Genomic DNA, 144,179 nt, shown 5'->3' on the forward strand with positions numbered 1-144,179 from the left:
ACACTCCTCTTTCTTTTGTCATTAACAGGCTCTTCAGCTGCCTCGTCTATCTTTTTGGTGAGTATCTGTGGCCCAAAGTGCACACACACACACACATTTTGAGTTTCTTTAATCTTCCTAATATCTATCCATTTGAAGCAACACTCTTCTTCTGTCATGTCACAAAATACAAGAAGCTGCCTCACCTGAGTTGTTGCTAGTTACAGATTTAAAGTTTTGTTATGACAAGTGACAGGTCTTTAAATAGGTTCATAATGTAAGGTCGATGTAGAATGTGTTTTTTATGGTCAGTAATACAAATATACATGATTTTTATTACTATTTTGTATCAGTTCACTTCGGCGACCGAATCATTGCTGTCAATTACTTACATTTAACCATCCTCCAACTATTAAAGCTAAATGAAAGTACATAATCAAGCAGGCGTATTGTCTCTTTTTTAATATATCATCCTCCAAACTTTGTAAGTCATCTTTCGTTTTGTATTTTTTTCTGTGAATAGATAGTATCTATTTATGTTGATACCATGAAGAATATATTTAATCATTTTGCTCCTCTTTGTAAACTCATGTAGTTTCTCAATAGCTCTGCCATTTTGAAAAGTTGAACCGGATGTATTCAAGTTCCACCAGAGGCAGCTAACCAGCTAGTTGTTGCTTTAGCAACCGCTGCTAAATTGGCTTTCGTTTTCTGTCTCGTCAAGGTTGACAAATTTGTGAGTAGTTGCCCGATGGTGACCAAAAGCTAAAATTAGCGAGAACGAAGTTAGTCAGGTCTAAAATTAAAACCAATTCGGCATATACTTGCAAAGGAAATTAGAAACCTCGCCCACTAGCTAGCTAAACCCTGTCATCACTGATCCGCTAACAGCCCATGAAGCGCAGCTAGCGAATTCACACAAGCTTGAAGCATTGCCTTTACAAGTTCACCTGAAGCGATGCAGATGAGGTATGCCACCCTTCAAAGATATATACATGGATAAATGTGACTACATTTTTGTTATGGCTTTATTTAGGATGCTAACAAGATGACAATCCTGACTCAAGCCGAGTCAGGTTAGTTTAGTTCCGCTTTCATCTGATCGTTTGGGGTTTTTGAATATTTGTCAGTTTGTGACTTTTTAAATATTGTATAAACGTTCATATAAATGGCAGACATCCCCGTGTCTTGAAATATGTGGAAACAGCGGGAGTCAGACGGTTGAGCGACGACGTACAGAACTAAAGTGTTCCTGTTAGCAGGAACTCGGAAGTCTTGTGACCTACGAGTTGTTTCTTATAAACTGACTAATCATGCTCGCTGTGTCGATTGCCTCGATGTTGTTATTCTGATATCCGCTGGGTTTTTCACAACTGCATTAATTTTTCTTATAATATCTAAATGAACACTTTTTTTCCACGTAGATTCACACCCAAATGGGATCAAGACATGCGGATTTCTGTATGGTCATTAAACTGTACTAATTAGTGAGAATAAACTTCCACCACCGTGTTTGTACAATGAAACTGACTGTCCTCCAGAAAAGTTGCTGTTGCTTTTTCTTGTGTAGGTGTTCCTTTTGAACCAGCATGATGGCAGGTTCCCAGTGGGAGCTTCCTCCGGAGCTGTGCTGCCGGCCCATGGCTTTTGTGGCTTTAACTGGTCTGGATGTGGTGTACAATGCAGTACACCGTGCCATCTGGGATGCTTTCTGTGCCAACCGTCGTGCGGACAGAGTCCCCATCTCCTTCAAAGTACTCCCAGGAGACCATGAGTATCCCAAATGTCGCACCAAGGTGAGCAATTGATTGAGTTTTCTGTGAGTTTTATCAGCCTATACAAGACAATTGGTTTCCTAATACTTCCAACTTATCACAAGGATTGAAACACACACTGTTTGCATTTGACACATGCAGTAAGTACATGAGTGCTATTATACGAAAACTGAGTTAAGGGAAAAAAGTATTTTTTTGTTTGCACCTATTAAAGTTTTTCCTTTCCGCCTAGCGAACATCATATGAATGGTACATTCCTAAAGGCATACTGAAAACAGGCTGGATGAACAAACATCTGAACCTGGTCCCTGCTCTGGTAGTCCTGTTTTATGAGCTGGATTGGGACGACCCACAGTGGAAGGAGAAACAGTCTGAATGTGCGACGAAAGTGGAAATTGTCAGGTAGGTGATGGCAGCATAATTACTTTTGCTTAACCCAAACTATGTGAAGTTATAATACTGTTTGATTTGAGTTAACATACAGTAAGAGTGATGGAATCTGGTGCATGCTTGGACCTGTTCATTCCAAATACATTAACAAAGGGGTTGTCAGTTTTCTACCCAGTTGTTTGTGTGCTGTTTGGTTACCTGTAGGACCAGCCTTCAGGGCAGGAACACCAAAGTGGCTGTGGTTTTAATCCAAAAGAAGACCCCCCTGCCTCCAGGTAAAAGCCTTTACAAGATAATATCCTTTAAAGGAAGTGCATGTGCCACACATCTAAATTTTACTTTCAGTGTTTTTGTGAGTTGTTGCAGTACAACATAAGCCAAACTAGATTTGGACTTTCCTGGAATGTGTAATCTCTTTATCCTGACCTTTCTTCTAAATTATTGATTCTTTTTATCTTGACTTTTGTACTGTGACCTTGAGTGTCCCGAAACGCGCCTGTAAATGAAATGTATTATTATTATTATTGTTAATAATCATCTTCCATCCACATATTTGCACAGGAGAGGACCTGGTAGCATCAGAGAGAGCATCAGCCCTTTGTAATGCCTGTGATCTGTCTGGCAAGAGCCTCTTTGTTCTGCCACACACTGATCACTTAGTGGGCTATATTATAAGGTAACTGTGTTCACTAAAGCAGTAGTGGTCTGATTTAAAAGGAAAACACTTAGTATATGACCTGAATATCATGTCCTGTCACTGTGATTCTGAAGGTTGGAGAATGCCTTCTATGAACATGCTCAGACATACTACTACACAGAGATCCGTCGTGTCAAATCACATAAAGAATTCCTCAACAAGACAACACATCAGGTAGACCACATGCTTTCCCCACCAGTAGAGAGTCAACACATCCTATGTTATTGCTGATGCAGTATAGCAACAGTTACTGTACTGTTGCTCAAGATCAAAGACTTTACTTTAAGCAACTTTGAAATTCCGGTTTCTCTTTTATCTCCTTGTGCTGATTTGCCTAGCTGCTGTTTGTTAGACACCAGTTTAAGATTGCTTTCTTCAGTGAACTGAAACAGGACACCCAGAATGCTCAAAAGTAAGTCTGAGTGCAGAGATTCACAATTGATGCTTAATATACTTGCTGTTTGCTGTGGTTGAAATCACTTAAACATTGGACAATTGTAAGAAAAACTCTAGAGCACGTGTGCTTTCTAACAACCACAAGCTGTACGTTTAAAAAAAAAAATGTGATCGTCACCTGTTATTGATTAAGTTGACCATAATCTTCTACTTGCAGGGGTTTTGTAGTTTTCCTCTTGTTTGAAATGGACAGAATGTGAAGTGACTTATTGAAAGTGAGTGAGCAGAGCCCCACAGTTTGTTCTGAACTGTTTCTCTTTGTGTTCTTGGGGATGCAGATATTACAGAACTGCATACAGTCTTGTGCATGAGCTCAGAGCACATGAGACCAACATGTTGGAGATCAAAACTATGGCTGGATTTATCAACTATAAGGTACATTTCTGCTCGTCCCTTTGTGGTTAATTGGTGAAAATGTTTATCTGATGAATATCCTGTGCTGTCACAATGGATGAGTCATTTTTAGACAGTGAAGAGGCCACCCACAACACAGCATGACTAGAACAGTTACTATGAACAGATGGTTGTAAATACTGCTCCACTTCAAGTGGGTGATGGTTTCCTGACTACAGCTATAACAGCTGTAACTGTGGCAAACAATGTCTTTGGGATCTCTTTTGGAGTGCTTTCATCCATCCATCCATCCATCCATCTGCCGCTTATCCGAGGGTCGGGTCGAGGGGGCAGCAGCCTGAGCAGAGAAACCCAGACGTCTCTGTCCCCGGCCACTTCCTCCAGCTCTTCCTGGAGCCCCGAGGCGTTCCCAGGCCAGCCGAGAGACATAGTCTCTCCAACCTGGGTCTTCCTCTGGGTCTCCCCCCAGTGGGACGTGCCCGGAACACCTCCCCAGGGAGGTGTCCAAGGGGCATCCTAACCAGATGCCACCTCATCTGACTCCTCTCAATGCGGAGGAGCAGCGGTTCTACTCCGAGCCCCTCCCGGATGACTGAGCTTCTCACCCTATCTCTAAGGGAGAGCCCAGACACCCTGAGGAGGAAACCCATTTCGGCCGCTTGTATTCGCGATCTCGTTCTTTCAGTTACTACCCACAACTCGTGACCATAGGTGAGGATGGGAACGTAGATGGACCAGTAAATAGAGAGCTTCGCCTTCTGGCTCAGCTCCTTCTTCACAACGACGGGTCGGTGCAGAGCCCAGAACACTGCAGACGCTGCACCGATCCGCCCGTCAATCTCACGCTCCATTCGTCCCTCACTGTGAACAAGACCCCGAGATACTTGAACTCCTCCACTTGGGGAAGGAGTTTTTCTCCGGTAGTGCTTTCATAAATGATCAAATAATTGATAGCCAATAAAAATACGACTGGGATGGCTTTCTCTCCACCTTGGTACTGCTGGTCAGCTGCAAGGCTGAGCTTCACACTGTTGTCTTGTTATCATTCATATTCCTAATAGGAAAAACAAAAGCTAAATCATGTACTTTACTTGTGTATGTGTCTGCCATTTCAATCCAACGTGCATGTGAGCTAAGTGATGTTGTTCTGTAAACATGGTGTTAGGTCAGTAAATACAAGTAAAAAAGCATCAAACAACCTGCAGCACACTGGAAGCAGTCTGACATTTGTTCTTCACTGATGTCCTCTTTGGTGATGCCAGAAATCATCAAAGTATGAAAGTGTAGTTAAAGTCTGTGCTGAAAAGAAGATGGATCTTGTAACAAAGTAGTAGATTCTCATAACTCCTTTCCTTTTAGTAAAATTCTGTGAAGCCACACTCTTCTGGCTGTCTGTGCAACATATAACACAGCAGCAGCAGGTCGTCCAGCAGTTACAGTTGGTACATGCAGAATGTACTTGTCACTGCTTACAGGAAGTTATCGCTTAGCAGCGTGGGTGCTCACATTGTTATCTTTATAGTTACTGTAATGGTTATCGCTCTCGGCTGGGACAGCCCCTGAAAGTGGATTCTACACAAAGACAATGAATCTGTAGGTATGGATGTGAGGAAACCAAACAGGGAGAGGAGGTAGGTTAGATTAGGAATGCTTTTGCTTCATCATGTTGTAACAATTAGATGTCCATAGTTTACAATTGAATTGAATTCAGTTTACAATGAATTGAATTGAATAGTTCACAGTTTAAGAATTGAACCACTATAAGAAAAACTTGAAGATATCCACCCATGTAAATTAAAATCCACAAATATTAGTCAGGAATTCAAGATAAAGCAATGATGGTGGCAGTGCAGATTGAGATGTTTGCTATGGAAGAGTACTACAGAGAAACCCTAACCCACATGGTTCTATGTGTTTTGTCTCTTTAGATCTGTCGCCTGTGTTTCCAGCATAACACTCCTCTAGATGCTATAGCTCAGTTCCGGAAGCACATTGACTTGTGTAAAAAGAAGATCGGCAGCGCTGAACTGGCCTTTGAACACTCTGCATGGATGTCAAAACAGTGAGACACTCTTTTTATCTGAACACTCTAAGAATAACACGTGCTGCAGAACAGACATATTCTGTAGGTAACGTGTACTTTTAGCTCATTAAAAAACATTTGAATATGAAAAGTCGACTAAACACATTGTATGAGCAATGACTGTGTTAATGAGACATATTACACATAAAAAAAAGTTTTTCTCTTTTTCTTTTTACCTCATTCATAATAAAAAGTAAGTACATCTTCAGTTCTACTAAGTTTTACTAATCGGGACATTTAAAAAAAAAAGAAAGAAAGAAAAAGGAAATCAGGTCTTCAGCAGCTGTTAAAATTCAATAAATCCAACCTCAGATGAGCAACACTGCATATTACACTATATCATTATTTATTGAACAAAAACTGAAGCAGCCAGGTGCTGCTGTTCAATGCTCTGATTAACTGATCATCAGTCAGTGTGAGCACCCCTATAAAAGCAGAGGTTTGTCAGTTTCAGGTGTGTGTTAACACAGTACCGAGGGGAGGGGACAAGTATCACTCTGCTAACCCTGATTGATGACAGTTTGATTTATTTCTTGAGATGCAGCCAACGACTTACACCATAAAGCATTTTGTGAATTAATGCAGTCTGTGTATCCCTGAAGGAGTACAATCCAGGGTGGAAACAGAATGTGCGTTATGAACATGATGCAGATTTTAGTCAGTCATCACTTTAGATCTACCTTTATTTTCTAATTGTTGCACTAAAGACATTTGAATTTTGCATGTATTTTGTCAGTGTACACCAACTGTTATCAATTCAAACCATCTTAGGGATTTAGTTTTGATGAGTTTATTATCTTTAATGGAGGATTATATCGTATATAAAATATATTACATTGTATCTGTTACTGCCAGGATGTTTGCTCTCAATACTTGAACAAAGAGTAGAATTCCCTTTATTCACCAAAACCTTACTGTCACTTCCAGTCCCAGCCATATTCCAGCCCCCATCAAATAAGACTCAATATTTTTGGGCTCAATACCCCAGGGTAAAAAAAGGGAACACGAGAGAAAGAACAAGTGACCCATAGTTTAATTGATGTTCATTGTTCATTTAATATTTATCATTACAGTCTTGATTTTTCAGTATGTGTTTCTCACGTGGCCTCACAAGTGCTCTTCAATATATTTTTTGTAGCATCACTTTTTCATACATTCTTGTGAAAAAGAAATATACTCTCTTTCATCTCTAATGTTTTACTTATAGGATAAAATAAAAAGATAATCTGTTCCTTACCAGGTCTTAACAATGGGAATATGCAACAACAATGACATATTACACTGTTATTATTGTTAATAATTATATTATATAATATATATTATTATTATATAATTATATTTTATTATTAATTGAACAAAAAATCTAAACACAGAAGCAGTGTGTGAAAAACGCCACCTTGTGATCCCAAAGTTTGTAGAACCACCTTTAGCAGCAATAAGTTGAAGTAATCATCCACCCTTAGTTCTTCTAAAGGAATTAAGAGGGTAAGTAGCAGCCGCATCAGCAATGATCTTAGAGAAGCAATTGTTGCTACCCAACAATCTGGGAAGGGTTATAAAGCCATTTCCAAACTATTTGGAGTCCATCATTTTACAATGAGAAAGATTATTCACAAGTAGAAAACATTCAAGACAGCTGTCAATCTTCCCAAGAGTGGATGTTCCAGCAAGTTCACCCACGGTGGCTGATGATCTGGGCTGGTTCTGCAGCCACAGGACCTGGGCACCTTGCAGTCATTGAGTTCACCATGAACTCCTCTGGATACCAAAGTATTCTAGAGTCAAATGTGAGGCCATCTGCCCAGCAGCTGAAGCTTGGCTGAAACTGGTTCATTAACATGATCCCAAACACAGCAGCAGATCTACAACAGAATGTCCATCCATCCATCCATTTTCTATACCCGCTTAATCTGTCGGTCGGGTCGCGGGAGGGCTTAAGCCTATCCCAGCGGTCATCGGGCGAGAGGCGGGGTACACCCTGGACAGGTCGCCAGTCCATCACAGGGCCACAAAGAGACAAATGAGGCAAACAACCACACACACGCTCACAGTCACTCCTAAGTCCAACTTAGAGACACTAATTAACCTAACATGCATGTTTTTGGATGGTGGGAGGAAGCCGGAACACCCGGAGAGAACCCACGCATACACGGGGAGAACATGCAGACTCCACACAGAAAGGATCGAAACTGGAACCCTCTCGCTGTGAGGCAACGGTACAACAGAATGTGGGAAAAAGAAAAGAATCAAGGTGTTGCAATGGTCCAGTCAGAGTCCAGACCTCAGCCTGACTGAAATGCTGTGGTGGGACCTTAAGAGAGCTGTGCAGAAACCAATGCTGCAAACCTCAATGAGCTGAAGCAACGCTGGAGAGAAGAGGGCCGAGATTCCTCCAGAACCATGAGAGAGACTGATAACGTCCCACAGGAAACCATCACTGCAGCTCACTGCTGCTGAAGCTGCTGCTGCTGCTGCTACAAGCCGCTGGATCAGGGGTTCACTTTAGTTTTTCACACACGGCTTCTGTGTTTTCTCTGTGTTTTGTGTTTAATAAATATTAATATGACACAGTGTAATTTGTCATGTGTTGCTGTTACTCTGAGACTGAATTTATCACATTTTATAAGACCTAATAGGAGCCTGATGATATTTTGGAATTGGAATGAAACTGTATCAGGAGGACATTTGGTTTTACTTTAACCAGATTTTACCATTTCTCAAAGGACTATACATTATAAAGGTGCTAAGAGTAGACTTTTTTTTTCTAATGAATTTTGTGGGGCATTTTTTATATTTCTTTGCCTTTAATGGCAAAGATCGGTATGTTCAGGACGATCACAGCCAACATGGGACGTGCTCCTTACAACTCATGAACCAAGCACCCCCGTAGTACTTTTATTTTTACTCGATCATGGCCATAAATCACTATCCTAGATTGTGACTAGTTAATTTCACCTCCTAACAGGTTCCAGTCGTTTGGTGAGCTATTTGATGAGGCCATAAAGTTGGGTCTGACAGCCATCCAGACCCAGAACCCAGGTTTCTACTACCAACAGGCTGCCTGTTACAGCCAAGACAGGAAGCAGTTGGCACAGCAGCTCTGTCAGGTGAGAGTGCTACAGATTTTCCTACAAACACTCAAATATATATTGCAATGTTCCTTATATATTGTTTATATTGCTGCATTTACTATTGGCTTTATTGCAACAAATTATGATAGTATTATGATTAGGCATTAATCACAACTACAGCCTTAACACTGATTTAAAATGGGCAGTTTCTATTTGAAGGTTTTGTGTTCCAAATAAAAAGCTTAATGATTTGATTGGTTGGCTGTTCCAGGCTGAAGGGAGTTACCCCTCCCCCGATCCACTGGACACCCAAGGTGGAGGACTGGATTTCTATGGCCAGAGACCCTGGAGACAAGGACACCAGAGTATGTTCTCTCTCCGACACACTTGTAGACAATCTTTCATAGTATTTGGTTTGCTACAATGACTCCTTATTTGAACTATCAGTCTACTTGTGAATTTATTTGGACCACCCTTTAGCTAAATGGATATGTCTTCAATTTGTTGGTTTAGAAGCAGAATTTTACACACAAGATGAAACCACACATTCACACAAAGACAAAGACACTGTGTTTTGTAACTGTAACATTGTGTACAACCTCAAACAGAAAGCCATATTTCCATTTCCATAGATTATTTCTCATTGTTTTTCAATCATTTAATCTCACTTCACTTACTTCTGTTGGTATGTTATAGCACTGACTTGTAGTGCCAATAAATGAGACTAGTGTGAATTCTGACAGAGTCTGGAGTCTCTGACGTAGTATGAGAAATAGAGGTGCATGGGAACCTTAACCTCTGTTGTATTTCCAGGTATTGATCCACCAGATACAGAAAAGGAGAAGACAGGGATTATAGCCCTGCATCTTAAGGAGAGAGATGTTCCACATTCAGTAAGTATGCTTCCTGAATGCAGTTGTGTGTGTTCTTAGGAAATCTTAGTCTGTGTCTGCTGTCAAGTTCTGTATTAAAACATTCTCTGTCTGTGTCTGGCCTGCAGGAGCTGATAATCGCACTTCTTAGTAATGCTGTTGCCCAGTTTAAGAAGTACAAGTGCCCTCGAATGAAGAGTCACCTGAGTGCGTATCAATGCTTGATATTTTTCTTTTCTCTCGTCAGTTTCTCAAACTGTCAGGCTCTCTTTCTATCTGGATGAGGTAAAGACTTCAGTGAAGCCTTGGCTTTCCATGCAGGATATGAGAAATGCCAAAACAACTGTTGTCACATGATGACATAATGACTTTGGAAAAGTTATATTTTTTGTTGCATAAAAAGTTTGAATTGCACCTCATGTCTTTGTCACAGTGGTGCAGATGGGGGAGGAATACTATCATGCAAAAGACTACACTAAAGCCCTAAAGTAAGTCAGATGCTGCACTTATGAATGATTTTAGAAGATTGGTTATCTGATTAATTTTGTATGTATCATCATCAGACTCTTGGACTATGTGATGTGCGACTATCGCACAGAGCGATGGTGGGGTCTCCTGACAGCCATATTGACCACGGCTCTGCGCTGTGCTTATCTGATGGCCAGTGTGAAGGACTACATCATCTACTGCATGGAGCTGCTGGGCAGAGGTAACAATGATCATCCTCCAGCTGGAGGGTTGGCGGGTGGTCAAAAGTTGAAGGGTCTTTTGGCATGACACTGATGGGGTCCCAATATGTTCAGTAGTGCTTGAATGTAGGGAAGGGCTGCCTGCTGTATACAGAGTGCATTTCTCTCTGTTTACAAATAAGAGTGGACCATTTCTGATGCATACTGCAATGAAAAACAAATGGGATTTATTTTTATCATAATGAATTTTTGTCTTCCAGCTTCTACCTTGAAGGAGGAGCAAAAGTCAAGGATTGAGAAGAATCTTTTCAAAGTCCTGTCGGTCAGTAACAGGATCTATTGATGCAACACAGCATCAAATAATCCTACTGTGGATTCAACATCAGATCATCAAACTTGTCTGGCTGGGATGTCGTTGGGCTGTTCTTGAAATGGATAGAACGTAGATTACAGTTTCAAGCAATGTTTTAACAGATCTCAAACCTTTGCAGTCCCATGTAGTCATGTAGCGAAGCGCTTTGAGTGATCAGTTAGACTAGAAAAGCGCTATACAAGTACAAGTTCATTTACCATTTACCACATGTTGATCACGAAGTATTTAGCTAACCCAACATCAGCCAGCTGCATACAAGTATGGTATGTTTTAATGTCATCCATGCAAATATTGTTTATCCTTTTGTTTTTCAGAATGAGGCCCCTGAGTCTGAGCCGGAGTGTGATCCATCTTTTGTCGGTGCTGCCAGGTCTCTGTGGACCGACCGCATGGCTCTGTGTGGATCAAATGAGTTTACAGTAGAAGTACAGGACTACATCCCATTCAGTTAGTGAACACACACACACACACTCGATGCTTTATGCATTTTGGACTTCTTCGTGTTGGAATGAAAATGCTGATTGCAGCAGAACTTTGTGTTAAGATTAAAATCAAAGATCAGGAGGATGTTTGCGTTTACATCATCACATCACATGACCCTAAATATAGTGATTATTTGGATCTGGCCTTCCATGGTTAACTATTTTTTTGATAATTGCAGTTACATTTTTCTAAAATGTTCAGTTCCATATGAACTTTTTTGCATTGCTTTATTTCACATGTTCCCCAAGTACTGTAACATTGCATATCTGTACATATAAGACACAATACACTTGTGTACTATTGAGTGTGTTAATACTCCCTTTCTCCCTCCTGACTTCAGTCCAGTGCAAGGCCAAATTCCAGTCTCCCAGTTTCCATGTAGACCAGCCCATCCAGCTCCAGGTCTTCCTCCAAGCTGACTGTCCTCATCCTGTGTCATTCCACAAGCTGGCTGTTAGCCTCAGTAACCAGGTACTCTACTGAAATGCAATAAAGGAAAAAAACATGTCAACTATACCTGAAAGCGTTGCAAAGTAGTTCCCCCAGCAACAATTTAGTTCCAGGTATGTTGTGTGATTTTAGTTTTAATAACTCCCTGAGACTACAGCTTCATCCATCTCTACTGTGTAAAGTTGAGTAACGACAGGGACAGCTGTGGGCCTTGTCTGTTGTGAATTGAGTGTAAAGACCTTTTAGGTGTTCGCACTACGTGCCTCTGTGTGATTCCTGCAATTGGCACTGACGTTAATACAGCTCCCTTGTCTCCACTGCTGAGAACATGCTGGTGTTGATTCTCGCTCATCCAGGTCACGGCTATCCCAAGAGTTTCAATACGAACTAAGAGTCCCATTGTCTTTATTCAAGCTCTGTTTGCATAGAAGCTTATTCTCTAACTAAGAAGCTGATTCATCTGAGTCTCTGCCAGGGAAAACTAAATGATCAGGAGAAGGAAACATGAAAACAGTGATTTTTCCTCATCAGGAGTCTGCAGATCTGTGCAGGTTGACCACAGTGTGACCATTCATCCATCTTTTATTTTTATGTAAACACTTCTCTGAGTTTTTAGACATTTGTAGTTCATGAATCTTTACTGACAAACACTAAAAGTCTAAAAGTATGTTTCCTTTTTCTTTTCAACTGGTTTGTTTCATGTTTTCCACTAACTGGGAAGATCACAGCGGTGCGATGTATTCAATGACATGAAAAGGAAAGCGTGAGAACGGTCTCAGCATTTCTTAATATTTTTTTACACCTTCTTGTAAAAGGACAGTAAATTGTAGTTTAATTCTAATGCTTAAAACAATATATTTCCCTTTTCACGCACAAGTTATATAACAATATTATCTTATTATCTACGTATTCTGTTATTCCAGTTTCACGCACATATGCTCCAACAGTGTTGTAGAGCACCATGCTCTCGCTGAGCTGTGGGACTTGGATCATATACTGCTTTGGCCAAAGATATATTTTCCAGACACTTCCAAAGACATTGTAAAAGGTTTGAATGATTTCCGATCTTAAACTTTTGGTTGTTCAGGAATACAACCAATGGTGTGTGGTGGAATCGTCAGGCCAGGAGAGTATGAGCCTGTTGCCAGGAAAAACCAAATGCTACACCTTCAGCTTTGTGGCCAAAACTGAAGATGTCGGTAAGAAGATAGAGGTAAGCTGGCGTGTTTGTGTTACAGAGAGAGGAGCAGAGACAGGAATTGTGATTAACAGTGTGTGTTCCTGCAGATGACAGGCATTGAGGTGATGTTGGGAAGCGACACTGGCCGCTGTGTGTTTCTGAGCTGGAGAGGGGCAGGCGGTGATGCTGCCTCCACCCATGAAGCCTTGCAGGCTAGCAGGTCCTCACGCCGATGGGGGCGTTGCATTGAGGCACGTCAGGAGCTTGACTGGGATAGTCTGACACTGCAGCACAGCACTATGTAAGTTAAAGACCCAAGACAGTCATTGTATGGGTTTTTAATTGGGTTTACATTTGAAGTTATTGTCCACACTGCAATAAAACCAACACAAAAGTAAAATATTTACTTTTGTTTATGGTATGTGTAGGATTATTTCTAGAGTTCCAAAGATCTCTGTTCAGCTGATTCATCAGCCTCCTGCACTCACCAATGAAATGTACCGCATCAACCTCACTGTCCAATCACAGGAGGAGGCTGTGGCTAAAGATGTCAAACTGACAGCGGGACTCAAACCAGGTACACTCAAACAAATACCGCAGGGAAAAAAGTATTCCAAAGTGTTTGTTTTACACCGCTGTTTTAATTATTTATGCCAATTTACAATCAACTAATTAGCTCTCCATCTTTATACTTAACCCTTAGAGAAAAGGTTGTTGAGCCAGTTCTTTTATGCTTTTCACAACATAAATTCAATTCAGTTCAGTTTTATTCATAAAGAGCCAAATCACAACAGGTGTCATCTCAAGGTACATCAGAGGCACAGTTCAATTCAAGCCAATTACAATCCATCCATTTTCTATACCCGCTTAATCCAACTCAGGGGGGCTGGAGCCTATCCCAGCTGTCATCGGGTGAGAGGCGGGGTACACCCTGGACAGGTCATCAGTCCATCACAGGGTCACACTGAGACAAACGAGACAAACAACGTTCACATTTACTGCTAGGGACAATTTAGTGTCCCCAATTAACCTAACATGCATGTTTTTGGGCGGTGGGAGGAAGCCGGAGAACGCATAGAGACCCCACGCATACACGGGGAGAACATGCAAACGGAAAGAATTAACACAGAGCCAATTAAAAACACGTAGCCTAACTAAGGAGACAAACAGATTGCACCGAAACTTCTCCTCGATCCAATACCCCATCCTGAGCTGCACAAGGCGACAGTGGAAAGAAAAAAAACTCCCTTTTAACAGGAAGAAGCCCCCATCAGAACCAAAACGTGCAGCCATCTGCCTCGACCGGCTGGGTGAGGACAGGAAAGAGGGGACAACAAGCACCATAACACCAGGCCAGAGATACCTGCTGAGAGAGAGAAACACAGAGAACAGAGAGCATTTCCATTAATAACCATTAAAAGCAATGGAGTCTTCTCTGGTTTATATTCTACTAATTCATGATTGGAAATCCGTTTTAGGCTCCCATCCACTCATAAACCACCTACCCACCCCAAGACCATGAATTGGATTTAGCGGCTATAGAAAGTGGATGGCTGGAAGAAATTGTTTTTATTTGAAATCTCCATTTGTATTTATCTTGATTTGTTTGTTTAGGCCAGGATGCCAATTTAGGCCAAACCACCCACGTGACATTGGATGGGTCAGAGGTTTGTGACGACAATGCACCTTCTCTGCTCCCTGATGTACCTTTGGGAGATCTGAAACCTGGGGAGAAGGTACACACACTTGCATAAGAATGTTGTACACCACAACATTGACAATCATTTTCAGCTTCCCCGCAGCAGAAAGATATCAATTCCTGTATTTGTGCTGTGTGTTTTGGGCTCTAGTTTGAGAGCTGCGTATATGTCAGGTGTGTGTCAACCGGACCGAGAGTCTTTTTGTTCCATGTGGCTTACAGCATTGACACTGTAGTGGAAGGATGCCAGATCATCTGTAAATGCCATAAGGTAGAAAGCAAGTGAAGGATCAAATGCATACTATCTATTTTCAGTGCTGACATTTAGTTTTTTTGCTCCATTTAAAAATGAGCTATTTTTTATTTTGTATTTATCTTTTCCATTTTTGTCTGTCTTCCAGGATGAGACGGTAACTATAGAGACTGTCGTTCCATTTGAGGTGTCAGTCAAGTTTGTATCCACTAAGGTGTGCATCTGAACTTTTCTGTCTCCAGTTTGGGGTTTATACCAGTACTAGTGATTGTGTGTTTTCATGCTTCCCTTCTGCATGAAATGGTTGCAAACAGCCAAACTTGCTATCTCCTATTTCTGTGGTAGTGAGTATATAAGAATTTACTGGGAACAAATTGACATTGTTGGTTTAAACAATAAACCTTGATGTTAGAGCGGTAACACACACTATGGCAGAGACTTTAAGAGGAGGTAGTAATCATGATTATCATCGCTTCAGTTTGAACCGTTGGACCAAGTAGCAGTGGACATTCCCTTCCTGCTGATGACAGACATCCTGTCATCATCTCCGTGGCCTCTCCATTTGACCTCCTCCTCTCTGCAGCTACTTACGATAACCAGCAACACACCACAACTTCAGTCACAGTTACAAGAAGGTGCCTGACCAGTTTGAACATTTCTCTTAGACTCCACTTACTTGTCTTGAAATATGAAATATGAAAAATATGAAAATGAAGTGACACGTAAAGCCTAGAACGTTATCACATTGTGTGTTTGTGTGTGTTCAGTGGTTCTGCAGACGGGCGAGTGTGCCAGTGAGTGTTTTTGTCTTCGATGTCCACCAGTGACCAACAGTAGTAACACTGTGGCTACAGGACAGTACCGAATATCATGGAGGAGGTAGGGGCACACACACTAACACTCACACAGATAAGTGGGTATGCAGAGGCTTCTAAAGGTCTTTATCTGTTCAACAGAAAGTCTTCCAGTTCTGACAGTCCTCTCATCCAGACCACAGTTTCTCTACCTCACATCATCCTGGAACCTGTTCCTCTGTACATATATGCTGGTCAGTATAGACTATTAAAGTCAATATGTGCATCATAAAAAATTCAGAGGTGACCATTTATGGCATGTAGTGTTTAATTTTACTCTTCCTGATCTTACTATGTGCACATTTTGTAGTTTACAGCCATTATTTCAGCCAGTTGTGTTGTATTGTGGTTATTTGGATTTGCTTTGGTTTGTGGTACAGATTTACCATCATTTGGGCGAGTCAGAGAGTCTCTTCCAGTTCGTTACCACATTGAGAACAGAACAGCTCTGGTGCAGGAGGTGGAGATGGCTGTTGAACCATCAGATGCTTTCATGTTCTCTGGACTCAAACAGGTACTACCTTCGATCAGCACTAGACTTTTTTTGAAATAGCTTTATTTTTGCCTCGGTACTTTCCAGAAGAACAACAACTGCTGATATTTTCTGAAAGAGGACAAAAACATGATCTATTTTCAAAATCACACCTGAAGATTTACTTTTTTATTTTTGGAGTACTCAACACAACTGAAGCGTCTCTAATGCATTATAGTCTTATGGGATGGCAGCAACTTTTTCAATAACTATCAGAAGCACCAGGATTGTCTAATTGTGGCTCATGAAAAACTTCACGCTGCTGTCCATGTTGCCAGTGTTCATTTTTCCTGATAATGGACACCTCATAGGTCATCATCCCTGAAATGACGGAACAGTGAACAATACACATTTTTTTATTTTAGTGCCTTAAATAGCACAAATAACCTACATTTTCATGAATGTGTAGAGTAATGATGTAAAGGCATTAACAGGCTAAGAAGAAAAGTGCTTCACCATCCCTAAACAGAGAAACACCCAATTCCTGTGTACTAAAAATGTGAGAATGACTAGAGCTGGACCACATAATACAGGAATGACTATAAATTGGACAAACCAGGATGAAATTAGATATTTTATATGGTGGCCATTTAAAGGGAGAAGTTTTTATTTTTATTTTTTTAACCTGGACCTTATTTCTGGCATAAAATACGTTCATCTACTCATCGATAACATTTTGGTGAAAGTCAGTGTCCTTCAGACGCTACTTAGATCACTCGAGATCCGTGTATATCCATATAATACCCAGTATATCCAGACGCAGTGCGTCTGGTCTTCGATCAGCCTAAAAGAACACGCCCCCCCTCTGTTCATTGAGCTCCTCTGGCTGCCATTAGCCGCCCGCATCAGATTCAAGTCACTGATGTTAGCTACAAAGAGCTTAATGGAACGGCTCCATCTACTTCAATGCTCTTGCAAAGGCTTCTGTCCCAACTCGGCCCCTCCGTTGGTCCCAGGATTGTCGTCTAGCAGCTCCTACACCACGCCTAAGACAATCCAAACTCTGTTCATGTGTCGTCCCACGATGGTGGAATGACCTACCGAGCGCTACCAGAACTGTCTATCTTCAAGAAACTCTTGAAAACCCAGCTCTTCAGAGAGCATGTCCTATCCCAGCACTTACCTTGTACTTCCTTCTGTGCCTGCACTCTATCTCTTCTCTGTCACCTCTGACAGAGTCGGACTAGTGGGTTCCTTCTATGTACCGGTTGTTTATTGTTAGCTTTTTATATAGCTTGTTATATCTTCATTTGTAAGTCGCTTTGGATAAAAGTGTCTGCTAAATACATAAACATAATGGGAGAGAACAGGACATTGACGATGCAGCCTCTAAATAAGGCATTATCTGTTTTTATTTCACCAATACTTTAAGACGAATGAATGAATGAACACGTACTGCTGCACTGTTTGTTCAGAGCTGCCGTGTTGTTGTTATTGGGGGCTTTCTACACCCAGGTCACTGGGATAAAGTCATAGACGCGCGCCGCTGTAGCTCAGTTTATTTACTCCGTGCTCTGTGACAGTCGGCTAACTTCACACGTAGTTTGCTACTGATAGATTTGTGCAACATAGCAGAACTTTTATCAGATTTTGACGACGTGGACGACGACTTTGAATGAGATCGACGTCCTTACTGTTTTGATATGAGTAAATGAACGTATTTTATACCAGAAATAATGTCCAGGTTTAAGAAATTAAAATAAAAACGAACATCCCCTTTAAGGACAGATGACTGCTTACTTTGTCATCTGGGTTTAATTGACAGTTTAATGAGGAAGTAATTGGAAAAAACTGAAGGCTCACCAATCTGCTTAAACTCCCTGCCTTGTGGATCAGACAGTAATTAACACAAATGGTTTGAAACATTTTGGGGTAAGTGGGTTCTCTAACAGAGATTATGGATAAGAATGCTGATCAGATGCTGAATGATTACAGTGGTTGTTGAATTTAAGCTCATTTCACTTTGAAACAAATGTAGGTCCTGTCCACACTAACAAAAAACCAATATTTTTCTTATTTGTTTACACCTCTCATCTATGAGGGCATAGATGAGGTCATAATCTGAAATAAATATAAAAATCAATCAGCACCTTACAACAACCAGAGATGGACCAAAGTGCTTCACAATTCCAGAAATAGATTTAAAATAGATTACATATAACACAAGACGACAACAAAAATGCTTAAATAAACAAGTTTATTGAATAATAAATGCTTCTGAAATAAGTAACAAAATCATTTTTGCGAAAATAATTGAAAAGAAGGTCAAATGAATACATGTTTTGCTTTAATTTAGCTATTTATTCCACTCACTTCTAAATTTCATTTGTTCATTTAATTGGAATTAATTAAATTTCAATTTAATTCAATTTTATTTATATAGCGCCAAATTACAACAATTGTCATCTCAAGGCACTTAAATAATAGTCCAATTAATTGTATTTTTCTTTGTCAGTTTGTCATTCTTGTATTCATTGTATTTTTACTTTATTTTTCAATTCATTTTATTTATAGATGTATTTACTTCTGCTATTTCCCCAGCGCATTTTCTCCCCCTATTTATTTCCATGTTTTTGTTGTACATTTCCGTATGATTTTCTTATGCTAATTAGGGCGAGCAGCTAGCTTAACTTTCAGTCAGAACAACAGCCTAAATGCAGCCTACACTTTTGTTCAAACTTTATAAACAACTGCTATCTTTTAAGCAGGCCAGTCAGGGACTCAAAGAACACAAACTGTTTGGGTCTTTTAATCAACAAGTCATTTTATATCATAGCTTCGGTGCCGGAAGCCCCGTGTTGCCCCCTCTGGTCTCAGGAACAAGCTTTTGAAACACAGTGAGCAGCCTGATAATCAACCAATAGCTGAGCCCAATGACAGACTTTGAAAGACCACCCCCTCATTTACATAATGAGGTAGAAATGCCTCATTACTTTGTATAATGACAGTGCACTGGAAACCATAACAATGGTGCCTCTGAGATTTTTTTTTTTTTATTGCCTTATGCTGTAACGTCACCTTGAGCAACAACTCTTTCATTCAGAGTTGTCTTTCAGTTATGTCAACGCATGAATCACTGTTTTAGTTCTGAAGATTTCACCAAAGAGAATCAGCTCAGTCAGCATGCGCAGGCTGTTCTTCTTTTGTGTTTTGATGTCATTGATGTTGACATTATCGCCACCTGCTGGCCCAATGTGACTTTTATTTTGCGATTCCTCCTTTGGATGGAGATCCAGTATTTTTCAAACTGAGGGAAAAATACCCATGGTAGTGTGTTTGAGGTTATGACCCTGTTCTCAAGAATAAACATCCTGGAATAAAGCTGTGGGACCAACCAAACAGTCACACACATTGTGTGCTCTGGACAGATCTTTTGTCCCTTATGTCCTCTAAAGTTGTATCATTGAAAGTTTGTGGAGCCTAACTGGGCCTGGCTTTATTTGAGACTATAGATTGGTGCAAACTGAAAATACACATTTGATTGACAAAAGCATTTGAAATACATTTGTGTGTAAGACGCATTACAGTGTGTGTGTGTGTGTGTGTGTGTTAATATGTAGGTGCGTCTCCGAATTCTTCCGGGTACAGAACAACAAATGCTGTACAATTATTACCCTCTGATGGCTGGTTACCAAACACTACCGCAGCTCAACATCTGCCTGCCACGTTGCCCGACCTCCAACACACCTGCACTAAGACGCTTCCTGCCACAACGTATCTTTGTAAAGGTAACACACTGACAACTGGATGCACACTCTGAGCCAGCCGTCAGTGTTATCTGCTTGAGAAAATATTTGCTGTTGTTCCTAAACATAAGTCTGTTTCTCTGTGTTCAGCCTCAGGGTCGACAGCTGGATGATGCCTCCATTGCTGCAGCTTGAGGAGAAAATAAAACTTTCCTGTAAATTACGAGAACAAAACAGCATTGTGTATGTTGTTTTAGATGTATGATTCCACACAGATGTCATTATTAACACTATTTGTTTCTCATTGCTGTGTAAAGTTGACCCAAACTTAGGAGACATTTGTTTCCTGTCAGTAAAAGTTATGACATGTTGTGAGCAAATGGCTTATAAATTGACTGTTGCTCATTTTGCTGTGAAAATCATGTATGAATCTGATATGAGCTATATGGGACTTTGAGTGGAGTGTAACACAATAATTTAATGTGTTGAAGGATTAATTATAATGAAATTATGTTAACTTGCCACATCTTATTTTGCATGCACAATGTCACACAATTACCTTCTTTCAAATTGAAGTGACCCCACATGGCAGTAATAAGTAAAGGATCTCTTTAATTAGGGAAAAGCAGAGTATTTAGTAGTACAGAATTTCAGAAGATAATCACAGCAGCCACTGCTCACTATAAAGGAGTCTAAATTCTACCATGGTGCTATATATTCAGAGTTGTGTGTGCTTTGTAATAAGGTGATTAAAAAAAATTCCAGAAATTGATTTGATGTGGGCTGCATGGTGGTGTGGTGCTTAGCACCGTTGCCTCACAGCAAGAGGATTCCAGGTTCAACTCCCAGCTGGGGCCTTTCTGTGTGGAGTTTGCATGTTGTCCCCATATATGTGTGGAGAGAACTCCAGCTTCCTCCCACCATCCAAAAACATGCATGTTAGGTTAAAATGAAAGGTCTTTAGGAGTGAGCATGCATGGTTTTTCGTCTCTGTGTGGCCCTGGCGACTTGTCCAGGGCTTACCCCGCCTCTTCGGTTGGTGGTGTGTAACCAGGAACAAGTCTGGAATGTTTTAAAGGAGTGCCATGACAATCTTGACTCTGGGGGTCATCCAGGGAGACGCCAAACAACAGAAAAAGTATCGGTGTCCTACCATTGGAAAACACTGATGGAGGATGCAAAAAAATGGGTGAGTGTTATTAAAACTTCTTAAGGCACTTCTTATTGGCCTTAATAGGTCCACTTCCTACAACCGCAAAGGGCAGCATTATACTGTGTGTTATATATCTGCAACTCCCTTTGAAGGTAGTAAATGCAAGGTTTTTGACAATCAGGGATGCAACATATACTGTATTTATAACAATCTGCATTATATGTTGCAGATTAATTCTGACAGCTACTGATTTATTTACAAAGTGGGTTGTGGCAAAGACAGTTGCCGAGGTTTCCAAAAAAAACGGTCAATATTCTACTTGACTTTGAACTGGTGGAGAAGGTAACAACCGACCAAGGATGAGAATTTGTGAGTGAGATACAGTTACAGTATGTATTTAAAATGTGTGACATAGAATATTTGTAATTGTAAACACTGCATCACATCAGCATACCATCCCCAAGCCAACAGACAGGATGAGCGGACAAACCGCAATATTAAGGAGGCACTTGCAAAGTACTGTGGGGAGGGACAAAATGACAGGGATTCCCATTTAAAGGGCATTGTGGCAAGTGTCAACACATCTAAACAGGTAATATTTTGTTACAGCTCCAGATGTATTCATTCAACATTCAGCTGAGACACAAAAAAGGGTAAAATGCTATTAATGTCTTTTTACAGAGGTCAACAAAGTACACGCCATATTGTGCACTTTTTGGCAGAAACCCTCGCACCCCTAGAATACTTAACATTGCCAGAAAAGAGGGGGATGACAACTCCATTGTCCAACTAGAGAAGTTGCAGATCTGCATGCAGAGGTGAGGGTGAAATGGCAATATATGCATCTTAAGAACTCCTTAAAATACATTAATATGTTTTAAAGGACAATTAAATTGTAAGCATCTCATATTTTTCTCAGATTTGCCAAAACATAAAGATCTCCCAGGACAGGCAAAAGAAAGCTTATGAGACCCACAAAGGGAGGAATGTGAAGTCCTTCCACTTCCAAATTGGCAGTGAGGTCTTTAAAGCCATATCATAGCCACCATTTCAGAGAGTGGTGTAGCAACGCTGTCAAGCACAACGGGGGCTCTGCTGAATTAGTGTTAATGTTTCACAGCTGAAGCCTTTCATTAAGCCTAATTTGAGAGGTATTATAATTGTTGATCCAAGAACACACTGTAAGTGGACTATGTATGTGATGGTTGCATAATACTGTATTCTTCTCATCAGAGTCCAAAGAGCCAGATGGCTCAATCAAGAAAAAAGATTATAATTCGGTCCTTAAAGGTGACAGCTTCCAAGGTACATGTTTAAATGCAGTTTAGTCAGCTAGTGTGGCTGTGGTCGTAAGGAATATAAGATAACTTTTGAATTACCACTCCAGATGCACATGTCCTTAAAGTCTAATAGATTGTCATTGGCAAAGTCTTTAGTGCTATGTTTATAAAAATAATTTATTTTTATCCATTAACAGCTGAAAACGAGAGTCTGAGCAATCACATCACGATCATGATTACTGGTTTTGTGCGAGTTGTCTAAAGGCAATGCATCCTATTCAAGACATGCTGGTAGATCTAAATATATCTACTTTATACACAATTGTGAATGTGCATCGTTTTTATTTTACTGTTTCTTTTGTATGTTTTCAATTGGTTTTAAGTATGTTTTGCAATCTTTTATATCTAGCTCAACTACATGCTAGACAACAACAGACCTGGAGCAGAGATCCTTGTGAAGGATGGGAATGTCTGTCTGACACAGGAGGACTTCTGGAGCCTGTGCCTTCCCCAATATCTGGAATCAAATGTCAGTATACTAAAGTTTTGAAGTGCATTGTAACAGGTTTCAAACGGATGCACAAGTTACGTACCTTTGTTACACTTTGTTACAGATTGGAAATGCATGCTTCAAACTTGTAAAGGAAGTCGCCCAAAGATGTGTACGATTTTTCCATCTTTTCATTTATTAAAACATAAATTATGCACTTGCAGAAGTAGGCCACTTCCCCCTCTTTTTTTTCCAAATAGTGCTTACGAGCAGTGAAACTTGTGTGGTCCAGTTTTCCCATGACATTGTACTAATTATTGTGAATGTCATGTTATGAATATAGGGAATGTTCAATGGCTATAAAAAGTGTTTTTTTTTGTTTGTTCAGTGACTATTGTAACTTTACTCTTGTATTATGTATTATTTTAACAGTGACCAAGCTCATCGCATTGCTCCAGGCCAGCGGACAACATTGAGGTACATTTCTCCTGCATGCGCATGTCTTCTTTTTGACCACAGCACTGTTATATTGCCTTGGCCATTCTTACAGGGCTTCCCTCACCAAACCACTGGAAATAATTGTGGTATCTACACTCTGATGGTAAATTGCTTTCCAGTATCTAGTATCTAAGTATTTTTGTATTATTTGAAACTATCAAATTAACAGATGTTTGCCTTTCACAGAATGCACTCAGCCTGAGCACAGATGCTCCGTTTTGGTGTACTGAGGTCAGCATTATGTAGAGACAAATACATGAACAAATAGACAAATTGTGAAGTACTGATTTGTAGCTGAAAATGACCATTAGTCTTGAACTTCAATATTCTATTTCTATTCTAAATTCTATTCTATTTCTTTTAGAGGGACATGACACACATCAGGAAATGGTGGTGTATTCATTTGATGGAATGGTTCCAGATTGATGGGTAAGACAACTTGAAATGTAACTTCCTACACGATATTAGTTATACATTATTTAACTTTTCTTTTTCTGTCACTGTCACTCAAAGGTCATGGACAGAGGTTTGCATACTGGACAAATGAGGCCACAGCATTGCTCCAAGGGTCACTGCAGCCGACCTACAGGATCCCAAAGATCACAAAGAGGGATCATGAGGTGAGCATGATGTTGATGGCAGAGGACACCCAGTGGCATGCTCCTTTTTGTGATAGACTCATTAACGCAATTCAGGTTTCTTATTCTCACGTCTATATTGATGTATAAATCATTTTCCCTCAGAGGTTCAGTTTGGAAAGGCAGACAGGTACTTCATGTTGGAGGTAATCCTTTTTTTTTTTTTTTTAACTTCAACCTGTGGGCACAGCTTAATTACTGTACATTGACTAAGAGGAAAAGAGAGACAGAAAACATCAGGGGAATGTGTTAATAAGCTTGATTTTTCCTGACCTATATTTTACAGTTGCCAACATCTGTGCTTCATGAAATCCTCAAAGAGGTGGTGTTCCAGGAAGGGGATACAGTGTACCTGACATTGGCTTTGGTGTGTACCACATTCAGAGACATTGTGTCCACCAATTATCTGAAAAGACGGGCACATTTTCAGTGGCTTGACAGTAAGTCCTTTAATATCAGTGGTATGCAATACTTGAGTTCTGTGGTGTTTTCATTATCTCTATGGAAATGTGCTATTTTGACTATATGGAGTAGGTTTTCAGAAATGTACAGAAAAGCTTTCTACACCATTGACACCTGCCTTGGATGTGGACAGCTGTACAAAAACTGCACACCAGGTATAAATCTTATACTTGATAGTGTTTGTATCTGTGTGATTACACACAGCATTTATCTCATAACTATGCATTGACCACATCTGTAGAGGTCATGAGTTAGCATGTTTTTATTTTTATTTCTTTCCTTTTTGTTTGACAGGATATGTTGGGGCAGGAAAAAGGGAAATACTGCAAGCAGTGTACTCCGAAGCCCTACATCCAGTATACTGCAATCACTTCTGCAGCCAATTGCAATAGGTGAACATAAGTTGGACAAAGACAAATCCTAGACTAAATTAAGTCACTGAAATGTATGAAGGGAAAGGTCTACCAAAAGACTCTTGAAAGTAATTGAGTGGACATCAGGTAACTGACATGGATATATCAATTACAAACTTAACTTCTTGACAATGTATCTGCACCTCTTTGCTTGTTGCAGGTGTCCCTCTTGCCTCTCCTCCACCCCCTGTACATCGAGAGAAGCAGACACCCGTTTGTGCCCAGAGGACATTACTCCGTTAGGACATTAAATCGGATGAAAATAACATGAAACTGTTATTGTTGTAAATATGTATTTATATGACTTTAATTAGAGATGTTGCCTTGTTAAGGCCAGCCATTTGTGTTAAAGGGGAACTCCAGTATTTTTAAACCTAGACCTTATTTCTGACATGAAATACATTTATCTACTCACCAAGAACAGTTTGGCGAAAGTCAGCGTCCTTCGGAAGATATTTAGAAAACTCACGTTCCATATGACGGAGTGAACGGGGAAAAAGACGATGCAGCCTCTAAATAAGGCATTATCTGTCTTTATTTACCAATACTTTACGACGAATGAATGAATGAACACGTACTATTGCACTGTTGGCACATAGCTACTATTATGTGGCTACTTGGAGCTATAGGAGAGCTAACGGAGGGAATTCTATAGACACCTCTACTGGGAGGACTTCATCGACAGGCATGGCTGCAGAACAGCTCATTCACTCCGATGGGAACGTCCATCTTACTCAAAATCGTCGTTCACGTTGTCAAAATCTGATAAATATCCTGCCATGTTGCACAAAACTATCAGCAGCAAACTCTGTGTGAAGTTAGCCGACTGTCACAGAGCACGGAGTATATAAACTGTGCTCCAGGGGGGCGTGTGGATGAAGTGGTCCCAGTAGAGTGCCTAATATAGAATTAAAGTTAATATTTAGGCTGTCATTTTCAACATCTACATGAATATTAAAGTCACCCACTACAATGACTTTATCTGTACTCAGCACTAACTGGGATAAAAACTCTGAGAATTCAGACAGAAACTCAGAATAAGGGCCAGGTGGACGATACACAACAACAAACACAAGAGGTTTTTGTGATTTCCACTTTGGGTGGGAAAAACTGAGAATCAGAGATTCAAAAGAGCTAAAACTAATCTTGGGTCTAGGACTGATTAGTAACCCTGATCTGAAGATAGCTGCCACTCCTCCTCCTCTGTGAACGTGAACATTTAAATAGTCAGAGGGAGTTGATTCATTAATGCTAACATGATCCTCCTGCTGCAGCCAGGTTTCTGTAAAACAAAATATATCAATATGATGATCACAAATCAAATCATTCACTAGTTGTAGTCTTACACACTTCTCTGCGGCTTCCCACCTGATGATGACCCCCCCCCATAAACACAAAAGGAGCAAATCCTCTTATGCAAAAAAAAAAAAAAAGAAAGAAAACAAGAGTTTTAACTGAACAAAAACATCAAACCATTAAATGTTTGTAGTAGTTATTCCAAAGTGTTCACAGACCTACTCACTGCCTTAATCATACCCTTGACCTTGTGCTGACTTATGGCATTGAGAGTGAACAGTTAACAGTGTTCCCTCATAACCCTGTCTTGTCTGACCATTTTTTAATAACTTTTGAATTTACATTACTTGACTATACGGTTTCTGAGAAGAATTTTACATATAGAAGGTGTCTGTCAGAGAATGCTGTAACCAGATTTAAAGAGTTGATTTCATCATCCTTTTCTTCACTGCAATGTGCTGATATGACAGAGGACGGCTACCTAAACTTTACTCCAGTAGAACTTGACTCTCTTGTTGACAGCACTATAGTTTCAATGCGTACAACACTGGACAATGTTGCCCCTCGGAAAAGGAAGGTAATCAGTCAGAAGAGGTTGGCTCCTTGGTATAATTCACAGCTGCGTGCGTTAAAGCAGACTGCAAGAAACCTGGAGAGACAGTGGTGTTCCTCTAATTTAGAAGAGTCTCAATTAGTCTGGAAAGATAGTTTAATAACGTATAAGAAAGCACTTCGTAAAGCTAGAACTGCTTATTATTCATTATTGATAGAAGAGAATAAGAATAATCCCAGGTTTCTTTTCAGCACTGTTGCCAGGCTGACAAAGAGTCCGAGCTCTGTTGAGCCATGTATTCCTTTAACTCTCAGCAGTGATGATTTCATGAGATTCTTCATCAATAAAATTGTTTCTATCAGAGAGAAGATTAATGGAATCCTTCCCACTATTATCACTGATGTATCATCAAGTAGAGCAGCTTTAGAAGTATCTTTTGAACCTGATTTGTATTTAGACAGCTTCTGCCCAGTTGATCTCTCTGAGCTAACAACAGCAATAGTCTCTTCTAAACCATCAACTTGTATGTTAGACCCAATCCCAACCAGACTGTTCAAGGAGGTTTTCCCCTTAATTGACACTTCCATATTGGATTTGATCAATCTGTCTTTGTTGACAGGATATGTGCCTCAGACTTTTAAGGTTGCTGTAATTAAACCTTTACTTAAAAAACCTACTCTTGATTCAGAAGTGTTGGCTAATTATCGAGCTATATCCAATCCAATAACCTTTTTTGTCTAAAGTTCTTGAAAAAATGGTTGCAGTTCAACTTTGTGATCATTTACATAGAAATAATCTGTTTGAAGAGTTTCAGTCAGGATTCAGAGTGCATCATAGCACAGAAACAGCACTGGTGAAAGTTACCAATGATCTCCTCTTAGCCTCCGATAGCGGACTTGTTTCTGTGCTTCTCCTGTTGGATCTCAGTGCTGCATTTGATACGATCGATCACAGCATTCTGTTACAGAGACTTGAACATGTTATTGGGATTAAAGGAACTGCATTAGGCTGGTTTAAGTCATATTTATCTGATAGATTCCAGTTTGTTCTTGTAAATGAAGAATCTTCCTCACACATTGGAGTAAGTCATGGAGTTCCTCAGGGTTCTGTGCTTGGACCAATTATTTTTACTTTGTACATGCTTCCATTAGGTAACATTATTAGACAGCATGGCATAAATTTCCATTGTTATGCTGATGATACTCAGCTGTACTTATCTATAAAACCTCGGTAGGTTGGTCAGACTACAAGCCTGTCTTAAAGACATAAAGACCTGGATGACTCAGAACTGTCTGCTTTTAAATTCAGACAAAACTGCAGTTCTCTTTGGACCTGAGCGCTTCAGGGAGAAATTGTCTAGTTATATAGTTACTCTAGATGGTATTTCCTTGGCTTCTACTTCTACAGTGAGGAACCTTGGAGTTATTTTTGACCAGAATTTATCATTTGACGCACAAACTGGTTTCTAGGACTGCCTTCTTTCACCTTCGTAATATTGTTAAAATCAGGAACATCCTGTCTCAGGGTGATGCAGAGAAACTAGTTCATGCATTTGTTACTTCAAGATTGGACTACTGTAATTCTTTATTATTGGGCTGTCCCACATATTCTCTGAAAAGCCTCCAGCTGATCCAAACTGCTGCAGCCAGAGTTCTGATGAGAACTAACAGCAGAGATCATGTTTCTCCAGTTTTAGCTTCTCTTCATTGGCTTCCTGTTAAATTCAGAATAGAATTTAAGATTCTTTTCCTCACATATAAAGCTCTTAATGACCGAGCTCAATCATATCTTAAAGATCTCATTGTAAGATATTTTCCTAAAAGAGCACTTCGCTCCCAGTGGGGTAGGCCCAATGAGGAAACACTGGAGCTAAAAACTGAAAGAATAAAACATTAAGGAATTTCTCAATGATGTTATATTTACTTATTAGTTAATTCAATTTGTATTCTTTGTTTTGAGTGATTAATAATAACATATATTAATAATATATAAAGATAATATATTAATAAATTATTAATTCTCCCTTAGCATGTGCTGGTTGTTGTTGTTCTAGTTCAGAGAAAAGGTGTGTTATTCTGTGTTTTTCTGTATATAAATACATTTTTATCTAGGGTTTCCTTGGTAACATCCGTTGTTTGCAACTGAGTTGGCTTTAGAGGTTAAATTAGCAGCTGAAAAACTTATCTGTCACATGCAGGTTGTCAACTTTAGTGTAAAACCCTGTTTTTGTATGTATTAGTCATTAAAGATGAGACTCCGTCAGAGCTACAGCGAACACTGATGCTCTCCTTCATGAAGTACAAATCAAATTTAGGAAACGTTGATGTGGTCTCACTGTGCTTTGCTAAGAGAAATTTCTACCACAGCGGCTAAACATGTCATCACTTGTAAGACTTGGCAGGGGTAGAAACTGTGGAGTCCGACATTGTTTTGGGAAAATTAAACACCGATGCAACATTAATTTTAGCGACCTCTGAATGGCCTAATCGGGTGTCATCACTGCTAACGTGAACAACTATTTTACCGTATTTACGCTTATCCTTAGCCAGCAGTTTCAAATAGGATTTTACGTTGACCGCTCTGGCCCCTGGAATACATTTGACTATGGTCGCTGGTGTCTCTAATGCCATGTGTCTGACTATAGAGCTGCCAATTACCAGGGTTTTGTCCTCAGCGGGTGTGTCGCTGAGTGGCTGTGCCTCCCATTCCTGACCACCATCCAGCCAATCTGGGGTCCTGGCTGCTTGGGTTCTGCTAAGGGCCTCCGAATGAGGTTAGCTACACTAGGTGGCTCCGCACTGACTAAAGCAGGGATGATGAAATGAACATCCTCTTCAAAAGATTGTTAAGTTCTGTACAAGCATGCTAATGATGCATTGATCTGAAATGGGTGTGTTGAAGCAGGGAACAATCTAAAACAGCATCTAAGACAGCGGACTCGAGGACTGACGTTTGGACATCCCTGGACTAAAGGGATCTGGCTAGCTATTGGGTGGTTACATGCTGCCATTCCGACAATTGGAGGCCAATGTTGGAATGGCGACACTTTTTTTATCAAACGTCCCGCCATTCCGACACTTTTTTCCTCCTATGGTCGGAATGGCGGTATGTTTTTTTTTTTTTTTTAACATACTGCCATTCCGACAGTTCCTTTTAATAGCCTATGTTTTACCCAAAACATTTTACACTAATGAAGGCTGAGATGCCGGCATATCAGCCTCGCAAACAAACTTTAATAATCTATTATCAAAATCCCCTGAAATGTCAAATATAAAAATACAGATATTAATGTAACTCTGGAGAGACTGAAACTGATTAAGCAGAAATACAGTGTCAGTGAGCTGTCACAGCAGCCAGCTGGAGCGGAGCTCTCCACAGAGCCCATGCGTCTTTTGCACTCTGTCATCATATGCAAAAGTAATAATTGCAATTACAGATATCACGGCTACTGCACAGGACACAGTTGCGAGCACTCTGCCTTGCCTTGCCAATAGGAGAGGAGAGAAATGACAGCATAGAACGTATAAAACACAACAAAATGCAGTAAAAACGTTTATTCATGTAATTCACGTGATTTATGAGTACTCGCTCCAATTTTGGGAAGCGCTGATGGGCTTTGCGCATTTGGCACAAACACACAGCCGTTGCGCAAGGCTTTATACAGCCTGTTGATATCTTAAGGACCTAACTGGTCACACCTGGGAGTAAATGTCATGTAGAGATTGTTTTTACATGGCATTACAGCTGAACATATAGCTTTCATCCACAAACCAACGTGGGAGAGCCCGAAGACGCATGTGCCAGACACACATAGGCATGCGTAAAACCAATTTTGACCACTTCATGCTGTTTATTTGCTTTCTTTTAGTTAACTTTCGTTTCTTTTGGATTCTTGTGCGTGTTATGGAGCCGTTTCGGTCCATATTTGTAAGCCTTTTTTTCCTGGATTAAATTTTCGGAAGTTGAAACAAGTGGCATTGGAGTGTGTGATTGAAAACCATGGCGGACTGCTTCTCCTCCTCCAGTTGCCCAGACTTTGTGGCTTTAATAACGCTTATTATCTGTAAACATGTGTTAAACATATAAATTGCATGAACAGAAAGAAGGGACTCGCCTGTTAAGTAACGCACCTTATACTGAAAGCCTTGTCGGAATGGTGGGACGTTTGAATGTCGGAATGGTGGGATGTCGGAATAGCGGGATGTCGGAATGGCGGTATTTCGGAATGGGTGTTGCCACCCCTATTGGGTGGTTTTCAACGATGCAGAGCCAAGCTTCCAATTCAGATAACCTAGCTACAAAACTACAAAAGGGCTATATTAGTTACATATACCATTATCGGTAAAGGAGGCAGAGGAGTAACTAAACATCTGACACGCGGAGTAGGTGAAAACAGGAGATGGAGGAAGAGAACTGGTGGCCATGCTAAGCTAGAGAACCAGACACACCGCTAAAAAGTGGGAGTGGGAGTGAGTGTTAGAAAAGAACAAGTATGCAGTAGAGTTAACCATGCAAAAATGTGTAGCTCATAAGGAGAAATGGAGTGATTTTTAATAGTCCAAGAGGAGCAAGAAAGTTCACAATCAAGGTAACAAGAAGTGATGCAATACGTCTTACCACAAAGCGTCTGTGTCCATCAATCACGCAAACTAGGCAGCTAGCGCTAGAACTAGTTAACACAAACTTCATCTGCACTTGTGTTCAAATCTGTTACAGCATTAACATTTCACAAAAACACACCGACTTAATGTATATATTTATGTATTTGCATGTTTTGTCTTTTGATGCTAAGATGAAAAGCCGCAGGCCACACAAACCAAGAGAAGCAGAGCAAAACAGTTATAGCAGGTTGTGCGCAAACTGACGGCGTAAAATCATCACTTTTTTTGCTCAACACATGTTCAATGGCATAACAACAGTCGATCAAATTTGAGCCCTCGCTATGTCTCTGTACCTGCATACGACAAGTCCTGGCTTGACAGTGGCTTGACGCTTATGCAAGATTCTGTTACACAGCAAAACAAGTGATTATGATGTTAAAACAAGCAAAATGCATATTTAGATTAGGACTAAAACACTACTCGATTTCAGCACACCCAATAACCGCAACCCATGACTGCCAATATTTACAAGTGAGTTTTGGACTGTGGTGGATTAGATTTACCTAATTTTCAGCACTATTCCTTAGCCAATAGGTTACAGTATATATCAAAATGGTTTAAACCTAGCCCAATAGATGAACCATGGATAAATGTAGAACAAGCATTGTGTGATAATCTGGAAATCTCTGACCTGCCACTTATTAGTCAAAACGTAAAACATCACAAATGTTTCAAAAGCATTAACATCAGCACCTCTCTGACAGCCTGGTGGGAATTTCTTAAAATAACAAAGTCTTCAATTGTCCCATGTAAGCTTACACCCATCTGGAACAATCCTGACATACTGCAAAACAAAAAAATGCTAAACTTTACTCTGTGGAAGATCAAAGGAATCAAACATCTGGAACATATAATCCAAAATGGAAATTTTATTTCATTTGATGAGCTCATATCACAACATGAGATAGGCAGCAATAAATTCCTAGAATATCAACAACTTAAGTCTATAATAACAAAGAAATATATCCCCCACCAACCAGACTTACAACTCCCGACTAGGGTAGCAGAATTTCTAAGCATCTGCACCCCAAAACTACTATCAAAAATATATAAATTATTGTCTAAAATAGATGACACAATGTCTCTACCGTCCTCAAAATGGGAGGCAGATTTATCCATCAGTTCTAGTCATAGCTTCTGGCCACAAATATGTTTGAACACCTTTAGAATGACTCAGAATTCTAATTTACAGCTCATACAATACAAAATCCTTCATAGAACACACTATACAGGACAAAGGATGTTCAGGATGGGTCTAACACACTCAAACATCTGCTCACATTGCACAGATAACACACCTGATGATTATGCACACGCTTTGTGGTTCTGTGCGCCTGTCCAGAAGTTCTGGCTTGAAGTCTGTGCGGACCTATCAACATGGCTAAAGTGTAGCATTCCTGCATGCCCCACACTGTGCATACTGGGTGACTTAGACAACATCAACATGGAAATTAACTCAGCACACATGGTTCTCACAGTGTTATGTATCGCAAAGAAAACTATTCTCATGAACTGGAAAGCGAAGAACAATCTGTGTATTAACCAGTTTAGAAATTTTCTTTTAGATTATATTAGCATGGAAACAATGTCTGCCTCCACAAAACATCAATTGGCTGAATTTAATTCTCTCTGGTTCCCGCTGATTAGCTTTATCACATAGTGGTGGTGGTGGGTTGCTGTCCCGTCGCTCTGGGCGGTTGGGTGTGTGCTGGGGGGGGCTGTGTGGCTTCGGGCGTCTGGTGGTCTCTCGGGTCGTGGGGACCGGGTTGGTCATTGCTGGGGGGGACTGTGTGTCGGGCTTGGAGGGCAGTTTTGGGGGCTTGCGGGTGGGACTGTCTTGCGGTGTGGGGCGGGGTCCCTTAGAGGCCTTGGGGTGGTGGCTGCTGGCTCTATGCCGGGTGGCTGGGCCGCTCCGGCATGGGTGGTGGTGCTGGGCCTGGGCCCTGGTGGCTGGGCGCTGCCTTGCGCCCGGGGGGGGGGCCCTGCCTGTGCCTGTGCCTGGGGGGGCTGGGTTGTCCTGGACGCGCCACAGTATGGGTGGGTTGGTGCAGGTCCTGGTGCCGGGCTTGTTGCTCTGGGACCTCCAAGGTGTCCGCAGATGGTTGTTTTGTTTTTTTCAGGGTGTTGGGGCGTGCGGTGGGGGGGGGCGGTGCTTTTCCCCTGTTGGGGGGGTGGGTGGGGGGGCCTGGGTGATGGTCTGGGTGATGGTGGGTCTCAGGCCCGGGCTGCTGCGACTGGTGTGACCGGGTGGTTTGTTTGTTTGTCTGTTTGTTTTTTGTTGTTGTTTGTTTGTTGTTTGTAGAGGTCCTCCGGGGTGGGGTGGGGTGGGGTGGGGCGGGATGGGTACCTTCTGGGGGTACAGTAGCTCCCGCAATATGGTCGCTGCAGGCCCCGAGCCTGGTGGACATCAGCCCCTCCTGCCCTGTGTTGGCTCCCAGGTAGCGGGGATGCCTATTGCAGCCAGTCCCTGGCTGCCTTCTCCGGGGGAGAGTAGCTCCCCCCGGTGTATATCCCCATACCCCTCTCCCTTCTGGCTCCTGTACACAGCACACACTCACACATGAAGGGTTTTGGGGCCGTGTGTGTTCGGTGGGGTGTAGTGGATGGGGCCACGTAGGTGGTCCCCTTTGGTTGCACTCTGCAGTTCCCCGCCCCTGTTTTAATTACACCTTAGACATTACTACTTATCAAACACACACTCACACACACACATTAGGTCTTGGGGGGTGGTTACACTGAGTGGCATCTGGTGGGCGGGGCTCTTTGGGTATGTAGGCTGCCCAGAGGGCCACGCTCCCAGTCCTACAAGTTTGGCTGCCCCTCAATTTTAATCGCTCACTATTAGAAAATATTGAAGAGCCAGAAGGGTGAGGGGAGGGGTCTTCTTCCCACACCCCTGCTTCCTGGTTGCTGCTCGAGGCGGGAGGGGCCAAGAGGATTAATTAATTGTTCTGCTGGTTCGGGGTCTGTGGTGGCTGGGGGGCTGCTGGCCCCCTGGTGTGCCCGCTGCGCTACACCCCAGCGGAGTTGAGGGAGGGAGGACGTGTGGATGTATGGGACGTGAAAGTGTGTGTGGTAATGATTGGGCCTGGATCTGGGACTTGCTGTCGCCTGGCCTGGCCTGGCCTGCCTGTGCTTCTCCCGATGGGGGGGCGGCATTGCCTCTCTCCGCTGCTCGCGACTTCACCCACCTGTGGGCACGTCTTGGCTCCCAGGGCACTTGGCCAGAGGCGCTGGGGCAGGCGCTGACCTACTGTGTGGCTGTCTGGGGCGCTTGGCCCTCCTGGGTATTGGGTGGGGCCTCTGCCGGGGGGTTTGGGGGCGCTCGGGCTCCCGGGGCCCGGGTCCAGTGCACGGCCCATGTCTGGGCGGCTGGGACCTGGCGGGGTCAGTGGGCTGTTGCCCCTGGCTCTCTGAGGGCCTCTGCCCTATGCTTATGGGGGCTCTATCCGGGGGCTTCCTCTGCAGTCTTCTAGGTGGATGCGTGGTTGCCCCTGCGGTGGGCTTCCTGGGTTCTGTGCTCCGTGGGGGGTGCTGGTGGCCTGGGTCTTGTGGCCCTCTCTGCCTGCTTCTGATTGCTGGGGGGGGGGCTGTGGATTGTGGCCCTGTACACTTATACACTCATAACTAACCACGGTTACCATGTAGATCCTGTGCCATGGGTGTTGCATGTTCTCACACACACACACACACACACACATTCATTAGCCCAGTAGCATGCTCGCTAAGCAGTTGATGTGTTATCATGTCGTCTCAGGTCATCTATCCACAGCTGTGTTGTATGCGATTACCGCTTCTTGTGCTTGTTTTTGTTTGTTTGTGTGTTTGTTTTTTCTCTGCTTGTCTGCTTTCAGGTGCTCCTGGTGGCTCTAAGGCTGGATTCCCCTCAGAGGCCATGGATTGTTGTCTGTTTTGTTTTTTACAGGTGTAGCAGCTGGTTGTCTGGTTTTTGTTTCTATTTTTGTTCTGTTTCCTCTTCTTTCCTCTTCTTCTTTCCTTGTCCCCCGGTCCGGTTCAGTTCTATTACATGTCATATATTGTAAACAAAAATAAATAAATGGGCATCAAGGGGAGCTTTACATTTATAAAACTTCCCTTGGCAAAGCAAATCTGTTTGGCATCAAAGGTATTCAGACTACAATTCTGCTGCCATAATGCTGAACAGGACAAGGGGAAAAAAAAAAAACAAGAAAAAAAAAACAAAAAAAAAAAACAAGTGAGTTTTGGAGAAAAAATGTAATAAATACAAAGTCGCTTGTATCTGGCAGCACTGGTTCCATGCTTATGTTCACAGAGGTGGTGTTGTTGCACAGCTCTTGTCGTGCATTAAATGCTTCAGTTGCAGTTGGCTGCCTGAGGTTCACCAGGTAAACATTTACATTGTCCATGCCAGGTCCCAGGCCACCACATCGGTGTTACTGATGCCATGTTGCATATCATTAAAAATGGAAAGACATTTTTCAATAGTGAGATTGTTTACAAGAATGACGAGTGTTTAAAGACGAGGAAAAAAGGGATAAGCCTCCAATGGTTTTGTTAATTTTGCAATAACCTAACCAGATAATCCTGAAAAGTGTTGTCATCAGTCCAGTTTTATTTAATACTCATAAATCATCTCGCAATATACAAATTTATGACAGAAAACTCAAAGCATACAAGGAATTGATCAGTTCACCGTTGACATGTTACATAAAAAAGATCTTGTTTGGCAAGATCTAAGTGAATCTGGCAACGAAAAGGTTTGGTTAAAGGTTAGTCCTAAGTGGTTTATCACAGTGATCAATTGGTCTGTCTTTGATCTTTAATGGTTCCATTTTTGAATATTTGACTGCTTCAGCTTTATTGGACATAACTGAAAGGAAAATGTATTTTATTATCACCGCTGTCCTCCATATAATGACAGAAACAAAGAGGAATATTAAGAATGTAGATTTCTATCAGGCCAGCCTGCTGTAAGGAGACAGTTTAGAAGGACCTTCATGTTCCTCCTTGGTGAATCTGACGGTTGACAGAGATGGGGAGTTGGTGAGCCTGTCGTAACCTCCTGCTGAACACAGAGTAGAATATCATCATAAGACTGCTGACAGCTTAGCTTACACCATTGTTGTTGCCCTGCATATTCACAGTTATATATGTGAATTGTTGTCAGTACAAAAGTTCACGTATATGACTGAAGTTGTTCAGTTGTCAGTACTGAAGAGACTGACATCTCCCCCAAAAAAATTAAGCAGCAATTCTGTGTAATGTTACAGTACCTATCAAGAATAAAATATAAAAATAAACAAACCAAATTTTCTTGATTATTTTGAAATACAATATGCTTTTTCTAATTTACCCTATGCACATTGTATATATTACAGCACCATATATTGTAAGATAGCAGAGAACCTTATGAGGTCTGCAAACGACTTTGGGAGGAAATTAGCAAAAATTGAGCAAGAACTAAGTTCTAAAATATACCTGCAAGCTGCGATGGGAGGGCCTAGCAGCATAGCAGGCAAGCCTATGGCTGCTCAGGAAGGTGTCATGAGTCCATACACCAAGTTTGCCATTGATACATCAATGTATCACAGAGATATGGCCTCACTTCCTGTTTGGCGTTATCGCCACCAAGTTTGATTGGCTTGTGCGGATAAACTGAAGAGAAATTACAAAATCCACATGATTACCTTTGTGAGGCTTGGTCTGAAGATTCTATGTTTCAAGTCCCGTGGAAATCAGACAATCTGGGTGACCTGAAATGCTTTTTGAAGGTTTTTGACATAATTCAAAATGGCGGAAAATCCAAGATGGCGCCAAATTACGTCATAGGGTGGGATGACCTTGTCTACATCCAGGGATTCCAACGGGTCCAAAGATATGAGCAAAAATGTATTTTTGCTACATATAGCGCCACGTATAGGTCAAAGGTCACCAAAATTCTTGGGCCTATCAAAGTAGTCATGAGTCGAGTCCAAAGTTATGCAATAGGAATAGGAAACAATAAGAAAAGCTACTAACACAACAGGTGTCTGCAGCTTTGCTGCTAGACCCCCAATAATAGGAAAATCTACTAACACAATGGGTGCCTTTCGCAGCTTCGCTCCGATGCCCCCAATAATAGGAAAAGCTACTAATACAATTGGTGCCTTTGAAGCTTCGCTGCTAGCCCCCTCAATAATAGGAAAAGCTACTAACACAATGGGGGCCTTTGCAGCTTCGCTGCTAGGCAAATAAAAAAGTGTAAATTTTTGGCATCTGAAATAACGCAACCTAAAAAATATCATAGCAGTTCAGTAAACTCTACATTATTGTTTATTTAGTTGTTGTTGTTTTTTTTAACCGTTGCATCAGACAGATGTATTTGTCGTCACTATTTCCTCATCCAGAGACAACATTTGTGCACTCTAGCTACCTAGCGTATCCTGCCGCGTATCCAGGTTTGACTCACGGTTCCGCTAACCCAATCCCAAAGCAATGACGACGTACATTATACAGATTGATGAACTGCTACGAAATTTTTTAAGTTTGAGTTGTTCTGGAGGCGAAAAATCACTCTTCTTTGGTCCCTGCTCTCAGTAGCTGTTAACTTGGCTAATGAGAATTTCTCCTAGCTCATCAAACAGAGAGTGCTGTCTGCTAGCTATCAGCACGTAAGGTACTAACTATTTATACATATTTCACTCAATCGCTCTTCAAAAACTATCCCTTTAAAGAGCTCCATCAAAGAAACTTCTTACCTTGCCAGGTACACGCTGTACCCTCACGGTCGACAGAATCACATTGAGGTACTAGGTTCTCTTGCAACATATACAAAACAAAAGTCTGACAGAGAGATTACACATCGTTATTAGAGAAGTGCTCTGTGATATGGATCAAAAATCTTAATCTCTAAATATGTTTTGGATGATTGGCAATATTGTACTAGAGCAGTTTTTCCCAAAGACTGTCAGGACCCAACTTGGGGTTGCAAGACAAGGTGTGTGGGGTTGTGAGATGAGTTCCAGAAATCAAATTCAAATGTAAAAAATATCTGACTGAGGATTTGTATTTTTTCCACACTTTTCCCGGTGAGTGCTGGCTGATTGCTTACTCAACTAATCTGTGGTGTTTGTCTTACTAAATACTTAAGCTTCAGTCTCCTGATCTCTAGCTGCCTGATCGTTTGGTATCCATAAGTGGCACAACTCCAGCCAATTCTTGTGTTAATGGTACTTAAAGTTTTTGAGTTACTGAGCCCATGTGTTTTCAATTGCCTTTTTCACAGAAGTCATTCATGGAGTTCACTATTGTGTTGGATTACTGAGTCACTCCACTACTGGAGCACAGCATTTTTTGTCATTTGGAGCCACTACTGCCACTGTCGCTGCATAAGCCTTGTCCCATAAAAGTCGGTCTTTGTTTCATCACATTTCGGACGAGTCAATACTTAGTTTTTTCCATATTTACTTTCTGGAATGGTTTTGTACCTGGTCTTACCTGTGTGTCTCTCTGTATATACTGAGATCCTTTTTGATCTTCAGCGCTTTTTATTATTCAATCTAATAAACATTTTATCTTTTACCTGCTGGCCTCCACTCCTCTCTGGGTTTGGCCTGTAAAAACCTTAGAAACCATAACAGTTGACAAGTCATATTGTAGCCATAATTGCTATAGAAATATAAAAATAGCCATCAAATTAAAACCTTGCAAATATGGAAATGTCACCTGTGCTCCATTTAATTTTTCTTCTGACCTCCAAGTTGATAATGACAGATTAATGACGGGATCAGTTGCAGTAGGTGAGTTTACGGCACCACAGGGAATATTGCACTTATCTGAGGCTTTAAGCCAATAATTTAAGCCAAATTTTTTCTTTTTTTCAGCTTTAAACGTTGGTTACTACCGACCAAAAGCAAACAAGAGACACCTGCTGAGAGCCCAGCGAAGGACAGTGGGGAACAACCACCACCATAAAAGGCCAATGACCTCTGGTGAGGGAGAAAGCCGCCATCACAACAGCAGTGACTCAAAGAAGAACACCCATTGACAGCCTTCCTTCGGACTTCGGAGAAATTCCCAATACTGATTTACATGTATACATCAACAAAGTACAAAATCCTCAATCTGTTGTGTGCAGTGAGATTCTTGCACATGAAAGCTTGAAGCATGTAAAAATGTATAGACACTTAAAAATGAAGCACCCATCTCTCGCTGCTAAACCAGTGGATTTTTTCCACGGCTAAGAGTATGACTTACAAAGTCAAAAGACAATCCCAGCCAAAGTTCAAAAGGCATCATACAAGGTAGCATATTTAATTGCACAGGCAAAAAAGGCACACACTGTCACAGTCAGTGCAGTTACATGCAGGCAATCGGATTGGATTAATGGCTAAATTACAATAAGATTGAGTTATTCAGTTCCTGTAGACACCTTAATCTGACAAGAGATCGAATCGGATCGAGTTACTTGCGATCGAATTAAGACCCCGGGATAACTCGATCCAAACGTGCATTGAATATGCATGTAGATGGCAGTGGATCGGTTCGAACGTTCTGCGCATGCTCGAGATTTTTTCCCGCAATCGTCAACCGGAAGTCAAAGGAGACAATATTACTGTTCGCCGCGTCAGAAACAAACAACGCGATGGAGAATGCGCCACTGTGCATTGCGTTTGTGCCATAACCAGCTCATCACAAAACTAGAGGGACACAGCTTCATCTTGCTCTTCGTTCGCCATCTTTCTCGAATGCCTTAGTTTTGTTGTTGTTGTTGGTGGTGAAGACGTCAACAGGAAGTGGCTCTATTAGCGATAGTTGAAATGGGTACAGCGCCACCTATCGTACTGCGTTATTGCATGCTTTGTGTCAGTGATTTGATTCATTCACCGCCATATAATAATGGATAATTACCCTTGCTGATAAGGAGCATAACCCAACTATAGCTATAATCGAGTTAATCTCATCATGTAAACCCACTGAGTAAGTGTCTGCTTATTGACAGGCCCCAGTGAGGGAAAAAAGGGAAATATGCTTTACAGTTGTATTCACAGATGTGTCTAATGCTGTCTCACTGCTTATATTTGTCAGATTTTATGAAAAACTTGTTTTACTCACTGCTAGGTGTCTAGCTGCCTCATAAAAACAGACCCAAGAGCAGACAGGAGTCAGGGAGAATCAGAGTTAGAACAGAGTTTATTCACAAGTGATGGGTGTTGAAAGCCGACGGCAGGATCTGGGTAGACGTGGAACGAGATGATTACTGATGTTCCAAATAAGGAATTCCAAAGTGGAGGGGAGGGTGCTGGCTGTGGTGCAGAGGTTCTGAGTTGGCAGCGGGGCAAGAAGGTAGGTATGTGGAACAGGCTGGCAGGGGGAGGGTAACATTGGATGTTAGTTCGGGCTTGGAGAGTGAATGAAGGAAATGGCGTTGAAGGAAACAATAAGGTTAGGATTTTAACTTGCAATACAACACAGGAGTCTGCCTGATATCCGCTAGAGTAGCGACAATCTGGCGAAGACTGGTTGCTCCTGCAGCTCAAAAAAAGACTGTCCTAATGAGGGCAGATGAGGAGCAGGTGTGGAAGCAGGAGAAATCCAGACTCAACCCTGGAAACCTGTCCAGCCCCACCTAAGACTCAGAAACTACAGCAAAACAACACAGCCAAGCGTGATCGTGACACCCGCTGAAGGGAACGTGTACGTGTAAAAAACTTGACAGTAAGCTGAAAGAAGGACGACTGTCTTGAGAGGAGTGTATTGGCGTGTGTACAGACAGAATGGGAGTGATGCTGACGAAAAAGAAAGGACTGAAAGCGGGAGTCTTAGAGGTGATACACTTGATCTGTTTGCCACTCTGTATCAAACTTGGATCAGAGCATGAGGGCCTGCTGTTCCAAGTTCGATAGCTTTCATGAGGTAATGTGTTTGAGCTGCGGAACGAGGTGCACTTATTTCTTATGGAGCGTGTGTCCCAGTTGCTGGCCACCTCACTGATCCTAACTGGTTAACAAGGCTAGCATATTTGACCACATTTTGAAGCTTACAACCATGTTCCCCAAGGGATTCTGTGGGGGGTGTTGAGGGAGTATGGGGTACTGTAATCGCTCTTACAAGCTATTTAGTACCTGTTTAACCAAAGCAAGAGCTGTGTTCGCATTCTTGGCATGAAGTTGAAGTCATTTACAGTGTGTGTTGAACTCCGCCAGGGCTGCTCCTTGTCACCAATCCTATTGTGATCTTCATGGACAGGATCTCGAGGTCTGGGTACTGACCAAAAGAACGAGATTGCGGATACAAGTGGCTGAACTGGGTTACTAGATTTATATTTAGATTACATGATTTAAATGAATAAATAATTATTAATTAACAAAATAAATACATTTATATATTTCTAATGTAACCGTAACAGTCCCCTGATATAAAAGGCTGTTTAGACCAAAGTGCCCTCGCTCTCAGAGCTGCACCTTGAGAGACACCCAGACAGACTGAGTCAGAGACTCAGAAGAAGGGAAGAAGAAACCCCTCCTGGAACAGTAATAATCCTACTGTTTTAAATCAAAGACTCTTGGTGAGTGAAACAATATTCTGTCACAAAGTAGCCCTGGAACTAAATAGAAAAAATAGTAGCTCAGTGACTGTTAAGAAAAGAAAAAAAAACGTTGGCAAGCTACCAACGGCTAATGTTAAACGTTATAGCTATATACAATATAGATCATGTGTTTTGGTGGTTTTTTTTCGTAATGTTAATAAGATAAAAAATAATTAAATATTTTTACGGCTATTACGGCTAATTTTAAATGTTAACGGCTACAGTGTTAGCATTGTTGCCAGTGAATCAGCTGATCCAATTTGTAATTGTAGATAGGTGTGTTTTGTTTTGACTCTATATTAATAATATAAATAACATTATAATCAAATGATAACATAGCATGATTTAGAAGGTGTGTTTTAGATTTATATTGATTATTTTCCTGGCTTGTGCTTCCAAGGCCAGGAGCTTGTGTGTGTGTGTGTGTGTGTGCTGATCGTGACCCTCCTCATCATCACCCCCACTCCCTTTCATTATCATCCCCTCCTTCTTTATGGACAACATTCAAATTCTTCAGTTCAGCTGGTCAGACATTACAGTCTGAACTGAAGTGGCGAGCCAAACCCAACTGAACCTGGACTGTCAGAGAAGTTGATTTTATTTATTTGTGATATATTGTGATTGTATAGCCTACTTTTACTGTTGTAACTATTTTTATTTATCTTTGTTTATTGTTTTGATTGAGAGAGGCATAAGTTAAGGAAACCACCTGTCAGTAAGATACAGATTTAGAAGATTTAGAAAATACAGAATTAGAAATAAACTAGACAATTAGAATAATAACTAAATTAGCACTAAACTAAGAATTAGACATCAAATTTAGATACTTACCTAACAAGTGGATTTGTAAAGGAAAAGAGGGAACAGTTTGTGTATTTTTTATTTTGTCTTATGTGTTATTATTGTATAGAAACCAAGAAGATGATAATCAATTCATATCAAAATAAATTATATGTTTTACTTTTTTTAATATAACACAACAGTGATCTCTTGTTTGTTCTCTTTTCCTACTCACACCCATTTCTTCCGAGTGAATCTAATCTTCTGAATAACTGGTCCACATCTAAATTTCAATTTTATTTATTTTACATTAACAACTGGTTCTATTATTTAACCAGGTGTTACAGCTGCTCCTCCGCATCTAAAGGAGACAACTGAGGTGGTTTGGGCATCTGGTGAGGATGCCTCCTGGTCGCCTTCCTTTGGGGGTTTTCCGTGAACATGGGAGAAGGCCCCGGGGCCGACCCAGAGCTCGCTGGATGGATTATGCATCCCCTCTGGCCTCGAGATCCCCCAGGAGGAGCTACAGAGTATCACTGGAAAGAGGGATTTCTGGGTTTCTCTCCTGAATCTGTTGTCTCTCACACAACTTCAGATAAGCATAAGAAAATGGATGGATGGACAAATATTTCAAAAACTGAATACACTTTCAAGAGGAAACTGGAGTGGTGGATTGGATGAGTTGAAATGGGCAAGACAGATATGTTTTCAGAGCTGGAGGATTTCCAGGAGAAAAATTAAATGTTTACACAGTGAAAACGTCCATCACTACCCACCTTAAAGCCCTCCTGAAACACTTGAATTAAGTTTCCTATCAGTATTGCCCCAAGGAAACGGCTCCAGAAAAATATGACTGGATACGTTCACCATTCACTGCAACAAGGACAAATCACCTGTCATCTAACCTGGAAGATGGGTTGGTAGAACATTCAAGCGACAAATCTTTAAAGACAGCGTTTAATTCCATGATACTGCCAGAGCATTTTAGTTGAGAGGGAATACCCACAGTTGTCCAACGCTGCTGTGGACGTACTGTTGCAGTTTGGCTCTATGTATGTTTATAAAAAGATTATTTTGGCATTAACCTAGACAAAAAAAAAAGAACCACAGATTGGGGTGCTCGGTCTGGAATTAATTGAATTCACCATTGACATGTTTGGTGAAATGGCATAATATTAATAAAGTAGCATGAAAGGCTGATGCATTTTCTCCAACTTTTAAGTGCTAGGGATAAATCACAAAAAAGCTTGAAGTAAAAATCTAAAAAAAAATATCACTTCTGGTTCTCAATGTTGACAAGATATAAACATTAGTATCAGAGTGGTTAGATCCTCAAACTCAAGGAGGTAAAGCGAGCGTATGCAGAGAAGATCAACAGCTACTTCATTGACTCAAGGGACATGCTGTACATGTGGCAAGTGTTACCACCTGGCTCTCAGGCAGAAGGCTTCGAGGCATCCAAACCATCACTACCAGATAGTGAAATAGATTCTTCTTCCAGGCAGTGAGGGCCCTCAACACCCTGATGCCCTGTCCATCCCTGCCACCGAAGAATTAAGCTACAGGGAGCTTTTAAGAGGCTCAAAAATAGGAATAAAATCATTAGAGACATCATTGAAACCTTAGGATTACCATAATCGGGTGTCTGGAATATCATTAAGAAGAAATAATTCACTGGCAAGCTCTGTAATCGTAAAGGGACTGGTAGGCCAAAGAAGACCGTACAACAAATCAGAAACAATCCTCAGGAAGTTGGTGTGTCTTTGTCGGAAACTACTATCAGCGTAAGACTTCATGAACAGATATACACACCATACTGCAAACCACTAGTTAGCCACAAAAATAGAATAGCCATATCACACTTTGTGAAAGAGTGCTTAAAGGAGCCTGCAAAATTCTGGAAAAAGGTATGAGACCAAGATTAACGTATCAGAGTGATGTCAAGAAGAAAGTGTGGAGATGAAAAGAAACTTCCTTTATGTCCAAAGCATTATCAGCTCATCTGTTAAACATGGTTATGGAGGTGTTATGGCTTGGGAGACATCTTGTTTGCATCATCTTATTATAGTGTTCCAGTAAATGCCTACAAATTCAATGTACAGCACTTCACAACCTACAACAAGATGATGATGATCCCAAACATACTTCTAAGGTAACTAGCATTTCTCAAAGCCAAAAAAGCACGTCACCCGAATTAAATCCAATTGAGCATGCCTTCTATATAGTGAAGAAGAAACTTGAGGGGTTAAGTCCCTGGAAAAAGCACGAGTTGAAAGTGGCTGCAGTAGAGACTTGGCAGAGCATGACCAGAGAAAATACTCAGCACCTGGTGATGTCTACCAATCGCAGAATTCAAACAGTAATTCCACTTAAGGGATATGGAACAAAGTACTAAACTTACATGTCCCATTATGGTGCCCTGAAATTATGGTGACTATGTGTAAAAAGTATTGTGGAACTGAAATGTATGAAATTAACTTGAAATTAAAGTCTGGATAGTACACTTTAACTTTACGTTGATTTCAGTACTGCTAAGGCTTGCAGAATTTAGTTAGAATTTAAGGAGGTACATTTTGTTAACCCCCTTGAACTACTGCCACAAGTGTATTACACCGTGAGACACTCTGTAACAGGACAAACTTTTATTAGTTTTTGCTCCTCTAATTTATTGTGAAGGTGGAGTCCCTACCAGTACTGTTCTGGCATTGGAACAGCAGCGACAAAAGGGGAGACTGCGGAAGCCCATATACGCGATGAGAGAGGAGAGAGGCAAGCTAATGGCGCAGCTCAGGAGGATTGCGGCATTGGCTCCCTTCACCATTCGATGAATGACAAAAGTCTGCAAAGAGAGAAACAATATTACAGTTGCAATGTGGTTCAGTTAAATAGCAAATTGAAGTCTTACACATATTCACTACATGACCCCAACCCCTCTTTTTTCTGACTGAAAATAATGCACATAAAGATCTTAAGTGATTTGATGGTAAAGATTAATTTCCTATTCTTTCTCTGAATAGCTTTAGTGTGTCGTCCTACATCATGCTTAGCATATGTAGTTTTATGTGCACTTCCGAGTGTTCTGTTAAGGGGATAATCAAATATTCTTGTGACTGTTATACATCTGGAATTTTAAAGAAACCTGATACTTCTAACATGGTTTACTTGTAGTTTGTGGCTGGCAATTGTCATGACTGACAACATTCAGACATTCAGAATTTAAAATAGCACATTTGTATACAGATGCAATAGGCAAAAAAATGGAAAACCTCTAGGTCTGGAGAGGTTTCTAGAAGTCCTGAAAATTCCAAGTTCCTGAAATTCCTCAGACTTTTGTTGCAGAGGTAACTAAAGTGACCAGTGCCAGGACTGTGACCTCTGAATAGAAGGTGGCCAACTGTTGTTAATTATATCAATATTTGACCAAAAAAAAAAAAGAATGAATGAATTATAAAGCTTTTTGTGTGGGTTTCTTTTGATGCATGCTTACCACTTGATGACTGTGGTGATGGTGGAGGATGTCTTTGTCCTCTTCTCCATAGATTAGGGTTAGACAGGAGTAACCTGATATTAACACTGCAGCTATGCAGGAAAGTCCTACAGCGACCACCATCACACCAATCTATGAACAATCCACAGTGACAGCCTTGTTCAGCCACACAAAGTATTCACCTCCTTAGTGTTTTTCTTTTTGTGTGCGTGTGTGCGTGCGTGTGTGTGTGTGTGTGTGTGTGTGACATGCTGTAATGTAAATGGGTTCTTTAGGGATTTAATTTTTCTTTTAAATCAACAAAAAATGTCCAAAATTGGTGATGTGAAATCAGAATTTAAAGATATTGCATTGTAGTTCAATAGAATGATACATGCAATTTAAAGTTAAGAATTTGCTCTTCAAATAGTTTTTAACTCTTCCTGGAAACAAGCAAAATGACAAAAATGTAAGGTCAAAGTTCCCCTACAGAGATAGAATTCAGAAACCATTACACTAACCAGATTTGGGATTTTCCTCTGTGAGGCAAACAGTGCCCAAACACCTGAGGAGGCCATGATCTGAATCCAAGTAAAAGCAGTGTGAATAAAATGACAGATGACTGGAACAGATACCATCTTTAATTGGAGAAAATGTCTCACACTTACTGCTCCTATCATCACGGACCAGTCAACAACACTCACAATAATTTAATGATCCATAAATAACATACTGTTATTTAAGTCAAGACCAAAAGTGAGCAGCGTTGACATACGTAATAACTGGGCAGACGACAACAGAATAAGTCCTTGTAAAGCGTATCAGTCTTACCAGGCCTCCCCACATCGGTGTCCTGGTGGTGCTCAGAGGGGTATCCTTACGGAAGACGGCGTCCAAGAATCCACAGACGACACATAAACCGGAACAAGCTATTTCAATGATACCCAGAACGAGCATGGTCTTCTGGTTAAAAACAAAATACCTGCACTGGTTCATTTCTTTTAGGTGGACGAGAAGAGGTAATCCTATGAGATTTTCTTGCCCAAAGTCTGAACTCAGTTTATGAAGCCCCGCCTCCAACACCTGAATGGTTTCATTCTTGAATACTCTTAAAGGGGAACTCCGATATTTTTAAACCTAGACCTTATTTCTAGTATGAAATACGTTTATCTACTCACCGAGAACAGTTTGGCGAAAGTCGGCGTCCATCAGAAGCTATTTAGAAAACTCGCGATCGGCGTATATCCACATAATGGAGTGAACGGGGCAGGGACGATGCAGCCTCTAAATAAGGCATTATCTGTCTTTATTTCAATACTTTCAATACTTTAAGAAGAATGAATGAACCAAGTGGCCGTGTGGACCACTTCATCCACACGCCCCCCTGCAGCACAGTTTATTTCAATTCAATTCAATTCAATTTTATTTATATAGCGCCAGATTACAACAATTGTCATCTCAAGGCACTTAAGTAATATAGTCCAATTCAAGCCAATTGGAATTGAATTCATTGTAATCATAATCCAATTAATTCATATAGAGCCAATTCAAAAATTAATATCCTAGCTAAGGAAACCAACAGATTGCACCAAAACTTGTCTTCAGTCCAATCTCCCGTCCTGAGCGTGCCTGTGGCGACTGTGGAAAGGAACGACTCCCTTTTGTTATGGAAGTTTTCAATCGCTTCCTTCCTAATACCTCTGATGAGCAATGAAATAGAGAAACTTACTTTTTCTGCCGGCCGGCTAAGTTTTTATTCTTCGTTGCAAGGAAAAAGATCAGTCCACACCATTCAGCGGCAATGGTATGAAAAGATACAGACAAAAGCAATACAGAGCATTTATACCTGGGGAGGGGGGCTTTGTTCTTTAGATGTGTAACAACATCTCCAGTGGGGGGCAGGATGCAGTCTTGATGATAATTAAGAAACAGGAGGTTAAAACAATTATCTTGTCTGAGTGTTAATTAAGAGGTAAATAGTTTAAAACAATTAGCGTGTCTGGGTGATACAAATGGTTAATGTGGATTGGAGAGTCTGTCAGTCCTGAGACATAAAATTTACCATCACACTTTTAACAGGAAGAAACCTCTGGCAGAACCAGACTCAGGAAGGGTGGCCATCCGCCTCGACCAGCTGGGGTTTGAGAAGACAGAAAAGAGGGAAAAGAGGGGGGAAAAACACCATAACGCCATTCAAAGGATATCTGTTGGAACAGGGAAACACAAGTTAATAACCACAATAATGTCACATGTACATAAAATCAATTAAGAAATTAAACAGGGGGAAAAAGAGAGCAAAGTGAGGAAAGGTGTGACAAATGAGGTCCCCCAGCAGTCTAAGTCTATAGCAGCTTAACTATGGGATGTTTCAGGATTACCTGAGCCATCCCTAACTATAAGCTTTATCAAAAAGGAAAGTTTTAAGCCTAATCTTAAAAGTGGAAAGGGTGTCTGCTTCCTGGACATTTACTGGCAGCTTATTCCACGAGAGAGGGGCCTGATAACTGAAGGCTCTGCCTCCCATTCTACTTTTAGAAACTCTGGGAACAACAAGTAAACCTGCAGTTTGGGAGTGAAGTGCTCTGTTAGGAAAATATCTTACAATGAGATCTTTAAGATATGATGGAGCTCGGTCATTAAGAGCTTTATATGTGAGAAGAAGAATCTTAAATTCTATTCTGAATTTAACAGGGAGCCAATGAAGAGAAGCTAAAACTGGAGAAACATGATCTCTCCTGTTAGTTCTCATCAGAACTCTGGCTGCAGCATTTTGGATCAGCTGGAGGCTTTTCAGAGAATATGTGGGACAGCCCAATAATAAGGAATTATAGTAGTCCAATCTTGAAGCAACAAATGCATGAACTAGTTTCTCTGCATCACCCTGAGACAGGATGTTCCTGATTTTAGCAATATTACGAAGGTGAAAGAAGGCAGTCCTAGAAACCAGTTTTATATGTGCGTCAGATGATAAATTCTGGTCAAAAATAACTCCAAGGTTCCTCACTGTAGAACTAGAAGCCAAGGACCATCTACCATCTAGAGTAACTATATAACTAGACAATTTCTCCCTGAAGCGCTCAGGTCCAAAGAGAACAACTTCAGTTTTGTCTGAATTTAAAAGCAGACAGTCATCCATGTCTTTATGTCTTTAAGACAGGCTTGTAGTCTGACCAACCTATTGGTTTCATCTGGTTTCATAGATAAGTACAGCTGAGTATCATCAGCATAACAATGGAAATTTATGCCATGCTGTATGATAATGTTACCTAATGGAAGCATGTATAAAGTAAAAAGAATCGGTCCAAGCACAGAACCCTGAGGAACTCCATGACTTACTCCAATGTGTGAGGAAGATTCTTCATTTACAAGAACAAACTGGAATCTATCAGATAAATATGACTTAAACCAGCCTAATGCAGTTCCTTTAATCCCAATAACATGTTCAAGTCTCTGTAACAGAATGCTGTGATCGATCGTATCAAATGCAGCACTGAGATCCAACAGGACAAACACAGAAACAAGTCCGCTATCAGAGGCTAAGAGGAGATCATTGGTAACTTTCACCAGTGCTGTTTCTGTGCTATGATGCACTATTGCTGTTGTTAGCTCAGAGAGATCAACTGGGCAGAAGCTGTCTAAATACAAATCAGGTTCGAAAGATACTTCTAAAGCTACTCTACTTGATGATACATCAGTGATAATAGTGGGAAGGATTCCATTAATCTTCTCTCTGATAGAAACAATTTTATTGATGAAGAATCTCATGAAACCATCACTGCTGAGAGTTAAAGGAATACATGGCTCAACAGAGCTCGGACTCTTTGTCAGCCTGGCAACAGTGCTGAAAAGAAACCTGGGATTATTCTTATTCTCTTCTATCAATAATGAATAATAAGCAGTTCTAGCTTTACGAAGTGCTTTCTTATACGTTATTAAACTATCTTTGCAGACTAATTGAGACTCTTCTAAATTAGAGGAACACCACTGTCTCTCCAGGTTTCTTGCAGTCTGCTTTAAAGCAGCTGTGAATTATACCAAGGAGCCAACCTCTTCTGACTGATTACCTTCCTTTTCAGAGAGGCAACATTGTCCAGTGTTGTACGCATTGAAGCTATAGTGCTGTCAACAAGAGAGTCAAGTTCTACTGGAGTAAAATGTAGGTAGCCGTCCTCTGTCATATCTGCAAATGGCAGTGAAGAAAAGGATGATGAAATCAACTCTTTAAATCTGGTTACAGCATTCTCTGACGGACACCTTCTATATGTAGAATTCTTCTCAGAAACCGTGTAGTCAAGTAATGTAAATTCAAAAGTTATTAAAAAATGGTCAGACAAGACAGGGTTATGAGGGAACACTGTTAACTGTTCACTCTCAATGCAATAAGTCAGCACAAGGTCAAGGGTATGATTAAGGCAGTGAGTAGGTCTGTGAACACTTTGAGAAAATCCAATAGAGTCTAATATAGAAGTAAAGTTAATATTTAGGCTGTCATTTTCAACATCTACATGAATATTAAAGTCAATGACTTTATCTGTACTCAGCACTAACTGGGGTAAAAACTCTGAGAATTCAGACAGAAACTCAGAATAAGGGCCAGGTGGACGATACACAACAACAAACACAAGAGGTTTTTGTGAATCAGAGATTCAAAAGAGCTAAAACTAATCTTGGGTCTAGGACTGATTAGTAACCCTGATCTGAAGATAGCTGCCTCTCCTCCTCCTCTGCCTGTGGTTGGAGGAACGTGAACATTTAGACAGTCAGAGGGAGTTGATTCATTAATGCTAACATGATCCTCCTGCTGCAGCCAGGTTTCTGTAAGACAAAATATATCAATATGATGATCACAAATCATTCACTAACAGAGACTTCGAAGGGAGAGATCTAATATTCAGCAAACCACATTTAATAGTTTGATGTTTTTGTTCAGTTAAAGTTTTTGTTTTAATTTTTTTTTGCACAAGAGGATTTGCTCCTTTTGTGTTTTTACTCCCTGCTCTGTAACAGTCGGCTAACTTCACATGGAGTTTGCTGCTGCTACTTTTGTGCAACATGGCAGGATATTTATCAGATTTTGACAACGTGAACGACGACTTTGAGTAAGATGGACGTTCTTACCGGAGTGAATGAGCTGTGCGGCAGCCATGCCTGTTGATGAAGTCCTCCCAGTAGAGGTGTGTATAGAATTCCTTCCGTTAGCTCTCCTATAGCTGCAAGTAGCCACATAACAGTAGCTATGAGCTAACAGAGTAATAGTACACGTTCGTTCATGAATACCTCGTCCCATTTGAGGTTCCACAGCATCTAGCCGTTCCAGGACTGAACAGAGGTTTACTGGCAACCTCATTAATATGGAAGCGAATCTTGAGCATAATTCAAATTAAAATGCATTTGCAGAAATGCTTTTTCATTTTAAGAATGTGGCTGCATTATTTGACTCATAATTGAAATGAGTAATCAATCATTGTATTTGCATTTTAATTTTCTTCTTCAAGAGTGCTCAATCTTTTACTTAGCTAAAATGAAAAAGAAATAGACATTTGAGATTTAATTTTCAAAATATGCCCCAGCAAATAGATTTATCGAAATGTAAAATCTGAAAATTAAAATGCATTTTCAGAAATGTTTTTTCATTTTAAGAATGTGGCTGCATTATTGGACTCCTAAATAAAATTAGTAAACAATCCTTCCATTTGCATTTGCATTTTCTTCTTCAAGACTGCATATTTTTCATTTTCATGGTCTGCCCGCAAAGTACTGCCCATGATTCGAAAATGAAAAAGCATTCTGAGCGGCGCAGCAGAGTGACGTCAGCTCTTCTTCAGCTCCCTGCTGACCGAGCTACCCATCTTGTTCGGTAGGTTGGTCAGACTACAAGCCTGTCTTAAAGACATAAAGACCTGGATGACTCAGAACTGTCTGCTTTTAAATTCAGACAAAACTGAAGTTGTTCTCTTTGGACCTGAGCGCTTCAGGGAGAAATTGTCTAGTTATATAGTAACTCTAGATGGTATTTCCTTGGCTTCTAGTTCTACAGTGAGGAACCTTGGAGTTATTTTTGACCAGAATTTATCATTTGACGCACATATAAAACTGGTTTCTCGGACTGCCTTCTTTCACCTTCGTAATATTGCTAAAATCAGGAACATCCTGTCTCAGGGTGATGCAGAGAAACTAGTTCATGCATTTGTTACTTCAAGATTGGACTACTGTAATTCCTTATTATTGGGCTGTCCCACATATTCTCTGAAAAGCCTCCAGCTGATCCAAAATGCTGCAGCCAGAGTTCTGATGAGAACTAACAGGAGAGATCATGTTTCTCCACTGTCACGGCCCTTTGGGTGTCTTTCGGGGCCTTGTGTGGGTGTGTATTTTTATCTCTCCTCAGATCCTGACGGGAGCACTGGGCTCTGATTAGTGATTAGTGCACTTGGCCGACGTTCTGTGAGGTGGTGATTTAAAGCTCTGTCCCTTTCCCTTTGGGAGAGACCTTGCTCCTTGAGGACGGCAGCGTATTTTGGGTTCTGTTGGCATTACCTTTTGGTTTTTAAGTTTTGCACCATACAACACACTGGCAGCACATTTTCCATGTACAACATCACTGCATTACTGACAACTGATTGCCACTCCTCACAGTTATTCTTTTGTTGCCTATTCAGTTTAGTTTTGGGATTTGGATTACTTCAATAAATAAAAATTTTGTAAACCTTAAAACTGTGTGCTTCCTCCTTTTTTGATGCGGCCTTTTGAGCCAGGTCGTGTCAGCAGTTTTAGCTTCTCTTCATTGGCTTCCTGTTAAATTCAGAATAGAATTTAAGATTCTTCTCCTCACATATAAAGCTCTTAATGACTGAGTTCCATCATATCTTAAAGATCTCATTGTAAGATATTTTCCTAACAGAGCACTTCGCTCCCAAACTGCAGGTTTACTTGTTGTTCCCAGAGTTTCTAAAAGTAGAATGGGAGGCAGAGCCTTCAGTTATCAGGCTCCTCTCTTGTGGAATAAGCTGCCAGTAAATCTCCGGGAAGCAGACACCCTTTCCACTTTTAAGATTAGGCTTAAAACTTTACTTTTTTGATAAAGCTTATAGTTAGGGATGGCTCAGGTGATCCTGAAACATCCCATAGTTAAGCTGCTATAGGCTTAGACTGCTGGGGGATCTCATCTGTCACACCTTTCCTCACTTTGCTCTCTTTTTCCCACTGTTTAATTTCTTAAATGATATTATGTACATGTGACATTATTGTGTTTCCCTGTTCCAACAGGTATCCTTTGAATGGCGTTATGGTGTTTTTCCCCCCTCTTTTCCCTCTTTTCTGTCTTCTCAAACCCCAGCTGGTCGAGGCGGATGGCCACCCTTCCTGCGTCTGGTTCTGTCAGAGGTTTCTTCCTGGTTCTGGTTCTGCCAGAGGTTTCTTCCTGTTAAAAGGGAGTCGTTCCTTTCCACAGTCGCCACAGGCACGCTCAGGAAAGGGAGATTGGACTGAAGACAAGTTTTGATGCAATCTGTTGGTTTCCTTAGCTAGGATATTAATTTTTGAATTGGCTCTATATGAATTAATTGGATTATGATTACAATGAATTCAATTCCAATTGGCTTCAATTGGACTATATTATTTAAGTGCCTTGAGATGACAATTGTTGTAATTTGGCACTATATAAATAAAACTGAATTGAATTGAATTGAATTATCACTGAAGCAGCCAAAAAAAACAAAAAAAAACCTTGCCCCGGACTCATAGAATCCTTAAAATTCAGCAGCTTCTCTCCTAAAAACAACCTTTCCTATTCTGAAATTAAGCATTCTTTCATTAATTCTGCAATGAATCATTATTTCATTTATACACTATGATTTACCCAACTAACCTAGCTGTAACCCTCTAATCATCTCCCCTAACCCCTCCCGGAGACTTTTACAACATTTACTGTCTGTGTCCCCCCCTAACAATATATGAATGGAATGCTTTGTTTACCCGATCTCAGAGGAACGCCACACTTATCACTGAAGCTGCCAAAATAAGGGTTTTTGGGAAAAAACTGGCCCAGACTCATACGATACTTAAATACTGGCAGCTTCTCTCCTAAAATCAACCTTTCCTATTCTTTAATGAACCATTCTCTCATTTATTCTGTAATGAACCATTATTTAATTTATACACTCAACAAATATATCCTACCCAAAATAACCTCACTGAAACCACTCCCCTAACTCCTCCCCCTAACCCCCTCCCCTCTACTGCCACCGAACACACTAGGTCATCTGAAGGTCACCTGTCAATACCAATTACTGTGAATATAGGGTGCTCTTTTTTCATGCTGGTGATGATGATCATTTTCCAGCTGTGGAAAAAATTCTGAAGTTTATTAAATGGTGACTTTAATTTAATCATCTTTTCACAGAGAAACATCTGTCTCTTGACACTTCCGATCACTTCGTGGGTAACTCAGTGTTCAGGTGTTGCATAAGTTTCGTTTGCTTTTAGAACATATTGCACTGTTTGAAAACTTAATTTTGACTGTAGTTTATTCCTTTGCATGTTGTTAGGACTGTTTTACATTTTCTGTACAGTCTGCAGTCCTGAAAACCTTGATTAATAATAAATTGCAATGAAGATCATCTTGAATATAGCTAATTAAATGTTGAGTAAGTTGTAAGAATGAGTAACAAGGCTCCTGAAATGTTCTTTACACTGGTCAACTGAAGGTAGATAAATCTCTTAGCAGCAAAGTAACATAAAGTATGAGGAGCAACAAAAGCCGGCATATTGAGTTAATCTTGTCCGGTGCAGATGCAGATATACAGCTACTGTGAGATTACATTAACAGCCCCCTGTGAATATGAACCTGATCCAGGGTTTTCTTGAATAATCTTGGAATTTTTGCACAATTACTATGTTTACTGTAACAAAGAGGGTGAAATTATCACATTGCTCTGTCAGATCAGTAAGTCTTTTTTTTTTTTACTATGTTCCTTATCTCAGATTAACTAATGTCTCATAATTAGCTGGATGTTAAAAAATTAAAAAGAAAAAGAAAAGTAGGCATACTCAGTGTTTTATTCAAATGAATGTTTCTATTTTGTTTGGTATATTTGCTCGAGACCATTTTCCTCTTGTGTTTGTCTTGTCTCTTAGACTGTGGGATGCCTGCAGTGTTTCACAACAGGTCCGCTGGAGGTGTGAACGCCACCAACACACGCACACACAGTCATGCACACACAGTCATGCACACACTGTTCTGTGATGCCAAGGCTGATAAATACACACGATGCAGAAAAAGGAAAGTTGAAGTGTAAAAACAGAACACTGTGACCCTAACTGACAGCTTACCTTCACATCACTAATCAAATCTGTAAGTAGCTATAATTGTCGTCCTTTATTGAATAATTTCTTTTGTCAAAGGTTATTGAAATTTGGAGAAACTACAAATACAAAACCTCAAACTCCTGTGCAACGGGTACCACCAACCAATCCTGAGATATATATATTTTTTTAAGAATAACAAAGCATGATTGTTGTCATAACACCAAATGCAACGAGTGAAAACTGAAAGGGAGATCTTTTTATGTAATTTGTGCCTATCTCTATTTGCTACAAAAAGCCATCCTCTGTTCACCCTCACAGTATAGTGCATTCTTGAGACCCCCAGGCATTTCAGCCTCACGGTATGAGTTGCTCAGTCTGATATAGCCAGATGAACAATGACAACATGCATGTTTTTGGACGGTGGGAAGATGCCAGGGTACCCGGAGAGAACCCACACATACATGGGGAGAACATGCAGTCATCATAATCCATTCAAATCCAATTCACTAAATTCCAAATTAGTTCAATTCATACATACAGAGCCAATTAAAAAAGTAGCCTAAGGAAACCAACAGAGTGCACCAAAACTTCTCTTTGGTCCAATCTCTCATTCTGAGCGTGCACGAGGCGACTGTGAAAACAAAAAAAAACTCCCTTTTAACAGGAAGAAACCTCCATCAGACCCAGAACCAGTAAGGGCGGCCATCTGCCTCGACCAGCTGGGGTTGAGAGGACAAGAAAGATGGGACAACAAGCACCAGGCCAGGGATACCTGCTGAGAAAGAGAAGTTAATAACAACAAAAATGTCCAAGGAGGGCAAAGAAGAGATGTTTCTTTGAGTCAGATTGGATGTGTTAGGCTGCAGCACACAGCTGCAGGTGCAGAGACAGAGATGTGATGAACTCACCATGTAGCTATGCTTGTGTTAGAAAAATTATGGAGTTATACTATGAGAAAAGCTGCAAGAATAAAGGTTTTTGTGAAGGGGGGAGGCTTCCTCCTACCTTTTGGTTCTCATAACACTGTGTAGCAAGCAAAATTCTTTTTGACTGTCTGAACTCAATGTCTCATAACATTGAATGGCTAGTAATGTTAGTTTCCCATAACAATGTGTCGCCAGTAGCAATAGTATCATATTGTGAGTCAGACAACTCTGAGCAGCTTCCTGATAGATTGCGCAGATTTGTCTCTTTCTTGCAAGAAATAAATGTTTTGTGTTAATCGTATCCAGCAACTCTGAGTCTAATTTTGAGAGAATTTTTCTGACAGCTTGTAATGCTTCTTCTTAAGTGCCAACGGACAGATTATTTGGCGTCAAATAGATATGTTATAGCTTCTTGAGATATCTTTATCTCTTATGTCTATCTTGATTAAACATCCACAAATCCACTTAGACATTTATACAGAAAAACAGAAAAGACATCCAAGCTTGTGTGAGAGTGATCTAGATTCTAAGCTTTCGTCAGCATCATTGCAATTCTATTAAAAGGGTTGAAGCTTGTGTTTTGCAACCACTATTGAAGGTGTTGCAAGATTTAATTATTTGAAATGGGAGCACCAGTGTGTCTTGTGAATTCTGTGAATCACACACAATTGGTGTATGCATATTGTGATGGCACTCCTTTATTTCTTCTTTTCTGTACCACTTCTTGAGTCAGTCAAAAAATAAACTTTTTCCACGCGAGTGACGAGACATGACAACTTCTTTTGTCTTTTAAAATGTGCGAAGATCATTAGCCAAGGTTACTGCAACATCTTCTGTAGCTACATATTTCATCTACACTTTTCATCTACGTAAAAGTTATGCAGGACTGTTTGCACAGCTTCAGGGGATGCAGTGGCTTTGTGGTCCTCAGCAGCTCTTCTCAATGCATATGAAGCGACACTTGGCGATGAAGTGGCCCCGAAGAGGTGCACTGACATCCTAAATTCCTCCAAAGGCCCATCCAAATTGCTTTTGGGCCACCATAGAAAGCGGAGGAGATCTGCGTCCTCTTCTGGGACCTTGACTTGGTAGAACATTGACTCAATGTATGCCATCATGGCTGTTGGCTCCTCACGAAATCTTAAGAGGACACCAACCAGTGTGTTGGTCATGTCAGGTCCCTGAAGTAACTCATCATTCAAGGACCGGCCCTGTGAAGTCGAAGACCACTCTTAACTTTCCTTTTTTAGGGTGACACACCCCATGATGTGGTATGTAAAACACCCTGTTGTCATCACGGTTCAGCTGATGTGCTGGAACTTGAACAGCGTAGCCTTTGTCTATAATTGTGTCCATGAAGGCTTTATACCCTTCATAGAACCCATGAGTGGATATGCGCTTGTCACAGTTTAGTCATCCAACCATCAGTAATTTACCATTGATCCTGCTTCTGCCCCACTCAGCCTGTCAGCCACACACACCTCATCAGTTCACTCCACTCACCTGTGCACACAGCTGCCTCTCATCACATGCAATCAGCCCAGCATATAGTCACCAGCTCCACACTCTATCCTTTGCCAGATTGTTCTTTGCCATGCATGTCTTTCCAGCGTTCTCCTGCCAGCTTTACTGGTACCGACCTCGCCTGTCCCTGATTCCCTGCTTCGTCTGCCTCCTGGTAATTCGACCCAGCTTTCTGTCCCTGACCAAGAACTTTGCCTCTCCTCTCCTGATTCCTGTTTGCCGGTTTCTAAACTGTTTGTCTGTCTGCCAGAGTCTCAGTAAAGCCTTGAACTTTTTACCACTGTCTTCTGACTCCTTTGTACTGCAATTGGGTCCATACACCACCCGTTACAGTACAATCTGGCCAGACATGGACCCAGCAGGACCACCCTCAGCACAGGATCGGTTTGAGAGGATTGAGAACGCGCTCATGCAACATCAGCAGAGAATGGAGGAGGCTGATGCACACGCCAGACGAGCTGCAGAGGCCAACACCAATACCTTTGCAGCCCTCTCTGCCCAGTTGCAACAGCTGATGTCCACTCGCCCTCCTGCAGTTCCAGTCCCCACACCGGAAACTCCTGCTCCAGCTCTGCCACAACCCAGAATGATCTCCGAGCCCAGAGTGGGAACCCCTGAGCGATATGATGGAAACCCTGAACTCTGCGGTTCATTCCTGACCTCCTGCTCCTTACTCTTCGACCTGTAGCCATATACGTTTGCCACCGAGGAGGCCAGGGTAGCATACGTAATTAGCAACCTGACCGGCAGAGCCCGCCTCTGGGGAACAGCAGAGTGGGAGAGGCGGACTTCCGCCTGTGCATCATTCCAGGCCTTTTCTGAAGAACTACGCAAGGTGTTCGGGTTGGGCACTTCCGGACCTGATGCCGCCCATGATCTGCTCTCCCTGCGCATCTGAGCCCATGCAGGTTGGCCGCACCAAGCTTGCATCCGAAGAGCGAGAGCGCCGCCGTAAGGGGAGTCTGTGTATGTACTGTGGACAAGCTGGACATTTTATCTCCCGCTGCCCGTTAAAAGACAGGGCTTCACCAGTGAGTGAGGAAGTCCTGGTGAGTCACATGGCAGCAAAGTCTTCCTCCTCAAGCTTACGCCCTCTGTTCCAAGTCAAGCTCCTCCTTCCTGGTGGTGCACACACCCTACCCACTTTTATAGACTCTGGTGCAGATGCCAACATTATGGCCGAGAGCTTAGCCATACAACTAGGACTTAAGAAGATTCCACTTGACACCCAGTACCATGACTTCCGGGAGGTGTTCAGTAAAACTAAGGCGACTTCATTGCCCCCTCATCGGCCTTATGACTGTTCCATTGACCTGATGCCTGGCACTTCACCTCCCAAGGGGCGTCTCTACTTCCTGTCTGGTCCTGAAAGGGAGTTCATGGAGTCTTACATCAATGACTCCCTGGTTGCCGGTATTATCCGACCCTCGTCATCTCCTGCTGGGGCAGGATTTTTCTTTGTAGAGAAGAAGGACAAGACCCTGCGCCCCTGCATTGATTACAGGGGACTTAATGACATCACTATAAAGAACCAGTACCCTCTTCCCCTCATCTCCTCAGCCTTTGAGTTACTTCAAGGAGCCATGATCTTCACGTAGCTCGACCTCCGTAATGCCTACCACCTTGTCCGCATCCGAGAGGGGGATGAATGGAAGACTGCTTTTAACACGCCCACCGGTCATTATGAATATTTGGTGATGCCATTCGGCCTCACCAATGCCCCGGCAGTTTTCCAGACCTTGGTCAACGACCTCCTCAGAGACATGATCGACAAATATGTTTTCGTCTATTTGGATGACATCCTCATTTTTTTCTAAGTCCCGCGACGAACATATCCAGACGGTCCTCCAACGCTTGCTGGAGAACTCACCTGGAGATGGATCCTGCCAAAGTGGATGCAGTTAGGTGCTGGCCAGTCCCTGAAACCCGTAAGAAGCTGCAGCAGTTCCTGGGCTTTGCCAGTTTTTACAGGCGCTTCATCCGGAACTATAGCTCCATCGCTGCCCCTCTCACAGCCCTGACATCCTCCAAGACTTCCTTCCGATGGTCCTATTCTGCAGATACAGCCTTTCAGACCCTGAGGGACCGCTTCAGTTCTGCACCCATCCTCTAAGTTCCTGACGCAGAACGGCAGTTCATCATAGAGGTGGATGCATCTGACATGGGTGTAGGGGCTGTGCTGTCCCAGCGAGCAGTCAGTTACCAGAAGATCCACCCATGTGCCTTTTTCTCTCGGCGTCTTTCCCCAGCCGAGAGAAATTATGACATTGGTAACCGGGAACTCCTCGCTGTTAAACTGGCCCTGGAGGAGTGGCGGCACTGGCTGGAGGGAACCAAGCAGCACTTCCTGCCCACAAGACCACAAGAACCTGGAGTACATTCGAACCACAAAGAGACTCAATTCTCGACAGGCACGATGGGCCCTCTTCTTCACTAGGTTCAATTTCCAGGTTACAGGAGGACACCCGGGAGTATGTCAAAGCCTGCCAGAATAAAACATCGCGTCAAGCACCATCCGGCTTCCTGCAGCCTCTCCTAGTGCCACATCGCCCCTGGTCCCACATTTCAGTGGACTTTGTGACAGGCCTGCCACCATCGAATGAGAAGACTGCTATTCTTACCATTGTGGACCGCTTCTCTAAGATGGCACACTTTGTGTCCTTGCCTAAGCTCCCGTCGGACCTGGAGCCATGCTAGGGCCTCCCTCCTGAAGGCGGCAGACCGATACTCCTCAGCAGCCAACCGTCATCGCTCTCAAGCTCCACAATACAAGGTAAATGGACTTGTACTTGTATAGTATAGTATAGTGCTTTTCTAGTCTAACTGACCACTCAAAGCGCTTCACTACATGCCGCATTCACCCCACTCACACACATTCATACAGCACGTCTTAAGATGCTTTTTTCTACGTGCTTTTTTTTTTTCTAATCATTCATACACATTCATACCCCAGTGATACACTGGGAGGCAACGTGGGGTTCAGTGTCTTGCCCAAGGACTCTTCGACATGGTCGAGCCAGAGTCGAACCACCAACCTTCCGATTGGTCCAGTCCAGCTCAAACTCCCTCGGTCTATGCGGGTGCACCCGACATTCCATGTGTCCAAGGTCAAGCCGGTCAGCGAGAGCCCACTGGTGCCTGCTGCTCCCCCCCCCCCCCCCCCCCCTCGCATCATTGAAGGGGGACTCGCATATGCAGTGCGCCGCATCATTCGCTCTCGCCGACATGGAAGGGGCTGCCAGTACCTCTTCGACTGGGAGGGCTACGGTCCGGAGGAAAGATCCTGGGTTCCTGCTCAACACATTGTGGACCGGGGTCTCATCCAAGTCTTTCACCAGCAACATCCGGACCAGCCCTCCCCCAGCAACATCGGCAGGGGCCCTCGCCATAAGACGCCTGCTGCTGGCCCTTCCGCTGCCCCGGACCAGTGGGAGGACTCCCTGTCGGAGGAGGAGGCAGTGGACCCGCCGGCGAACTCGCCTTCCTCACAACCTGAGGACGGGGAGTTCTCGGGTTCTCCGGAGTTTTACATACACCACCGGTTACAGTGCTGTTCTGCCAAACAACGATTATTAGGCATTTGGATTTTTCTGTTCCTGAGTGGCAATCCAATGTTGTAATGTCCATTCTCTAGAGTTGCTGTTTCCTGCACAGACTGCATGAATTGTTTGTCTTCTTGTGATAACTCTTCTTTGTGGTCGTAGTTACGCTCTGGGAAGTCAGCATTGTATTGTTGGACCAGCAACTTCTCAATTTCCATCAAAGAGATCCTGTTCACCGAACACTGAGGTGGTTTATTCTCTATGTCGTCTAGTTCTTTTCTAATGGGCCCATTCACGACCCAGCCAACAGCAGTCTTCACCGCATAAGGTCCTCCACTCTTAACCTCTACTGTTGATGGCTGCCATGGCTCCATTGCCTTTGGACAGTTTTCTCCAATAAGTAAGCCTACATCCGCTTCTATTTCTGGCAAGCGAACTTCTTTTAGGTAAGACCACTGCTCTATATCTGATTGCTTTGGTATGTTGTCAGTGTGAACAGTTGCTGTGAGTGTACACCTTGGGTAACTGAATATACCTGTTGTCTTCCAGTCCACACACTTCCAGGTCCGATATCACATAACTGTTCATGAGTTTCTGTTCTCCAGGTTTGTCTTCACCCATGGTGCTGAGAAGTATTTCTGTTGGTTTCCCTTTAACGTTTAGTTTCTTTTGCAGGTCTCCAGTGCAGAACGTTGCTGTACTTCCTGGATCCATAAAAGCAAACGTTTCCACATACTTGTCACTCTTTTTTTTACTTAATCTTCACTGGTACTATTGACAGCACACATTCAGGTTCACCGGCCCCCGTGAGGCTACAAGATTCTTGTGTGATAGAAACTTGAGCACATGATACTTCTTCTTTGTGGGCTTTGTGGTCAGATGAAACAGAACTTTCTTTATTTCCGTGTGCACCATCACTCTTCTCAGGTGAGACAGAAACTTCCCTTTTTGGTGTGTGTAGAATGTCTGGGTGCCTTAATGCACATTCTTTACACTCAATCCTTCTTTTGCAGAATTTGCTGAAATGGCCAGGGATTAAGCATCCAAAACACAGGCCCTTCAACTTCAAGAACTCTATGCGTTCTTTGTGTGGCTGCATTTTGATTTGGCTACATGTAGCTAGGATGTGAGATTGCTGGCAGTACAAACATTGCTTCTCAAAGGCAATCCCTGTCTTGCTTGAATTTGCTGGTTTCACATATGATCCTGGAGGCCGTTGACTTTCAGCTGAAACGTTTGTGGCAAAACTGCTTCCACGGATCTCTCTCTTTGCAGGATACCTTTCTTTGTGCTCACTTTTTCCAGTTTTGACTGAGCGGCTGTCTGGTATGTTACCAAATAGGGAATCGAGCATTATTTTAGCTTGTCGGTCTATGTAACTCACTAAATCAGCAAACCTTGCTCTTCTGCCTCCTTGCTCTTTGATATCAAAAGCTTCAGTACGCCAGCGTTCTTTCATTTTGTAGGGTAGCTTTGACACCACTGTTAGTAGGATTGTCCATCTCATCTAAATCTATGTATTCATAGAGTTCCATAGAGTTGCGACATCTGACCAAAAACATTGCATAAGCACTTAATGCCTTTCCGTCATCTGACTTGATCTGCGGCCATTTTAATCCCTTATCGATGTATGCACTGGCGATCTGTAGTTCATCCCCATAGTGTTTATGAAGCACACGCTTTGCTTCGTAGTAGCCTTTGCTGGGTGGCATGTGAGCACAGCTGTGGACTAACTCTTAGGGTTCACCAGCTTAACTGTTCTAAAAAATACAATCTGTCTTGATCATTGTTTGTGTTTTATTCTATTGATTACTCAAATGCTCTGAACTTGTATTGCAGTGCATCTCCTCTGAAGACAGGAATATCTTTCACTGGCAGCTGAGATTGCTTCTGTTGTTTAACTAGCAGTTCAGTAATTACATTCTGATTTTGCATGACCTTTATTATGTCCTCACCTCTGTTGGTTGATGCATTATAGTTCAAATCTTGTGGAGCCACATTGTGCAGCATTTGTGGTGGTGTGTGAAAGTCCATTCTGTCTGGTTGAAGAAGAAAGCTGGTTCTTTTTTGCTTCACGTTCCCACCTCCTAGCTTTTGTGCTTGTCTGTGGCTACTCACACCATCTTCTGAGTTCTCATATTCTTTGAGCATCTTTATTTTTGCACTGCTTTCAGCTAATGCAGGCTCTAGCTCAAGTTCTTTCCTTGCAACTTTAAGTCTGGTCATTTCAAGCTCAAGCTGCTGCCTTTTCTTCTGTGCAGCCACACGTTCAAGCAGGGCTGCATGTTCAGCTTCTTGTTTAATGCGTGTTGACAAGACTCATGTTGTGGATGACGTGGAACTAACTTGAGATCCACTTGGGTGGGCGTGCCCAGATTCATTGACTTCAACCTGAGAAACACTGTCGCTTGGTTCAACAGTATCTTGGGGGTCAACGTCCCCATCTTTCTCTTTTTGCAGTACAGATTAATGTACATCTGCAATCCATTTTTTAGTTTCTTTCATAAAATTTGTGATGGATGCCATTTTGGGTTCAAACCATTTTCCTGGTCATATATTTTTTCATCATCAGCCAAAAGATTTGCAACTTCATTGTTGAGGTGACTAAGCTCCTGTAGATTAAGTGCAAAATAATTTTCCATCACTTCTTTCACTCTTTGTAAATTTTGAGCATCACTCTTCATTGTCTTCACGTCCCTTATTTTACTTGTCAGAGCTCCTAAGTTGTGTTTCCTCAGTGCTATGTGCCTTTGTAATTTCTCCTGTAATGCTTTCTCTGTCAGCTTGCGTGACCTTCCCTGTTCCATTGCATCCTCGAGACAGCTTAGCTCCTGTTCATTAGCCATCTTATATTGCAGAGTAGTATGCAAAAGTTTAAAAGCACTTTTCTTCAAAGTCACTTTTCGTAATAAAAACAAGTGCAATACAACTTTTCAAAATAATGCCAAACTCCACATAGTTTGACTCAAGGCTTGCATTACAGTTCACAGCTTGCATTTTTTAATTGCATTCGTCCTTTAATTTCGTCTCGGACTCCGTAATTATCCACTTTACGTCTGCTCATCTTAATGCACTTGGATATTATAAGGATCTGACAGGACCTTGTCCTGGAGAATATTTCAAACAATAGTCCGTTTCTGCTTCAGCATCCTTGGGTGAGCTCTCCTTCTTTCCTTCCATGCAGCAGGCCCAGCTCCCACACCCCACACACGTGCACAGTGCTGCTCCAGCTCCGCTGCTCTGGTCGTTAAGCTAATTAAGTTAGTCTTTTGACTAAATGTGATGGCACTCCTTTATTTCTTCTTTTCTGTACCACTTCTTGAGTCAGTCAAAAAAAAAAAAACACTTTTTCCACGCGAGCAACGAGACATGACAACTTCTTTTGTCTTTTAAAATGTTTACTTAAAAACAACAAAGCAAATTACAAGGTCTGACGCACGGTTAAAAGACTGTTGCTTCCATCATGTTCTGACTAAAAAAACTAAAGTACATACAGCCTACAGTCAATTAGCCTACCATAGTTAATGTTATATAATGACGTCACATCATAGAAATTAGAGCATAGAAACATTTTTGAACCTTTTACACATTACTAATTGTGTATTTTAAACTAACATACTCTAATCCTATAGAATTACAATTAAATTATCAGCATTAATATTTAACTGTTTTTAACTTAAATTATTATTGCTTAACTGGCACTTACATTACGAATGAGAATTAAGATATTTCCATATGCAGTCTCGCTGTATCACAGATTTTTAAATTGTATATATCCCATTTTGTATTGGGGATTTTTCACGACATTTTGTTCTTTGGGAGGACTTAGTAGTAGAAGCATATGAAAGGAAAAATTTTGGTATGTAGAGTTAGGGGCAGAAGCAGAGCAGCGAGGATGCAAAGTTAAGATCTGTCCAGTGGAAGGATGTAGAGGATTTGTTGCAAAGTCTATTGTTTCATTGTTGAGGGAGTTGTGTGTAAGTGGACAGAGTGTTAGGAAAATAGTGATGGCAATGTCGGATGAGGCAGTAAGGTCCAGTCAGTGGATTTGCATTAGAAGAAGCAATAGTAGCTGGGGGCCCAGCAGGGGGAGCACTTAGGGTAAACAGACTCTTGGGAGAAGCAAGGAAGAAATCCAGGATATATTTAAGTGGAGGGTGTGGCCCGTGTGAGCCTCTTGAAACCAGGTGCCCATTTTGAGGTGAGTTGGCTTGGATGGCCTTGTATTTGCTGGTGTTCTTAGTGACTGTGGGACTGTTTACGTCAGTTTGTCTGCTGAATCTGTGAGTGTGTGTTGTCCTGAATCCACCTCTGGCACCCTCTATACTTTCATTACCCCCTACCGGAACGAGGGTTTGTATCCCCACCCCACTATGACTGGTGTGTAGTTGGTGAGAGGCTGGCGTAGCTGATAATAATGCTGCTTGTGGAAGAAAAAAATGGTTGTTGTGGTGTGAGGAGCAGTGATGGCTGGCATTAGGGGAGTGATCACTGTCTGGCCTCCTGGAGGTGTCGTGGGCCCAACTAGACAAAACACTGATGAAAGGAGGTTCCCACCTAATTACACCAATGACATGTTGGCCAGCACCGCTCACTGTTCTACATAGGGATTACAGGGATTAGGAGGTTCTTCATTAGGTACTGAGCCAGTATTAGAAGGTTAATTATTGAATTTAGGGAATTATTCCCTGAGTCTGGTCCATTTTTTTTTTTTTTTTTGTAGCACTGTTTACTTTGAATGAAGAAGGTAAAAAGTCAAGAGAGTAATTGTTAAAATGGCTGATGTGTAATATGTATGAGGAGTGGAAGAGAAATGTTTGTAAACAGCTGTGGCTTAACAAGGTCACAGATAGCAGAAATGGACAAGAGGGAGAAGATGGCTGAAGGGAAGAGTTATAAGCACCCTTGATGCTATGAACTAGAAGAACCTGTTCCTGTGAAACCGAAGTGAGAATGCTAATAAGCTGAATGGGGATAGTTGACCCTGCTAAAAAAAGCGGAAAAAAATTTACATTTTTGGAGAAAACCAGTTGCTGAAGTCTGCTGAAGGAATGTGAAGTTGAAATGACAATAGTGGAATGGTTTCAAGCTATTGGAAGAACTTAAGAATGTATGAAAGGGCTAAAAAATGCAGAAGTCTAAAGAAGCAAAAAAAGGTGAAGAGTTAAAAACAACAGAAGGAGAAGAAGAAAAGAGGGGCAATGCAAATTTAGCAGAAATTTAGTTGCTGAAATCAAAAGGCCTGAAAAGTATTTTTGAAAGGAGCTGGAGCTAGATGAAGGCAGAAAACTACAGAAAAGAGACAATGAGCTGGAATGAAATGGGCTCACATTTTACTTCAAGGCTGAAGTAATGAAGACACCTGAAGATGCCAAAGTAGCAGAAGAACAGTTCAATTGTAGTTCAATTAAATTAAATTTATTTATATAGCGCCAAATTATAACAAATGTCATCTCAAGGCACTTAAATAATATAGTCCAATTCAAGCCAATTGGAATTCAATTCATAATCCATCCATCCATTTTCTATACCGTCAATCCGTCGGTCGGGTAGCGGGTGGGCTGGAGCCTATCCCAGGAGTCATCGGGCGAAAGCCGGGGTCATTTCATAATCCAATGAAATCCAATTAATTAATTTAAAAATAATCCAATTCATAATCCAATTCATTTAATTCAAAAGCAATTACCTCTTAACTCTCAGTAGTAATGATTTCTTGAGATTCTTTACCAGTAAAATTGTTTCTGTCAGAGAGAAGATTGATGGAATCCTACCCACTATTGTCCCTAATGTATCATCAAGTAGAGCAGCTTTAGAAGTATCTTTCTAACCTAATTTGTATTTAGACAGCTTCTGCCTAGTTGATCTTTCTGAGCTAATAACGGCAATAGTCTCTTCTGAACCATCAACTTGTATGTTAGACCCAATCCCAACCAGACTGTTCAAGGAGGTTTTCCCCTTAATCAACACTTCCTTATTGGATTTGATCAATCTGTCTTTGTTGACAGGATATGTACCTCAGACTTTTAAGGTTGCTGTAATTAAACCTTTACTTAAAAAAACCTACTCTTGATTCAGAAGTGTTGGCTAATGATCGACCTATATCCAATCTCCATTATTTGTCTAAAGTTCTTGAAAAAATAGTTGCAGCTCAACTTTGTGATCATTTACATAGAAATAATCTGTTTGAAGAGTTTCAGTCAGGATTCAGAGTGCATCATAGCACAGAAACGGCGCTGGTGAAAGTTACCAATGATCTCCTCTTAGCCTCTGATAGCGGACTTGTTTCTGTGCTTGTCCTGTTGGATCTCAGTGCTGCATTTGATACGATCGATCACAGCATTCTGTTACAGAGACTTGAACATGTTATTGGGATTAAAGGAACTGCATTAGGCTGGTTTAAGTCATATTTATCTGATAAATTCCAGTTTGTTCATGTAAATGAAGAATCTTCCTCACACGTTGGAGTAAGTCATGGAGTTCCTCAGGGTTCTGTGCTTGGACCGATTCTTTTTACTTTATACATGCTTCCATTAGGTAACATTAAGCATGGCATAAATTTCCATTGTTATGCTGGTGATACTCAGCTGTACTTATCTATGAAACCAGATAGGTTGGTTAGACTACAAGCCTGTCTTAAAGACATACAGACATGGATGACTCAGAACTGTCTGCTTTTAAATTCAGACAAAACTGAAGTTGTTCTCTTTGGACCTGAGCGCTTCAGGGAGAAATTGTCTAGTTATGTAGTTACTCTAGATGGTATTTCCTTGGCTTCTAGTTCTACAGTGAGGAACCTTGCAGTTATTTTTGACCAGAATTTATCATTTGACGCACATATAAAACTGGTTTCTAGGACTGCCTTCTTTCACCTTTGTAATATTGTTAAAATCAGGAACATCCTGTCTCAGGGTGATGCAGAAAAACTAGTTCATGCATTTGTTACTTCAAGATTGGACTACTGTAATTCCTTATTATTGGGCTGTCCCGCATATTCTCTGAAAAGCCTCAAGCTGATCCAAAATGCTGCAGCCAGAGTTCTGATGAAAACTAACAGGAGAGATCATGTTTCTCCAGTTTTAGCTTCTCTTCATTGGCTTCCTGTTAAATTCAGAATATAATTTAAGATTCTTCTTCTCACATATAAAGCTCTTAATGACTGAGCTCCATCACATCTTAAAGATCTCATTGTAAGATATTTTCCTAACCGAGCACTTCGCTCCCAAACTGCAGGTTTACCTGTTGTTCCCAGAGTTTCTAAAAGTAGAATGGGAGGTAGAGCCTTCAGTTATCAGGCCCCTCTCTTGTGGAATAAGCTGCCAGTAAATGTCCGGGAAGCAGACACCCTTTCCACTTTTAAGATTAGGCTTAAAACGTTTCTTTTCGATAAAGCTTATAGTTAGGGATGGCTCAGGTAATCCTGAAACATCCCATAGTTAAGCTGCTATAGGCTTAGACTGCTGGGGGACCTCATCTGTCACACCTTTCCTCACTTTGCTCTCTTTTTCCTCCTGTTTAATTTCACAATTGATTTTATGTACATGTGACATTATTGTGGTTATTAACTTGTGTTTCCCTGTTCCAACAGATATCCTTTGAATGGCGTTATGGTGTTTTTCCCCCCTCTTTTCCCTCTTTTCTGTCTTCTCAAACCCCAGCTGGTCGAGGCGGATGGCCACCCTTCCTGGTTCTGGTTCTGCCAGAGGTTTCTTCCTGGTTCTGGTTCTGCCAGAGGTTTCTTCCAGTTAAAAGGGAGTCGTTCCTTTCCACAGTTGCCTCAGGCACGCTCAGGATGGGAGATTGGACTGAAGACAAGTTTCGGTGCAATCTGTTGGTTTCCTTAGCTCGGATATTAATTTTTGAATTGGCTCTATATGAATTAATTGGATTATGATTACAATGAATTGAATTCCAAGTGGCTTGAATTGGACTATATTACTTAAGTGCCTTGAGATGACAATTGTTGTAAACTGGCGCTATATAAATTGAATTGAATTGAACCTCTGACCTGACGGAGCAGCAGAAACTCATGAGCCAAAGGGTGGCTCTGATCCATTGGGATCGAACAGTTAATACAGGGTAGAGAAATCATTTAGATTAATCCCTGCAATTTTCCCAATTTTTGCAATCAATGATAAAGAATAAGTAGTCCTAGATTTACGACTTTCTTTTATGCTCATAAACTATCTTTCCTATTATTATATTCCTATACTAATTGAAATTGGAGGGACGCCACTGTCTCCTCAGCTTTCTTGTAGTCTACTTTAAAGCACACAGCTATGAATTAGACCAAAGAACCAACCGCTTATGACTGTTTACCTTCCTTTTCAGAGGGGCAACATTGTCCAATGTTATACACATTGAAATTGTAGTGCTTTTGTGATAAGTGAAATGACAGACATAACTAAAATACCTGATATCTTTTTATGTCTCATAATTGTTAGTACAATCAATTAGACAGTTGTTAGGTAGAATATAGTTTCATTTTGTGTTGAATGTAAATGCATTTTAATTCTAACATGATTGCGTTTGAAAGAAGAAAGCAAACCAGTGATGTGGAGCCGAATCTGTTTAAATGTTCGCTGCTATTGGTAATGCCTTGGGGATCCAGTAGAGGGAGCGCACACTTCTTCCTCACTCCGTAAAAACGAGTGAAGGAGAGAGCTCACTGTTGCCAACTTAGCGACTTTCTCGCTATATTTAGCGAGTTTTCAGACCCCTTTAGCGACTAATTTTCAAAAAAGCAACTAGCGACATATCTAGCAACTTTTTGTGGTGTTATTGGAGACTGATGTGTAAGCAGTATCACCTACTCTTCTCAACCTCAGATCGGGGAGGGGCTCAATGTGGGCGGAGCTCAACGATGAGCCACACCCACCACTCCCCACATTGAACCGCAGAAGAAGAATGTGTGCAAGAGAGGAAGAAGCAGAACGGTGTAAAAAGATTGGTATAGTGAGAAGTGCATGTTGTTGAGAAGAAGATGATTACAGTTTACAAAATGGAAGAAAGCAAGATTTTTCTTTTGTTTTAATGTGCTATTTTGCAATATTTGTGACAGACAAGGAAGGAAGTAACATTATTTTATTTTAAAATATGCTATGCTCTCTGTGATGATACACCGTGTTCTTAGTTATTAGCTTTGTTATTATCTTATGCTATGGTTGGACTGGTAATGGAGCATTTTCACAGAAGGCAGACATACTTTTGGGCCAGTATGAGACTGCAGTCAAGCCAGCTGCTTCAACATTTCAAATAGACGTCAGTGCTTACTTACAACAGCAGGTGGAAACTTCCGGATTCCAAAATGAACGAGGAGTGTCAAAATTTCTGACCATTACCGCCTGCAGTGTGTTACACTCCCACCCGCACCCGCAAAACTTTGAGAATTTATGCCTGCACAATAATAGAAATGCATTGATTTTGTGTCTTCTCCCATCCCGCAGGAGAAAACTTTTTTTCTCATTTCATTTTATAGGCTATTAATAAAGAGATTCATGGGGTTGTTTGTTTCATTCCTGGCCAGCATGTTTATGACGCACTGGTCAGGAATAACACTCCTATTTCATTGATTTCATTTAGTTTTTAATTAAGTAAAGGCTGTTTCATATTCTATTCTCCTCCTCTGTATTTGATTTATTTTTCTACCTTTATATAATCACCCAGTGATTGAATAAGAAACATTAATGAGAACACAAGTAGGTAGCCTACTTTGATCCTGAGGGCGAGCAGGTTGATCCTCTTAGGCTACTTGACAGCTTGGTGAGCCTGATAAAGTCTGTGAGCAGCAGGGTGCTGAATCCACTGGCAAATGTTGACATGCTCAAAGGGCCAATAGATGCACACATCAGTCCCAAACCATACCTTGTTTACCTTTTTTGAGTCCAAGGCAGCTGAGCTCCACCTTGTGCCTGAGGATGAAAACAATGTCAGAAAGCGGTGTGTGCCTTCACCATCTCCCTCACTCATGAGTTGAGGGTGAGACTGCCAGACAACATCGAAGCATTGCGGTATATGTCAATTTTCAATGTGGAGGAAATACTGAAGCACAATAAGAGCCATGGAGAAATTGTAAAAAAAAATAGCAATCTCCTTGGCTACTCCCCTGCTGAGATAGACAAGATTAGCCGGCAATGGTGTGTCATCCATCTTTGTAAATGGAATGAGACTAAACACACACTGGGCTTCTGGAGTGAGATTTTGAAGTTCAGGGATGCAGCTGATACCAACCCGTTCCAAGAACTTGCCATGGCTGCTGTGTCTGTGTTGTTGTTGCCACACTCGAATGCTGAAGTCAAGAGAGTATTTAGCCAGATGTGTGGTAAAAAGTAAACTCGAAATCTGATGTCCTTGCAGACCCTTAACTCCATCCTGTACATCCGATATGGACTTAAGCTGTCTGGTGAGGCTTGCTATGTGCACCAGCTGCCTGATAGTGGTTTGCAGCTTTTTGACACATCAGCTGCTTACTCATTTAAGTCAGTTGCTGAACCTGCCAAAGAGAGCCTTGACCAAAATGACGATGACCCACTCTTTCTGTGAGCCAGCACAGCCTGTGTGTGTGTGAATGCGGGACTAGGTAAAAAAAAAAAAAACTAAAACAAAACTTGAAAAAAAAAAAAAAACCTCAGTAACTCAGCCAAATTGTCTCAATTGGGTCATTTTTGCCGGTCCAAAGCCCGGATAATGGAGGAGGGTTGGTATTGTGACATTTAAAAAAACAAGAATCGACGACCTTGTTCCTCTACCTTACAGCGTCCATAACAATTACATGTACATGGTCAATTATGCAAATTAGGTGATGACATCATTTAGTGACTTCTGGCAACTTTTAGAACAGCCAATAGCTACTTTCCTTACCGAGGAGTTGCCAACACTGCATGTAACTACTGTTTACGTGATTAGGAGAAAGCATGAATTCTATGTAGGGCTGGTAAGATTAATGCGACTTTCCGAGCCGGATCCGACTAAACATGGGGTTCAAATTAAAAAATCTGACTTGGATCTAGGAAATTCCGACATCTGTGTAAAACTGGAACGCATGATTCGTTGTAATAATAATAATAATACATTTTATTTCTAGTGCCCTTTACATCGCAAGATATCAGTTGTAGCACACAAACGGCAGGCTCTAAATGTACGCTGCAATGTAAATTAGTCAAAGCGAATCGTGACCAAAATTTAATTAAAATGCATTTGCAGAGTTTTTTCATTTTAAGAATGTGGCTGCATTATTTGACTCATAAATTAAATTAGTAATCAATCCTTCCATTTGCATTTTAATTTTCTTCTTCAAGAGTGCTTAATCTTTCACCTAATTTAAAATGAAAAAGAAATAGACATTTGAGATTTAATTTTCAAAATATGCCCCAGCAAATAGATGCCAAAATTCAAATTGAAATGTAAAATCTGAAAATTAAAATGCATTTTCAGAAATGTTTTTTCATTTTAAGAATGTGGCTGCATTATTGGACTCCTAAATAAAATTAGTAATCAATCCTTCCATTTGCATTTGCATTTTCTTCATGAGTCAAGTAATGCAGCCACATTATTAAAATGAAAAAGCATTTCTGCAAATGGATTTTAATTTGAATTATGCTCAAGATTCGCTTCCATACACACTGCCCTGCCCACAACTCTTGACTTAAACCCGCCTAAAGCCAATCATGCCCGAGGGGTTTCACGTCTCAGCCAGTCAACTGTTGTGTGTGTCTCTGTGTGTATCGGTCGAGAATGTTTTAGTTGGATAAAATTTAGCAAAACTTGTTTGAGGCAATTTACAAAACTCACATTCCTTACAAATTGAGGGAAGGCATTCACAAATACATGATACCCGTGTCAAGTGAACAAATCCATGTGCAAATGCATGAATGTCAGTTGGGAAACATTTCTATAAGCCTTATGTCTTGTGGAGGTTGCCAATTGTGTCAGCTGTGGTGCCACCTGGACAAAAATCCACACACAGGAGAGAAGTTCAAAATATATATATATAACAAACCACAAACTCATATGAAGAGATGCACAAATGTCTAAATGTTTACAGAGTGAGTTAGATATGCTAGCAAACCATCTTTTGTGGATACAGAATACATTATTTTCCTGAATAATCCCAAAATACATTAGTGGATTGTATTTTGTGGGTTGCACATTAAAATCACACACAACTTCCAAATTTTTTATTTAAGTCTTTCACTCCAAAGTGAAACAACAACATGAACAAACAACATGAATGTTTAAGGAAGTCATTTTAAATAAATTCTTTCACTCTGGAGACACCAGTTTTTCTTATTTTGCCATGTTTGTTGCGATTTGTCTTATTTAGATTACAGTTTGAAAGTTTGAACTCATTTTAGGGGAATTGACATCAAACTTGAAGAAGGAATTGAGAACAATGGGTCGTAATTGCTGCGACTCCTCACATATAACAGGACAAATGACTGTTTCAAGGACAGACGGGGCTTTATCTTTTTATCATATGTGGACTCCAAGTGGGACATTTGGAGGCTGTAGCTGTGAACCAACAACATGCAATCAAAAAGGATTTCTGTGCAAGTTAAACGGGTCATTCTTAGGCTGCAAACACAAAGAAAGCAGGAATGCTTAGGAGTGGTCAAATCAATAGTTTGGCACGTTCTGAGAGAAAAGGAAATGCTCTGCAACAGAAAAAGCCTGCATGTCCACAGAGAACAGCTATGGTGGATGAGCAGCTGCAGCTGTGATCACAAGCAGCAGCTGGACACTAATGTAGGATTGTCTTTTAAAAGATGATGTAATGAACGATGAGCACCAAACGTGTCAAGTATCACATCATCGGTCCTTTCTGCAGTGCTTCTCAAAATCAGTTTTACAACTGATCAAACACACAGACTGTTTATCAGATCGTGAGTGAAAGTATATGTCTAAAAGTAAAGTTATTGCATTGACATGAGGTGATGCAAAAACAGCCCACAGTGCAAACTGAGGCCCTTCCAAAGCTCTGGGAAACCCCTGCAACAAAAATATTCTCAGGTCACCAATGACATTTCAGTCAAGGTAAAAAAAACTAGCTGCTCACCGCTATGTCCTCAAAGGTGCCTTCTTAGCCTGATAGTCTAATATCTGATAGCATCCTTGATTGGTTTTGATTCCCAGTTCTTTCTCAACACAGTGTATCAACTCCTCTCTGGTCATTTCATTTTGACCTGCAGTGCATCAATTAGCTCTACAATCTCTGTAAAGTAGCTGTTTTCCTCTCCGAGAAACATTTCAGACTGGGCCATTTCCTGGTACTGGAGTCTTAGAACGAGCAGAGAGTCCAGTAGAGAGCTGTCTAAGCGGTATTGATCCAAGCACACAGAAGCCATGACCAACAAAGCCAGCAGAGCCTGCAAAACAAGATGGTACTCACTGTTAGCACAAGTTTGTTTAATACACCTCATACTCATGGTTAAACACTCATTTGTGCACATTACTGTTCATGTCAGGGTTGTACAAAATTCAGAATTTAATTCAAGGAAAGAATTTGAATTGACTCCACCCTACAGGATGTTGAATTGAATTTGAATTTGAATTACAGGAAGTGGAATTGAATTCATTGCAATTCAGAGAAATTCTATCTTTTCAGAATGTGATACTTTTGACATACATTTTTCTTCCAAATGGAAGTGGAGACACTAACATTAAGCATACATTCCCTTAATATTGAATAATTAGCAATATGTAATCAAGTGAAACAATGTTTTGGTAAATGCAATTATTATTTATGAAAGTTCTTTACAGATGTTAGAAACAGAGTAAAGGTGTAGCATCTAATGGTCAACAGTTCCTCAAATGTTTTGTCATGGAGGTGGGATTGTTCTGGTTTGAATATCTTGCGTGCAACACTAAATATCCTCTCAACAGGTGCAGAGGAAGCAGGTATGGCCAGATATTTACATGCAAGTACAGCTAGGTTTGGGAAACTGTTTTGGTTTTCTTTCCAGAACAATAAAGGATCAGCATCCTGGTGTGCTCAAGTAAACTGGGAGATCATGTGAGGCTGTATCAATTGGGACAGCAGTTGTTTGAGTCTCCATGTAGGAAAAGAGTCTGAGGCGTTTCCTTGATTGAGTACTAATGTCAGAGGTGGCACTGACGTTTGAACATACAGACTCAACTTTTGCAGTGAGAAGATTTTTGATTATGCTCAGTTCTTCACCATTACACCAGTCTAGTTTAAATCTTGGATCAAGTGTTGCAGCCATCTGATAGTATTCCATATCCTCGGATTTTACTCATCGTCTCTCAAGTGAGGTTTGTAAAATGGACACAAACTTCTTGTTCCCAGTCATCTTTTCATCTTTGATTGCATGTCTAAGTCCTCTTAACACAAGGAATAACCATGCGACAGCTTTCTCTGACTGACAGTGGTCCGTAACTTCCTCAAAGGGTTCTAACACCTCAAAGTTCATAAATGATTTTTAGTCAGCTGTCAGCTGAATTGGGCAGTGGAGCTCAGCAAGGACATCATTTGGAACTTTAAGAACTGACCCCAGCATGTTTAACTGGTTATTCCAGCAGGTGACATTAGCAAGTTAAAGTTTGTGCATTCCCTCCAGGACCTCTGTAGCATGGGTGGATTTATGGCAAAAAGCGACAAGTTTCTGGACCTTGCCCACGCGGTTTGTTATGGAGCCAGCATCATCAAAGGCATCAGACACTATCTTGCTTTGCTCATAGTCTCCAAATAGTAGTGTCTTTGGTGGAAAGTACATAATCTCCTCTTCTACATTGACCACTTCTAGATCACAGGTGTCATCCTCACTCTCACTGTTAACATGAACTGGTGGAAACCGAGTGAATGCCCTCATCAAATTGGATGCATTGTCAGTTACAATGAATGACACCTTGTTCTGAATATTGTATTTGTCCAGAACATCATCATAGACATGGCAAATATTTTCAGCTGTGTGTCTCCCTTTAAAACGCTGACAGCTTAGCATTATGCTCTTCAAATTGAAATCAACCAGGAACTGGCCCGTCATCCCAAAAAAGGACCTCATTGATCGATTTGACCATAAATCAATCTCCAGGCAAATATGGCCAGCTTTTGCCATTAGATTACCTAGATGTGCTTTCACAGAATCCGAGCGTTGTAGAATAAGGATCTCTCTGAGAGCTCTTCGGGTGGGCATTGTGAATGAGGGTTGGGCTAGTTGCAAGATATTAATGAAATCCTTATTTTCAACAGTAGAGAGGGGGAGGATACCATTTGAAATGAATGTAACAATACTATCTGTCAGAACCGCTTGATGTGTATTGGTTGATGACCATTTAGAAGTTGAAGTTGGAGGATGACTGCCTTTATCTGCCACTGCTGGATGGTTTCCATGTCTTGTGGGAATTGGCTCATCAAAATGAACAAGCGCAGAAGTCCTTTTACGCATGCCATTTCTTTGCATATTGCTGTAATCACAAAAATCAAAAGTACAAACCAGCTCTGGCCCTCAATTAGCTTATTCCACTAGAGCAGGGATGTCAAACTCCGGACCTCAAGGGCCGCTGTCCTGCAGGTTTAAGATGTTTTCCTGCTTCAACGCACCTGGTTCAGATTAAATGGAGCTCCTCAAAAGATTGTTATATTCTGCACACACCAGCAAATGAGGCATCCATCTAAATCAGGTGTGTTGGAGCAGGGAAATATCTAAAACCTGCAGGACAACGGCCCTTGAGGACTGGAGTTTGACAATCCTGCACGAGAGTACACTCCTAAATGTTTGGACGACCATTTTGTGCTGTCCTATCATTTTCCACAATTTTAAAGTTATTACAATTTTAATGATCTGTTTTATAGAGTATGTTTTTAATGTTAATTAATAGTAAAAAAAAAGAAATAGGTCTATTTACTATGATAAAGTATTGTGTATCATGAATTTCTTTGAATTTTATGAAATTCCAATTCTACTTGCAATCTCCTGCAATTTGAATTTAAATTGCAATTCCGCTTCCTGTTTGCAATCTCAATTCAAATTAAAAAATTAAATGGGAATGGGATAATTCTCAATTAAATTCTGAATTTTGTACAACCCTGGTTCATGTACAATAAATCAGCCCACTTTTTCTCTGTAGTCATGCTCAGTGGACTGCAGCAGTTGTGGCACCAGACTGCACCAACCCTTCTCCAACAGCTCCCCCTGCAGGGACACCTCAGAGTACTGACGCAGTCGCTCCTCATGGGAGGGATCCTGAACTGGGTCCAATGCCTGCGGCATCAGCTCCTGACAGAGCAGAGGGGACCAGCATCAACTTAAAGAACACATTTAACATTATAAACAGCAAACACTTAAACTTAAACTCTCACAGTCCAACCAAGACACCAATAAATGCATCTTTTTCTTTTCTTTTCGCTGTAGATCAATTTTGAAAAAGGTCAGAGGTGGCACTGACGTTTGAACATACAGACTCAACTTTTTAATGAAAAATATTTATTTTAAAATAACTGTGTTCAACCTTCTCACTGATCATATCATACAACATGGTGACGATGCGTGTGCGCAGAATTCCACTTCCATCTGCCCTGAACAGCTCTGATAAGATCTGCAGCCCACCATGGGACAGGAAGTGCCTCTGTGCATATGGGAAGTGACGTAAGAGGGAACCCACAGCAAACAGGACCTAAAGAGAAGACAATCCCAGCAGCATATAACATTACAGATGAGTTGTATGTGTCTGGATGCACTTTTTGGACAGCAAGTTTGAATGTGAGTGGATGTACTGACCTTCTTTTTGACCCCAAATGACTGTACATTGGCCAGTGTGGTTAAGAGCGTCTGCAGAGCACCACTCTCCACAGCTCTCACTTGGACCGCTGGGTTACTGCAGGAGAACCACATGTGAGAGGGCTGACACTGATGCACAGTATGAGATGTATACAGCCCCTGGCAAAAAATATGGAATCATCACATTCAGAGAATGTTCGCTGAGCTTTCTCATTTTGTAAAAGCAAATTAACAAAAAAAATACAAAAGGATAATGATGTATCTCTCCACAGAGTAAAGAGGGTTCAAACTTTTATTTAGGAAGACACATATCAATGACATGACCATTTTATCAGTGAAGTTATCAAAGCTGAATTCATGTAGATGTTGAAAATGACAGCCTAAATATTAACTTTAATTCTGTATTAGACTCTATTGGATTTTCTCAAAGTGTTCACAGACCTACTCACTGCCTTAATCATACCCTTGACCTTGTGCTGACTTATGGCATTGAGAGTGAACAGTTAACAGTGTTCCCTCATAACCCTGTCTTGTCTGACCATTTTTTAATAACTTTTGAATTTACATTACTTGACTACACGGTTTCTGAGAAGAATTCTACATATAGAAGGTGTCTGTCAGAGAATGCTGTAACCAGATTTAAAGAGTTGATTTCATCATCCTTTTCTTCACTGCCATGTGCTGATATGACAGAGGACGGCTACCTAAATTTTACTCCAGTAGAACTTGACTCTCTTGTTGACAGCACTATAGTTTCAATGCGTACAACACTGGACAATGTTGCCCCTCTGAAAAGGAAGGTAATCAGTCAGAAGAGGTTGGCTCCTTGGTATAATTCACAGCTGCGTGCGTTAAAGCAGACTGCAAGAAAGCTGGAGAGACAGTGGTGTTCCTCTAATTTAGAAGAGTCTCAATTAGTCTGGAAAGATAGTTTAATAACGTATAAGAAAGCACTTCGTAAAGCTAGAACTGCTTATTATTCATTATTGATAGAAGAGAATAAGAATAATCCCAGGTTTCTTTTCAGCACTGTTGCCAGGCTGACAAAGAGTCCGAGCTCTGTTGAGCCATGTATTCCTTTAACTCTCAGCAGTGATGATTTCATGAGATTCTTCATCAATAAAATTGTTTCTATCAGAGAGAAGATTAATGGAATCCTTCCCATTATTATGACTGATGTATCATCAAGTAGAGCAGCTTTAGAAGTATCTTTCGAACCTGAATTGTATTTAGACAGCTTCTGTCCAGTTGATCTTTCTGAGCTAACAACAGCAATAGTCTCTTCTAAACCATCAACTTGTATTTTAGACCCAATCCCAACCAGACTGTTCAAGGAGGTTTTCCCCTTATTTGTCACTTCCATATTGGATTTGATCAATCGGTCTTTGTTGATAGGATATGTACCTCAGACTTTTAAGGTTGCTGTAATTAAACCTTTACTTAAAAAACCTACTCTTGATTCAGAAGTGTTGGCTAATTATCGACCTATATCCAATCTCCCTTTTTTGTCCAAAGTTCTTGAAAAAATAGTTGCAGTTCAACTTTGTGATCATTTACATAGAAATAATCTGTTTGAAGAGTTTCAGTTAGGATTCAGAGAGCATCATAGCACAGAAACAGCACTGGTGAAAGTCACCAATGATCTCCTGTTAGCTTCTGATAGCGGACTTGTTTCTGTGCTTGTCCTGTTGGATCTCAGTGCTGCATTTGATACGATCAATCACAGCATTCTGTTACAGAGACTTGAACATGTTATTGGGATTAAAGGAACTGCATTAGGCTGGTTTAAGTCATATTTATCTGATAGATTCCAGTTTGTTCTTGTAAATGAAGAATCTTCCTCACACGTTGAAGTAAGTCATGGAGTTCCTCAGGGTTCTGTGCTTGGACCGATTCTTTTTACTTTATACATGCTTCCATTAGGTAACATTATCAGACAACATGGCATAAATTTCCATTGTTATGCTGATGATACTCAGCTGTGAAACCTGATGAAACCAACAGGTTGGTCAGACTACAAGCCTGTCTTAAAGACATAAAGACCTGGATGACTCAGAACTGTCTGCTTTTAAATTCAGACAAAACTGAAGTTGTTCTCTTTGGACCTGAGCGCTTCAGGGAGAAATTGTCTAGTTATATAGTTACTCTAGATGGTATTTCCTTGGCTTCTAGTTCTACAGTGAGGAACCTTGGAGTTATTTTTGACCAGAATTTATCATTTGACGCACATATAAAACTGGTTTCTAGGACTGCCTTCTTTCACCTTCGTAATATTGCCAAAATCAGGAACATCCTGTCTCAGGGTGATGCAGAGAAACTAGTTCATGCATTTGTTACTTCAAGATTGGACTACTGTAATTCCTTATTATTGGGCTGTCCCACATATTCTCTGAAAAGCCTCCAGCTGATCCAAAATGCTGCAGCCAGAGTTCTGATGAGAACTAACAGGAGAGATCATGTTTCTCCAGTTTTAGCTTCTCTTCATTGGCTCCCTGTTAAATTCAGAATAGAATTTAAGATTCTTCTTCTCACATATAAAGTTCTTAATGACTGAGCTCCATCATATCTTAAAGATTTAATTGTCAGGTATTTTCCTAACAGAGCACTTCGCTCCCAAACTGCAGGTTTACTTGTTGTTCCCAGAGTTTCTAAAAGTAGAATGGGAGGCAGAGCCTTCAGTTATCAGGCCCCTCTCTTGTGGAATAAGCTGCCAGTAAATGTCCGGGAAGCAGACACCCTTTCCACTTTTAAGATTAGGCTTAAAACTTTCCTTTTTGATAAAGCTTATAGTTAGGGATGGCTCAGGTAATCCTGAAACATCCCATAGTTAAGCTGCTATAGGCTTAGACTGCTGGGGGACCTCATCTGTCACACCTTTCCTCACTTTGCTCTCTTTTTCCCCCTGTTTAATTTCTCAATTGATTTTATGTACATGTGACATTATTGTGGTTATTAACCTATGTTTCCCTGTTCCAACAGATATCCTTTGAATGGTGTTTTTCCCCCCTCTTTTCCCTCTTTTCTGTCTTCTCAAACCCCAGCTGGTCGAGGCGGATGGCCACCCTTCCTGAGTCTGGTTCTGCCAGAGGTTTCTTCCTGTTAAAAGGGAGTCGTTCCTTTCCACAGTCGCCACAGGCATGCTCAGGACGGGAGATTGGACTGAAGACAAGTTTTGGTGCAATCTGTTGGTTTCCTTAGCTAGGATATTAATTTTTTTAATTGGCTCTATATGAATTAATTGGATTATGATTACAATGAATTGAATTCCAATTGGCTTGAATTGGGCTATATTACTTAAGTGCCTTGAGATGACAATTGTTGTAATCTGGCGCTATATATATAAAATTGAATTGAATTGAATTGAAGCTGGCAGAAAGTCAGAGGAGCTGAAACTAAGGACTATTGTATTCCTTGGCGTTATTAGGGCCCGAGCTGCAAGGCAGCGAAGCCCTATTGTATTCCTTGGCGTTATTATTATTATTATTATTATTAGGGCCCGAGCTGCAAGGCAGCGAAGCCCTATTGTATTCCTTGGCATTCCCTCAAACTTTGACGACTCGCCTCTGCTCTCCGCAAAACACAAAGTCACTCATAACTTTTGCATACATTGTCCGATCTTCACCAAACTTCATAGGCTTGCCGGGGACTCTGCTCTGACTGTACATATACGCATACTGACACTCACCTATAGCGCCACCTCCTGGTGGCTGGAAAGTCCCTCTGTTTCCACACCTCGTATATGATCGAACTGCTACTAGATATTTAACGCTACCGGCTTCAAACTTGGTGTGCTTACTCTTCAGCCATGGGGGATTAAAAGTTGTGATCAGATTTTCCAAATTCTAAAATGTGTGTCCGTGGCAGACCCTCAAACTTTTACGACTCGCCACAAAAACATAGTCACTTATGACTTTTGCATACATTGCCTGATCCATCCATCCATCCATCCATCATCTGCCGCTTATCCGAGGGTCAGGTCGCGGGGGCAACAGCTTGAGCAGAGAAACCCAGACGTCCCTGTCCCCAGCCACTTCCTCCAGCTCCTCCGGGGGGATCCCGAGGCGCTCCCAGGCCAGCCGAGAGACATAGTCTCTCCAACGTGTTCTGAATCTTCCCCGGGGTCTCCCCCCAGTGGGACGTGCCCGGAACACCTCACCAGGGAGGCGTCCAGGGGGCATCCTAACCAGATGCCCGAGCCACCTCATCTGACTCCTCTCAATGCGGAGGAGCAGCGGTTCTACTCCGAGCCCCTTCCGGATGACTGAGCTTCTCACCCTGTCTCTAAGGGAGGCCCAGACACCCTGCGGAGGAAACCCATTTCGGCCGCTTGTATTTGCGATCTCGTTCTTTCGGTCACTACCCACAACTCGTGACCATAGGTGAGGATGGGAACGTAGATTGACCAGTAAATAGAGATCGCCTTCTCCCTCAGCTCCTTCTTCACAACGACGGGTCGGTGCAGAGCAACACTGCAGACGCCGCACCGATCCGCCCGTCAATCTCACCCTCCATTCGTCCCTCACTGTGAACAAGACCCCGAGATACTTGAACTCCTCCACTTGGGGAAGGATCTCATTCCCGACCCGGAGAGAGCATTCCACCCTCTTCCGGCTGACAACCATAGTCTCGGATTTGGAGACGCTGATGGAAGTAATACCCAAGGAGCTAAACACCAGCTATTGCTAAACAGGACAGTCATTCAAGACTCAACACTAACAGGACACTAAGAGCACTTCATCGGGGACTCAATTCCAAGCCAATTGCACAAGTTAACATCAAGTACAGTGTCTATCAAAGAGATGCTCTGTCCCCTCTGCTGTTCTTCATAGGCCTGAACACCCTCATCCACATCATCGCAAAGAGTGGTTTTGGATAACGGTTCCAAAGTGGAGCGACTATCAGCCACCCCCTCTAGATGGACAACATCAAGCTGTACACCAGGACTGAGAGAGATATTGTCTCACTGATACACCTCACCAGGATATACAGCAAGGATATCTGGATGTCATTCTGACAAGATAAGTGCAGTCGAATGATATAAAAAGGAGGCAAGGTGATCACGACTGGAAGGGCTACCAGAGGGCACCATAACAGACAGTCAGGACAGCTACAAATACCTTGGGGTCCCACAGGTAAATGAAAACCATGAGAAGGCTTCAAGGAAGTCAGCCACAAGCAGGTACCTACAAGAGCATGTCCTGAAGAGTCCGTTGAATGAGAAGAACAAAGTCCAAGCCATTAACACATATGCCCTGCCAGTCACCAGATACCCTGCTGTCACCATAATCTAGCCCAAGGAGGAGATAGAAGCCACAGATAAAGAGACAAGAAAGCTCCTCACAATGCATGGAGGGTTTCACCCCAAGTCCAGCACCTTAAGATTTCACATGAATACCCCTTTTCCACCAAATCAGTTGCAGGGTTGGTTCGGGGCCAGTGTTTAGTTTTCTTTTCCCACTGACAAAGAACTAGCTCTGGGCCAGAAAAAAACTATTCCAGGGTAGTACCAGCTCTTTTCTGGGCTAGAGGAAATAACTGCTTACGTCAGCGGGGCGTGGGGCTTAGTTATTAAGAACAACAACAATAGCAAGTTTGTGAATTTGTGATGACTCCAGCAGGGACATAACACCGGCTAACGTTAGCTCATAACAAAGGCTAACATAACCATCTCACATTCAGTGTAAGTAGTCATAACGTTATTACCTGTCTCTTAGAACGTAATCGCCATCCACTCAAAATCCCAATGAATCACTGTAAAGCCAGAAGCAGCAGCTGTACAAACGCAAAGTCATCCATTATTGTTGTTGCTACTTCTTCTTCTTCTTCATCTTGTTGTTGTTGCTTCGATGTTTGTGCCAAAGGTGTATGCAAACGCAGTGATGTACCTGACGTATACAATGATGTAATGACGTGGCTCTCCTTAGCACCCCGAGCTATGGAAAAGGAAAATGGTTCTCAGCTGGTTCGCAAGTTGAACGAGTTGTGAACCAGCACTGGCCCCGAACCAGCCCTGGAACGGATTTGGTGGAAAAGGAGTATAAGTGGAAGGCGGGAGGCCAGGGATCAGAGAGGGTCAGAGCCATCATCCAGGATGAAACAACAAAGTTACAGGAATACACCAGGAAGATGCTAAGTGAGTGTTTCAGATTTCTGAAACCCAGATAAGGGGAGGAGGAATAATCATGGAAGGATAAGCCTCTGCAGGGCATGTACCACCAACAGATGGAAGAAGTGGCTGATACTGAGAAGACCTAGCAGTGGTTAGTAAAAGCTGGACTGAGTGACTGTACAGGGGCACTAATAATGTCAGTTCAGGAACAGGTCCTTAGCACAAGAGCAATAGAGGCTGGGGTCTACCACATTCGACAGGACCCCAGTTGCAGGCTGTGCAAAGAGGCCTCTCAGACAGTCCAGCACATAGTTGCAGGGTGTAAGATGCAGGCAGGTACAGCAAACATGGAACGCCATAACCAAGTGGCAGGAATAGTGTACAGGAACATGTGTGCCGAGTATGGATCGGAAGTCCCAAAGTTAAAGTGGGAGACACCTCCAAAAGTAGTGGAGAATGACAGAGTTAACATCCTGTGGGACTGATAAGCAGGAGATGGCTGATCAACTGAATGTTGTGGTGGTCGATAAACTACAGAAGAAGTTAGTAGTTGTTGATATAGCAAATCCAAGTGACAGCAACATCAAGAAGTAGGAACACGAGAAGCTTGAAAAATACCAAGGGTTGAAGCAGGGAGTTGAAAATATGTGGGAATTGAAGGCAGCAGTAGTGCCAGTGGTGACCGGAGCACTCAGGGCCGAGACCCCCAAACTGGGAGAGTGGCTCCAACAGATGCTGGGAACAACATCAGAGATCTCTGAGATGATCTCTGTGAGAGGAGCACAGTTCACAGTTTTTTTTTTTTTAATAAAACATGGACTGAAATCACCTAATTAAGATTACATGTCAACTGGTGGTCACTTAGTATCATCTGTGATATGTTCAGAGAATATAAACCCAGCAGAGCTCTGAGATCCAAGGACTCAGGTCCGCTGGTCCAGCCCAGAGTCCAGACTAAACATCGAGAAGCAGCATTTAGCTGTTATGCTGCAAACAAGTGGAACAAACAGCCAGTGGAGAATAAACTGTCACCAAATGTAGACATTTTTAAATCCAGGTTAAAAACATTTCTTTTCTCATGTGTCTATGCATGAAATCTGCACGGTATCTTTTTTAATTGATCTAAACTGTTGCTTGTTTTTAATCATTTTAATTCATTGCAATTATTTATTCATTATTTTTTTTAATGTATTTTTAGTGCTTCTTCCACTCCCCACTGCAATGCTTTTATTTTATGTAAAGCACTTTGAATTGTTTTGTACATGAAATGTGCCATACAAATAAATTTGACTTGACTTAAAGCATTTCCAGACTTTCACTCTGCTCTAATAAAATCCAGATTTTATAAACCACAGCCTCATCTGACAAAATCACCATTCCAGTAACCTAAAGATGATGTCTGTGCCGTGAGTTCAGCTGTACTTACATGTACCATGATCTCCCACAGAGGAAGTTAGAAGCTGCAGAATGTCTTGAACAGTTTTGTTTCACAGTCCACAGTGTCAAACATTCTTCAGTTTATATCATTCTGCTGTATGTACACTGCAACAAGGACGTAGCCCAATTACATGGCTCAGTCGAGCTGTAACTGTAACTCAACTTGACTGTGCATGTAAGTGTGCAGAACATCTTTCACAAGAACCACAGATCAATATGTCCACCTTATAGTGGATATATTAATCATATTAATCCTAGAATGCAGTGATTTTTGGAGCAAAGAACAAATCCAAACAATTAGTAAGTCTTTAAAACAGTAGTTTAGTTGGCTTCTATATGGTCAGAAGGGGCTGATGTTGACCTCCTCTTAGCTGGTGCAGGTCAGTGCGTGTAGTTCTGACCTGACTGAGTAACCGAGGACACCTCGAGATTATGAGTTGCATGACACACTGTGTGAGGTGTGCCTAACAAAGTTTAGGTTTAAATTTGTGTCAGAATGTGTTACATTAATTTGAGGTTTCCAGGTTGTGCAACAATTCATCACACTATGTAAACAGGAAGGTATTTTATAGCAGAGAGATCACCTCATAAATCCATCTAGTTTGTCAGGGTCACACAAACGAGTGTGTTTATTTTCTGAACCTTACTCAGAAATGTCACATGCAACAATGCTTCGTGTCTAATTGGTTGGTTTATAGACCAGGACAGGAGTTAGCTAAAATGTATCAAATTGTTTTTCTAGCAGTACTTATGATTCCAGAGGTTCCATCTTCAGTGCAGTTATAAAGAAACATTTTTATAAGAACTATGAGGTACTGTCAGAGGTGATGAATTATAACACAACATCTGCACACTGAGTTCTGTGCTGCTTTAAAAAGTCATTAGCCCCACATGAACAGTGTGGTCATGGATTGATTCCTTTCACAAACACAATGCTGTTTGTACCTTGCCAAAGCAGATCCCAGAACAAAGGCAGAACTCTCCTGTAACCTGATGTCAGAGCTGTTCAGACCCTCCAAAATGAACTGCAGTCCTCCCATCGAGCACAGCGTTTGGGCATTATCCACCTAAAACATGGATGCCGAGTTTAGGACTTCAGTCTCAAAGTCTTTCTGAGGGATAACATCATCGTGCATATGCTGTGTCACCTGATGGACAAGATACTCCAGTTCCAGCAGGATGCTCAGTCTTTGCTCAGTAGTGGTGTTGCTGCTGTTGAACTGGTCCAACAAGCGCCTCATTATCTGCAAAAACATGAAGCCAAACTAATTCAATAGAGCCTATTACAAACAACTTCACTGTTAATTACCTTTTTTTTTTTCAATCAAAAAAGGGAAAGAACATTCCTGTACATATTGATACTGCACATTTCCTAAGAAAAGTAAAATGGTCAGTTTAAAAACATTTATAAAATAAATCCATAAACCTGGTCAACAAACTGTTCACAGCCATGCAGGACGTGGTCCAGACATATCTTACCAATCAGATTTCCAAAAAGTTGTAAAGCCTTTACATTTAAAGAAGTTGGGAGATATGAAATGAGACAAGATATTAAATGATGAATCTGAGAAAATCTACCTTTTTTTCTTTTTTTAAAATCAATAATCCCTTTTGGAATGTAGTAGCTTGTGGTGTAGCAGTAACTCACACATGACGTAAAATCACAGTAAATGCTCCAGAAAACTAAAAAATTAATGTCTTACAAGCAGGAACTTAATGACTTCACGAGAGGGCAGTCTGGGGAGAACGTAGTAGATATTTGTGTTCCCTTTGCTTCAAACACCTCCAGAACATTTCAGGACTGCAGTGCGTGTGTGAAAACAGCTTGATCTCATTTGGAAAATGGCATGTTATCCTATTCTTCCTTGACACATGATTTTTGTTGGTTGAGGAGCAACAGAAACTCTCAGGACTCTCTTACCACGGGACCATGCTGTAGCAATGTGTGCAGATTTGCGCTTTCAATTGTCTTTCTGAAATAGGCAAGGTTTTCAAAAAGAAATCAAATTCATTGGTCTCCACACAAGAGCAAAAGAAAAAGATGGGCTCATTTAAATTCCAAACAGAGTATGAAATCCTAATTTACAAAGACTAGAGTACCTGAACATCCGTCTCCACCAGCATGTCCAGTTGAGCCATGTCTCTCTTTAACTCCTCTAGGGGTCGATACTTTGATGCCACAGAGTCCTGCAGAAACACAGCAATGACATTACACACACAGTTTGGCTCCAACATGTCAGGAATAAAAAGGTACATATACTTTCTTCCGTCTGTTGTAACATTGTCTCTAATGGTAGTGCTGTGTATGTGGACAGCATCATACTAACCTGATGGTTTGTGTCTTTGCTTGTGTCCTCCTTTATCTTTCTCATGGCTCGCTTCAGCTCATCAGGACTGAATGAGGTTCCAGCGTCTTCTTTCTCCCTGCAAAGAGACTTTTACTGCTGATGCTCCTGTTTGGAACTGCTACTACTGTTACACATGTTTTTCAGGTGCACAGTCACATGAATCAAAGAGATGAAACAAATCATCACATGTTAAAGGACGAGGTGTTCAGCTGGCATCCACACCTGTGCTTCTGAGTCCAGTATTTCAGCTGCTCCTCTCCCAGCCTCACCTCCCTCTCACCTGTCTGCATGTTCAGCCTCACATGGGAGCCTGCTGGCACTGCCTGACCTGTACACGTGCACACGCACACACAGGCGCGCACACACAGGCGCGCACACACAGGCGCGCACACACAGGCGCACAGAGTGTAAAAGAGGTGATTTAAAAGTGGCGAAAGGTAATGTTTATTCATCATGTGTCGATACTGTGAGAAAAGGGGTAGAGGCAGAGCTGCACTTCAGTGAAAGTTTGAGACAAATATACTGCTCAGATAATCAGTACATGGTAAGGAAACAAGTGTCCTTAGAAAAACTTCACCAAAAGGAGGAAATGAGACAGAGATGATGGATCTACAACAGCAAGCAGCCAATTTCTTCTCACTCTTGCCTTAATTGCAAAATCTTTTTTTTTCTTATAACATCCATCAATCTTTCAAAATGTGTCACATACGTATGTTATACAACATACGTATGTTCTTTTTAAGAAAATGTTTTGCATTACTTTGCATCCAAAGGAATGCTGTTGGGTTGATCCTGTCCATTTCTAATGCATTTCATATACTACAGAGAGGTGATAGGTTATATTCTTCTGATCTAAATGGCTCAAGATGACACTGTCCAGCCATGACCACTGAGGCTGCTGCTGCACATGTCTGCTGCTCACACTATTTTCATGGCTGAATCTGCTGGACAGGGAAATTGTTAGAAACTGCAGTGTGACTATGATACATTTGTTACCAGCACACACATGGAGTCTCTGCATGGAGTCATTTTACAGCCACAATCAAACAACCAAAGCACATCTAAACCCATGAGGTCAGTCATGATAGCAGCTACATACTGTGTCAATCTGCCACAGCAGCAGTCAGAGGCAGCTGGGAAACCGAGCCTACTGGATATTCTAACTGCAGCAGGAGATCTTTGTAGATATGAGGTTGTGCTGACCATGCTGTGGTCACAATCAGCAATAATCAACTTTACATAATACCAAAGAATTTCATAATACAATTATAAATTATCTCTTAATGGATCAACAGAAATATTAAAGTTGTGCGAGGGAACACAGAAGCAATTAAAATGTGCTTAAACGCATGCACATTATGGTTCAACTGGTTGAGCAGGTGCCCCATGTAGAGGCTGTAGTTCCTCGATGCAGCCGGCCAGGGTTAGAATCCCAGCCTGGGGCCCTTCGCTGCATATCTTCTCCCAATCTCTCTGCTCTCTTTCCTGTATCCCCAATGTCAAGTAAAGGCTAATGATGCACCAAAGAAATCTTTTAAAATAATTACGTAGACTCCCCACTGTGATCACGAGGGTGCTCCATCGGTTTATACTGTGTTTTGCAAGAGACTCACCTTGGACTTTTTCTGTTTTTTGCTTAATAAACTGTAATGTCTATGTATTTACAACTACAAAACGGTCCAAACTGATACAGTGCAATTAATATTATTATGTTTAGGTGAACTTTTCTGTAAGCAGTGGCTTTTGCTGGCCACGTAAAGCTCAGCTCTGTGGAGTATTCAGCTTATAGTGGTAGCTTATAATTAGCTCCTTGGCCTTTGTGCTTGCTCATGATTAGTGGTGTTGCAAACTCGGGCCTTTCAGAACAGTCATTTACCACACAAGTAGATCTTATTTAACTCATTTTGTGACTTCTGAAAATCACTGATAGCACCAGATATATTCATATGAAAACACATATTTTTTCATTTTACCAATTTGGAGTGTATTTTTCACTTTTTTTATACAAGTTTTATTTTGGCCTAGAAGGCTGCATGTTCAAAGGGTCGTGCTCCCACAGCAGATACTGTCACACGGGTGCTGCTCTGGCTTCCTCTAGGCCTATGAGATTTTGCCGGTTGTCTTTGAACAAATACCCATATTTGTGTAGTTAACTTTGAACTGATTATTGTACAGTGTGAACCTGTACAGCACTGCTGTACATGCTCCATTACATTACCTGGTTTGAGAGTCTGCCACTGCTCAGAGGGTTGAACCACTTCTAAATCTCCAACATCGTCAACTGTCGCTTCTTCATCACCATCTTCTGTGTTCTTCACTACAGTTAAGGCGCCCTCAGACTGCACACAGATAACAAGTTTACTGTATCACCATTTAATGATCATCAGCGATGGTTGCATAGCAGTACATAAGACCCAACATCCATCTGTGGGCTGGAGATCTGACTGACTGCACACATCATTCTGCACATACACCAATCTGCTGTCCACATACTTGTCCTCCTTAGTGGTGTGCCTCTTGAAGCTCATATCCCTGACCCAATTCAGGTTAGTGTAACAACCTGAATTGTCTGTGTGACTCCTGTGATGGACTGACAACCCTGTACCCTACCTCTCGCTCCCAATGACAGCTGGGATAGGGATAAGCACTGAAATTACAGATGGTCACTAAATAATATGGAAGAAGAGCTTCAGATACCTCATTTAATACAAGTATTAACATCTTCTCACATTGTTATACAGAAATGTCATGTCAACACCAGCATAATCTAAAATATTACTATAAATAGGAAAGAAGAGAACAAATGACTGCTCACACTTCCATTGCTGACCTCATATTTAAAAAATAACAATTGGCATGACTGGATAAATGTAATCAAGCGTCACTTTGAAAGTTGTGATGCTTGATTAAGTTCCGAAACAGAATCAACTCATTTTTCATGAGAGATGGACCAGTGTTTCCTAAAGGAGATCATTATTAAGAATTCAGCTTCTTTCCTGAGCTTTTGGAGAATTCAAACAGCTCTTAGGGGTAGGGTTAGAGATATGGGCATCAATATGAGGAAAATGCTGAGAGCCATTGTTCAGGAATTATCATCTTTGGCAACATCTGGGATATTCTAGCCTATCTGGGAGGAGGCTGGTCAGTCAGCATTTATTGTTTGTTGACCCAGACCTGAAACAGCTGTTGAGCCATGTCATTTGAATATTTGCAGGTCGGACAAGCTTCACAAGATTGATTCCCTGCCCCCTAATGTGCATCAAGTCACCTTTAAAACAGAAGAAAATACTTCAGAATAACCTTTCTGTGCATTAGAAGAAACAGTTGCACCATTTTTTTTTTTTTATTAACGGTTGAAAAGAACATCTGTGGTGCAATGGAAACTTGGCTTCAGACTACTTCAATGTTATAAACGAAAGCACAGTTTTTAACCTTTTTGGAGGCATACTTTTTACCATTAAAAGTAATATGTCATATACCCTTGTAAGTATTATAAGTTGTATTCAAGTTTGAGTGCATTGAATATACTATAATAATAATGTGTGTTTACATGGCATTGAAAATATATTTTTAAAACCATGTTTCTTAAAAACACAATCAGAAACTTATTGATAAGATATACTTTATTAATCTCAGGCTGGGAAATTTCTGTTACAGCAGCAAGTATAAAGCACAGTGCAGCAGAAAAATATGAGAAGGATAAAAAAAAGTGGCAATTTTAAATAGAAAATGTATACAATAACGTGTAGAACAAGTATTTACAAAAGAATAACGAACAAATGTATATACAGTAATGTGCAGATGGATAGTGCACGTATAAATATCAAATAATTAAGTTGAACATGAGTGCTGTGCAGGTATTTATAAACGCAGATGAATACTTATTCACTTAAAGTCTGGCGTGATGGCCTTAGGCAGGAAGGATTTCCTGTAGCGATCCGTGTGACAGCAGAGCTGAATGAGCCTCTCTGAGAACGAACTCTGTCTGTCCAGTACGTGAAAGAGAGGGTGGTCAGGATTATCCACGAGGGATAAGAACTGTACAGAGTCCCCCTCTCCATCACAGCCTCAGATGGCTCCAGATTGTGTCCAGTGATGAAGCCAACCTTCCTGATCAGTTTGTCCATCCAATCTGTTTGAGTCGCTGGCTCTGATGCTGCTTTATAAAGCCTAACTGCAGTAACTAACCAAAAGGTAAAACTGAGAAAAATGGCTTTAAAGTTTTTTTTTTTATAAACCAGCCAGCCACCAAATGGGTTATAGGTATACGAGCGATATTGCACTAATTGTACATGTATTCATAAGATAATCGTTATGCCCAAAAACCATGACTTATTTTACCTTTAACCCCAGAAACATGGTTACTGCACTCTGCCTTTGCATTGTCTAAAATTGGTTCTAATAGCAATGCAAAAGCAAAGTGCAGCAACTACAGTGTTTTTGTTTTCTTTCAGTTGTCATATTGTGTTTTCAGTGAACAAAAAGTATTTTGACACAGATTTTGATATAATTAACTCTAATGGATTTCTGCACGTTTGATTAATTCTGGACAAATGAGAAAGTCATGTCATATTTTAATCTTACTCTTAATTTAGTCATTTCATTTAACTTTTATACTTTTTACCCCTAACTAGATCAGAATTTTCCTATTAACTAAACTTTACGTCACCAGCTTTCTTTGCTATCATCATTGTTACCATCACCACTGTTGTTGCCTCGATGACAATCACAATAATAATTTCCATTGTCCTCGTCTTTACCATGTAACAATGAATACATACAAGGCAACACTGAATCACACTAAGAACTGTTTATTATATTACATGTTTTTAACTAATTTCAATAACATTTAACTTAGATATTCCATTGTTTAGTAAATTCCAAGCATTTATCCTATTCAAGTAACATTTAACATCCAACTATTTAATTTTAATTAAAAAACAGATTCACTGTGGTGACCCCCAATGCGAGCAGCTGAAAGATTAAAAATATTTCTTAAAAAAAAAAAAGCAAATATAATAACATTTCATATTACATTTTAATTCCGTATGACTTTAATGAACAGCAGAATCATTTATTTAAAAAGGAAATATATACAGTCTAATTTCATGTCAGATTGCTTGACTGACGTTCAGCTCACTCTTAATGTGCTGCTGCACTCTCAGCAAGAGTCTCCCAAAACACTATGCGGTTTGGTGGCATGAGAGGACACAGTTTTGTGAGGATGTCTGCCCTCTTCTGCCACTTAACCCCCTTTATCAGGGATGTCAAACGTGGTCTTATTCGTGATGAAGTCCAGAGGTGTGAATTCCTCCTGATCATGGGAGAGTTTCACCCACATGCTCCTTGATCCTCTTCTGAACTGGATCTCTGCCAGATGAGGTGCATCCTTCAGCTTTGTGACAGAGTGCCCTGCTTTCCATCTCCTGAAGTCCTCATTCCGCAGTTACACCATATCCACATTTCCAGAGTTAAAGGAACTCCAGGGAATCAAGAACCATACCTCCAGGCCGCCTCTTCATCTCTTGCTCCACCCGGTGATGGAAACTGTCAGCACTCAAGCAGGTGTGGCCTGGCTCAAAATATTTAAGGGTGATGTCTTCAATGGAAGTGCATTTTTGGTTCAGACTCATGAGCATCGTCAGAAGGCACCAATTCTTGTTTTGTGCAATTGTCCATCCACAGGACAAGATGAGGGACGTCGCGCTCGTTTTGCAGAGCACATACGTAGGTAGACGCCCCGTCCTCTGCCTTCCTCCCAGCTATCCCCTCAAGCCAGATCACAGAGATACTCTTTTTCTTAGAGCCCGTCTACTTGCCAACTGTGGCAAAGGTCTCATGAAAAACGGAGATCCTTTTAGTGAGGACTGCGGTCTTCACCCTTGGCATTCGGGGCAGCATGATGACCTTTTGGAGGTCCAGGCTGCAGATGCACAGGTTCTGGCTTGGAATTTTTTTTTTTTTTTTTTTTTTTTTTTTTTTTTTTTTTTTTTTAAACGCATCAAGATCACTTACCTAATTCCCTCGAGATGGTCCGCTCCTGTGGAAAGCCTCTCTTGGATAACACCTGCCTGCCCACCTTAGTACGATCTCTGCACCTGTTGGAACTCAAACCAGTACCCCCTTTCCAAGTTTCCTCTTCTCAGTTCCCAAGTAAGCAAATTCTTCTGCAAAATTTAACACCCTGTGCATCTCTGTCTGGAAACTCCATTTCAATCCATACCTGGACTGACTTCCCTCTCCTCTCTTCCAGAGCAACCTCTCCTTATTACAGGGCCTTTTCCTCTGACTGGGCTGACCATGACATCTCTGCACAGTGAATGTGTTTCACTCCCTAAAATGCTACAGACAAACTTCTTCGACTTCAGTAAGCACCTGTCACTCAAACTTTACGGTTTACCTTTTACATTGAACAAAAAGTCAAATATGTTTCAAAGACAGATAAATCCAGTAGCGCTTACCCTTTGCTGAAGACTGCTGGCGATGTGGCAGCGATGCAGCAGCAGGACAGCAGCCAGGATGAAGCGGCTGAATGAGGCGCCTCCAACACGACAACATGCCAGCCTCATGGTGACTGAAACACAGCAGAGCCACATAAGCATCACAGTCTGTCAGAACCCCTGCATGCAGAGAGGGAGCATCCTCTGACTGGATCTCCGAACTCCATCCACTGCTTGGTTTGGTCTGAACTTCCCAGAAAAGGTGCATAAAGCGAAACCTTTGGTGTGGTAGCAGCTGGGAGCTGAAACTTTACCGCAGCTGGAAGCTATAAACAGCACTGACTCGTCACCACATGAATCAGTGGAAGCATGTACAGCTGAGCAGAGAAGGGCCAACCAGTCACATGACACAGGTTGACATGAACCCACCTGTGTCTCGAGGCAGATCGCACCTGAGATCTCACACCACCTTAACGCAGGGATCCTTTTCCACTCGGCTCTCATTGGTCCACGTATACAACTCTTCTTTTTGGTGGGTGTTTGTAGACTGCTCAACAACACACCTGCTTCCTACTGCCACCTGTCGGTGTGGATGTTCACCATCCACGGACAGGCTTACGCCTGAAGCTCTGGTTTCAACATTAGCTTGACGTGTTGTGGGAAGCGGATTACCGTAAACAGCCTTTTATTTATCTTTCTATTTAGAATTAGAGGTGGCGGATCGTGTAGCAATGATACAATCTCTTCTGGAGTGACAGGTGGAGTCCCTGTGATCAGGGCCGTACGCAGGGCCCAAAAAATACTGAGGTCATGAGTCAGAACGGTCCGGGGGCTCCCCTGGAATTTCTTTTAAATTCCGTTATTCAAATCTGGCCATTTTCAGAGTCTTGAGGAGCAAAAACAACATCATAATGGCTTTTAGGCTTATTTGTTTTGTTTGTTATCAGAGAACATCAGCCTCATCCTAAATGATTTCCAAATAAGTTACATTGAAAAACTGGAGAATGAATTTCATCAAGTCATGGATTAGGAATAAAAAGGAATGAACTGTCCTGGGACAGAGGGATAATATATACAAATGCTTCATATTCCCTTCAGTATTTAAAATAGATACCCAAGCCCTATTACACTATCATGTTGACAGTGCCTTATCTGTTCACTCTTGTTAAGGAAAACCAGCTTTTGAACACATTTCTATTATAATCTTACACAATACTTCAATAATCATGCATTATACATCTGACTTTTAAAACGTATACAGGTCTGGCATAGTCTCTTCCTTTTATAGCACCTGCTCTCCCTCTGTCACTGCTCCTCTTCTTGCTGCTTGGCCCAAAGATGAACTTGGTTTGGCTCAGCCTTTTCCTCTCTATCCTGTTTTCCCTTTAATGAAGAATATAAACACAGTCAGATACTAAACTGATAGAAATTATAATGAGGTGGACTGGATAGTGTAGAAGTAAGATTCCCAAGGTGACAAGGGTTCAAATCCCCTGGCATGAAAGGTACTACCTCCTGTAGGGGTCCTCAGGCAAGACCCCCTTACCCCTGACTGCCTACCAATGTAAGTCGCTTTTAAGCGTCTGCTAAAAACATAAACATAGAAATTAAAACAATACGCCATTTCAATTCAATTTTTTTATTTATATAGCGCCAGATTACAACAATTGTCATCTCAAGGCACTTAAGTAATATAGTCCAATTCAAGCCACTTGGAATTCAATTCATTGTAATCATAATCCAATTAATTCATATAGAGCCAATTCAAAAATTAATATCCGAGCTAAGGAAACCAACAGATTGCACCGAAACTTGTCTTCAGTCCAATCTCCCATCCTGAGCGTGCCTGAGGCAACTGTGGAAAGGAACGACTCCCTTTTAACTGGAAGAAACCTCTGGCAGAACCAGAACCAGGAAGGGTGGCCATCCGCCTCGACCAGCTGGGGTTTGAGAAGACAGAAAAGAGGGAAAAGAGGGGGGAAAAACACCATAACGCCATTCAAAGGATATCTGTTGGAACAGGGAAACATAGGTTAATAACCACAATAATGTCACATGTACATAAAATCAATTGTGAAATTAAACAGGGGGAAAAAGAGAGCAAAGTGAGGAAAGGTGTGACAGATGAGGTCCCCCAGCAGTCTAAGCCTATAGCAGCTTAACTATGGGATGTTTCAGGATTACCTGAGCCATCCCTAACTATAAGCTTTATCGAAAAGAAAAGTTTTAAGCCTAATCTTAAAAGTGGAAAGGGTGTCTGCTTCCCGGACATTTACTGGCAGCTTATTCCACAAGAGAGGGGCCTGATAACTGAAGGCTCTACCTCCCATTCTACTTTTAGAAACTCTGGGAACAACAAGTAAACCTGCAGTTTGGGAGCAAAGTGCTCTGTTAGGAAAATATCTTACAATGAGATCTTTAAAATATGATGGAGCTCGGTCATTAAGAACTTTATATGTGAGAAGAAGAATCTTAAATTCTATTCTAAATTTAACAGGGAGCCAATGAAGAGAAGCTAAAACTGGAGAAACACGATCTCTCCTGTTAGTTCTCATCAGAACTCTGGCTGCAGCATTTTGGATCAGCTGGAGGCTTTTCAGAGAATATGTGGGACAGCCCAATAATAAGGAATTAGAGTAGTCCAATCTTGAAGTAACAAATGCATGAACTAGTTTCTCTGCATCACCCTGAGACAGGATGTTCCTGATTTTAGCAATATTACAAAGGTGAAAGAAGGCAGTCCTAGAAACCTGTTTTATATGTGCGTCAAATGATAAATTCTGGTCAAAAATAACTCCAAGGTTCCTCACTGTAGAACTAGAAGCCAAGGAAATACCATCTAGAGTAACTATATAACTAGACAATTTCTCCCTGAAGCGCTCAGGTCCAAAGAGAACAACTTCAGTTTTGTCTGAATTTAAAAGCAGACAGTTCTGAGTCATCCAGGTCTTTATGTCTTAAAGACAGGCTTGTAGTCTGACCAACCTATTGGTTTCATCTGGTTTCATAGATAAGTACAGCTGAGTATCATCAGCATAACAATGGAAATGTATGCCATGCTGTCTGATAATGTTACCTAATGGAAGCATGTATAAAGTAAAAAGAATCGGTCCAAGCACAGAACCCTGAGGAACTCCATGACTTACTCCAACGTGTGAGGAAGATTCTTCATTTACAAGAACAAACTGGAATCTATCAGATAAATATGACTTAAACCAGCCTAATGCAGTTCCTTTAATCCCAATAACATGATCAAGTCTCTGTAACAGAATGCTGTGATCGATCGTATCAAATGCAGCACTGAGATCCAACAGGACAAGCACAGAAACAAGTCCGCTATCAGAAGCTAACAGGAGATCATTGGTAACTTTCACCAGTGCCGTTTCTGTGCTATGATGCACTCTGAATCCTGACTGAAACTCTTCAAACAGATTATTTCTATGTAAATGATCACAAAGTTGAACTGCAACTATTTTTTCAAGAACTTTGGACAAAAAAGGGAGATTGGATATAGGTCGATAATTAGCCAACACTTCTGAATCAAGAGTAGGTTTTTTAAGTAAAGGTTTAATTACAGCAACCTTAAAAGTCTGAGGTACATATCCTATCAACAAAGACCGATTGATCAAATCCAAAATGGAAGTGTCAATTAAGGGGAAAACCTCCTTGAACAGTCTGGTTGGGATTGGGTCTAACATACAAGTTGATGGTTTAGAAGAGACTATTGCTGTTGTTAGCTCAGAAAGATCAACTGGACAGAAGCTGTCTAAATACAAATCAGGTTCTAAAGATACTTCTAAAGCTGCTCTACTTGATGATACATCAGTGATAATATTGGGAAGGATTCCATTAATCTTCTCTCTGATAGAAACAATTTTATTGATGAAGAATCTCATGAAATCATCACTGCTGACAGTTAAAGGAATACATGGCTCAACAGAGCTGGCAACAGTGCTGAAAAGAAACCTGGGATTATTCTTATTCTCTTCTATCAATAATGAATAATAAGCAGTTCTAGCTTTACGAAGTGCTTTCTTATACGTTATTAAACTATCTTTCCAGACTAATTGAGACTCTTCTAAATTAGAGGAACGCCACTGTCTCTCCAGCTTTCTGCAGTCTGCTTTAACGCACGCAGCTGTGAATTATACCAAGGAGCCAACCTCTTCTGACTGATTACCTTCCTTTCAGAGGGGCAACATTGTCCAGTGTTGTACGCATTGAAGCTGTAGTGCTGTCAACAAGAGAGTCAAGTTCTACTGGAGTAAAATTTAGGTAGCTGTCCTCTGTCATATCTGCACATGGCAGTGAAGAAAAGGATGATGAAATCAACTCTTTAAATTTCAACACCATGTCTTCAGACATCTTAAAAAGCTTTTGAAATTTAAGGTAAAAATTGGGCATTCTGAGGCTTCCTGAAGGACCGTTATGGTGACTCACGAAGTAAGGGCAAATTAACCGGATGTTTCATTTTGTTTCTGCGCACGACTTCCGGTCCCGCACAATCTGCTCTGTGCCGTGTTGCTGCGTTGTGCTCCGGCATCCGGCAGAAATATAATACAGGTTCAGCATCCAACACTGAGAAATCAACACAGAATAAACGTTTCATTTTCAATCTTAGACGTCACTGACATTTCAGTCGCAAAATTAATGTTGACTTAACCCAACCGGTGGAAATTGACTGACGACCGGTACTGACGGAGTTAACCAAGATTAAACTTTGATTCATATTTCCTTGCTATCTGAGTGGTACGCTGGGCTGCAAATTTTTTCCTCAGTCATCTACCACTTAAACTGCTCTCCACCTACATTTTTCTCTTCCTCTTCCAGTGACTGGTGTGACTGACTGACTCAACGGTAACAACATCAACGTCCAACATGTGTGGTAGTTACCATAGCGACAGTGCATGTTGTTGATGACGCGCAGCACATATGCCCAAACTGAGCCACTGTTTTATTAAACAGCTACTCTTGGCTCTTCAAATGTAAAATCACCACAATTTAAACTTTTTTTTTTTTTTTTTTTTTGTAAATACAGAGGACATGACCTCAGTGTCCTCTATGGTAGTTACGGCCTTGCCTATGATACCACCAGACCTGCTGATTCTCTCAATGTATGACAGGGCTCTCAAGTTTTGAATGCAGGCAAGAGTGAAATTTATATCATAATTTTTTTTCAGGGTGAGAAATACAATGTGTGGCGGCAGTGCGTGACAAAAGCATGAGACTTGAGAGCCCTGATGTATGGCGTCTCCGTGCCAAAACTTAAAATGATATCTGAGCTTCTAAGAAATAAATGTGGACGTCTAAGTCTTGCAAAAGTTTGTAAAAGGCCATTACAGCTGTTGGAATCAAAGTGCACGCATTGACAATCAGAAAGAGCTTCAGAACTATCAGAGGCTGAAAATATTACAAGAAGATTCAACTACACTACCAACTGCACAGAGGATAAAAAGTCATGTCATACACATGGAAATATTTCCAGGTTTATTCAAAGTTATATCACTATTCGTCCATTTTTTGTTTGATTACAGAGTACTCATTGTTTTACTTTGTTAAAACACAAACAAAATAGAAAGAAACATATTTCTGACAGCAAAGGCTGAGTAATTATAAAATATGAGAAGCAATCTTTGCTTTTCCACACCATGAAACACTAAGCCAGAAATTCTTACATGGAGTATATCAGGTTATACCAGCACACACACACACACACACACACATTTCACCGCAGATGGGTTCTACTGCTGAGCACACTCCTTCTCCATACTGTTGTTCGAGCTGACATGGATGGGCTCAACTGTTCTTTGCTTCTTTCTCCTCTCCTCGCGTTTGTTCTGCTGCTGGGTCTCCTCACTTTCCTTCTGTTTGGGCTCGCTCAAAGCAGAGCTGAGGGCGCAACCACAAAGATACAATCCAGTTAGAACTCACATGGCAACATTTTTTTTTTCAGATTTAATCAAGAAAACACAAATGCCTGAACAATATAAAGAAATGCTGAATGTAGTTCATATACAAAATAAGTTTCATCCTCATTCACATGACAGCAAGAAAATGGACCTCTGTAGATGTCTCTTAAAGAAGGAAGGAAATGAAAATGAACAGTGCAACCAACACGCACTCCCTGACCTCAAAAGGAAGTGCCTAAACGTGCTGCAGGCAGGCAACAATCCAGAGTCGACAATGACCTGAAGCCGACAGAAACGCTGACGCACACACACACACTGACCTGGGGTTGGGAATCACAACAGAGTCATCTGCACTGATCTTTACACACTTTGCAGGCCGCAGCTCTGGTTCTGAACCTGTATGAATAAACAAATGACTGAGAGTTCAATCACATTACATGATACCAGCTATTTATTTTCTGTACCTTGAGAATGAAATGAAATTAACTGAATCTAGATTCTGCTCCTGTGTCAGTGCACTGTGTTACTCACTGGCAGTGCCAACACCTTCTGTGGAGGCCTTAGACTCATATGCAGGGCAGGTGTGAGCCTCAGAGTCTGCAGTTACATCCACCTTCACAGCAACCATCTGCTTGTCATGTGTGGTCTTCTCAGAGGAAGAGATGCAGTCAACAGGAAGTTTCTCTTTCCTTCTCTTCTGAATAGAATTATTTTTTACCTCTGCAGACAAAATTTCAAAGAAGCAGCAGTGTTACAAAGAAGAGGTACCAGACACATAGCTAAAGTGTGGAGTTGGCAGTCTTGTTACCTTTTGGCTCATACTTGTGTTGAAGCTCCTCAACACGCAGCTGCAGCTTGATCTTGTCGCTCTGAGCCTACAGGGTGAACAGAAATATTTAACCAAACACTAAATCCAAAGCTTCTGTTAAGGAATGTGGCACAGCCTCCTGCCCAGGCCTGGCAGCTGTCTGAACTTATATCAGGACAGCTGCTGGCTATACACGGGTGTTTGTTTCTGGAACTTGGGTTTTGCCTTTGCATAAGACCAGGATCTGTAGTGTCAATTGTAATCAGCTGACATATTCCCTCTCTGCAGCTTAGGACTAAATAAGGGCTAAAATGTAAATATGAATTACAAAATCTCCTGTCACTTGCAAAATAAGTCCTTTGAAAATGTGTTTCAAAGTGATAAAAAAAAAAAGAAGAGCTGATGTTAAAGACAGAAAATAATCTTTGGAACAAACCTTTATCAGCATTTCTGCATCTATAAAATTGACCATTACCAGGAAAAGTTAAGAAATGACCAGGGGCCTCACGTACAAAGGGTGCGTACGCACAAAAAAGTGGCGTACACACTTTTTCACGTCAACGATCAGATGTATCAGGAGTGAAATGACCGTGGAAATGTGCGGTGCCTCACGCCAACTTCAGGGCTGTCGTACGCACTTTTCTACAGCTGATGATTCTTTGGCGACACTTAGAGGTGATGTTGGGAAACTGTTATAATGAATAAATGTGAACACAATTTGTGATGTGCACATCTGAGACACAAGAACAATGAACACTGATAAACAATTAACACACTCATGTGTCTGCAATTACAGTTAGAGTGGATATAAAAGTATGCACAAAGTGTTGCAGTGCATACCATTAAAAACAATGGCTGCTTTAGCGGTGTTGGAAGACATTGTAAATGGTGCAATTGGAAGAGAGCGTGTGTTAAGAGACTGAGAGGATTTGCTGGCACATGAGGACAACTGGCTCATCAGCCGTTTTGAGGGCAATCCTCCTGGAACTGTGCGCAGAGCTGCGGCCGGTGTTGGAGCGCAACACAGCGGGGAGCCATGCGCTGCTTGTGCCACAGGTGATGTGCACACTGGGGTTTAAGCAACCGGGGCATTCCAGAGGGAGCTGGCCAACCGATCGGGACTGTATAAGTCGACATCACATGCTGAATTTGTGATGAATTTGTATATCAACATGAAACATTTTCATTCCATCAATGTACAGATCATATGTGATGCGCAAATGCTTTGTGGGGGGGGCTGGTTCAACGCACGATTCATACATTCAGTAACAGAAATGTTGGGAACAGACTACAAACTGGCACTGTGCGCGATGGGCGGCTTCTTGGTGAGTAACTTTATTCGTGTAATTGTTCTAATATTATTCCCCATGAAGTGCATTGAGCATGTGCCCCCCCCCCAATTTCTATCCCATCTTCACAGCATCATAGTTGGTGGTTAAAGTTAGTAACTTGCTGTTTTTTGCTGGTTAAACTACATCTTTCTAACAAGCCCCTGGTCGTCTCTGTGTGCAAATGTTAATAACCCTGTGTGTAAAGTGTGAAATGTCTTAATCAGCCTCACCTTTTCCCCGGCGCACTTCTGCTCTGGTTACTGTATGAACACGTTTGTTGTGAGTTACACAAATGTAGGTATTTACCTTTAATCAGAGTCACCCACACTCCCACACCCCTGACAGAGCAGTGTCACCCATAGTTGTGCCGACTCTGTTCAAACAGCCCCCCCCCGCCTGTTTTGGCCACACTTCGGCGGTGGGCAGCCAGTCTCTGCTTCACATCCACTTTAATATCGGACCACTTCTTTTTCACCTCTGCTTTGTGCACTTCTCAGACTCCACAGCATTACAGGCCTCGCTCACCCTCAACCACCCACTCCTCTTATGTTTGCTGCTTATATCGTAGGATAGAGTGCCAAAGAGCACATTTCTGCGCCTCCACTTCAGAAAGTAGCACCTCCATCTCACTTTCCGTTAGTTATTCTTTTTTCTTTATTTTCTGATTGTGCAGAGAGAGGAATCGCAGGTGTAGGGCTCTTTTAAATATGATTTGCATATTTAAATCGGGGCGTGGACAGGGAGGAGTCGGGTACTCCAACATGTGCGCTCAATTCCACGTTGATTGGGACGTACAAAAGAAATGTGCTTGGATTCATGCGTGCGCACATATTGCTGCATCTGGGTATTTTTGTACGTTGGAGGGCATTTTGGTTTCAGCGTAAGCCACGTTTTAGTAGCAAATCCACGCAAGTCTTTGTAGATGAGGTCCCAGATCATGTGAAAACATGTAGCACCCACCCAGCTGTGCTCCAAAGGAAATAGAAACCTTTGCTCAATCACAAAGAAGATCTTGTTCAACTTGGTTAAAAACACACATTTCCCACAGCAGATGTTGATGTGTTGTAGGCTATGAAAAGCAGTCTTATTTTCTCACACAATTAAATAAATTCTAAACCTGAAATTGTTCCATGGAGTCGAAGCTTTCCCAGACATGAAGTCAGCATTAAAAGTATTGTCTTTGTTCTGCTGTGCCTAGATACTTTTCCACAATTGCACTTTTTCCTTTATTGCACAATTTTTTTACTATTTATTCGCTTATCTGCCTTTACACGCATATAAACTGAAGTGACATCCCATTCTTAATCCATAGGGTTTAATATGACGTCGGCCCACTCTTTGCAGCTATAACAGTTTCAATTCTTCTGGGCCAACTTTCCACAAAGTTTAGGAGTGCGTTTATGGGAGTTTTTGACCATTCTTCCAGAAGCACATTTGTGAGGTCAGACACTGATGTTGGATGAGAAGGTCTGGCTCTCAGTCTCCGCTCTAATTCATCCCAAAGGTGTTCTATCAGGTTGAGGTCAGGACTCTGCAGGCCAGTCAGGTTCTTCCACACCAAACTGGCTCATCCAGTCTTTATGGACCTTGCTTTGTGCTCTGGTGCGCAGTCATGTTGGAACAGGAAAGGGCCATCCCCAAACTGTTTCCACAGAGTTGGGAGCATGAAATGGTCCAAAATCTCTTGGCATGCTGAAGCATTCAGAGTTCCTTTCACTGGAACTAAGGGGCCAAGCCCAGCTCCTGAAAAACAACCCCACACCATAATCCCCCCTCCACCAAACTTTACACTTGGCACAATGCAGTCAGATAAGTACCGTTCCCCTGGCAACCGCCAAACCCAGACTCCTCCATCAGATTGTCAGATATAGAAGCGTGATTCGTCCCTCCAGAGAACGCGTCTCCACTGCTCTAGAGTCCAGTGGCGGCGTGCTTTAAACCACTGCATCCAACACTTTGCATTGCACTTGGGGATGTATGGCTTGGATGCAGTTACCATGGAAACCCATTCCATGAAGCTCTCTACGCACTGTTCTTGATTTAATCTGAAGGCCACATGAAGTTTGGAGGTCTGTGTAGATCGACTCTGCAGAAAGTTGATGACCTCTGCACACTATGCCCCTCGGTGTCCGCTGACTCTGCTCTGTCATTTTAAGTGGCTGACCAACACCAACAGAGGACACAGTATCTGAATGGAGAGCCTTTTACCTGTTTAAGCAGTCGTTCAGATGTGAAGAGCTTCCTCTCCAGCCCCAGGGCTCTCTGACTCTCTGACAGAGACTTCATCCTCTGCAAGGAAAGCTCATCTCCGAGACGCTCTGCATCTTTACTGAGGACAAGGACACGCAGAACTTTTTTTAAAATGATATAAATTGCTAAAATTATACCGCGAACATAGCCAGCTCTGTGAGGCACAATCAGAAGGACTCATTCGGCTTAATGAAGCAGCTGAACTTACACAGTGTTGCTGAGCTGCATTTTAAGCAGGTCAGTGTAATACGTTTCATCTTGGCCGTCACCTCCCTCTGCTTTACTGGGATTGGCTGGCTGAGCCTTCAGCAACATCTACACACAAAAGGATATCAAGTCTGAAACTAAATTAAATACAGTAAAGGGTAAATTTGTTTTTTCTGTTCATTATTATTGTATTTATGAATAGAGTTAAGTTAATCATTTATAGTGCTAAAAGGGGCAAACCATTAAAAAGCAGATGTGTCCGGAACTCGGAATGCCTGGAGTCAAGTTTTTTCCTCATCACACAGAATCCCTCTAAATGTTTCTTAGTTAAGTTAAAAAAATTACACTTTGAGAGATATTTTTTACATATAAAATTCCAGTTTTCATGAAAGTTTATTTGCTTGAACATGACACCAGACAACAGAGGCCAGTGTATCTGAAACACCATCTGAGTTTCATTATAGTCAAGAGTTACTCTGACGCCACCCCATGTCCTGCTACCCTGCGTGGAAGTTCGAAACAATGGAGCTGCTTATTTGATACACATCAGCATGTTCTGGGCTTGTGAGTGTTGGCGGTATCCTGCAGATTCAAAACAAAAACCCAAAGGAGAGGCTGTAGCACTAATGCTCGCTTTTTCTTATGATAAAAAGCAACTCGTGGGTATGTTAAAAAGGTTACTTCTTTTTTTTTTTTTTTTATAAATTCGAGAAGGACTTCGGTCATTTTCTTAAGAAACAACACCTTTTAAGAATTTCAGTGCAGCACCCTTTAGAAACAGCCAAAGTGTCATTCCCTTATGCTGCTTTGTTTAACTGGGCCCAGACCATATTCATAATAAGATGTTCACTGTCCTGACATTTGGTGGCTAATAAACTTGTAGATTAACTGACATATATCTGTGTATTAATTCTTTCTGCATCTGATAGATTTTCATTCAGCTTTTTTTTTGTCTCCAGACTACAGTGTGCACTACTGTGAATGTACAGTAGAAGTCCTGTAGGTAGGTCAGTGCTCACCTCCACCTTCTCCAGTCTCTGCAGTTTAGTTATTAGACTCTGGATCTCCCCATTCTTCTCTGAGAGCATGGACTGCAGTCTCTCCAGCTGAGCAGGGTCAGCCCTGGCACCTTGCAGCTGCATCAGAGTGGCTATCTGGACCTGCACAATACAAGCTCATCACCGTTGTTAATTAGTAACATGTTTAGAACAGGGTTCTTGGAGGTTTCAGCAAGTTAAATTTAAGACCTTTGAAGACCATTATGAATTAAATTTTAGACCAACACGACTCATGACCAGAAACATTCAAATGATCCCAGAAATTCAAAACCTTTTATTTTTATCCATTTACCTATCGAAGATTACATTTTTTTCAATAAAAATTGTGCAATCCAAACTCTGTTCATGCGTCGTCCCACGATGGTGGAATGACCTACCGAGCGCTACCAGAACAGGGGCGTCCCTGTCTATCTTCAAGAAGCTCCTGAAAACCCAGCTCTTCAGAGAGCATCTCCTATCCCAGCACTTACCTTGTACTTCCCTCCCCCCTCTATCTCTGCACTCTATCTTTCTGCACTTCCTTCTATGCCTGCACCCTATCTCTGTCTCAGAGTTGGACTCGTGGGTTCCCTCTATATAGTTTATTGTTAGCTTTTTATATAGCTGTTATATCTTCATTTGTAAGTCGCTTTGGATAAAAGCGTCTGATAAATACAGAAACATAAAAATATATATATTCAATGAAATCAGTATTAAAACAAATAAAATAGTTACTTTCTTATCCCAAGGAACCTTCCCAACTTAACACCAATATATGTCTATATACAACCTCACCCTACTTATGTCTGAGCTCATCCCTTTTAGCACCAATCTCAGTCCAAAGTGGTAGTGACACTGCGCTGGAGTCCGGAGGGACTGATGAAGACAAAGATGTCGGGGGTGGCGAACGAAACTGGGTGATGGCTTGAGCTCGCTGCAGGCTTTTTGTGGCAAGCTGGTGTTTCTCTGCCTTGGAGTGAGCCTCGAGGACTTCCACACCCAAGGTCCCTAACTGGATGTTTCTCTTACAAAGTTACAGCGAGCATTGTATCGATGAACACGCGGGGGGTAGCTGCACACTGAGCCATTTCTTGCCTACAGTTATCACGGGATTCGTAGTTTAATCACCACTCACCAACACCAGTAGCTATCAGAGCCCCTCAGAAAGATGGACGACACTGAATCAACTTCTGATTATGATCTTTTACAAAATTAAATTTAAGACCTTGGATGAATATCTGGGCGTTTTTAAGACTTTTTAAGGCCTGAATTTAAAGTTTCAAATTTTAGACATTTTTACACTTTTTAAGACCCGCAGGAACCCTGTTAGAAGCAGTGAAGTGTGTAGCCTCCTTGTGTGACGAGCAGTACCTTCATGCGTTGCATTTGCTGTTTGCTGAAAGCGTGGATTTTCTGCAGTGACTGATACTGAACCTTCATGCTGATGAGCTGTCTTTCCATTTCAGCCCTCTTATCATCCAGCTGCAAAATATCAGAAACACCTGTAAAATGCTCTTTGCAAGTGTTGTGCGATAAAAATCCAGACTAGACTCTGCAAATGACTATATAACTGCAAAGCTGTACTGTAGAACATGCATCAATGGGAATATGAGTTTAAAATAAAAATTGTATTTTTCTATAGTTTTTTTTACCTCAGCAAACAAGGAGTTCCCTTTGCTGTTTGGATCGTGGGCCTGTTGAAGAACCTGATCCAACTGGATCTGGAGGTCTCGGGTCAGCTCACGAGAATTCTGCATCAAAGACAAACAAATCATTTGAAAAAAAGATTTTGAAAGGGCTGAGAGAAAAATATGTACAACGATCAAATGTGACATTTCAGGTATATTTCAACTATATTTTCTATTTACATTTACTTTCAAGTATCATATATTTATGTCAGGATGTGTTTCATGGTTATAAATTCTTTCACAGACATGTTCATTTATCTATGCATTCCAAATGGAATCTGTACAATACATAACAGGCAGAATCAAGTCAACTGCAAATGCTTTTTCAGAACCTAAATTGAAACTACATGATGAACAAAACAACTCCAACCACGTATTTAGAATACAGCAAAAAGCTGGATAAACCTAATGTCTGAAAGTTATGCATACAGCTAAAGTAACCACGCTTACCTCTAATGCATTGAACAAGGACACCGTTTCTTTCTCCCTTTCCTCTTTCTCCTCTATGATTCGCTCTAGGTGGCGCTGTAGTCTGCTGGTACTCAGCTCCAGCTGCTGCTCTCTGAACTGAGACTCCTGCAGCGCCTGCTCCATCTCCACCTGGCGCACAAACACAGTTCACCCCACTTACAAATATAACGCCTGATTGCAAACAACAAGGATGCTGCTTGGATTCAGCTAGAGCAGAGGTTGACACTCACCTCACAAAACAAGCAGTATCACTGGTTAAAACTAGGGTCTCCAAAATAAAAGTAACTCCAAAAGTCAGATGACAATTACAGTCCAGATTTGCTGAAATTAAGAAATGAATCCTTTGCAACCTCACCCTTATGTTCTCCAGCTCCATGATCCTCATTTGTACTTCCATCATCTCAGACGTCATGGAACTTTGCCTGTGTTCATTTAAAGCTCGTAGCTCCTCCATCTTGTTGTGTAGGGTCTCCGTCTGCACCTCCAGTTTATTTTTTAGTTGTTTTTCACTGAGCTGGGATTCCTCGAGAGCTGACTGCAGCCCCAGCATCTGAGTGAAGAGAAAGAGAAAATGGTGAAATGGTTCTATAGCTTAAGGAGTAAGTACAATTCCTGGCTAGATTCAACGACACTGAGGCTGAATACAAAAAGGGACGGAGCAGACCTGCAATGTCTGCACCAGATGCTGTATATTGTCTGTGGTGGATCGTTCAATCTGCTGTGCAGCATCAGAGCAGAGATTCAAAGAAACTGAAAAACTGATAGAGAAGGCCGGCTCTGTGCTGGGGACTCTCTGGGGCTGACTGCACTAAGTCAAATGCAACAGACTGCCCTCCATGTAACATCATGTTGAAACAACAGTTTGTTCAGTCAGAGCAACATTAGAATTTCCCTTTTTAATTAATGCTTGAATAAAGCATTTTCTCATTTCATTACATAGCTATACATACACAGCAAACCTCCCATGATCCATCTGTACATCAGTGTCTCTTTCTGATCATCTCCAAGCATGGCTGTAGCTACTGTGCATTCATCCGTAGCAGGTACGTTACCTGTAGCTCTTTGGCTGTCTTTTTCCATTTGTAATGCAACCATTTCTTTTTACCCCTGCAGGTTGTTTGCTCTGAATTGACTGAGCTGATCTCTCGTTACTTTTTTAATTCAGCAGAGATGAGATCACCAAATAAAAGTAATTTATTTTTGCTGTCTCCAGTACGTTTGTTCATTAATACAACTGTGTGAGCTTCCCAACACTGAAATCCAGCCTCAAGGTCAGGCGAGTTTATCACTGTCCACAAGCGCTTTCAAAATAAACATGTTCATTCAAAACATCTGGATGGGAAAAGGAAGCTATCCCTTTTCGAAGCAGTTCATAAATATAAAACTGAAAGACAATTGGTCCATTCAGTGCCACTTCAGCATAACAGTATGAGTTGGTAGCCGGTTACAGACGTTTTTCCAACATATCCCCTTTTCCCCAAGAGTCCACATCTGACCACATGGTTCTACCTTGCTGTGAAGCTCACTGAGTGCCATGCTGTGGGTCCTTTCAAGGTGCTCTTGTTGTTCTTGAAGCTGTTGTTTCTGCTGGTTCTTCAAACAGTCATATTCTGACTGTAGTGACTCCAGCACCCGAGTCTTTAACTCCATTGCCTTCTGTAGTGAGTACTTGTCTTGTTCAAGAGCCTAAGACACACATCATAAGAAAACAGCTGGACAAATGATGCCACACTTTGTCTTGAAATGCATCCACAGGTTCCACTGAAACTAAATTAAACTGCCAGATATCAAGATTAGTTTGGGACTGAGTGCAGAATATTCAGAAGTGAGCATCTCAGATTGAAAACAAAATAATGAAACTTTCTTCATAGCTGCAGTGTGTTTTTTGGCACAGCTTCACACCTCGAGTGCGTTGGTCATCTCTACTCTTTGTTCATCTAGCCGGTTTTGAAGCTCCATCAGCTGGTTGAGAAGATCCAAACCTGCTTGAGCAGCCCGGTGGACCTGCTCCTCCTTTTCCCTGAGCTGACTCCTCAGCAGCTGAACCTCCTCCGCTGCCATCTGACACAAGAGGAAAGACACATTTTTTGCATCATGCTAACAACTCCGCGCTTTGTGTAATGTAATGCTTGCAATTTAAAAAAAAGCACATGGCACACAAAATTAAGCTTTGCATACTCCATATACCCTTCCATACAACTGTGATACAACCATCATCATTAAAACATTATGAAGGAACATCTTCCGTTTTCATTACACATTATCTTATTACATGCCCTCTGGTAATGGCTCTTGTGCCAAAGGGACTGTCCATGAAAACAAATACCTGCTCACATACTTTGTAATGAGTCACTTCTACACCATGTATAGGGGAACAAAATCACAGCACCACTTAGTTAACCATTTCCACTGCATATTCCTTTCATGTGGTGTACCTGATAATATTTCAGAGCTCATTTTAGACACACTGAAATACACGAGTACACATTAAAAGTACATTTAAGAATATAACCTCTCACAACGCTGTCATTTAGCTGCATTGAACGCTGTGTAGCTCTTGGAGTCGGCCACTTGATGCCATAATCATCGACACGGTGTTTGTGGCAGGTCTACGTCACACAAATGACGAAGAGCTCTAAAATGTTTTGCCAGGCGCCACTTCGCCTCTGCCAAAACAGCAGTTTCCCAGATTCACGTTTTATTTGACTTTCACCAGGGTCTTCATATTTACATCAACTGCTAACAGCTCAACAAAGCCAGCCCCAGGTAGGTTATTCTTTCCCAACACGTTATCCATGTTTTAAACTGCGTTTAACAACAATCATAAGAATGCGTCAAACAACCTCTGCAAACAAAGCACAGTAACATCTGCCGAGAATCGATGGTCCATGTTTTAGCTAGCTAAAGCTAACGTTGGTATTCAAACGGCAATCTATATACTTTCACTTAAAACTTAAATGGGAAAATTTCCCTTGAGGCGCACATTCGCGTCATTGAAATATTTGTAAAACGGTTATAAAATTTGAACAATACAATAACAACACAAACAAGTAAATATTTTCACATTCTGTACGTACCTTTTCAGAAATATGTCGTCTCACACCGCCACAGTTTGAATCCAGTTCCCAAGACTTATCGCGACAGCTTGCGAGAGTTATGACCGACCGCTGGCGTAGCTGACCTTACCCGGCGCCTCATAGAAAATATTACGTTTCACACCGCTCTAGTGCAGCCGGTGTAGGCGTAGACATACATACATAGACTGCTGCTGCTCACTAGAGGGGCGTCCCTACAGGGCGGCCATTTTGGTACACTGCCACTCGTTCCCACAGTACATTACATCTATGGAGGAATGGTGTTTCTACACAATAAAAGTGATAATAAATCACTCAGTTTTCAAGATATTTTCACGAGGTTTGTTTGTCAAACGTCAGACATGACAGACAGGCATAGATAGAACGAAAATAAGCCAGCAAACGTGTATTCAGGTCTTTATTTAAAGAAGGTATATAAAATATTCATATTAGTATTTCCATTTTATTCGAGTAGCATTCAAGCCTGCCTTTCAGCTCTTCATTCACAAGGTTTTTGTCCTTCAGATCCTCGAGAAGAGCGTGCACATTTTTCTTCGCCTTTCGCTCCCGGAGCATGCTATTCCTCTTCTCACGCTCCAGACTCTCCAGCCAGAGCTTCTAGCCTTTAGTAGTGTTGGGAACTTTGAGTCTTTTGGCTGAATCGGATCATTTACTCTCGAACAGTAAATTGAACGAATCTTTGAACGAATCATTTCGTTCATTTTTCCAGCAGGTGGCGCTGTAGCCCTACTGTGGGCGTTGCACAAAATGGCCACGGTTCTAAACACTTAACACTGAAGGAAACATAGTTTGCTTCAGCTGAGCTGATAAAGTACAAAACACAAAATGCCACAAACAATTCAAACCATGTGAAAACCTGGGAAAGCAAATACACAATAAGGTGACTTGTGTCTGTATCCTCCCTGCCATTGTTGTTTAAAGCCCGACACTGACTCAGTAGCTGTCACGTGACAAATTAACGAACGAGAACGATCGTTCAGCCCTGTCACGTGACAGCTGGTAGAGAACAAGTGAATGTAAAACTCACATTCATTTTGACAATTAGTAACACAATTAAAAGTAACAATAAGTTCCCTAAAATGTTCCATAGTGCATTTATTGTGTCTTATTATTATTATTATTATTATTATTAGTAGTAGTAGTATATTATTTTATGGTAGAGTATAACACAAAATCAATATGATGATATAATTTTCAAAAGTATCTATTCACATTATTACATTATCATTTATCTATTTACACACTTCACGCATTATATACACAACAACACTATACATATCTACAAGAACCGAAGACCACTAATTAATTATGATTTCATGACAAATGAATGAACATCACAAATCAGACATCATTCATTTCCTCCTTCGTTTCTCAGTCCACAGTAGAGCCCTGTGCAGGACTGTTTTCTTCACCCCGCTCCCGCTGAATTTCTGTCCATTACCACCGCAATGTGTGTGTTACACTCCCGGCTGCAGCCGCAAAACTAGAAATGCATTGATTTTGTGTCTTCTCCCGTCCCGCAGGAGAAAACACGTAATTTTATAGGCTATTGATAAAGAGATTCACAGACAATTGAGAAACTTCTCCAAATATGACACTTGCCTTGCTTTGTCTTTGTGCTGTAAAGACCTTTTTTGAGCTTCCTTTCCACATCATTTATTGACATCCTGTCGCTAGGCTACATCCCGATCTCAGTGTTTTTAGCCGCCAGCAGTTGAGTTGTGAACGAATCAAAAACTGTTTCCTATGCAAGGAGCCATAACCCGAGGAGTTGACTCGTGAACGAATCAAAACTGTTTCCTGTGCGAGGAGCCATAACCCGAGGAGTTGACTCGTGAACGAATCAAAACTGTTTCCTGTGCGAGGAGCCATAACCCGAGGAGTTGACTCGTGAACGAATCAAAACTATTTCCTGTCCTGCTGACTGAGCTTATGCAGCTGCCGCCTGCCATGTGGCGAGAGAGGGTACTGCATGGAAATGAATTAATCATTTCTGTTTCCTGTCGTGCTGACTGAGCTTATGAAGCTGCCGCCTGCCATGTGGCGAGGAAGGGTACTGCATGAAAACGAACGAATCACTCACTGAGACTACTCGTTACTCCCGAGTCATATAAAAGATTAGTTAATATCGAACGAATCGTTAGCGAACGACACATCACTAGCCTTTAGAACAGTGGGAGAAGCAGGCAAAGCATAATTGTGGTCCTAGTGGAAAGAGGGATGGAAATATATATATAGTGATGTTTATAACTCATCACTCACTGATGTAGCTGGCCCACATTCTTATTTTCAGCCCTCAGTCCCATTGTTTGCACCCTGGATATGAGCTAAACTGCCTAAGTGACAGGGACATAACACACGACAGTATGTTTTAATGTGTATTTCAGTGTGTCTAAAATGAGTGTCAGAGAGCAAATGCGATACAGGTTTTAATATGACCGGGCCTTGATGCTCTCATGTGTTACCTGCAGATACTCACATCATTATTATGAGGTTCAGCTTCAGGAAAATGCTGAGGCAAGTCCACTGGAAGAAAACACTATTTTCAAAATATCCAAACACCCTGTATCATAGCTTTAACGTTTTAAACAAATCAATACGTTTGAAAATATTTCTATTTTAAGATTGGGGAGTACCTCTTTTCTTCGTAAATTCATTCACCGCTGCATCTGCTGGCCTTGTACCAAGACGGCGGTTCTTTAGGCACGCCCTTCCACAGTCGATGCAGTGCAGACATAGACATACAAAGAATAGACGCCGCATCGACCGCTACTGCCTATTGACTCTGACGAGCTGTGGAACCGCCATCTTGGACCGGTCACCCGCTCCACTCAGTGTAATCTGTCTGGCAGGCGCAATGAAGTGTCAGCGCATTTAATCAATCATAACTCGCTGAATACAAAACTGATTTTCGCGGGGTTTTTTTCTGCAAACATCATACATGTAGGCATACTACTGGACACATGATTTGGCATATTTTAATTTTCATAGTAAGCTTAACAGTAATAGAATATTCTGGTATGTGACATGTGTTATGTATGATAGGTAAGAAAGAAAAAGACACACGATATATGGTATAATATAATATAATACACGCACACACACACACATATATATAAATCACACATATGTGTGTGTGTGTGTATATATATATATATATACACACACACACACACATATATATAAATCACACATATGTGTGTGTGTGTGTATATATATATATATATACACACACACACACACATATATATAAATCACACATATGTGTGTGTGTGTGTATATATATATATATATACACAAATAAATTATAGAGAAGCAGAAGCAGATTGTGTACTACTCAGCTATTTTAATAAGTTAAAAATCAACAATAATCCATTATACATCACATATAAGATAAAACACAATAGACAGCAGTTAAATATCAGAAAAAAATGAATATCTATATCTACATATATCTGAGAAAAATCTTCATTCTTGATTCAAATTGGCTTTATTGGCATGGATTGTATCAACCATTTTTGCAGAAAGCAAAACATACCGAAATACAAATCAATTGTTAAAGCTGCAAGCAGCATTGATCGGGCCCGAGCACGTGCGCACGTCGGGGTAGGCGTTGGACACCGGCTGACGCGCATCGCACAGCACAGCACAGCACAGCACAGCACAGCACAGCACAGCACAGCACAGCACAGCACAGCACAGCACAGCTGTCTGTCAAGTGTGGAGCAGGCTGTGAGAATCCCATGAATATGAAGACATCATCAGCAGGGTTTTTGAAAATGCATAGGAGGCGCTAGAGAGCCATTTTGCTCCAGCCACACACAATATTCTTTACATATGTACGAAGTCCTCAGCGTGGACATTTGTGCCAAGTTTCATGACCTTGAGATGATGATATGGCTATCAACCTGTTATAGTTGGCTTTGATCTTAGACATTATAAATTCATATTCTGTATTTTCCTAAATAACCTATGTTCCTAGCTGGTACTTTTCCACTCTGCTCATACTGCACAATCAATGACCTTAAAATGGTCCAAGACCTTAGAAGGACATAAACAACTGGGTCAGACAAAACATCTCTATTGGAGTAGATAGGTCTGGTACATTAGATCCACACCTAAAACAACACTCACACACACACATATTGTTTATCACATCCAAAGAACACAACGAGGACAGTGGTTGGCCTGCTCATACCACTAAAAACTGGCCAATTATACTCTGACAAGTACAACTTCTGTGAGATAAAGCTGAATATAAATATGAAATGTTTCCGGATATCGGGGCTCGGCCTGACGGATTTCCTGCGGGAGCTCTGGCACTCCGAGTCCAGCGCTGCAATATACTTTACTTATGACCACTAATAAATACTTTATTTGATAAACGATTTCTCCAGCTTGTTCTTGAGCTTCCAATGAAAGAATCGGGCTAACAATTGGTGCCGTGACCCGGATTGGCTGACTCTGAGACCGTGTCCGATCGAGGACTTCCGGAGCTGATTGGAGGGGATCCTTCTTCAGACAATTCAAGGCGCCTAAAGCACAAGGTGAGCAGAAAACCTCTTGTATCAGGATATGTGAAATTTCTGCACACTGGTCATTCTAAATGAAATTGTCTGAATTAGGATGTCCTCCGATCACAACAGCACAAAATTACTGTCTGCAGTTTTACTGAGCGGTCACATGTAAAGTATAAACACATAGTCTCACATAGGGAGAGTAATATGTGTCCTAGTTTAGTACAATTTGGTAAAATAAAAGACATAAAATTCACCTTGTCTTCTAAACTGGATAGGAAGTAGATGAGCCAATGGGCGGGGGTCTGTTAGTCCGCAATCGGCAGCGTGAGTAATTTCTGTGCAATCTGCGCTTGGACTGTAAAATCCGCAATCGGCGGTGTGTCTGTTTGGTTTTTTTTTTCTCTCTTCAGCAATCGGTGGTGTTCTGTAGTTGTTGTGAACAGGCGATACACTAAGTGTTTATCTCTGCAAAAGGACACAGGGCTAAGTTTGTTATTTTCATGAAAATGTGGGGTGGTTTGCTACTTGGTTGATATTTTACTGTGTTAGTGGAAGTGTATCGAGCAGTCGAGACTGATCGAGAATTCTTACACTGACACAGATCTCAAGTGGTTCTGTAAAAAGGGGGCATTGGACTAGAAAATAAAGGGGAATTTAGTTGGGGTGTTGCGATCAAGCGCACAGAATAAAAGATTCTGTGTAGAAGCTTCTTGGTCGGGTCCAACACTCGGGCATTGCGCCATTCACCCATTCTGATTAACACGTGTAAAACATTTAAACATGTCACAAATCATAGTTGAGAAGTGGAAAACAGGTAAACCCGGCTCATTGGGGTCGGTATTGTTTAACACCTTGACTAGATGGATAAAAAGGGTTCGAAGAGAAGATGAAAAAGGAGGGACTGAGAGATTTGTAAATTGGACGAGAGAAACGCAAGGGAAAGGAATGTTTGGGGGGTGTGAAAGTGCTCCACCGCTACTGAGGGATTTCTCCATGTTTTCAAAACAAGCAACAGGCAGTAAGAATCAAGCAACAGCAAAACTAAAGGAGGCAGGCTTATTGCAGAGAGCAAGGGCAGATAAAGACGAAAAAAAAAAAAGAACATTTCTTGCAGACTGTCAGCATTTTTTTAGGAGAAGTTAAATTCTCTATTCAGACGCAGTCCTCTGCACCACTAACACAGCATGTGCCAGACACAACGTCATCTTTTCCAGGGACACATCCTACTACACTAGCAGATAAGACACATCTTCCTAACATCACGCATGCTCAATAACAGAAGCATGCCATTTAGCAAAAGAAAAAACTGGCCATTCATACAGATTCAGCATAAACAGCTTAGGCTGTTTATGTGGACATGTGTAATTGGAAAAGAAAAGGTTAGATATCCTTAGCTTTGTCACAAATGCTCTCACCCTAAGATTATCTCATCCCAACCCTGCTTCCTTCTTCCCCCATTCAGCCCTGAGAGTGAGGACAGATTCTGATTGATCATGGGCCTGTACTTAAAGAGTACCAGAGTTACATATAGTTATTTAGTCGAAAAATTTACAATGATAATGGAAGTTTTTACAAGAGCATTTATCATCAATTCAATAATTAATTTATTTTAAAATAAATTTGAATGGGAGAAATACCAAATTGAATGGACAATCTGAAAACCGCTTTTCAATGCAAGTATCACAGTGAAGAGATAAGAAGCAATACAATGTCCAAAATAAATCCAGGAAGAACAGACTGTTTAAAACTAAACATTAGAACCAGTTTGTTGTTGAATTAAGATTTAACAGCTCTCTTAAAAAGTTAAAGTCAGACAAACAGCATTTAAATCTTTGATCCTTTAATTGAAAAACTGCCTGAACAAAAGATGTTCTACAAATTGAGACTTTATGATTTCCACCTGAAGCAGGTCTGAGACCGGACAGTCAGACCATATGACATATTAGAAAATATCAGGATTTAACAGCAAGGTCAGACAGATAGGTGTCAGACAGTTTCTTACCATCTTAAAGCATTAAAGGTTAGCCTTTATTGTGTTAGAGATCACAGTAACAGGACTTTTAAAATTTAGCTGATCTAAATACTTCTCCTCTGCTTCTTTTCACCAATTCTGAGTTAATATTCATCATCAGTATTTATATTTGATCTCATTAAACCATTTAACTATTTAACTGCAGCAGATCTATGAATCAATTGATCTGTTCTCTTAACAGAGCAGCAAAGTGCTTTATAGAAAGGTTTAAATTGAGTTAGATTATAAGTAAATTAACAAAAACACAGCAATAAAAGGCAGTTTTATTTCTTAAAGAAGAAAACTCTAAAAGAAATTTAAAGACAGCTGCGCTGCAGTGAGTCTGAGTCATAACAAGTCAAGTCAAGGTTTGTTTTCATGGCACATTTAAAAACAGCCACAGCAACCAGAGAGCTGTACAGCTGAACAATATATCAATACTATTAGCAAATTCTAACCCTGCAGATAAATATTAATTAATCAAACAATAAACATTGAATAAATTAGTGAAATGAAAACAAAAACAGTGTTTACAGTTAAAGACATGCCTCTAAACCAGACATGTGTCACTGGAAAAGGAAAGGCTTTGTGACCTCAGCACCCCGGTTAAACACTTGAATCAATTATTATGCCATACTTGAACCAAAACAAGTTGCTATAGTCGAGTACAGAGGACATCAAAAGGGAGATGGGAGAGTAGCGAGAGGCAACAATGCGGCAGATAAGGCAGCAAAAACAAAAGCAGGGTATACTGCATTTAACCAGATGTCTCAGAAAACATTGGAGGTAAAATCACAACGAGAATTATGTTTAGAAAACATTAAAGAACTTCACGAAGCAGCGGCACCATCTGAAAAGCAAGCATGGAACGAAAAAAAAAAGATTCCACAGGACGCTGCTGGAATCATGAAGGCAAAATAGTAGCTCCAACTGGACTACTAAATTTGCCATGTGAAGAAGCACACAGTAGAGCTCACTGTGCTAGCTCAAAAGTAACAGCGCTCATTTCACAACACTGGTGGCACCCCCACCTAAAAGACACAATAAAATATTTTGTGCAATTGTGTGAAATTTGCAAACTGTTCAATCCAAAAGTATCTCTCAAAGAAGGACTAGGTAGTTTCCCAGTACCTGATGCCCCTTGGAAACGGATAGTAATTGATTTTACTGACATGGGAGCAGCGAACAGGACTGAAGGTAAACGATATCTTCTAGTGTCTGTAGCTCCCTTTTCTAGATGGGTAGAAGCCACACCTACTAAAACCGAAAAAGGAAAAGAAGTCATTAAATGGCTTACAAGATAAATTATTCCAAGATTTGGGGTACCAGAAGTGATAAGATCAGATAAGGGTACTCACTCACTTTTCTAATGAAGAACTAAGAGAAGTAGAAAAGATGTTTGGAATTACACATAAGCTCGGTGCAGTCTCTCACCCAGCTTTACAAGGACTAGTGAAAAGAGCAAATAGAACCATCAAAAAGGCCGAACCAGTTAACCTGGGCTGAAGCTCTACGTATTGTGTCAGCCTAAGATTTACTCCAAATGCCACCATGAATGTTGTCATGTTGTCCCACATGAGGTCATGACAGGGAGGAAACACCCTGTCCATTTACAACTGCACCAACAGGCTCACCCCCTGTTGTTCTACAGGATGGAAACTTGTGTGAATGTGAAACAACTGAATAACACGGTGATGAGGATATCTCAGCAGGTTACAGAAATACTCACCAAGGAAGAGGACCATGATACTTCACTTGTTGAAGTAAGAAACTGGTTCCTAAGGAAAGTGAACAAACTTAACTGGTCCTCTCCTATATGGACAGGACGCAGAAGCTACAACACATTGTGTAAAGGTATGGTTGACTGAGAATAGACTGAGTAACTGGATCCACAAGGATCACTGTACTCAGGCTCAAGATCCTGCCGAAAGAACATTAACTGAGGTCCGGACTGACTTAGGAACCTCACCTGCTGACAAAGACTAGACCACGGGGACTAAAACTCTATCAGTGACTGAACGGACCACTGACGATGAAACCAAAGGAAAACACCACTGTGGAGACTAGACTGTAGAACCACAGTAGCAGAAACAATAATGGTTACAATAATTCATTTTCACACCTCTCCGGTGTGGCAGTCAGACATTAAAAGCTCAAGTGACAAAGAACTACAACAATAATCTGGACACACCCTCTCTTCCCACCACTCCACACCAGGTGACTAAAAGATCTCTGGAAAATGGTAACAACCCACTTTAACTGCAATTTATTGAGAAACAAGATGGTATGGTACAATCCAATCTGTGCTCAGTCATGACATGTTAAGATATGAATGGGATGAATAAAATGTTCTGTGAGAACAGTTTTAATCATGTGTTCTGGTTCATTCGAGAAATTACACGGGAGATGACCCAAGTTGTTTAATCTGGTGCAATCAATCAATGAATTAATCAAACTTTATTTTTATAACACTTTTCATACAAGAAAGTGTAGCACAAAGTGCTTCACAAGATAGAAGAAAATAAAACAAAGCAGTGAAACCCAAGGCCACACACACACACACACGCACATCTATACGTACACATACACCCACATACATCCACACATACTGGAAGGAAGAAGTAAAGATTAAGTAAAACATAATAAACTGAGGCAGAGCTGCTCGAAGTAAGGTAAAGCACAGAGCTTTGAACTGCACGATTAAAGGCCTAATTCATGTCAAGGAAAAACAAGAAGGATCCTGAACAATTTAGCCAACATTCCTAAACTGCTACGAGCAAAGAAAAATATTACAAAATAATATCAAGAATCTGGGCTCTTAGGTCAAAGCAAGCATCAGTGATCAATAACCAACCAAAGATCTGATGTCTGACAACACAAGCACAACGCTGTGGCACTGCTAAGGAAAAAGTTAGCAGCACAAGGCCACAAGGCTCATCTAAAAAATAAATAATGAGGAATTAAGACAAATAGAAAAATAGAATAAACCAGCAGAAAAAACAAAATGCTGATCCTGAACTGTCTGTGGATGGCTCAGCATCACGAAACACAGCCACTGGTAAGAATTAAATAGAATTTAGTATTAAGTAACAAGTGAGAATTAATCAGATCATGCTGAAATTTGATCTAAACACTCTGAGCTGAATTAAGAGGACAGACAATATTTATCCCAAAAAGGTTAATCAGTTACTCATTGAGAAGAAATGGCTCCCAAAATGAAATCTAACCACAAACATTTCTGTCCTGCAGCAGCAACACAGGAGCAGAAACTGCAGTGGAAGAGTTCAGCAGAACTAACATACGGATGAGACTAAGTCTCATCAGGGGGGTGGATGATACAACAATTAATCATAGTTTACTAAAACTTCTCAAGTTTTTCCCAAAATTCTGTGAGTCTTTGTCTTTCTTTTGTCTTTTGTTCTGTGTCGTCTTGTGTTTTGTCTTTGTCTTGCTGTGTTCTCTAAATGGTTTGAAGTTTTTTCCACAGAAAAAGTTGATGGTACTGGATTTCTCATTAATGCTGTACAGCAGGTTGGTGAGTATTTTGGTATTGTCCTAAAACATGGTTTCTATCAACTGGCCAGTTGTTTTGTTTTTCATTTAATTTCTCTATCTATCTATCTATCTATCTATCTATCTATCTATCTATCTATCTATCTATCTATCTATCTATCTATCTATCTATCTATCTATCTATCTATCTATCTATCTATCTATCTATCTATCTATCTATCTATCTATCTATCTATCTATCTATCTATCTATCTATCTATCTATCTATCTATCTATCTATCTATCTATCTTATCTATCTTATCTTATCTATCTATCTATCTTATCTATCTTATCTTATCTATCTTTTCTTTCTTTCTTTCTTTCTTTCTTTCTTTCTTTCTTTCTTTCTTTCTTTGTTTGGGGTTAATATGAAAACCTAATTGGTCGACCAATTAATGCTGGGATTGAACCTGTTAAAAGGGAATTCCTGAATATAGAACATTGTGAAAATGACATGTTGTGCTTCTCGGTTCTCTTTCCTGCTAACATTCACCTACAGCTTAAATTAGCTGCATCGGCAGCAGAACCTCTACAGGACTCACAGCCAAGTGACTGACAAAACGTCAGTCTGAAATTCTGGGAGGCATGATCATCATGCCAAGATGATGGTTGAACAACCTTCAATCACTGTCAACAAAATATATCTAAATTCTCTCCTGAATTGTGCCAAAGAAAAAGATTAGTTAGGGAAAACGGGTGGTAAAGACCCCTTTGTGGAAGTGAAGTGCTGGTAACCTCTCCTTCCGAGTTAGCTCAGACTGCTGAACTGAGGTTCAGCCAGAAGGACAACCAAACACCAAGCAGTGACAGGATTGGACCAGAAGAGACTGAGCTGCACTACACCACTCTGCACAATGTTATCATAAAATTTTCACTCAAAAGAAATTGTCAGTGTTTACACTACTTCTATCATTACTCATAATTTCTCAACAGGGTCATATGTTCATATTCACATTTCATGTTTAAATGTCTGTATTGTTTTGTGTTTTGTGATGTTCCTCTTTAGTTTAATGATTTTAAGTTGACCAATTACTAATCATAGCCAATCACTCCGAGTCCAGCGCTGCAATATACTTTACTTATGACCACTAATAAATACTTTATACAAATAAACGATTTCTCCAGCTTGTTCTTGGGCTTCCAATGAAAGAATCGGGCTAACAAACCCACAAACGGCATAACAGAACCTTCGCCGCCCCGCCACGGACACAGCCTTCAGACTTTGGAAAAGTTGATCACAACTTTTAATCCCCCATGGCTGAAGAGTAAGTTTTAAGCCTCCTCCTAAATCTGTAGGAGGAGTTCGGTCATATGTGAGGTGTGGAAACAGAGTGACCTTTCCAACCACCAGCAGGTGGCACTATAGATGAGTTTCATCTATGCTTTCGCAGTTCACTGCTCAGGCCCTAATAAAATAAGCTTGACCTCTGTTGAAGTTGAATCATTAAAGTTTGAGTCTGCCATGGACACACCTTTCAGATTTTTGAAAAGTTGATCACAACTTTTAATCCCCCACGGTTGAAGGATAAGCCCACCAAGTTTAAAGTCATTAACATTAAATCTGGAGGAGTTCGATCATATGCGAGGTGTGGGTGTGGAAACAGAGTGATGTTTCCAACCACCAGCAGGTATGCAGTCAGAGCAGAGTCCCGGGCAAGCCTATGAAGTTTGAGGAGATCGGAAAATGTATACAAAGTTTTGAGTGACTTTGTGTTTTGTGGCGAGTAGTAGCGAGTTGTCAAGGTTTGAGGGTCTGCCACGGCCTCACCCTTCAGACTTTGGAAAAGATTCTCCTAACTTTTAATCCCCCATGGCTGAAGAGTACCCTGACCAAGTTGGAAGCCATTAACATTAAATCTGCAGGAGGAGTTCGATCAGATGCGAGGTGTGGAAAAATGAAAAATGGCTCTAATTTGCACGTTCAATTCAAAATGGCCGACTTCCTGTGGCCCCGGCGCCATGATGTCAGCAGGCTTTATTGTGCGCCTGGGTATGATGAAGGCGTGTACCAAATTTCGCCAGCCTACGCAAAACTAAGCCCAATGGCTGGGGTATTTAGAAAATTTGTAGGGGGCGCTACAGAACCATTTTCCCCCAACCACACACGATATTCTTTACATACGTATGAGGTCGTCAACGTGGAGTTGTGTGCCAAGTTTCATGACCGATGATGATGTCACTTTTAACCTGTAAACGCCATAACACGATCTTCGCCGTCCCGCCACGGCCACAACCTTCAGACTTTTGAAAAGTTGATCACAACTTTTAATCCCACATGGCCAAAGAGTAGCCACACCAAGTTTAAAGCCGTTATCATTAAATCTGTAGGAGGAGTTTGTTCATATGTGAGATGTGGAAACAGAGGGATGTTTCCAGCCACCAGCAGGTGGCGCTATAGGTGAGTGTCAGCATGCGCTTATGTACGCAATCAGAGCAGAGTCCCCGGCAAGCCTATGAAGTTTGGTGAAGATCGGACAATGTATGCAAAAGTTATGAGTGACTTTGTGCTTTGTAGCGAGCAGTAGTGAGTCGCCAAAGTTTGAGGGTCTGCCACGGCCGCCCCGCCACGGACTCAGCCTTCAGACTTTGGAAAAGTTGATCACAACTTTTAATCCCCGATGACTTAAGAGTACCCTGACCAAGTTTGAAGACGGTACCATTAAATCTGTAGGAAGAGTTCGATCAGATACGAGGCGTAGAAATAGAGTGACTTTTCCAACCACCAGTAAGTGGCACTATAGTTGAATGTCAGTATGCATATATGTACGCAGTCAGAGTCAGGGCAGAGTCCCCGGCAAGCCTATGAAGTTTGGTGAAGATGGGAAAATGTATGCAAAAGTTATGAGTGACTTTGTGGCGAGTAGTAGCGAATCGTTGAAGTTTGAGTCAGCCACGGACACACCTTTCAGATTTTGGAAAAGTTGATCACAACTTTTAAGGTTTTTAAGGTTGAAGGATAAGCCCACCAAGTTTAAAGTCATTAACATTAAATCTGCAGGAGTTCGATCATATGCGAGGTGTGGGTGTGGAAACAGAGGGACGTTTCCAACCACCAGCAGCAGGTGGCGCTATAGTCGAGCGTGAGTATGAGCATATGTATGCAGTCTGGTTTGGTGAAGATCGAACAATGTATGCAAAAGTTATGAGTGACTTTGCGTTTGCCACAGCCACACCTTTTAAGGTTTGAGAAAGCTTTGCAAGATTTTTTTTATCCCGCATGGCTTAAGAGTAACCTGGCCAAGTTTGGATCCATTAGCATTTAGTGTGTAGGATGAGTTCGATCATATGCAAGGTGTGTAAATGGGCAAAAATGGAGCCAAAACGCATGTTCCACTCAAAATGGCTGACTTCCTGTGGACCTGGCACCATGGTGTCCATAGGTGTGACAAGTTTCGTCAGGGTATGGCAAAATGACCCCATTCGTTTGGCGTTATTGCAATGTTGTAGGTGGCGCCACAGAGCCATATTCTGCCGCCAATGTTTGCAAACGCCAAATTGCACCATTTCCCCCCAAGACTGGCATCCCTGGCGAAATTGATGAGGTTTGGAGCAAGTTTCGCAAATGCCTTCAAGAACAATAAGGCCTTCGCAGTTCACTGCTCGCCCCTAATAATACAGTTACACTGAATCATTTACATTTCTTATTATTTAATTACTCTCTCTCTCTAGATCTCTCTCTCGCTCTCTAAAATAAATGACAATCTATATATATATCAGAAAAATTAAGACAGATAGATAGATAATGGAGAAATCCTATGAAAATGTAATTTTTCAAATTAAACACAAGAACTCAACACCCAAACCATATTTACACAAACTTGCTCAAGAAAGTTTAAATGAGCTAAAAGCCCTGAAAGAGGACTGTTTTGCAGAGCTTCTTTCTCATGCACTCTTTCTGCAGATCAAGAGAGGTGAGTTTGGCAATGTGGTGTAGCCTTATGACTCGCTTGCAGTGAATCGTTCCCTCCTCAATGCAACTTCCTACTTCTTCCTCATATCTTTGTCTTTGGGAAACCTTAAAAAAAAACCCGAGAGATTCGAGAAAGTCAACACAAAACATTTTAAAAAGGAGGTCAAGCTTACTTTATTAGGGCCCGAGCAGTGAACTGCTAAGGCCCTATTGTTCCTGATGGTGCCACTGAAACTCATCTATAGCGCCAACTGCTGGTGGTTGGAAACGTCACTCTGTTTCCACAGCTCGCATATGATCGAACTTCTCCTACAGATTTTATGGTAACGGCTTCAAACTTGGTCAGGTTACTCTTTAGCCATGTGGGATTAACAGTTGTGATCAACTTTTCCAAAGAGTGAAAGGTGTGTCCATGGCAGACCCTCAAACTTTGACGACTCGCTACTGCTCGCCACAAAAAACACAATCACTACTGACACTCACCTATAGCGCCACCTAATGGTGGTTAGAAACGTCACTCTGTTTCCACACCTCACATATGATCAAACCCCTCCTACAGATCTAATGGTAATGGCTTCAAACTTGGTCAGGTTACTCTTCAGCCATGGGGGATTAAAACTTGTGATCAAATTTTCCAGAGTCTAAATGGTGTGTCCGTGGCCAGGCGCCTAAGATCGTGTAATGGCGTTTGTGGGTTGAAAGCCACATCATCATTGCAAGGTCATGAAACTTGGCACACACGTCCACGCTGACGACCTCTTACGATATCGTGTGTGGCCAGAGCTAAATGGCTCAGTGGCGCCCCTTAGGAATTTTCAAAATCCCTGCTGATGATGTCTTCATATACATGGGATTCTCACAGCCTGCTCCACACTTGACGGACAGCTGTGCTGTGCGATGCGTGTCGGCCGGCGTCCAAAGCCTACCCCGACGTGCGGACGTGCTCGGGCCCGATCAACACTCCTGACAGCTTTAATTATTATTAGGGCCCGAGCAGTGAACTCCGAAGGCCCTATTGTCCCTGAAGGTGTTATTATTATTGTTTGCGAAACTTGCTGCACACCACTCCAATTTTGCCAGGGACGCCAGTCATGGGGGAAACGGCGCAATTTGGCGTTCGCAAAATGGCTCTGTAGCGCCACCTACAACACTGCAATTATGCCAAACAAATGGGGTCCTTTTTTCCGTACCCTGACGAAACTCGGTACACGCCTTCGTCCTACCCAGACGCACAAAAAAGCCTATGGATACTTAGCCATGGTGCTAAGTCCACAGGAAGTCGGCCATTTTGAGTGGAACCTGCGTTTTGGTGCCATTTTTCCACACCTCGCATATGATGGAACTCCTCCTACACTTTTCATGTAACAGGCTTCAAACTTGGCCAGGTTACTCTTAAGCCATGGGGGATAAACAATCTTGCAAAGCTTTCTCAAATCTTAAAGGGTGTGGCCATGGTGAAACCTCAAAGTTCGACGACTGGCCATTGCTCGCCATGAAAAACAAAGAAGCTCATAACTCCCACATACATTATCCAATCTACCCCAATCTTCATAGGTTGCACTTGGGCTCCACCCAGAATGTATACATATGCCCAAAATTACACATGCTTATAGCGTCACCTGCTGGTGGCCATAAACGTTACTTTTTACATCCGGCGGTACTACACCTGACTGGGATTCTCACATCCTGCTCTACACTTGATGGACGGTAGTGCTGTGCGGTGCGCATCGGACAGAGTGCAACGCCTACCCCAACGTGCGCAGGGGTGCGAGTGCCCGGTCAGTGCTGGTTGCAGCCCTAGTTATTATTATTACTATTACCAATACAGATATTGTTACTTATTCTCCTATCATTGTTATATATGTCCATGTCACTGTATCACACTTCACAAAACTATTTACATGCACCAAGACATCTGAAAATGAAATGTTATTACAGATCACTTACAATTTCTACAAACCAAGAATCAAAAACTTAACCTTTTAAATCATCAATATACCAATATATTCTAAACGGCGAAATCCACATAAATAACAAAAATTGCATTCACAATAAAAAACATTCAGTTCAGTTCAATATTGAGCAGTGAAGGTGTGTGTGAGTCTGAATGCGTTCAGAGTGTTTGTTCAAGTGTTTTAGTGAGATGACTGACACTGCAAGGAGTCAACAAGAGAAGTGTATGCTGGAGTGTATCCACTTAAGTTCACTCTTATGGAGTCATTTAAATGTTCATCTCTCAGTCTCGTTCGGAGCTTTGATTTCAGGACATTCAGGTCGGAACAAAGCTGACTCACAGAGGTATGTAGACCCAAACAAAGCAGACATTTTCAGAGCTGCTTGGTGAAGATTTTCATAGTTATCTGTCTCTACCAAGCTCCAGAAATGTGAATGCTGTGATACTTCAACTTCATATTATTTTGAAGGTTTATAACCTCCATGTCCATTTCCACAGGATCAATACAGAAAAGTTCAGCCATCTGTCCTGAAATCTCACTTATATCCACATCCATGAAAGGGTTGGCCATAAATGTCACACACGGCTCAAGTTTCTCAAAGTCACTGAATCTGTCAGGAAACTCCTGTCCAAACCTTGATAAGAGGTCACAATACTTGGACACTTGGACGCCTTGACAGCACTGATCATGTCACCTATTTTTTTTACCTTTGCCTTGTAACTGTAGGTTCTTGCTTTCGGCCAGGAAAGCAAGATCAAGTAGCCACTCTGCATCAGATAATAGGGTGGTGTCTTCCTCCCTCGTTTCCATGAATGCCTTGATTTCACCCAGCAAGGAAAGAAAGCGCAGTATCTTCCCCCGACTCAGCCATCTGACCTCGGTGTGATCTTTTTTTCCACAAAGTAATCCTTTAGTGCATCATAAATATCAACTCCCCTGGTTGTTGTTTTCAATGGGAGTAAGGTCAAAAACTCTAAGAAAAAGTTGTCAAACACCATCCCACACCATGAAAACAGCCAGCTGGGCTGTATCACTGCGGTCCACAGACTCATCGCACTGAGTAGAGAACCATTTTCACCTGTTCATGTCCAATTCCAGCTATTTTACCGCATACGCAGACAGCGCAGACACTCTCCTTGCCATGGTGTTGGCACCAAGCTGTACATTAGCAATAGCAGACAAAATTTCCTCCTTACATTTATGGTCCATGAATATAGTTTCAGCTACCGCGGTCATGGCCTCCTTTAAGTTCCTGCCATCGGTGAAGGGCTTTTTGTGCTTCATTGAAATGTGCGCCACTTTATATGAAGCCTCTGTTGCTGAATCTGTTATCTTGTCTTTTTGGAGACTGCTACCCGCAGGAAAGTCCTGCAAAAAGTTGCCGTGGACTTTGGTGAAATGGCGCTCCACCTCTTACCGACCGACACGCTGGCACCACAGACGAGACACACACTTGTTGTTAACGTTTGTAAAACAAAATTCTGTCTCCCACTCTTGGTGAAAATGGTTAGTTTTAATCCGCTTATTGGTTTGTACTCTTGTCGCCATCGTAAACTCCTGCTCATCTCACATCACCACTGACTCATCAAGATTGACAGCAGTGTGAATTTTGATTAGACATAAATTTAAGCAGATTTGCCGAGGGACCAATTGACCAGAGCTATAGAGTATATACAGAGTTACGACACTCCCATTGACTCCTGTTGTAAAAAATGGCGGACAACACTTCCGGGTTATGGAGAAGCCAATAGCCAATTCCACATGAGGCATGGAGCTTCGTTGAACTCAATTGAACAATTACTGGTAGGTTAATGAAATAACTTTTTATTTTTAAATGTTTTGTTATGGAAGTTTTCAATCGCTTCCTTCCTATTATCTCTGATGAGCAATGAAATAGAGAACTTTACTTTTTCTGCCAGCCAAGTTTTTATTCTTCGTTGCAAGGAAAAAGATCAGTCCACACCATTCAGCGGCAATGGTATGAAAAGATACAAAGAAAAGGAACCCAGAGCATTTATACCTGAGGAGGGGGCTTTGTTCTTTAGGTGTGTAACCACACCTCCAGGGGGGGGCAGGATGCAGTCTTGATGATGATTAAGAAACAGGAGGTTAAAACAATTATCTTGTCTTGGTTTATAACAATTTGCGTGTCTGGGTGATACAAATGGTTAATGTGGATCAGAGAGTCTGTCAGTCCTGAGACATAAAATTTCCCATCACAGTTTCAATGTTTCAATTCAAATATATTTGAATGCCTTAGACTTAGGTAATTATGCTATTAGGCTAACGTTCTGCTGCTACTATAGCTACTACTACTACAACAATAATAATTATAATAATAATGCATTTTATTTAGAGGCACCTTTCAAAGCACTTAATGTCACCTTAGAAGACACAGATAAAAACAACAATAGAACATTAACAATAAAAGTATGAATTCATTTTATTTGTTTATTTAACAGGGACAAAACTTAATACATATAATGTGCCAGATTTAGCTGCAAGCTCCTGCTGGCGGTGGCTGTTCCTGTTCATGGAGACAGTTGGTGTTGGTGTCTGCCGAGAACACATGAAACACATGAAATGGGAAAAACTGGAAAGACTGTGTTCACTGGTATCATACCAAGGTTTAATTTTATGCAGTAAGTGTGATCATCAGGTGTTTTAACTTCTGCATCATCCTCAAAGGTGTTTTCATCCTCTTGGGCATGGGGCGATGGATGAAGATGGTTGGGACAGCATCTGGTCTCAACTTCCCTTTTTCCAGTCATCTGTGTGTGTGTGTTTAATACTGTTGTTATTGTTCTAGTTTGTTCTTATTATTCTTATCATTATTTATCAATAATATATTACGTATTATTTATAGTAATAACAAGAATGTATATTATTTATTATTCCTATTCTTTTTATTTTTCTTCTACACACACACAATTGTTCTTGTTTCAATAATTTTTTTATAAAATCTTGTTTATTTAACAATGTTTGTACCAGTCATACTTATTCCAGTCCATCGGTTCTAATATAAATTCCAAGTTTGAATAGTTACTTGTAGAGTTAAATTTGTTACTATTGACTGATCATATTCAAGCATGATTAGTGGTTGTATAGGCGCATTCAGACAGAGAGTTATAAGAACGCAGTTCTAAGAACTGTCCACCTTGAATTTAGTTATAAGTACTGCCCTTCCCCAGGGGAACGGTTTCATTTTGCATTCGCACATAAGTCGGGGACCTTTGTCTGGATTGATGTGATGCAACCGTCTGCAACAGTGACGTATTACTGTACCGCCACACTCAAAAACAAAAAGTAAGGAGAGAAGACAACAATACCACCAAGAAGCCAACATGGAGAGCGAGGAGGCCACTGTGTTTATGGTCTGCATGACGGCAGTATTAATGAGGACGGTCACATCAGGGGTCTAAGATTGAAGCAGGACGAGCACACAGCAAGAGTCAGGAGACGAAGAATCGAGCAGCAGGCGATACTTCTTCGTTTCATGAAGGAAAGAAGGAGAGCAGAGCGCCGCAGACAAAGGAGACGACGTGTAAGTTTATCTTATTAAACATGCGCCGGTTATGTCCGTGTCGTATGACTAAATATTTCAGAGAAGGGGCGCAGCTACCAACCACCAAACACCTACGTCATATGTGTTCCTATGGAACCCAGAAAAGACCCTGCCTCGGGGAAGGAGCTAAAATGGTTATAGGAACTGAGGGCCGTGGTCCCGAGTTCCTGAATGCGCGAAAAAACGGCCTAGTTCCTGAAAGGGTTCTAGGAACTGCAAAAAAGCTCCTACAGTGGGAATGTGCCTTTTCATAAATCTGGTACATGGTTCAATCCTGCTCAATCTTAAAATCTCCATGGTTCTGATACATATCCTTTCAAAATAACTAAACTTGGTAATAAAGACAAAAAGTTGGAAAAGCTGATATTTCACGAAACAGGTAAGTGCTGACAGTGCTTAGACTCCAATAATGGTAAAAATGAAATGGTAACTTGTTGATCGATTTGCAAATGCAGAACAACCAACCTTGTAAAGTTCGCATCACTCACGTAAGTAACCTAGCGAAGCTAACACAAACTTTTCCCTCCAGATATGATCTGATCAGGGGAGAACTTGCCAATGATAAAGTACATAGATATTAACATAGATATTAATATGAATGACAGAAAATAAATGAACTTCCTGTTTAAAAACCCAATGGGCTTTACAGTAGCATCCCAATGAAGTTGTTGAGACAAAAAACAGAAGAAAACAAAAAACCTCCCAGTAAATGAAGAAAAAACAAACATTTCTCCAAAAACACATTGGCCAGTATAAAACTGGAAACCATCCAACAAGTTGCTTTCTAAACTTGTCATAACGGAAGACGAGTTGCAGGACTGGGATACACACAACCGGTTTACCATGCAGTAGGATCTGACTCCTGATGAACCAAAATACACGTCACATAAAAGTTTGTAACCGTTATTTATGGAAACAATCTGGAGTAACAAAAGGAAGGATCAATATTTGTACCAGACTGAACATGTAATGCTCTAGTTAAAATGGGTAGGCAAAGATAAACAAGAAGTTTCAGGCCATAAACTGGTGACTTCAAACCTTACATAAAGAATAAAGTAAAGAACATGTCAGACAATTATAGTGTGTTTCCTTGAATAGATTATTTGTATTCTAATAAAAATAAATAAATTAATAAAGCCAAATGTGGCGTGAAGAAAATCACAGCTGGCCATGTTACTAAAACACTGTCCACATTCAACTGGGGATGAAACTGTTCATAGTCTTGGTCAATTTCAACAGTGTAGTCACACCTTAAGAAAAAGAATAAAAATAGTGGTCCAAAAAGAACCCTTAAGTTACACCGGTGATCATTCCACTGGACATTATAATACTTACAGCATTTCTGGCACTGTGTTGGACTGTGTTAACACACAAGTTCCACTTTTGTCATCCACAACTGCAGATTTTTAACAGAAAATCAGTTCTGCATAGCCTGACATGAATCAGACCATGAACCCCTCCTTTTCTCCATTTACATGATTCCATTTGGACACATCTCTTCACGAGGTTCTATTAGTTTCCATTATGCAACCAGAAACCATTAGTTTATTGTTCTGAAGGACCACAAAGTTCAGATCTATATCAAATACTTTTCTCCAGCTGAAAACTGATCAAGCTTAAGTCAAAGGCTTAAACTCCACACTTGTTCATATGTAATCAAAGTGGATTTAATTTTCTGTTATCATCACCACCAGTTGTGGAAATATTTGTGGTACTTTTCATAATCTAAATATCAGCAAGTATTTTTCACGTTTCATCCAGTACTTGCAACTTCTACGATCTGGCCCAGTCTGTCCCCCCAAATGCGGGAAAAGTAGATTAAACATTTATTTATTCTACTCGTGGTAAAACAACTAACCTCCATAAACCTCGGATAACAATGGAGAAGAATGCTCCTGCGAGACTCATTACTAATTGATACACCAATAACCACACAGATTAAAGAATCTTAAACGATCTTCTCCCAGAAATCTGAGCTTCATCCTGAAAACCACAGTGACTAGGCCTTAGCACTGGAAATCAGACATGATATAGAGGCCAACATTTTTGCACATGGACTCTTACAATCATGCACGGTCCTAATTAAAACAAGTCAGAGGAGCACAAATTGGATCAAGGGTTGTTCCTGCTTCAAGCCATCAAAGATCAGTCTCTACCTTTTCACTCCAAGTTCCAGACAGATCATCACACAAATTGTATCTTACGTAATGTAACACAACAACACTCACTGAACCATATAGTCATGTTTCAGATTTATTAGAAAAGACTGCAATAATTATTGTGACACTCAAATTTCACAGCAGTGATAAACCCCTAATGTAAAATACTCTACCTCAAGCCTGCCTTTCATTGTTTTAGAGAGCAGTGACTCACTGTCAGGTAAGCATTAGAAAAACAATGCACAGAGCATCATCTGCCATTCCCTCTGGCAGAGAAAAGCCACAGCTGGGATAATGTTAAAAAAAACAAACCAAAAAAATGCTTTTTATCCAAGCTCTTTCTCCATTTGTCTATCCGAGGTGGAGGGTGACCCAAGGCCCCATCCTCCATTGTTCTGTCACAGCATCCAGTTACCCGAGGCTTTCGACATCTTTACACAACCAGCGACAGAAATAAACTACTACCTGATTTAACCCCACACACACACACAATTTTCTCACATTTAATTTTTTTGTGTTTAAATTTAAACTTTGTTGGATCAGATAAAGTCCTTAAAGAGCAACCGTCCACCTCTGAGTAGGACACACGAGGGAAACAGGATATCAACAACTGATTTTTTGCACTGTACAATATTACAAGGACAAAAATGATGGAGGGCTGTATCGCTACTTTATAATGTAAATAAACAGCTTTTTAAAATTGTTTGGACAAAGTTAAATCACAACAAGATATCATGGGACACCAAGTATACACTGAGATAGGTTTTTTTCTATGAGTATTTCACTGCCAAAAAACAGAAGAATATATCATGTAAGAATGACTCAGGTCTGCCACCCTCCTGGCCTCGTCCACCTTCCAAGCTCAAAAGTCCTTTGTTGTCATTGTAATTTGATGACAACTAAGTGTGCAAGTCTATTGCTGGCCCTCTTTCTTCTCTCCCTCTGATGAGCTAGAGCTGCTGCTGTTGTCTCGCTCTGCTGCCATCTGCAGGAACAAAGAAACATGGAGGAAGTCCAGACTGCACATCAGACACATTTTCAAACAAACTCAGAAAACTTTAATCAATCCATTCAGCAGTTATCAAATGAGACTCCAATCCAGATAGTGTTCTTATCAGAATGTGTACCTTCAACCAAAGGCAGGAGAACAAAGCTGCCAAACTACTGTGTTACCCACCTTCTTATAAGCCATTTCAAAGAGTTTGAGTGACGCCTGCTGCAAATCGTTGGCTGCTTGTTTGATGTTCTCTCCTGTTTCCGAGTCCTTATTGGCCAGAAAATTCCTGACTTTTGAAATCTCCTCCTTCAGCTTGGAGCACTGAGATTGGATAGATCAAACAAGAAACAAGAGTGAAAAGAGCTGGATATCGTTTAAAGACGCAGAAAGCAGATCATTTTCCTGTAGTGTCAAACATGTTTCAGTACAGACAAGCTTGCGAGATTCACAATAAATTGTATTTTTAACCCTTTCATGCACAAATTACGAAAGCCTCAGTCAGGACTTTTTATTATCATTTATCGTGATAAATTATCGTGCATGAAAGGGTTCATTTCATTGACACTGTGCGTTAAGATTTATCACCAAGTTGACTGAGTAAGAAACTCCGGAGGTTCCAGAGGAGCCCCACAGCGTGAACAGGAAGGTTTGGAGCAACACGATGGATACAAAACTCATCTTTACATGACTCAATACTGAGAGCGTTGGGCACACAGGATGGTATTAGTTTCACTACTTAACACCTTCATAGGGCCCTTTCTATACGATAGGCTTTACCCTTGACCCACCAATGAGATCATGGAGAAGGAGGAATATCTTTTCCTCCTTTGGAGTTCCAGGTATTTTCTATATTATTTTTCTGTCAGATTGACGTGGTTTTCTTTGTTCAAAAGGGACTCTTAATATATAATTAAATATTGTAAATGAGTGTGACACGTAATGTAAAAATAATATACTTAGATGTGAATGGCCTTGGTAATCCCATGAAGCATAGTAAGGTCTTTGCAAAATTAAGAAGGGCTAAAGCAAGCGTAGCATTCCTGCAAGAAACGCATTTGTCCAAAAAAGAAGACGAAAAGTTAAAAAAAGCTGGGCTCTTATGACAGCTCATGTAAGATAAAATAGGAGGGGTGTAATTACACTGCTATCTAACTCTGTTCTCTCTAACAACTGAATTAATCAAAGAGGAAACTGACCAAGAGGGCAGATATGCGATTGTCAAAGGGAGGATAGATAGTGTTTTGGTTTCCTTAATCAATGTATATGGCTCCACCAGACAGATAAAAAAAAATTCTAACATCTGTTTTTGACTAAATTGAATCACTGAGTGATTACATTATACTATGGATACAATAAGCAATAGAAAACAAATACAACTTATCAAAAACCTTGAAGAGGCTAATCAAGTGTGTTTGAAGAGTGAGGGGACCATCCATTAGAGAAAGATTTTACAAACTATTGAGCAACTCAAAGTCCACTCCAGAATAGATTATTTTCTGATGAATATCACAGACAGACACAGGGTTAAAGAATGTACTATAGGGACAGCAGACATATCAGACCACTAACCAACCTGGATGAAATAGACAAAGATACTTTATGGAGACTGAATTTAGGAATTCTAAACAAGATGGCAACAGTGAAAGAAATAAAGGGAGAAATCAAAGAATGCATTAATAATAATAATAATAATAGATAATGAGAGATAATGAGATTGAACCAACAATAGTCTGGGACACTGCTAAAGCAATAATGAGAGGACATTGGATCTCCTCTCCTTAGCCAGAAACCAAAATGAGGCTCTAACTAGGCTCTAACCCCTCCAATAACAAAAGAAGAGCTGGATAAAGCCACCAGCTAACTGAAGACTCAAATGACCTGGGAGCAATGGGTTCCCAAATGAGCGGTATAAGATCTTTAGGGAGGAAGTGTCCTCCTTACTGGACACTAAAATTAATATCAGTTATCCCAAAAGAGGGCAAAAATAAAGAACACTGCGAATTGTATTGGTCAGTCTCTGTTTTTAATGTGGACTACAAATTGTTTCACAGCACATCAATAATTTCCAAAAGAATGGAATATCTACTACCTGAACTAATAGACGAGGACCAGACGGGATTCATTAAAAACCCAACAGCTAATAGATAAAATTAGACAAAAAACGTGACCAAGTTGGCCTTTTCTATTCTCAGTCATGGTCATGGAGAGGATGGGTTTTAGCAGTCAGTTCACCAAGTGTATCCAGGCTCTTTATAATGAGCCAACTGCCAGAATTATGATCAATGGAACCTTAACAGAATCTATAGAGGCACCCTCTGAGCCCCTCTCTTTGCTCTGTTCATCGAGCCCCTGGTCCAGGAAATTAGAGAATTTTTTAAAATTAAAAGGAATTACAGAAGCACAGGAAGAACATAAAATATGATTATTTTCTGATGACATCATCACATATATATAAGAAACCCAGACTCAACACTTCCCAAACTTCTGACAGTTCTGGATCATTTTGGCCAGAAATCAGGTTACAAACTTAATATTGGTAAAACACAGGTCCATAAATTAAAATGGGATTAGGGAACCATAAAAAATGTTTTTTTTTATTACACAAGACCTGAGCAAATTGTATGAAATAAACTACAGTAAAATCAACAACAACAAACTGTTAAAATGGTTAACTATAACTCTAGATTTCAGATAGGAAGTGGTTATTCTTCACTTATACAAAGTCCAGTTTCATGGCGAAACATAAAAAAATGTGCCATTATTGACTTATTTTTTGCCAATGACTCAAAATTTTAAACAGCTCAAATCATGTTAGGCTTTAGGTCAAAATTCACCAATTCTCCATGGACACACCATCCTGCAAAGTGTAAGAGTTTTCAAGATGCAACTTGGCAACTATCCGTTTTCTGACCACATTTGAAGTTGGTGTGCTAAACAATGTAAGAGTAATAAGCCAAAGACTAAATGAACAACTTCCTTTCAAAGGGTGACACATTAAAATCTGAGCTGCCGCCAGCTGACACCCTTTGACAAGGGGGAAAGCTTTTTAACTTTTAATGACAGTAGGTTGACGCTTCTTACTGGACAAGTTTAAAAAGCTATATGATAAAAACCTGTTAGAGGAGTTTAGTAAGTCCTAAAAAAAAAAAAAAGGCCAAAATTGCAAGTTAAACTGGAAAACAATTCAACAATCCAATTTCCTGTTGGATTTAGAATGTCTCTCCAAGAGGCTATTTTGTACATCTTGACAGGTTACACCTGTGCTCCAAATGTCATCCAGATCAGTGACCTTAGTGGGAGGGGCTGAATTTCTACAAATAATTTTGAGGGCGCTTGAGAAGCATTTTGCTACACCCTTTAGTATTTTTGGGTATGCCATCAAATATGTAAATAGTAGTGACAACTGGATATTCTATGCATCAGATATAAGCAAAACGTCAAAATTCGCCATGGATACTTTTGGCGCAAATTGTAGGAAAAACTAAATTCCAAAAAAAAGTGCCATTATGAAAGGCTTAACCATTTTCTGACACACTTAACTAAGAGGGGTAAATCATTGAGAGGACTGTCAGTTATGAACTAAAAGCTTTTACTTCTTGCTGGCAGTGGGTGGAGCTATGGCATTGGCAGGGTATAGGTATACAGTTCTGTTTGGGACGGGAAATAGTTTTTTTTAAAATGAACTTTTGTGGTCATGGTGTGATATGGAAATTGGCCCCCATGCCACAGACACGCTCTCCTGCGAAAAAAGTTTTCTTTCTTAAAATTTCGAGTTAAAACATGAGGCCTTAAAAAATAAAAATAAAAAAAAGACCAAAATTGCACCTAAAATCAGACTCAAATCAAAATGGCCAACTTCCTGTTTGATTGCCAATGTTCATATGTGTGGGTTAAAGTAGGGGGCGGGGCTGAATTTCTGTAATATTGCAAAGAGCACTCGTGCAATTTTGGCATATTCCCAAAACATTTGCATAAGCGTTAATTCAAGGCATCATCTTTATCACAAGTTTCATGAAGCTTGTATGCTTGAGATATAAGGACTTATTGTTTCATGGCGCGACACCTTTTTTGAAAATGCACAATTTTAAAAAGGTCACATCATGAAAGGGTTACACATTCTGACAAAATTTAGAGTCAGGAGTGAACTGTACAGAAGTTGTATGACAAATTATAAGATACAGCACTCCTCATAAATAGGCGTGGCTATAACACTAATGGGTCATGTGCATATAGAAATGTTCAATGCATAAGAATGAATAAACCCTCTAAATTTGGTGATGTTCAGATAAAATATGTATGATTTAAAATTACTTTTGTGGTCATGGTGTGATATGGAAATTCACCAAGCTGCCACAGACATACCCTTGAGCAAAAAGTCAGCTTTCTAAAGGAAAAGTTACCAACTTGTTCTGGTCTGTCCATAAGCAAAACGTGCGAATTCTTGTTGCCAGTGGATGGTGCTATGAGGAAAACATTAAAATGTTACTCAGATGCAGGTGGTGATCATATGAATGAAGTTTATGGACATGCGACACTGAACAACTTTCAGGCCTTTATGATGAAAGCTAGAGATGGGTAGATGAGGCCTCGTGAAGTGTTGTGGCACATTACCGAAACTGTATTGATACTGTGTCGGTAGTCTCACTGCGTTGCTCAGTACTGACACCTGCTGGATCTTATCATTGCAGACAACCTCGTTGAGACTCAACTGACATGCTGATTCAATGAATATACATAATATTATCGGGGGCCTAGCAGCAAAGCTCCAAAGGTCAAGAATTTTCATGCCTGAACGGTGAACTCTCTAGCGCCACCAACACGTCAAAGTTTGAAGTGCATTCAGCTGTATAACTTTGGATTCGTTGGGCCAAATTTTGCAAATGAGGTACCATTGGAAACCTTGTATCAAGACAAGTCAATTTCCGTCCAATTGGATTTTCCACCATTTTGAATTTGATCAAAAACCTTCAAAAAGCATTTCAGGTCACGCAAGATGTTACGATTTCCACGGGACTTGACACATAGGATTTTTAGACCAAGCCGTACAAAAATTATTGTGTGGATTTTTTTATTTCGCTTCCGTTTGCCCATAGCAGTCAATCAGACTCGGCGCCAACACGCCAAACAGGAAGTGAGGCCATATCTCTGCAATGCATTGATGTATCGATACCAAACTTGGTGTGTGGACTCATGACGCCTTCCTGAGCAGCCATAGGCTTGCCTGCTATGCTGCTCCGAGAAAGAAGTTGAAAACCTATAAGTTTCCTGAGGAACGGGAAGAGGAATTTATTTTCACCATGGTGAAAGACAAGTGTGTTTGTATGCTGTGCCACCAAACTCTAGCACTGTCTAAAAGAGGAAATCTGGAACGGCACCACAACATCGACCACAACAAATTCAAGGACAGTTTCCCCGCCAAGAGCACAATCCGTGCCAGGAAAGTTGCTGAACTGAAAGCGGGGTTGAAGGCTCAGCAGTTGCTTTTCACAAAACCTGCTGTTCAAAATAAGGCTGCGATTGAAGCTTCATTCCGTATTAGTCAGCTTTTGGCTATACACAAGAAGCCTTTTACAGATGGCAATTTATTCAAGGAGGTAATGGCCATCACTGCAGACACTGTTTTCCAACGGCTTCAAAAACCAAGACGACATCAAAACCGCGCTCTGCAGAGTCCAGCTTGGGCCCAATACAGTGGTGCGGAGGGTCATGGAAATGTCAGGGGACGTGGATCGACAAATGCTAAAAGACTTGTCACACTGAATATTTTTCACTACAGTTTGATGAATCCCTGGATGTAATGGACACAGCTCAGCTTGTTGTATTTGTTAGGCGTTCCCAGACTCTACAATAAAAGAGGATCTCCTCACTCTTTTGCACTTAAAGGAGAGAACTAGAGGCGAGGATATTTACAATTCACAAACTGGTGGCAATTACCACTAAGGGAGCCCCAGCGATGTGGGCGCTGGATTTATTGCGCTGTGCTGTAATGACCATGATTGTCCTGACTTCGTGAATTACCACTGTCATTCACCAGCAGGCCTTGGCGGGGAAAGTTGTGAACTTTTCTCAAGTTATGACTCTGGTGCTCAAACTGATCAGCTGGATTAGAGCAAAAGCGCTTCAGCACCGCTTATTCAAGGCGTTATTGGATGAGCTCGATGCCGCGTACAGAGACGTACTCATCCACGCTGATATCTGGTGGTTGAGTCGCGGCAAAGTGCTGCAGCGATTTGTTGATTTGCTGCACGAAAAATAGACTTTTTTGGAGACAAGGAACGAGGAGCATGAGGAGCTGTCAGATGATCAGTGGCTGTTGGACCTGCGGTTTCTGACAGACCTGACACCAAAACTGAACGCACTGAACAACGAGCTCCAGGGAAAAGACCGACACATGACACACATGAAAAGCGCAGTGAATGCGTTCAAGGCCAAGCTCGGTGTCTGGAACAGAAAGCTGAAAAACGGGAGGCTGACATATTTTCCCAACCTGGAGAAAATGTCACAGGCCATCGGTGACAAGGAGGCTTTTCACCCTGAGCAGTACTGTGTTCACCTGGACAAAAGTGGCACCGGAGTTCAGTAGGCATTTTGGTGAATTAGATGTCATGGAAGATGTTGCTGCATTAGTCTTAGACCCATTCCTGACCATTGATGTGGAACAGGTAGCAGCCAAATTTCTGCAGGTATTTGCTCTGCCTAGTAGTGTTGACATGGAGATGGTTGATTTGCAAAATTACATTGAGTTGAAAGTAAGATCACAGGACAGTAACTTTTGGGGAAATGTCAGCAGGGAGAAGTTTCCCCTCCTCACCTATGGACATTGATACTTGGACAACAAGGTGAAGGTGTTCTACCAATTTCTGGATCTGATTTGCCTGACTGACAGGAAAGCAGATTCAATAGTGGCAGCACTAAAGAACATTATTCACACAAAGCGCATCCTCACACATTAAATCTTTGGCCTTAGAACCGATGGTGCTGCTGTAATGACAAGTGTCCTTTGTTTTGTGTACACAATTAAACTGTTTTGAATATTTTGTTTCTTGTTAAATTAATAAACAAATATATTCAACAGGAAGACAAAATAGAGTTGCAAAGCAGCCACCAGAAGAATGGCAATGGCTCCAAAGTGTCCACTGTACTGCACGTACGCTAGCTCTAGCCTGTAAGGATGCATCTGAAGAGAGTCCTTACACGGCTACATTCAGAGACCCCTTGAAACAGCTGCACCCGTACTTCAGAAACGGTGCAAACTGTTCTGCTTCTCTGAAAGGCACTGCAGAGGTTTTTTGGTGTGTGAGATGAAAGTGAAGTAAGTTATTTAGGGCCCTATAAATTCCATTTGATTTTTTCCCAAATTCCATTTTAATTTTTGGGAATCCTATTTTTTTCTCATTTTACTACCAAAAGCAGTGTGTTTTTAATGTAAATTACTTAAAATGTACACAAATTAAAGAAATTAACTTAAATTTATTGAGGTGAAAAAAAACAAAAAAAACCTCAATACATCAAAAGTGCATCAAAAACAACCAGCAAGTAATGAAACTTTAGTTGGCTTGTCATAAAACAACAACCAAACATTTTAAACTCCTTCAAATTTAACTTAAACAAGTTACTTGTAGGACTAGCTAGTCCTTGTGAGTTAGTAGGCTACCTTGTCAATTGAGTGCTGGCAAAATTTGCAGAACAGTTCACCTGTCACAAAAGTAATTTGGGTACTGCTCAGCTCTGTATCGAAGGGTTCGTGTCGAGTTTTTTCGACGACAAAGACAGAGCCATGAGCAGCCGCTTCGCTATGCTTACATTGTTTTGAAGGGGCTTGTTGTGCCACCCTCTTCCCTCTGTGCAGTTTTCTCCAGACATATGTTCCTCTCCCACACGAAAACAGCATTTCAGTCATCCATCCATTTTCTATACCCGCTTAATCCGTCGGTCGGGTAGTGGGGGGGCTGGAGCCTACCCCAGCGGTCACATTTCAGTCAAATTCCACAATAAAAAAAAAAAATTGATTCCGATTCCAATTCCGCAATTGCGGAAATTATAGGGCACTAGTTATGTCTAAAATTAATGTGAATATAACATGAATATTTTACATACATTTATAACAATTCTTTTTTAAACTAGCAGTTTTTTCTGTCATTGACTAGCAAGTGAAGGACACACAATGGCTCTCCCAACATGAAGCATCCTAAAGCAAACATAAATGGCAGAGAAAGTAGAGGCCCACAAATGTCCTACTGCTAAGGGACTGTATTCATTCCTTGCCACCTATCACTTTTCACGAGTCAATATGCCAAATGTCCCAGGTCCCTTTTACCCTCGTAAATAATATAAGGCATAAAATATTCTGGTGGTGATCAACCTGGCTCACACTTAAGTTGACCAAAAATTTGGATGGATACAAGACTTCGGGGGATTCTGCATCTCTGCTGAACAGGAGAAAGGACAACAAGGGGATGATGACAAGAGTACTGGCAAAGATTTCAACTACAGGTATGATTATGTGGCTTTTGGCTGACTTTATAGATGCATACTCAATTTAGTTTTAGTAGTATTAATAGCTTACCGACACTTTTCATGCGTTTAATCCAGAAATGGATCCATATTTGGATGGCCTCATTGTCCATCTTGAGAGACATTTCTGTGAGGTTGGAGTCATGGCTACATTTGGGATACTCGATCCACAAGCAGCTATACTCTGTAACAACACTGTACGGACAAAACTGAAGACACTGGAAGAAAAGTTTTGTGTCCTTGTCGATTTTGGCACAGACCTTGAAGAATGTGCCTCTTTCAAGGAGCAGGTGGTTCTGGTCCACTCAAGGTAACGTAAAAATGTCACATTTTCACAAAACTATCATGAGGAGTTTGGTGTCTTGTACCCAACTATGAGCCTGCTGGCTTCTATTGCCAGGTAAGTCCCAGTCAGCAGTGTAAACTATGAGAGGGACTTCTAAACCATGAACAAGGTAATAAATACTTTTCACAATGAGATTTGCTGCTTTAAACTATCACTATTTTAAGCTACCAGATATCACTTATAAAGTCTAACTGTCAAGACAAACATCCGCAATGCAAGGAGATCATCTTGCAGCCTGCATGTGGAACTGGATAAATGGGCCAGATGTTTCTCACTTCCTATATCAAGAAACCAGAAAAAAAAAAAAAGTGTTGGGCTCAGCCCAAAGAAGAAACAGGAAGCAACATGGACCCACCACTCAGGGTAGAAAATTTGAGGTCAGGTGCTTTGTGAGCCAGGCGTCAGGAAAAGGTGGGGGCCTATACGTGCCAATTCCTGGCATCGTAAACTGGCTCTTGGGAAATGGCACTGGCGAGGAAAGACCCTTGAGCTGGTGCGTGAGGTGGAGCGGTACCAACTAAATATAGTTGGGCTTACCTCCACACACAGTGTGGGCTCTGGAACCAAAGTCCCGGAGAGGGGCTAGAGTCTCTCCAACTCTGGAGTTGCCCATCAGGAGAGGCATCGAGCAGGAGTAGGGACACTATTCTCCAGGTTGAGCACCTTGGTGTTGAAGTTCTCCCCAGTGTGCGAAAGGGTTGCCTCACTCTGGCTGCAAGTCGCAGGAGGGAAGGCTCTATCTATTGTGTATGCATATGCACCACATGCAGTCAAAACTAAACAAGAAAGCTAATCTGATACAGCTAATAGAGTATCTGAGCTTTCTTTAGCAGTAAAATCGAATTTGACATAATTTGTCCTCTGTCTTGCTTGTACACTATAATTTTCCCCGCTTCTCCCAATAGCATTGCCTTCATTCTCTTTGTTCCTATCTACCATAATTTTTTGCCCTGCCCAAACTTTTGTTATTTTTACAACTTTTTGTTACTGTATAGAAAAATGGTAAGGTGCTGGGCAGAAAACCAATCGTGTGAACTGCTGTATCACGCCCCCCACCACCCGGAATTCCAGGGCAGTTTCAGGAATGTGCATAATGAATGCCAATGTACGTCAAAAAGTGTCAGAAGCACATCTTCTTAAGGTCTGTAGCGTTGTTGTAAAAAGAAAAATCTGCATATCAAGAATTTACAAAATAATCTTGTACCACTTTCAACACTTGAAGCATCAAACAAGATGCTGAAAACATATCTGTTAAGGAGTATCTATTTGAATTTCTCCTCTATGCAATAATTCAAAATGCTTTTTTTTTAACAACTTAACATTCAGCTGAGCAAATTAAAGAAAAAGAATTTGCAGCAATACCTCATCAGCAG

The 144,179-nt window shown here is 41.1% G+C and overlaps 5 protein-coding genes and 1 long non-coding RNA gene across 9 annotated transcripts in view; 1 reads left to right on the forward strand and 5 right to left on the reverse strand.

The window, feature by feature from the left end:
- The first annotated feature begins 601 nt into the window (after positions 1–601).
- Positions 602–20,393, forward strand: trappc11 (trafficking protein particle complex subunit 11). Of its 2 annotated transcripts, none has more exons than XM_072396275.1 (30): positions 602–948; positions 1,550–1,775; positions 1,987–2,156; positions 2,349–2,419; positions 2,706–2,820; positions 2,916–3,015; positions 3,180–3,253; positions 3,576–3,672; positions 5,580–5,713; positions 8,700–8,841; positions 9,077–9,170; positions 9,619–9,698; positions 9,806–9,884; positions 10,111–10,165; positions 10,241–10,386; positions 10,627–10,688; positions 11,054–11,186; positions 11,563–11,693; positions 12,760–12,885; positions 12,960–13,153; positions 13,281–13,429; positions 14,467–14,588; positions 14,703–14,822; positions 14,953–15,018; positions 15,283–15,439; positions 15,572–15,683; positions 15,761–15,852; positions 16,039–16,172; positions 19,751–19,918; positions 20,027–20,393. In XM_072396275.1, the coding sequence occupies exons 2-30, from the start codon at positions 1,569–1,571 to the stop codon at positions 20,069–20,071; spliced, it is 3,375 nt and encodes a 1,124-aa protein (XP_072252376.1). In that variant the 5' UTR covers positions 602–948; positions 1,550–1,568; the 3' UTR covers positions 20,072–20,393. The 2 variants fall into 2 exon arrangements, with proteins under 2 accessions (XP_072252376.1, XP_072252377.1); XM_072396276.1 differs by having other exon boundaries at positions 2,355–2,419.
- Positions 20,394–35,894: 15,501 nt separating this feature from the next.
- On the reverse strand, positions 35,895–38,142 carry LOC140318452 (uncharacterized). Its single transcript, XR_011917831.1, has 2 exons — positions 38,040–38,142; positions 35,895–36,364 (listed from the first exon to the last, which is right to left on the reverse strand). It is a non-coding gene; the product is annotated as an uncharacterized lncRNA (long non-coding RNA).
- A 7,144-nt stretch (positions 38,143–45,286) lies between these two features.
- LOC140317618 (uncharacterized) lies at positions 45,287–47,111 on the reverse strand. Its single transcript, XM_072395082.1, has 4 exons — positions 46,947–47,111; positions 46,637–46,696; positions 46,137–46,268; positions 45,287–45,488 (listed from the first exon to the last, which is right to left on the reverse strand). Exons 1-4 carry the CDS (start codon positions 47,109–47,111, stop codon positions 45,315–45,317), a joined length of 531 nt encoding a protein of 176 aa, XP_072251183.1. The 3' UTR covers positions 45,287–45,314.
- A 26,737-nt stretch (positions 47,112–73,848) lies between these two features.
- Positions 73,849–94,986, reverse strand: sil1 (SIL1 nucleotide exchange factor). Of its 3 annotated transcripts, XM_072396284.1 has the most exons (12): positions 94,910–94,986; positions 94,502–94,614; positions 90,259–90,379; positions 88,227–88,368; positions 88,020–88,116; positions 87,793–87,879; positions 86,841–86,936; positions 86,638–86,759; positions 78,147–78,243; positions 77,878–78,042; positions 77,484–77,645; positions 73,849–74,774 (listed from the first exon to the last, which is right to left on the reverse strand). In XM_072396284.1, exons 2-12 carry the CDS (start codon positions 94,607–94,609, stop codon positions 74,577–74,579), a joined length of 1,395 nt encoding a protein of 464 aa, XP_072252385.1. In that variant the 5' UTR covers positions 94,610–94,614; positions 94,910–94,986; the 3' UTR covers positions 73,849–74,576. The 3 variants fall into 3 exon arrangements, with proteins under 3 accessions (XP_072252385.1, XP_072252384.1, XP_072252386.1); XM_072396283.1 differs by lacking the exon at positions 94,910–94,986 and having other exon boundaries at positions 94,502–94,884; XM_072396285.1 differs by lacking the exon at positions 94,910–94,986 and having other exon boundaries at positions 88,263–88,368; positions 94,502–94,881.
- A 5,053-nt stretch (positions 94,987–100,039) lies between these two features.
- On the reverse strand, positions 100,040–111,480 carry spdl1 (spindle apparatus coiled-coil protein 1). Its single transcript, XM_072396282.1, has 14 exons — positions 111,259–111,480; positions 110,084–110,242; positions 109,691–109,867; positions 108,537–108,731; positions 108,161–108,310; positions 107,675–107,773; positions 107,394–107,504; positions 106,005–106,145; positions 104,987–105,093; positions 104,737–104,857; positions 101,198–101,264; positions 100,921–101,109; positions 100,710–100,785; positions 100,040–100,369 (listed from the first exon to the last, which is right to left on the reverse strand). The coding sequence occupies exons 2-14, from the start codon at positions 110,240–110,242 to the stop codon at positions 100,222–100,224; spliced, it is 1,740 nt and encodes a 579-aa protein (XP_072252383.1). The 5' UTR covers positions 111,259–111,480; the 3' UTR covers positions 100,040–100,221.
- A 21,550-nt stretch (positions 111,481–133,030) lies between these two features.
- Positions 133,031–144,179, reverse strand: part of hspa9 (heat shock protein 9) — a 21,614-nt gene continuing 10,465 nt past the window's right edge. The window contains exons 14-16 of the mRNA XM_072396286.1: positions 144,169–144,179; positions 134,127–134,267; positions 133,031–133,934 (exon numbers count right to left, since the gene is read on the reverse strand). The exon at positions 144,169–144,179 is cut by the window's right edge and continues 82 nt beyond it. Of these exons, the coding sequence (XP_072252387.1) occupies positions 133,863–133,934; positions 134,127–134,267; positions 144,169–144,179 (224 nt within the window). The 3' untranslated portion in view covers positions 133,031–133,862. The remainder of the gene's footprint in view (positions 133,935–134,126; positions 134,268–144,168) is intronic.

The sequence above is a fragment of the Leuresthes tenuis genome, unplaced genomic scaffold (genome assembly GCF_036924035.1).
Source record: "Leuresthes tenuis unplaced genomic scaffold, fLeuTen1.0.hap1 SCAF_11, whole genome shotgun sequence".
Classification (NCBI taxonomy): Eukaryota; Metazoa; Chordata; class Actinopteri; order Atheriniformes; family Atherinopsidae; genus Leuresthes; species Leuresthes tenuis.

Bases quoted from the DNA above. Each gene is read 5' to 3' on its own strand.
- trappc11 (XM_072396275.1), top strand. From the start codon at position 1,569: ATGATGGCAGGTTCCCAGTGGGAGCTTCCTCCGGAGCTGTGCTGCCGG. The intron at 9,171-9,618 runs GTATGTTCTCTC...TTGTATTTCCAG, and splicing joins CTGGAGACAAGGACACCAGA to GTATTGATCCACCAGATACA. The intron at 9,885-10,110 runs GTGCGTATCAAT...TCTTTGTCACAG, and splicing joins TCGAATGAAGAGTCACCTGA to TGGTGCAGATGGGGGAGGAA.
- LOC140317618 (XM_072395082.1), bottom strand. From the start codon at position 47,111: ATGAACCAGTGCAGGTATTTTGTTTTTAACCAGAAGACCATGCTCGTT. The intron at 46,697-46,946 runs GTAAGACTGATA...ACTTGGATTCAG, and splicing joins CACCGATGTGGGGAGGCCTG to ATCATGGCCTCCTCAGGTGT. The intron at 45,489-46,136 runs GTAAGCATGCAT...CTCTCTTTGCAG, and splicing joins ATCACCACAGTCATCAAGTG to ACTTTTGTCATTCATCGAAT.
- sil1 (XM_072396283.1), bottom strand. From the start codon at position 94,642: ATGCTTATGTGGCTCTGCTGTGTTTCAGTCACCATGAGGCTGGCATGT. The intron at 90,380-94,501 runs GTAAGCGCTACT...ATCTGTGTGCAG, and splicing joins CCAGCAGTCTTCAGCAAAGG to TCTGAGGGCGCCTTAACTGT. The intron at 77,646-77,877 runs GTTGAACACAGT...CTGCTCTGTCAG, and splicing joins ATGATATGATCAGTGAGAAG to GAGCTGATGCCGCAGGCATT.
- spdl1 (XM_072396282.1), bottom strand. From the start codon at position 110,242: ATGGCAGCGGAGGAGGTTCAGCTGCTGAGGAGTCAGCTCAGGGAAAAG. The intron at 107,505-107,674 runs GTAAAAAAAACT...GATATTTTGCAG, and splicing joins GGAACTCCTTGTTTGCTGAG to CTGGATGATAAGAGGGCTGA. The intron at 100,370-100,709 runs GTCAGTGTGTGT...TTGCGCCCTCAG, and splicing joins GTTGTGATTCCCAACCCCAG to CTCTGCTTTGAGCGAGCCCA.